This window comes from Eriocheir sinensis, chromosome 58 (genome assembly GCF_024679095.1).
Source record: "Eriocheir sinensis breed Jianghai 21 chromosome 58, ASM2467909v1, whole genome shotgun sequence".
NCBI classification, from domain to species: domain Eukaryota; kingdom Metazoa; phylum Arthropoda; class Malacostraca; order Decapoda; family Varunidae; genus Eriocheir; species Eriocheir sinensis.
The window spans coordinates 289,284-430,888 of record NC_066566.1 but is presented as its reverse complement, the minus strand read 5'-3'; the positions used below and the strand labels follow the sequence as shown (position 1 = coordinate 430,888).

The 141,605-nt window shown below is 45.2% G+C and overlaps 6 protein-coding genes and 1 long non-coding RNA gene across 14 annotated transcripts; 2 read left to right on the top strand and 5 right to left on the bottom strand.

Moving 5' to 3' along the window:
• Positions 1 to 27,121: 27,121 nt before the first annotated feature.
• Positions 27,122 to 31,992, bottom strand: LOC126985005 (39S ribosomal protein L35, mitochondrial-like). Of its 2 annotated transcripts, none has more exons than XM_050839230.1 (5): positions 31,833 to 31,992; positions 30,886 to 31,076; positions 30,183 to 30,359; positions 29,226 to 29,361; positions 27,122 to 27,674 (listed from the first exon to the last, which is right to left on the bottom strand). In XM_050839230.1, the coding sequence occupies exons 2-5, from the start codon at positions 31,074 to 31,076 to the stop codon at positions 27,564 to 27,566; spliced, it is 615 nt and encodes a 204-aa protein (XP_050695187.1). In that variant the 5' UTR covers positions 31,833 to 31,992; the 3' UTR covers positions 27,122 to 27,563. The 2 variants fall into 2 exon arrangements, with proteins under 2 accessions (XP_050695187.1, XP_050695188.1); XM_050839231.1 differs by lacking the exon at positions 31,833 to 31,992 and adding an exon at positions 31,478 to 31,772.
• A 27-nt stretch (positions 31,993 to 32,019) lies between these two features.
• LOC126985004 (uncharacterized) lies at positions 32,020 to 35,005 on the top strand. The gene is made up of 5 exons (XM_050839229.1): positions 32,020 to 32,236; positions 32,588 to 32,853; positions 33,248 to 33,374; positions 33,827 to 33,967; positions 34,563 to 35,005. Exons 1-5 carry the CDS (start codon positions 32,228 to 32,230, stop codon positions 34,716 to 34,718), a joined length of 699 nt encoding a protein of 232 aa, XP_050695186.1. The 5' UTR covers positions 32,020 to 32,227; the 3' UTR covers positions 34,719 to 35,005.
• On the bottom strand, positions 34,774 to 93,767 carry LOC126985003 (carbohydrate sulfotransferase 13-like). Its single transcript, XM_050839228.1, has 6 exons — positions 92,840 to 93,767; positions 42,251 to 42,468; positions 41,816 to 41,915; positions 41,431 to 41,556; positions 40,263 to 40,342; positions 34,774 to 39,789 (listed from the first exon to the last, which is right to left on the bottom strand). The coding sequence occupies exons 1-6, from the start codon at positions 92,966 to 92,968 to the stop codon at positions 39,072 to 39,074; spliced, it is 1,371 nt and encodes a 456-aa protein (XP_050695185.1). The 5' UTR covers positions 92,969 to 93,767; the 3' UTR covers positions 34,774 to 39,071.
• Positions 93,768 to 97,633: 3,866 nt separating this feature from the next.
• On the bottom strand, positions 97,634 to 99,799 carry LOC126984969 (uncharacterized). Its single transcript, XM_050839200.1, has 2 exons — positions 98,958 to 99,799; positions 97,634 to 98,866 (listed from the first exon to the last, which is right to left on the bottom strand). Exons 1-2 carry the CDS (start codon positions 99,200 to 99,202, stop codon positions 97,834 to 97,836), a joined length of 1,278 nt encoding a protein of 425 aa, XP_050695157.1. The 5' UTR covers positions 99,203 to 99,799; the 3' UTR covers positions 97,634 to 97,833.
• Positions 99,800 to 104,480: 4,681 nt separating this feature from the next.
• On the bottom strand, positions 104,481 to 113,545 carry LOC126985000 (uncharacterized). 7 transcript variants are annotated; one of them, XR_007738270.1, is made up of 4 exons: positions 113,220 to 113,529; positions 106,756 to 106,813; positions 106,207 to 106,497; positions 104,481 to 105,633 (listed from the first exon to the last, which is right to left on the bottom strand). XR_007738270.1 is itself a non-coding variant. In XM_050839226.1 (2 exons), exon 2 carries the CDS (start codon positions 110,042 to 110,044, stop codon positions 108,884 to 108,886), a length of 1,161 nt encoding a protein of 386 aa, XP_050695183.1. In that variant the 5' UTR covers positions 110,045 to 110,092; positions 113,220 to 113,523; the 3' UTR covers positions 107,452 to 108,883. The 7 variants fall into 7 exon arrangements, 2 of the variants coding, with proteins under 2 accessions (XP_050695183.1, XP_050695184.1); XR_007738269.1 differs by having other exon boundaries at positions 106,207 to 106,504; positions 113,220 to 113,523; XR_007738268.1 differs by having other exon boundaries at positions 106,207 to 106,813; positions 113,220 to 113,545.
• Positions 113,546 to 114,758: 1,213 nt separating this feature from the next.
• On the top strand, positions 114,759 to 126,281 carry LOC126984999 (AP-1 complex subunit beta-1-like). The gene is made up of 19 exons (XM_050839225.1): positions 114,759 to 114,889; positions 116,406 to 116,564; positions 116,798 to 116,946; positions 117,147 to 117,392; positions 117,678 to 117,871; positions 117,980 to 118,154; positions 118,400 to 118,587; positions 118,735 to 118,861; positions 119,320 to 119,447; positions 119,969 to 120,149; positions 120,447 to 120,548; positions 121,161 to 121,325; positions 121,496 to 121,649; positions 122,125 to 122,244; positions 122,946 to 123,069; positions 123,709 to 123,925; positions 124,208 to 124,379; positions 125,249 to 125,403; positions 125,888 to 126,281. Exons 2-19 carry the CDS (start codon positions 116,435 to 116,437, stop codon positions 125,960 to 125,962), a joined length of 2,802 nt encoding a protein of 933 aa, XP_050695182.1. The 5' UTR covers positions 114,759 to 114,889; positions 116,406 to 116,434; the 3' UTR covers positions 125,963 to 126,281.
• Positions 126,282 to 126,428: 147 nt separating this feature from the next.
• On the bottom strand, positions 126,429 to 129,169 carry LOC126985001 (uncharacterized). Its single transcript, XR_007738273.1, has 2 exons — positions 128,673 to 129,169; positions 126,429 to 128,577 (listed from the first exon to the last, which is right to left on the bottom strand). It is a non-coding gene; the product is annotated as an uncharacterized LOC126985001 (long non-coding RNA).
• Positions 129,170 to 141,605: the final 12,436 nt, after the last annotated feature.

The window sequence follows — 141,605 nt, the reverse complement described above, 5'->3', positions numbered from 1 at the left end:
GGCGACAGGCGCCGCCACTCCAGCGGCCCCGCCGCCTATCATCTTCCCGGCATCATCAAAGTTCAGATCAAAGACTCCGCGTCCGCCCGTGAGCCGCGAGAGGGGAACGTGACCACAGCGACTCACCTGTATAAAGCAGCAGCAGGAGCAGCAGGTGAAGCGGCAGAAGGCGCAGCTGGAGGAACGAGGGAGGAGGAGGTGATCCTTGTGTCCTCCTCGAGTGGGACCTGACGGAGCAGGAGGATGAGGAAGGGGGGGTGAAGGAGGGGGAGTTAGTGGTGGAGGAGGAGGTGGTCATGGCGGCGGCGTGAGTGAGGCCCCACCAGCAGCCGCCCCGCACGGCCGGTGCCTCCCGCCCGCAGTGACCGCCGATGCCCCGGGGCTCTCGGCGCCGCTCTCAATTATTACTTTATCTCCCTCCCCCGCCTCTGGCCATCACACGTGGGCGGCGGCGTGCTCCTGCAGTGGCGGCCAACCAGCCCCCACTCGCCTCCCTCTCTCCTCTCTCCTGTTCCGTCCAGGCAGTCACCACCGACAGGAGCCTTCCGCGTCCTTGGCACGGTCACGTGACGTACAGGTTCACAACACTACACCGGCGTGGGCGCGACGCTCGGCACGCGTGTCCCGAGCCGCCCCGACACTCAGCAGCGGTGCCTCGCCTCCGCCGCCGCTGTCGCCTCTTCACTACTCGGCCAAGGTGTCCTTAGCCGCCCTGGAGCAGCGAAGGTCAGGCAGCAATCAACGGCGTCGACTCAGCGAGCCTCCTCCAGGAGTGCCCTCACCGCCAGGCGGGCGCCGCGGCCGTCCCTGCCGCACACTACTGGCACGCCTTGGGGCTCAGGTCATTCATTCCTCGAGCGATAAAAACGCTGAACGAGCCTCGGTGAGCAGCCTTCCGACGCAGGAATATCAGTGGTACAGACGATCAGCAACGCGGCAGCGCCAGCACCGTCTAGCGACCGCCTCAGCGACAGTCGAAGTCCCCAGTACCGGGCGAGTATCACGTGTACGTGTGCGAGAGCGAGCGAGGCACGTCTCTTTCCCTCGGCGACTTGCAGCACACTGAGCCGCGGATCGCCGCCGCGCCGCGTTCTGTTTACAAGCCTGAGATGAGAGCAGCGGCCGTCCGTCTTTTACTTGTTATTAAACTCGTGCAGCTGAACGAGGCTTTAAGTGACCCGCTGGCGTGAGGGAAGGAGGGAACGGTGGAAGGGGCGGGGAGCAGGGGGCAATGTATGGGTTGGTGGGACGCGTGTGTAGGGGAGAAAGGGACTTAATGATGACGAAGTTATGCACATTTGTTTCTTAGCGATTGTGTGAAGCTAACTCACTAACCAAATCAAATCAGGGAAAGTAAAGTGAAAGGTTATGAGTGCGGACACAGACCAAAGCGTATATGGGGCTGGCGAGGCTCCCGAACACACCGTGACCAGCACCTAGAGGGCGAGGCGTGCCACACACCTGCAGGGCACGAGCCGGTGTGTGGCGAGGGTCAGAGACGGATGAAGGGGCACACTTATAGAAGGAGAGGGGAGGACGCAGACCTACACAGACATACACATACAAACAAACAAACAAACAGACAAACAAACATACGTACATACACACAGCAAACTGATAAACACACCAACAAACACAACTAGGAAGAACGTGAAGCTGAAGGGAGTGTGAGTAGCCGTTCAGTGAGCCACAACGCGCGTCCTGTCTACTTCCTTACGTTTACAAGTGCCGTCTGTCAGCGTCGGTCATCAATCTATATAAAGCAAACAAACATACGCGAACACACACACACACACACACACACACACACACACACACACACACACACACACACACATTCATTAACTATCAAGCCATTGTTTTATGTGGAGTTAAGACACTTTTTGACAATGCTTTAAGTCGTCTCACTGTCTCGGCATCGGCGGTGACCTTATCCCCTGAAGGTCACCCACTGACCCTCGTGACTTTTAGAATCAAGAGCGGGTATTTAGCACACACACACACACACACACACACACACACACACACACACACACACACACACACACACACAATAAGTAGGTATAGAAATCGATAGCTAGACTTATTTCCTTATTGATTGATTGATAGACTGAAAGATAAATAGATAGATAGATTTATGGATATATAGATACATAGACAGATAGACAGGTGGACAAATAGACAGATAGTTTCATTGGCCACACCTGTACATATCACGTATTCAGGCGGGCGTGATAGGGTAGAGGGGTCGTCCGCGGCAACCTATCACACAGACTCGAGTTGCTTCCAAGTTTGATGAAGGAACCACATGATCTTGACGCACGCCTGCCTCTACCCTCCGACTGACCCCACGGATCCCACACGCAGAGAACCTCGGCAACCTCTTACTAATGAAGCTCTCCTCTCCTCTTCTCTTCTCTTCTCTTCTCTTTTCTTCTCTTCTCTCCTCTCCTCTCTCTCTCTCTCTCTCGCTCGCTCATGACCTCAGTTGCACGCCATAACATTGTCGCAAAAATATCATCGTAGGAAGCAGGCAGGCATTATCGTTGAAGTATTTTTGCCGCTGTTACTCAAGCTGTCGCCTTCGTGCTCTAGTTTACCCCTAATCTCTCGATCTCCGTGTAATTGTTGCATCCTGTTGCCTTCCAAGAAAAATATTAATGCAAAAGGTCTCATTGTTGTATTCTTGGTAGCGTCATTCGTTGTTGCTACAGCTGCTCTATTCGTTGTTTTTGTTGTTGTTGTTGTTGTTGTTGTTGTTGTTGTTGTCGTTGTTGTTGTTTTTCCGCTTCTTTCTGGGGTTAAATGTGTGTTCCTTGACCTGTGTGTTCCTTTCTATTCCTTACGCTGTGCCTTACCAAAGTATATTCGCAGGGGGTGTTTTTGTATTTTATTGTATTTCTAAACCCTAACTTATTCCTCACAAAATTATACTTTCAGAAATTGTTAATACTTGACTTTTGTTTCTGCTTTAAGTTACGCGATGTTGCTGCCTCCGTCATCTCTTTTATCCTTTGTTTTTATTGGCAAGGCCGTGTTCCTTAACCTCCGTACAGTTATCCAGTCACTGAAGTCTTGACGCAGAAACAAAGAAAAAACTATGAACGCTGAACACTGCTCCTATGACGGTAAACAGAAGGAGTTGCCGGAGGAGACAGCTCAAGGGCAAAAAAAAAAGGAAACAATAATAAAAATAAAAAAAGCCCGCTACTCGCTGCTCCTAAAAAGAATCCAAAGAGGTGGCCGAAAGAGAGGTCAATTTCGGGAGGAGAGGTGCCCTGATACTTCCTCTCATATAATTTCCTTGCTTTCGTTTTCTTTTTTATCCTTTTTATTGGCAAAGACGTGTTGCTAGACCTTCTTATACTCCTATGACGGTAAACAGGAGTGGCCGAAGGAGAGGTCAGCTTAGGATGGAGAGGTGTCTTGGTAATTCCTCTCATATAATTTTCTTGCTTTCGTTATCATTTTCATCCTTTTTATTAGCAAAGACGTGTTGCTAAACCTTCTTATACTCCTTCTTATACTCCTATGACGGTAAACAGGAGTGGCCGGAGGAGAGGTCAGCTTAGGATGGAGAGGTGTCTTGGTAATTCCTCTCATATAATTTTCTTGCTTTCGTTATCATTTTCATCCTTTTTATTAGCAAAGACGTGTTGCTGAACCTTCTTATACTCCTTCTTATACTCGTATGACGGTAAACAGGAGTGGCCGGAGGAGAGATGTCTTGGTTCTCTCTCACATATCATTTTCTTGCTTCCGTTATCTCTCTTATCCTTTTTATTGGCAAAGACGTGTTGCTAGACCTTCTTATATACTTTAACCTATCCCCTACAATCTTAGCGCAACGGGAGTCTCGTGCGCGTCTCCCCGGCATGAATAAATCGGACACGACGATCCCTCACGCCTAAAATGCTCCTCTGTTATAATCCCGCTCCTGACGTGAATGTGACACCAGGTACTCACCTCCCCCCAAACCCCCTCTCCCACCCCCTTGTTCCACCGCACCCGCCGCCCTCTGCTCCATGTACCCACCCCGCCCGGCTCACCTAACCCGACTCCACCCCCATCTCACCCCCCTCCAGTCCCTCCCCGCGGTGTTGGCCTCGTAACTAACCACTAACTCACAATTACGCATATGTGCTGGAAATGAGATGGCTTGGCTGCTCTTGCTCTCAGTCAGGTTAAATAGATAAGTCAAATTTGGGTATGAAGATTTGTGGCCGCGTGTCGTGTGCATACTGAGAAACGGTTGAATATGTATACACACACAGGGGGGAGTGTTTGTGGTCCCCCGGAGAGGATAAAGAGAAAAGTACTTCGTTTCATCATGGGTCCATAGTCTTAAAGGTATCGAACTCCCATCACGATTAATTCCCGGACCCACTGCGAAGATTCACCGGGCTCATGAGGGTGATTTTTCCCGTTCACGGTGTGGATGTCGTGTATATAGTGCCATCGCTAGGGTCACGAAAGAGTCGCTGAAAATGTATCGAACTCCCATCACGATTAATTCCCGGACCCACTGCGAAGATTCACCGGGTTCCTGAGGGTGATTTTTCCCGTTCACGGTGTGGATGTCGTGTACGTAGTGTCATCGCTAGGGTCACGAAAAAGTCCCAGAAAATCCCAGGAATGCTTTATATTTAGGCAACGGAACACTGGATGGCGAAACTGATAACGAGGCAATTATAGGAAAGGAAAAACATGTATTATGGAACGTAAATCTCATAAATAAATTCTTAGGTGTTTGGGGGCCACTAAACAGGCGGCTTAGAGGGCCATATACTGCTACAACTACTACTAATACTGCTACAACTACTACTAATACTACTACAACTACTACTATTACTACTACTACTACTACTACTACTACTAATAATAATAATAATAATAATAATAATAATAATAATAGTTATACTAACACATCATAGGAGAGCATCCCAGTTACTTATTCGCGAGGCTTTCCAAACAGGCGTGCGGAGGTGCCGATATGTTTAAGAGAACGGGCTATATCAACTGCACTCTACAGGGAGCCTCAGTAATGATCTGTGTTTCCCGGTCAGGGGAGGAAGCGGCTCTTCGATCGAGGTCACCCAGCCAGCGTGGTGTAGCTGCAGGGTGAACGGCTCCCCTGCAGGTCTTTAACATGGTTCCACACGCTCCCTGACGTTGCCCCAAGCTTTATTTAATGTGAGTCTTTGATGCAGCGGACCCGACTTGTTCTCCACATCAATTTTCTTGCACCTATTTCTGAGGCTTTTGGGTCAAGGTAAAAAATGCAACAACACAAAAACTCATCAGTCAGGCTCATAGGTCAAGGCTCAAGGCTGAGGTGGAGCGTGCGGTGTGAGGCCAAGACCTGGACCCATCACCCCCCACCCAGGCCGCCGCCACTTACTTCGCCTTGGCTTGGGCCGAGGCGAAGCCCTCGCGCCGCCACACCCTCGAGTGTTGCCTCAGCGCCGCAGCAGGAGGAGGAAACCAGAACCGCCTCAAGTACGCCACACAGCTGTCCCATTCTGTATTCCCTCCCTCCTCCTCCCCCGCCTCCATTCTCACATCCCCTATCGCCTCCTCCCGCTCCTCTTTCCTCTTCTTTTTTCATCACGGAGAAATGTCTATCAATATTCAAATGGAGGTGTAAAATTAGGGCTGGGCGCACCTGGGACAGATAAGCCAGACTCCGGGGCGGTAGCGGCGGCGCCAATCACACCTTGCTTAATCCTTGACAGTATTCCCGCCCCGCACGTCGCATCGGATTATTGAGTGACGGAGGCGCGGAGAGCGGCGCCGCCAGGGGTCCCGCCGCCGAGGCCCACACGCAGCCGGCGGACGGAGGCTGTGGCGGGGCTGTCATTGGCTTAAGAGGCTCTCCGGGGGGCGGGAGGAGCCGCGTGCAGTGTTTTACTGTAATGGGATCGACTCTTCGACTCTCCTTCAGGCCGGTGACGGGGACTGGAAGACGCCGCCGCCGATACCAGGCATACGTACTTGCACGGCGCGGCGGCCGACACGACGCGCGACGGTTTTTTCCTCCTCCTCCCTTTCCTTTTCTTCTTCCTGTTATTTCCTATCATCTTTTTTTCTTCTTCTTCCTCCTCCTTTTATTCTCCTTTTCCTCATTCTTCTATCCCAACTCCTCCTCCTCCTCCTTCGCCTTTTATTTCTATTTTTATTTTTTCCTCATCCTCTGCCTTTTCCTTTTCCTCCTCCTCCTCCTCCTCCTCCTCCTCCTTTTCCTCCTCCTCCTCCTCCCACGCCTCATTGCCACACTGACGAAGGAAGGGCACCCGCCGTGGATGGTCCTCCTAATGTGCATTAACAAACCCTTCCCATCCTCCCCCCGGCCCACGCCAGTCCCCTTCCCCTCCCCACTGTGTCCCTCCCCCCTTGCTAAAACATCAGCTCCCTTACACATCAATGCAGGCCAAACTTCCCAACCTCCTCCCCTTTACTCCTCCTGCTCCTCTTCCATTTTCCTTCTTTCTTTCCTTCTTTTCCTCCTCCTTTTACTTCTTGAGGTTCTTGAAGAGGGACCCATTTTGGAATCCGCTTCTTTCTTCCTTCCTTCCATTATTTCATTCCGACACCTCCACCATCGCTACCTTCACCATGCACCATTGACTACCACCACAGCCACCACCACCTCCTCTTCCACCACCATCGTCATCGCTATCCTTCTTCTCCACTTCCTCGTCCTCCTCCTCCTCCTCTTCCTCAGTGGCTACAGCTAACCACCACCACCACCACAACTACCACCATCACCACCACCGCCACCACAACAACAAAAACTACCACTACAACAACATTTTCGCCACAAAGCAAACAAAAGAGTGATGATATTGAGGAGGGGGTGATGGAGGAATGGGTGTTGGGGGGAGGGAAGGGGGGCGGGAGGAGAGGGGGGGGGGAAGTACTGTAATTAATAATATCGCTAAAACATTACACAACAGAATTACGGGGTTGACAATGTGTGTGTGTGTGTGTGTGTGTGTGTGTGTGTGTGTGTGTGTGTGTGTGTGTGTGTGTGTGTGTGTGAGAGAGAGAGAGAGAGAGAGAGAGAGAGAGAGAGAGAGAGGGTGGCGGGGGGAAGTGTATATTACAGAGGTGAACTGCAGCATGACCGTGAGAGAAAAGAGAAGGAGGAGGAGGAGGAAGAGGAGGAGGAACAGAAGGACGAGGAGGAGGAAGACGAGGAAGAAGAAGAGGAACAAGAGGAAAAGAGGAGGGGAGAAAATAAGAAAGAAAAAAGGGGGAAGGAGAGGCTAAAGCGTTGAAGGGAAGAAGGAATACAAAATGAAAGGATGAGAAAGTTGAAAATAGAGGAATGAAAAGAAAAAAAAGTAAGGAAAACATGAGAGGAAAATGAAGAGGGAAAGAAGAGGGGAGAAAAGAATTGTGATGATCGAGAACGAGAAAGAGAGAGAGAGAGAGAGAGAGAGAGAGAGAGAGAGAGAGAGAACATTAATGGCGATGAAGAAGGGTACAGAAAAATTAGGGTAAGTAACGAGAAGAAAAGAGAAAAAAGGGGAAGAAAATAGACTAAAGGAGAGGAAAAGAAGAAAAAGAAAAGGAAGATATAGGAAAGCAAGGGAAAGTAAAGGAAGAAAAGGATGGAAGGAAGGAGGAAATGTAAGAGGAGAGAAAAGGGAGGAAAAAGGAGAGAAGGAAATAAAGAAAGAGAGGAGGAGATAGGAGACGATGCGGGGAAGGAAGTAACGGGAGAAAGGTTTAGGAGGGAAGAGGAAGAGGAGAGGAAAGAGGAAGGGGAAAGAGGAAGGGGAAAGAGGTACAGGAAGAGGAAGAAGAGTCGTGTGTTATGTGATAAGCCACAATGCCAGACCGGATAAGAGGAGTCCGACACACACACACACACACACACACACACACACACACACACACACACACACACACAGATAGATAAATTGATAGATAGAGATAGATAAACAGATTTTGACCAACACACATTATTGACCACACACACACACACACACACACACCATTGCTGGGCACTTGCGGTACTTTTTGCGGTACTGCGGTACTGCCGCACTACCAAACCGGTACCGCAGTACCGCAGAGGATTGTTGAAAGTACCGGAGTACCAGTACCGCGTTCAAATTTCCTGCGGTACTTTTCGCGGTACCGGCAAAAACTTTAAAGAAAAATAGTGATAATAATAATTAATAGGTAAAAAAAAATAAACAATACCACTGTTTGAGGGGGCCGGGGTGGGGGCACCTGACCCACCAGACAGACAGACAGACAGTCGGACATACGCACAGACACCATGGGAAAGAGGGGAAGCACTTTCACTGAAAAGGATAGGTACGTATTGTTAATTAAAAGGATGTGATTTTTCATCGGAGGGAGGTTGGAACCAGGATTTTTTTACCTATGCTTTTCTAGGAGGACCCATACTTGCTCCTATAAGTAATCAACACCTCATAACTCCTATAGTACGTTAAATCAATTCATCTTTAGTTGCGTGCGCGCCGATTATCTCTTTATAACTGCCAACACAGCAAGAATGGGGAGAGAGACACATTACTAACGTGAGCCGTGCTAACGTAGACGGACTTGGAACAAGTAACGTGCTAACTCTAAGTCCGTGCTCAACTTAACTACTGGCAGGTCGGTGAAAATCTTGCTCCTACGAAATAAACTGTTAAATAATTACCTGTAATATTATTATCTACAACATTATTATGTTATTCCTACTATTTATATATATATATATATATATATATATATATATATATATATATATATATATATATATATATATATATATATATATATATCTATATACGCTATCCTCTTCCTTCAACCTCCTTTTATTTATTAGGCTTCTTCTGTAAATTTCTCTAACGCTGCAATATTTTTCTTAGCAACTGGATCAACTATTTAAACGCTATCCTCTTCCTTCAACCTCCTTTTATTTATTAGGCTTCTTCTGTAAATTTCTCTACCGCTGCAATATTTTCTTAGCAGCTGTGTTCGTTTTTCCTCCCCCGCGACAGAAGACTTCGGGTCCAAATATATTTTTTTCATTTTTTTGGGGGGTGGGGCAGCGATGCTCATAATTACAGTCATCCATATCCTACTTTTTCTTAACTTTCCGCTTTGCTCTAATCACACGATCACTCAGGTAGTTTCATAAATCAATAATTGGTAATGTGAACACTCGTAGCCCCGAGAAGCATTAAGGAAAACATGGATTTCTTTTTACAGTCCTCGAAGCACACAAAAGCACTCCTTGCAAATGGTGGCCAGGAAGAGATTTCAACACTGATGGTCGAATACGGTTAAAAAGGTGTTTTTGTGTTTCCCTCTCGAAAGCGTTCAAGTCGCGGGCAGGCGGAAATACAGGCGAAGGAAGGCTGTGCCAGTGTGCCAGTGTAGGGATGAAAGAATAAAGATGCTGGTTAACTCCTGCATGAGAGATTTGTACATCATAGGGGTGAGCCAGAGTAAAACGTCATGTGCATCGGGGCCATTGGAGGGGTGGAGGCATGCAGTTAGCAGGTTCAGAAGAGCAGCTGCCATGAAAGTAGTAGTAATAGATAGAAAGGGAAGCAGCATTTGGTGGAAATTACGAGGCAGACAGTAAGAGGAGGGGAGCTGATGAGACGAAAGGCATCTGACTCTAGTCTCTAAAAAGAGTTATATATGAACCGATCCGTTTCAATGCGTATGAAGTGGATGCATGGCAGGCGGGAGTGCAGTGGAGTGGAGTTGACTTTCCTCTTTCAAAAATCAAACACTCTGGGCCGCCAACTTCAACATCATCCTGTTGGTGTGGATCACGATGTACGCATCAGCCACACTGTGTCCGTGCAGGCAAGCAGGACGCACGGACGCCCGCCATGGAGTGAACTGGACTGGATTTTTCACCCTCAAAAACATTTGCATTGTTTTTTATCGCCTCACCTCGCCTCGCCTCGCCCCTTCGTAAAATACTCATTTCTTGCGGATTATAACACATGTATGCCCTTAACGTGGTCTCTGCATACTAATGGAGTGAATGGGCGGCGGGAGTGGAGGGGAGTGAATTGTTTTCCTCCACAAATAACAGTATTTAAATAATGGGTATACCCACTCCTCGAAGCAACCCCATTTGTTGTGCAGGATTACATGTGTCCACTAAACCGTGTCTCTGACCACTTGAGCCTCGCCTCCCCAATGTGTCCACTTCATGTACGGGAGAGGGAGGAGGCGGGGGAGGAAGAAGTAATGAAGGAGAGGGAGCGTGGGCGAAGATAAGTCACAGTTATCTCCACACACGCTACAGGACGGAGAGGGCAAAGGGCGAGGGATACGGGGAGCGAAAAGAGTAGTTTGGGGCGCTGGGGTGGGATTCCTCTTTCTTCTCCTTTCCGTGTTTTTTTTTCTAAGGCTGAGAGAGGAAAAGGGGAGGGGGGACGGGCAGCTGTTAGGGACGGGGGGGAGCCGCTGGGGAGGGGGGAAGGGGCTGCCGTACCCTCAATAAAAGTCTGTATCTGCTCATCGGAGTTAAGCGGAGCCTTTTGTCCACTCTCTCTCTCTCTCTCTCTCTCTCTCTCTCTCTCTCTCTCTCTCTCTCTCTCTCTGTCAATAGAGCGAGTAGGACAGGACACTAAGGAACCACATGATTTTAAGAAAGAAAACGAGTATAAGGAAGAGGAAAATGGAAACGCAAGGAATAGGAGGAGGAGGAGGAGGAGGAGGAGGAGGACTTCACAGGGAGTTCAAAGGAAAAGCAAACAGCAACATACCTCTTGGTTCTAACTAGGCTGTTTGTTGTTGCTACCATCTACTCTAATCTACGAGTCAGAAACACAGGACAGCAGGAGGAGGAGGAGGAGGAGGAGGAGGAGGCCATTGGGTATTGACTACTAAAAGGGTGGACTGCCCAAACGCCAGAATCAATGGGAAGTAGAAATTCGTCGGTCTATCCCGGTCTCCTCCTCCCCTTCCTCCTCCTCCTCCTCTCTCTTCCTCCTCTGATTCCTGTTTCTTTGTTCTCCTCCACTTCCTCTTTTTTTATGTTTCTCCTAAAGGATACTATTCATTTTTTCTCCTTTCCCTCCTCCTCCTCCTCCTCTCTCTTCCTCTTCCTCCTCTGATTCCTGTTTCTTTGTTCTACTCCACTTCCTCTTTTTTTATGTTTCTCCTAAAGGATACTATTCATTTTTTTCTTCTTTCCCTCCTCCTCCTCCTCCTCCTCTTCCTCCTCGTCCTTCTCCTCTTCCTCCTCCTCTTCTACCACTTCTCCCTTCCTCCACATTTTAGGTCCAACTGTCACAGGAACACTACTCTCTCTCTCTCTCTCTCTCTCTCTCTCTCTCTCTCTCTCTCTCTCTCTCTCTCTCTCTCTCTCAGCTGATTTCCTCCCCGAATTAATGCATCACAACACATCACAAGGTTAGGGAAGCTGCCCCCTAACCTGTGTCTTCTGACAGGTAAACAGATGGCCAGGAGGAGGAGGAGGAGGAGGAGGAGGAGGAGGAGAGGGAAGTAGGTAAGTAAGTTGTTTGATGGTTGGATGCTGAGTAGATTGGTGTAGATAGATAGATAGATAGATAGATAGAGCTATTTATTGAAGCATTTATAACTGGAATATACGAGGATAAATAGATAGATAGATAGATAGATAGATAGATAGAAAGCTGTTTATTGAAGCATTTATAACTGGAATATACGAGGATAAATAGATAGATAGATAGATAGAAAGCTATTTATTGAAGCATTTATAACTGGAATATACGAGGATAAATAGATAGATAGATAGATAGATAGAGCTATTTATTGAAGCATTTATAACTGGAATATATGAGGATAGATAAATAGATAGATAGAGAGAAAGCTATTTATTGAAGCATTTATAACTGGAATATACGAGGATAGATAGATAGACTGATTGAGTAGATCCCCGTAAATAGATAGAGACAGATAGATAAAATAGACTAATAAAGAGATAGAGACAGACGCTTTGATGAACTGGACAATAAGGAGATAGAAAAAGATTGAAAAAAAATGATAGATAGATAGAGATAGGTAGAGAGACACAGAGATAGACAATACTAAACGCTACAGTGCTGACAGACAAACATACGAACATACGCACTCTCGGATAATTTGGTTGCCTTAATCGAGTTATCTTTCTTGTGCGAAAAACTCAATTTCAAAAAAGGCGAAAAAATGGAGAACACTAAAACGGTCCGCTCACGCTCTTACGACTTTGCACGGCACGAGGGGCAGAGGCGCTCCTCCTCCTCTTCCTCCTCCTCCTCCTCCTCCTCCTCGTCTGCTTCGTCCTGCTCCTCCTCCATCTCCTTCTCTTCCTCCTCCTCCTCTTCTTCCTCTTCTGACTTTCTCCTACTCTTCCTCTTCATCGTCAGCCTCTTCCTCCTACTCCTTTTTCTCTTCTTCCTGTTCCTCTTCCTCCTCCTCCTCCTCCTCCTCCTCCTCGTTTGCTTCGTCCTGCTCCTCTTCCTCCTCTTCCGACCTTCTCCTACTCTTCCTCTTCATCGTCATCCTCTTAATCCTACTCCTTTTTCCTCTTCCTCCTGTTCCTCTTCCTCCTCCTCCTCCTCCTCCTCCTCCTCCTCCTCCTACTACTACTACTACTACTACTACTACTACTACTACTCATGTTCCTATTTATCTTCCTCCTCCTCCTCCTCCTCCTCTTCCTCCTCATCTTCATCCCTCTCTTTCTTCTCATCCTACTACTTCTCTTCTTCTCTTCCTCATCATCATCTTCCCCTTCACCCTCATCCTCTCTCCATTGTTTTTTTTTATTCGATAAGTTATTCTAATCTTTCTTCTCCTCGCCCTGTTGTTTTGTATCTTCTTTTACTCTCCTTTTCCTTCTTCTCATCTTCCTCCTCCTCCTTTCTCTTTCTCGTCTGTCTATTCTCTCTCTCTCTCTCTCTCTCTCTCTCTCTCTCTCTCTCTCTCTCTCTCTCTCTCTCTCTCTCTCTCTCTCTCTCTCTCTCTCTCTCTCTACCTTTCGCCTATATTAATTTGGGGCAGGTAATTCACTCATCCCTCACCTGTGCCTCGCTTTGCTTCGCGTCATCACTTTTTCTTCTATTATTTTCTTAAACCGATTATAAAAAAAAAAGAATACGAGTGAGAGGCTGCATGAAATCAATGGTGGGAGGTGTGTGTGTGTGTGTGTGTGTGTGTGTGTGTGTGTGTGTGTGTGTGTGTGTGTGTGTGTGTGTGTGTGTGTGTGTGTGTGTGTGTGTGTGTGTGTGTGTGTGTGTGTGTGTGTGTGTGTGTGTGTGTGTTTACGAAAGCAACGAGATATTTTGATGGAAGGGAAAATGGGTGAGGGGAAGGAGGGAGAGAGGGAGAGAGGGAGGGAAGAGGAGTGGAGGGAAGAGAGGAGGTGGAGGTAAAGCGTACAAAGGAGGAGAAGAGAAGAAGGAGGAAGGATGGGGAGAGGTAGACAGGTGAGGGAAGAAGAGGAGGAAGAGGAGGAGGAGGGAAGCAAAGGGGTGAGACGGGGAAGAGGGAGAGGGAGATGGGTAAGGGAAGGAAGAAGGAAGGAGAGAGAAGGGAAGGAAATAAAGAACAGAGAGGAGAAAGAGAACGAATGGGAGAGGCAGGAAGGCAACGAAAGGGAAGGAAGGGGAGGGGAGGAAAGAGAAGGGGGAGGGGGGAGGAGGGGGAGGGGGAGGAGGGGGTTAAACGCATAAACGATAACAATGACACTGAAGAAAAACGTAACATTATTAACTTCATATTTGCTCCCCCCCTTAAACTCCCCTCCCCTCCTGCCTTTCCTCCCCATCATCCCTAACCTCCTTCTTCTCTTCTCTCCCCCTCTTTCCCCTCTCTCTCCAACTTCCTCCTCCCTCTCCCCGTCATCCCCCCTTTCCTTCTCTTCCTCCTCCTCCTCCTCACCTCTCTATCATCCTCCACTCTGTTCCTTTCCTTCTCTCTCTCTCTCTCTCTCTCTCTCTCTCTCTCTCTCTCTCTCTCTCTCTCTCTCTCTCTCTCTCTCTCTCTCTCTCTCTCTCTCTCTCTCTCTCCCCTCATTTATTGTTCTTCCTCACTCCATATTCATTGTTTTTCTCTTCTCCACTTGATCCCTCCTCTTCTTCCTCTTGCCCATTCTTCTCTTCCTCCCATCCCCCTGACCTCTCTCTTCTTCCCTATTATCTTCCCAACATCCTTCTTCTTTCTCCTCATTAACCCTCTTTCTCTATCCCTCTCTCCTCTCTATATACTTTTTTTTATTTCCTTCACAAATATTTTCTCTCCTCTCCCATCCCTTCCCTACCCTTGCACTTTCTCCTCCTTCTCCTCTTCTTCACGTCTTCCCCAACCTTCCTTCCCCTCCACGCCCCAGGATCACCATCTCAATATGACTCATCCTCCCTTCATCCCCGACAGCCTCCTAGATGGTGTAGAGAAAGAGGAAAAAATGACTAACCATACATGAATTAACGCAAGACGAACAAAGAAAAAAACAAGGAAAAACATTAAACAAGAAAACAAGAAAAAAACTACAAGATGAGCAAAGAGTAAAAAAAAAAGAAAGAACAAAAGAAAACGAGATGAACGAAGCTGTGGAAAGCAACGCAACGCCATCACGAAGGATACATAAAAAAATTAACGTATATTAGCATCATTATTTTTTTTGCCTGAGATTAAGAGAGCTCGACCGCCAAGCTTGTGAGATGAATAAGCGCCGGCCTCCCTCCGCATGTCTGTACGTAAAGAGTCTTCCCTGCTTAAGCCTCTCGTGTGCATGCATAACGCGGGCAGGACGAATGCATGTAGTCAATTCAAAGCTCGGTATGACTCATTTTAATCCTGTGTTACATTGAAGGTCTCACGTCTACCACCACAACAACCACCCTAGACACCCAGCACACATCGCCCAGCCACACCACACACCACATACCACACATCAGCCACACCAACCCTTACACAACCCCCTGCCACCCACCACACACCACCCAGACACATCACAACCATTACTCAGCACACACCAGATACCAGTAGTTGTAATAGTAGTAGTAGTTATTGTTGTTGTTGTTGTTGATGATGTTATTGTTATTGTTGTCGCCGCCTATGAAAAGATGGATCCAGTTGGTGTAGTTAGTAGTGATGTTGTTGTTGTTGTTGTTGTTGTTTGTGGTGGTGGAGGTGGTGTTGGTGTTGCAATAACAGCTTCCCGTCGCCGCCTTCCCTCCCCTTCCCCCCGCCCCGGAGGCTTAAGACAACGAGGAAAAGAGCGGGAAGTGGCGGTGACCTGGTGGCCCGGGGACCCAAAACGACCCCCGCGACCACAACGACCACCGCCACGACGCTAACGACAACGATGACAGCAACAACTGCTACTACTACTACTACTACTACTACTACTACTACCACTATTACTATTACTTATATAACGGAAGCAATACCAAAAAAAGACACTGACCTAGGATAAGAAACAAAACACACACACACACACACACACACACACACACACACACACACACACACACACACACACAACACCGTCACCAAGAGGAGGAGGACTAGAACACCCAGGGAGCACACCACCACCACCAGAAGAGGCACTCCAGAGGGTCTCCGGAGTAGGGGCGGCAGGAAGTCAAAACCTCATTCTCGCCGGCCCAGATCAACGAGTTTCTTATGTAAATGCCGGCAGCCGCTCCTTTATTTTTCATGTGTCCACCGCCGGGGCAAGAAGGACCGAGTGAGCGCACCCACTTTTCCGGCGCAAGTCTTATGCATACTAAGAAGAAGAAGAGAGAGAGAGAGAGAGAGAGAGAGAGAGAGAGAGAGAGAACAGAGGGGGGTAGGGTATGTTTTCCCTTTTTTATCCCCTCGAAATGCTCCCTGTCCCGCCCACCACCCTAACAAAGTCCCCCACCCACCCACTGCCATAGGCCTCCTCCCCCGCCCACCCACCCCAACGCCAACCCAAGGGAGGGGCTCATAAGGTGTCGCAAGTGTGGGGGGGGGGGGGGGTTCTTCTACTTCTTCTTTTTCTTCGTCTTCTTCTTCTTCTTGTTATTATTATTATTATTATTATTATTATTATTATGATTATTATTATTATTATTATTATTATTATTATTATTATCATTATTTTCTTCCTCTTCTTCTTCTTCTTTTCCTTCCTTTTCCTCGTTCTCATCCTTCTCCTCTTCATCCTCATCATCAAATTCGTTTTTCTCTTCACCATCATCATCTTTTTCATTTTCTTCTCTCTTTCCTCCTCCTCCTCCTCCTCCTCCTCCTTATCCTCCTCCTCCTCCTTCCCCACCTCCTCTTCTTCTGCTTCTCATTTATATTCTTATTCTTTTACTGTTCCGTCGACTTAGCTATCATCGTTTTTTTTTTGTTTTTTTTTCTCTCCCTCCCCTCCTCATTATCTTCCTCCTACTCATTCTCCTCTTCCTCCTTCTCCTACTCCACTTCATCATTTTGCTTCACTCTTTTCTTTTTATTTTGCCCTCCTCTTTCTTCTTATGTTTCTTCTTTGTCTTCTGCTTCTTTTTCTGCTTCTTCTCTTTTTTTTTTCTTCTTCTTCTTTTTCCTCTTCTTCCTCGTCTTCCTCTTATTTTTCTTATTTTTCTTCTTCTTTTTCTTCTTCTTCTCCCATTTCTTTTACTGTCCAGTCCCCATCACACCACAACACAACCATTACTACCACGCTAACCTCATCCACATCTCCCCACTACTATTATAACTATTACTATTACTATAACTATTATCAATATTACATCAGCTCTAATACCACACACCAGTCCCTTTACCAACCACTCATTCACCTCAAGGTCCAATACACCTAAAACAACCAGCAGGAACCATGAATGCAACAACTACCATTACCTACTAAAACAACCACCATGATCCACCATACTAACCACCATCACCACCATTACCACGAATCTCAGAATGGTACAGACATAGAATAAGGTAGAGAGTAAACACGCACAATGTTCCTCTCCTTTCTACATACCGACAGACAGACAGAGAGACACACCTCCTCCCCTTACCAAAAGAACAATTGTGTTAGTCATCCCTGCCACCCCGCACCTCCCCTTCGCCCCATCTGTTGTTAGCAAGCTCCCCATCTTCCTCCATCACCCTCGGCCCCATCACACCTTACTCCCCACTACGCTGCCGACACATTCAAAAACATCCTCCTCTCCCCAACGCCTCTCTTCCACCACCACCTCCACCGCCTCCACTACCACTGCCACGAATATCACTGTCCAAAGGGCGTGCCGACGGAATACAGATGCAAGAATCAAGAGACGTGTGTCCATGGAAGTCTCTCTCTCTCTCTCTCTCTCTCTCTCTCTCTCTCTCTCTCTCTCTCTCTCTCTCTCTCTCTCTCTAAGATGAGCTAACTGAGAGAGAGAGAGAGAGAGAGAGAGTCAATAACGTAAGCGGAGACGAATGTAATAAAAAAATCTGTTAAAAATTCACTTTTGGTATTATTCAATTATTTAGCTTTAACTTTGATTATACATCTGTTTATTAACTTATTCAAGCCCGGAGAGAGAGAGAGAGAGAGAGAGAGAGAGAGAGAGAGAGAGAGAGAGAGGAGCGTGAATTAGTAACTTTTGAGAGGGAGGGGGGGCGGCATGCATGGAGGGGCAAGATTCTGTCTGTCGGTTGAGAGGCTGTGAGAGGCGAGAGGCGGCAAGAAAAAAAAAAAAAAAAAAAAAAAAAAAAAAGATGCCAACAAACAAGAATTTAAAATAGACGCCATAGAAAAGAGATAGATAGATAGATAAATAGAGAGAGAGAGAGAGAGAGAGAGAGAGAGAGAACAAGCGGAGGTAAATGCCAAATGTTAAACTGTAGGTGTGTGGACAGTGTGGTGTTGAAGAGAAATGAGAAAGGAGGAGGAGAAGGAGGAGGAGGAGAAAGAGGAGGAGGAGAAAGAGGAAGAAGAGGAGGAGGTTGTGGCTTTAGGTGTAGGAGAAGGAGGAAGTGGAGGGGTTGGAGGCGGATATATGACTGGAGGAGGAGGAGGAGGAGGAGGAAGAGGGCGGAGGGTAATACCAAGGGCCGGCGCATGAATGATAATGTACGTGATGAGAACAGATGACTAAAGCGTGGCAGACTTTCCTTCATCCCTCCTCCTCCTCCTCCTCCTCCTCCTCCTTCTCCTCCTCCTCCTCCTCCTTCTCCTTCTCCCGCCAACTATATTCCTGCCCTCCTTTCTTTCCCTACTTTTCTCAGCCTTTGCTCCTCTTTTTTATCATTTTTTCCCTTCTCTCTCTCTCTCTCTCTCTCTCTCTCTCTCTCTCTCTCTCTCTCTCTCTCTCTCTCTCTCTCTCTCTCTCTGCGCTGGTAATCTTATACTCCATCACCAACACTTTCCGGGGAGAGAGAACACACACACACACACACACACACACACACACACACACACACAATTATTCAAAATCCCAAATGTCAATAAGAAAACTGATTAATACAAAGTAACAAGGAAGCCGGCCGATGAATGTTTGAACGGAGCACAATAAAACATGGAGGCAGCAGATTAAAGAGGAATAAACCCCGGACCACAAACGACGTCACAGAGATATAAGACTGAAGTGAAGTCAAAGGAGAGGAAATACACGCAAAGTAAGGCTGTTCCAAAGTCTGCCAAGGAAGGGGTGAATAGTGATGTTGCTGGTCAATTATTTCCTTGCGAAGCTGGACGGCAATTTAAAGAGTTGCGCTCGAGTATATAAAGGCTGGTATGACAAGGCACTTCCGCTTCTCACATCAGCAATTTCTAAAAGTAAAAAAGGGGATAAATCGTGTTCTAATGGGTGTTTCTTTAGGTTCATGCTACAGAAGAAGGGTCAAACTACCACCAGGGTCATAAAACTACTCCAGGAAATGCCCACAACTCCTACGAAAGCCTTGTCAAATATGTGTTCTCGGGCGTTGAAATGTCTGATGATACGGCCCAAAGTCTTTTGCAACAAGGCAGCGGAGGGGTGGACGCTTGCAGTAACCGAATTCAAATGAGCAGTTGGGATGAACATAGCATTTCAAAACAGCAATAGAAGCAACACTGCAACGTGTCTTTTAACTAGAAGAAAACTGAACGAGTATTTAAAAGTAACCAAACTGCTAGAAACGTTTAGTGAGAAAAGAAAACCATGATTCCGCAAATGAAAAAAAAGGAACCAACAGCGTAACACGAGAACGTCACAAATCTGATGAAATAAGTATTTCCAAACTGTATTCTTTTTGTATAACAGCGACCAATCAGTGGTAAAGTATATGAGATAAAAATGTAACAAAATGCTGCTCGAATGAAGTAAAGCAGATGATTAAAAAATTATATAAATAGTATATTTCAGAGTTACCTTGATGCTCGCAATTCGCTAAAAGAAAACTTGCCATTTTTCTCTCCTTTTCTTTGTGTACGATCTTCTTTGTAGTTTTTGTCTCGTGTTTTCCAGCATTCTGTTTTCCATGAGATCAAGATAAAAAGGAAGAAGTGAAGTACTCACCACGCCTTGCGAACAGACAGGAAGCAAAAGAAATTATTGAAGGAAAGAAGAAAAAAAAGCTGTACAAAATATGAAGGTAAAAAAAAGAGAAAAGAAGAGAAAATGGAAAAGAAAAGAAGAAATAAAGAAAAGAAAAGAATAGAAACACTGTCCGATCGAGGTGCCATTAGACAGGAAGCAAAATAAATTATTGAAGGAAAGAAGAAAAGAAAAACTGTACAAAATATGGAGGTAAAAAAAAGAGAAAAAAAGAGAAAAGAAGATAGAGAAAAGAAAAGAAAAGAAACACTGTCCGATCGAGGTGCCGCGCCGCTCTGCGAAGACCATATAATTCTTCAAGCCAACAACCCAAAACGCTACACAACTACAACAACATCGGCCGGCCTGAAACAAGCCCCTGCACGCCCGGCCTTATGGCATCGAATACACACTAAAGCGAGCCAAATAATTCAGCAGCGGTGCGATTACTCTCTGGTTTATTCACGGCGCTCGACAAATTAACAACGGCGGATATCGTGATCAGCTGGATGAATGGGTGGTTGGTTGTGTCCCTCCTGTTCCTCCTCCTCCTCCTCATCATCATCATCCATGCAGCTGACCGCCATGAAAGAGTGAACAGCAGGAAGTTAATATAATAATTGTTAGTGAGAGAGAGGGGGGTGTAGTGTGTGTGTGTGTGTGTGTGTGTGTGTGTGTGTGTGTGTGTGTGTGTGTGTGTGTGTGTGTTTAATATGTGATAATGATGGGGATGACGATTATAGCAATGATAATAATAATAATAATAGTAATAATAATAATAATAATAATGATAATAATAGTAGTAGTAATAGTAGTAGTAGTAGTAGTAGTAACCTGTTTAAGTTGAAAAGTGTAAAAAGGGGGGAAGGGGAGAGAAGCGAGCTGGCAAACGAGAACTGTATTCCTCACTCCATAGTTTTCCCCACCAGGGCTTCTGCATAGGGACAGAATCATGCTCCAGTGAAGAGGGGAAGTGGGGGAAACTATGGCCAAATTTCTAAGAACCCATCACAGCACTTGCGAACTATTATATAATGCATGCGTCTCTTTTTTTTTTTTTTTGGGGGGGGGGGAGGGGGGGGGGGCAAGGGAACGATACAGACTATTTACGATGCTGAAATAGTTCCCTCAGGTTTAACGCTTACATTGTCCGCTTCGTTGCTGATATTTGAAAGGCATTTTTTTTTTCTTTTCTCAAATTTCTGTCAGCCAATAAGCTCCAAGGAAGATGGCACTCCCTCCTGCCAGGCTGAGCTCACTGTCGCTTCTCAGAACTTTGGCCGTGGTCAGAAATAAAGTGCTCATTTCCCGGCCCGTGTTTCCCTCACGACCTATACCATTATACCAGTGATACCAAGAACAATACCAACGACAACAAAACTACCATCACAAACAACGACAGCAGCAGCAGCATCACTACCACCACCACCAACAAAAACAACAACAACGACAAAAACAGTAACAACAACATCTGGCATTCACATCAACAGCGACTAAATCATATTAAACTGAATCAAAATCATTCCGCTGTCGAAAAACAACCCAACAAACATCAACAGTCGGGCCTCATTATTGCCAACACTCATGTTCTTCAAAGCGCAGAGCGATAGATTTCCAGCGTCTGTTTGGACCGCTACTTCTTCGCAAATGAACAACGGAAGACTTGAAGGTGAGGGGCGCACACCACAGCTCTTAATTAAGCCACCCACACACGTTCAACAAACACCAACTTTCATGTTCTTCAAAGAGCAGAGCGATAGATTTCCAGCGTCTGTTTGGACCGCTACTTCTTCGCAAATGAACAACGGAAGACCTGAAGGTGAGGGGCGCACACCACAGCTCTTAATTTAAGCCACCCATACATGTTTAGTTTTGCCTGTCGTCACCAGATGTCTCCTGCAAACTGACACTCTAACTCTAAGTGAACATGTATGGGGGGCCTTACTCCGTGGCTTCAGTATGAGTTGAGAGTAATGGCTATAATCAATTTAGCATGTGAAGTGAGTAGGACAGCACTTTATACCACAAGCGTGTCAGTAAGGGTCACTTGCATGCGTTGATCGTGAGGGTCATCATGCATTAGAGATTAAGAGTTCAAGATGTGACTATATATTCGTTTAAGGTATAGCTGTATTCATGGGAGCGGGGGGACCAAGGGCTATTTGAAGCAGAGATGAATGAAACGCCCGCAGCATGATGATAAAGGGAAATGCCATACGAGAAATATCGAACTAGGAACATTATACGATATTAGTTTCTTTTGACCGTGTGTGTGTGAGAGAGAGGGAGAGAGAGAGAGTACTGATTCACAATACTCCAGCAATTATACATATAGAGAGGGGTATAAAAGGAGGACACACACCATGAATGACAACAAGTAACCATGATACACCCTAAAGTATAAAACGAAATAAAGAAAAAATAAAGAAATATCCCTCATGCGCCGTCGCTCGTCTTGCCCTCCGCCATTTTATCAAACCGAGCTCCTTCCTTCCTTCCTCCTCCTCTTCCTCCTCCTCATTCCCTCTCCCTCCCTCCCCCTCTTAAACCATGTACCCTTTTCCTTCCTTCCTCCCCGCTCTCCTCCTTCCCGCTGTCCCCTTTCCTTCTACTCCCTCCCTCACCTCTATACCCCCCGTTCTTCCTTACAATGCTTGCTCTCGTTTCCCTTCTCCCTCCATCTCCTCTTTCCTTCCTTCTTTCTTCCCTCCCTCAGTCATGTTTCCTTCAATCCTCCTTTTTATCCCTCCAATTCTGTCATTATCCCCTTTTTAACACCTTCTCTCCATTCCCAAGTCCCTCCGTTTCCTTTCCTCCTTCATTCCCTCCCTCATACCAAGTTTCCTTCCTTCCTCCTTCCCTTCTTCCTTCCGTTTCTTTCCTTATTCCCCTTTTTAACGCCCTCTCTCCATTCCCAAGTCCCTCCGTTTCCTTCCTCCTCCCTTTCCTCCTTCATGTCACGTTTCCTCCATTCCTCCTTCCCCTCCTCCTCCTCCTCCTCCTCCTGCACATGTTGTCCCTCCCTCCTTCACACTCCATAAGGCAGGTATGAGGAAGGATATTTATTCATAGGACAGAGCAGCGGCGCCACCCACCAATTTTATACTTCAGTTCGGCAATTTTCTCCCTTACCCTCGAACAGTCATGGGGGAATGAGGGAGTTTATAAATATTCCGAGGAGGCTTGAGGAGTTTTGCACAGGCCGTAGTCAGGAGAAAGCTTTGGAGGTGACATTGCAAGGGTCTCTCTCTTTCTCTCTCTGTTTTTTCTCTTCTCTTTTCTTTTTTCCTCTTCTCTTATCTTTAGTCTGGTACGTATTGTCTCCTCTCTCTCTCTCTCTCTCTCTCTCTCTCTCTCTGCACCGTTCGATTTTATGCATAAACTATCAATCAAAAGCCTTTGTTCAAGCAATTTAGCGGAGCCTTTTTTATTACTTTCGGTTAAATCTTTGAATATTTGTTTGTGTCGTTTCCACTCTTTTATTTATTTTCTTTTACATATTCATACGATGCTTTGTTAATATAGTGTTATGATGTTTCTGTTTGTGTGTGTGTGTGTGTGTGTGTGTGTGTATGTGTGTGTGTGATTGTGTTTTTCAAGAGAGTATATTAGGGAGGGAAAAATACTGCATGCCCGCTCTCTCTCTCTCTCTCTCTCTCTCTCTCTCTCTCTCTCTCTCTCTCTCTCTCTCTCTCTCTCTCTCTCTCGGAACACCTCAGCTTATCCAATCTCGGGCTACCATCTTCCCATTTTCTATTTATATTCCAATCCATTTTGTAATTTCATTTCCGTCCCGATAAAATTTGACTTGGAATCTACGGCATAAAGTTGGGGAGGAAGAGAGAGAGAGAGAGAGAGAGAGAGAGAGAGAGAGAATTTACATAGATATTCAGACCACACAGCCCTATGGTTCAGAGTAGGTGGTCTAGCCCCTAAGTTAAAGACATCAAGTCAATGGCCGCCAAGACGTTGCATTTTTACATTAGTGAATAGAAAGATACAGGAAGTGGCAGTCATTTTTTATTTTTTTTTAATCATTCAGTTTTGTTGCACTGAACTACTGAAGGTGGGAGTTTATTCCATTCTCGTGCCACAACTTTGGTGATGTTTTATGCTATTATTTCTCATTCGAGATTTTTCGTTCGTCGATCACACACAAAAAAATGAATTTGTCCACGTTCGTAAAGAACGAGAGAAAGAAAGAAAGAAGAAGAAGAAGAAGAAAAAGAAGAAGAAGAGGAGGAGGAGGAGGATGAGAAAAGAAGAAAAGGGAAAAAAAAATGGAGGAGAAGAAGGAGGAGGGTGAGAGAAAGGAAGGATAAGAGAAAAGAAGATGAGAATGAAAAGGAAGGTGAAGAGGAAGAAGAAAGAGGAGAAGGATGAGGGAGGAGGAGGCAGCGAGCGTCAACATTTGTATGCCGCGGAGCCGGGGTGTGCGGGGCGAGGGTTACTCGTCATCCTCTCCCTCCTTCACATGCAAACAACACGGCGCTCTGACGTCGTTTATTCTTATTTCAGAAATGGGTGTTTCAAAATTTAGATTAATCAGGAGTAAGTGGTGTGTGTGTCCCTCTCTCCCTTTTGACTGACGGTGGCGGGAGGAGCTGGAATAAAATGGGGAGGAGGAGGAGGAGGAGGAGGAGGAAGAAAAGGAGGAGGAGGATAAATATAAAAAAAAAATTATCGAATAAACTATTTTTCTTTATAGTGAGGATTACTGGTTCATCGGCAAGAAAGCAAGTTCGGCGACCATGATAATGTCAAAAGATGATCCACATTGACTGGTCTACAAATCTGCCTAATACCCAGCCTTTTTTTTCATACAGTAAAAAAAGCAGCTCAAGAGCAAAAACAAATAAGAACAAAAAAAACCCAACTGATTACTTCCATAAAAAAAAGAATAGATGAGTGGCCAAGAGATCAATTTCGGGTGGAGAGGCGTCTTGATACTCCTTTCTTGAAGGAGGTCAAGTCGTAGGCAGGAGGAAATACAGACAAAGGAGATCTGTTTCAGAGTTAACCAGTGAAAGGGATGAAAGAATGAAGATACTGATTAACTCTTGCTTAAGGATTTGGACAATATATGAAAGAGCTAAAGTAGAAAGTCGAGTACAGCGGGGCAGCGCGAGGGGGAAGGAATGAGATTAGTAAGTTCAATAGAGCAGTCAGGATGAAAATATCGATCGAAGATAGAAAGAGATGCAACATTGCGGCGGAATCCTCTTCATAGCATCAATCTGCGAGCGAGAAATCTGCGAGCGTCAACAGAATTTCAGGTGTCACGAGGTCAAAACATAGTGTATCGTGCCAGCAATATGATTATAATAGTAGGCTATTGAAGGGACGCACGCATCGACACACCGCCGTTACGGCGCGGCCTATGTTAGGAGGCGATTTTGACCTCGGGACGGGCCTATAAGCAGCGTCGATGATATCGATGCGAGATGAAAGGATATTGCCTTCTTTGGTGGCTATAGGTTACACTAACCCAAGGACTATAAGGTATACTCAATAGCCTGCCTTGCATTAAACAGTAACGTGATGCATATCAAATCAAATAATTTATATAAAGGCCTCCAAAATAAATACAAAACATTGAATAGGATACAGGATGAGAAACTTGTCAGAGGACTCAGTTTTCAACGCGAAAAACAAACAGGGAAAGCAGTATTATAAAATAATAGTAGAGTATAGAATACATTTCCTACAGTAGCCTACTGCTTATCACTAGTGACGGCCGTCAGGGAGGGCCGTCATGACCAAAGCCCATATAGATTCCTGTATGAGCCTTGTCCATGAGGGGCCTTGGCAGCTAACCAGCCGAATCTGTATACAACACAACATGCAAACATTACCTGCTACGAAGCGTAGTACACGGCAGCCTGTCTGTCCTAGGGTTCCCAGCTCCTCGCTGGTGTTGATGTGTCCTGTCACAGCTCGCTCGACTGCTGAGGTTCATCCTGATTTCCTATTGTCCTGTCTCTCATCACCTGCTCCTTTTTATCCGTGTGCCAGTACGGTCTTTAAGGAGAACTCCACAAAACAACGCAGTCTCGTCCATGCCACAACACTTCACAATCTTCACTCCACAGAACCATAATGCACCAAACTCTAATGTTTATTTTTTTAAGCGCGGGCTCTTCTGTGACGCCTCTGTGTTGTTGTGGTTCAGGAGTAGCCTTTGCAACGGCCCCACTGATGTGTCTAGTAAAATTATTTATCACCACATTATCATTAATTCCCTTACTCTCTCCTTTTCTTCCCTTTCCTATCTCTTCCTTTTATCTTCTCCCTTTATGATTCTGGCCTATCCTTTCTTGTTTCTGTCTGTCTATTCCATTCACCTTCTATTCTTCGTTTCAATACTTTCACTTACTTCTATACTTATTGTAACCTTAATAATTTTTCACTTTAATGTATTTCTAGTTTTACTTTTCACATCACTTCTTGTCTTACTTTCCTTTCTCTTATTTTCCAGAATTTGTATATTATCTCTTTAACATTTTCTGGCTCTTCCTTGTTTTCAAAGTCAAATAAAATACTTCTTATGATTTGTGTGTGTGTGTGTGTGTGTGTGTGTGAGAGAGAGAGAGAGAGAGAGAGAGAGAGAGAGAGAGAGAGAGAGAGAATAGTTCTTAGTAAAATTTACCTCCACATCATCAGTAATTCTCTTCCTCTCCCTTCCCTTTCTTCATTTTCCTCCCTCCTTACTCTTCCCTTCATCTTCTTCCTTAAATTAAATTTCCAGTAAATCAGTCTAACTTACTATACTCCTCCCTTCAGTTTCTCATTTCCTTTCATCCCCTACGAACTTGGGTGATTTTTCTTTCTTTTGTGTGTGTGTGTGTGTGTGTGTGGTTGGGGGGAGGCACCTCAGAACAACCACTACAACAAACATTTAATTTCCTCAGGGTGACTTTTATATTACTCACGTTGGTTCAGTCAGGATTCACATTATATCAGCTTAAAAGAAGTTGTTGATAGGACGGTCTCTAATGGGAATGATGGGCAAGTCCTCCGTGGTGCTGTGGTTAGCGTGCCTATAACTATATAACATCTATGGACCACACCTCTCAGTGTTCTCGAGTTTGGTACATCAGTCTTTTTTTTTAACAGGAAAGGAAGTAGCTCAAGGGCAACAAAAAAGTGTAGAAAAAATCCCACTAATTACTGCTCCTGAAAAAAGATAAAAGTAAAGAGTGAACAAAAGAGGTCAATTTCGGGTGTAGATTACAACATACCATCACCATTGTCACCGTCCCTTTTGTATTCTATCTCCGTCAATGTTATAACCTCCAGCGGCTGAGACCGACTGATCCGGACAGGGTTAACATGAAACTGATAAGTAGGTGTTTATTAAATCCAAGGAAGGTTATTCACGTAGCTTTGATTTTAAGCTCCATACGTAAGACCCTCGCTCTTTAACTCTTGTAGTAATGTGATGAGCACTGTATGTTCAATGTTACTTAACTTTATGAAACCTATTTTCTAGCAAATTCAAGTTTTAAGAAACCATAAAAATATTCAAAATAGGAAGATGTTGGTGCTCACTAGAAACTAAACTATGTACAAACATTTATAAATAGGAAGATGAAGCAATTATTCAAACAAAATTAAAGCTATACTAATTTTTATTTACACTACATTATATAAAAAAAAATCATACAAACAAAGGAGAGTAGGAGAATCGTGGTCTGCTTCTTAGATGTCACACTGCTCTAACCCACATTATCAGGCTGCTGGAGTTGTGGTCCAGCTGATATATGCGGCTGATATATACGAACACTCCAGTAGGGTATGTTTGCCCATTGTTCACACCATCCAACTAACATGTTCATCCAAAACACTACCCTGCAAGACTGAGTGATGAAAAAATATGAGGTAATAAAATATGTGGTAATAAAAATGAACTACTCAAAATAAAGACATTCTAATTTAATGATGGTTCAGTTTAATACCTCGGATCAGTTTTACTTTTACAGAGCAGTGTTTTCTTGATGAGCACCGACTGGAAGGATGTGGATGAAGTGGCAAACACACTGTACCTCATGACCATTAGTAAAACTCCCTCGGGTATCTGTTTGTTAGGCTGAAGTTTTCTCTCCTCATATAAGGGCCATAAGGATCATCTGGGTAGTGCCTCATTTTCCTCCAGTATTTGGTCACCTGGAATGCATTAAAAAATAAGAAATAAGTGTTTATAGTATATATATTTTAGTGACACCCTGCTCCCCCACAAGAACCTCCCTTGACCTGTTGGCTGGAATTGTCAGGGCTTTGGAGGATGGAGGAACGAGGCATTGGGGATATAGAGATAATCTAAGAAATATCCTGCACCCCATGCAAGGTAAAGATCTTGATGGAAGATGCAGTGTTAAGGAAGCAATAAACATAATGCAGAATGCTGATATATAGATGTATTCATGTTATTATTATGCATATACATCTTCATTATATCCTGTAAGGCAGGGGCGGGCAACCTTTTCGAAGGAAGGGCCAGATGAGACTTTCAGGAGCAGGCCGCGGGCCGGATTGAAAAACGAAAATACCAAAGTAAAAAAAATAAAAATGGAAAACCTAGAGATCAGTGAGACAACTGGTGCTGCTTGCCATGAAGTGTTTCAATGTCCGACTCGGTGGATGAAGTGGACAACAGAATAGTGTCACTGAGGTGGAGGTCTGAGAGTAGAGACTTGATGTCCTTCATTTTGGAGAAGAGCAGCTCACAACAGTAGTTGCAGCAAGGCAAGGAAAATACTCAAACTTAACATCAGACAACTGATCACGTCTAAACCCCAACCTCGAAGGCATTGATGCATGCGTGCATGTCTGTCAGGAGAATGTCTTTGCCTTGCAGCTTCACATTAAGAATGTTCGGATGTGATGATGTCTGTGAGTAGGCACAGGCCAGAGAGCCATTGCGCGTCAAGGTGATCAGCATGGGGTAGATTCTTTTGGCAGAGGAAAGTGGCGATCTCCTGCCAGTGATGTCTGTGAGTAGGGCCAGGCCAGCGAGCCAGCGTGGGTTAGAGTGATCAGCGTGGGGAAGATTCTTCTGATGGGGGAAAGTGGCGGTCTCCTGCTGCAGGTCGCACACATAGACAGCATGGCCCCACAACAAGACAGCTTCAGCTTGTGCTTTTTTGTTTGAATTAAATAGGACAACCAGATCTCAAAAAGGACACAGTCTTTAAAAGAACAGACCTGGCAACTCTCGCAGAGTGAGGTGAGAAGCGCAGGCTTGCTAAACAGTATTTGCCAGCAGATGCTGTTTGGGTTTTGCGGGGCGGATTGCAATGTTAATGCCTGGCAGGGTGGCGGGCCAGACGCCAGGCCTTCATGGGCCAGAGGTTGCCCGCTCCTGCAGTGTAGTGTAATAAAAAATCCAATCATATGATCACAAAGGAATTAAAAATATTTTGTTGTGCTGCTATTAGATTGATTAAATGCATCAGGGAATGAAAATCAGTAAGTTTTACACATACCATGTATGGCTATTTTGATTTATTCTTTTACTAAAAATACACCGACTATCTGAGATTAGTGCAAATAAAGTTTAACACTAGTTTAAGGAAGTTTGCCAGAAAAGTCTGAGAAGTTGAACTTGAGGTATATAAGGTGAAATATTGTACCAAATTCAATTGAATAATTTTACAGCTGACTTCAAGCATCAGCTACAGTAGTCCTGCATGCCTTAGAATGCAACACAATACCCACCATCTTATCCAACATATTTGACTGTGTTGAATTGCAGAAAACATGTGTCTTGCACCTCAGCCTCTGTGCCGGTGACTTCTTCCAGACTCTCTTTTTGGCACCTGCTCTCGGCCTGATCCAGATGCCACGTCCGGCCCTGCAACAGCAATCCCCGTTGAAGTGTTCATTCATAAGAAAGATCCACATTCAAAATAAACAATGAACAATTGGAGGAAGTGCAAGTATCCTGCATCTTAGCTTGCTATGAAGGGAGAATGGGTTGACGACATATTAGCATATACTATAGCACAATGCCTTTCTTCATGACTGTGCTTCCCCTACTGGTTGAACTGCTTTAATCTGATGAAAAAAATTCTGATAGTATGTTCATTCAATGAAGATATTTTGGGAGGACTCACTTTTGTAATGTACAGTTTTCCCTGCCATACAATGCAGTTTTTACCAAAGAAAGTCTTCCTAAAAATATCCAGCATCTTATACCCTAAAGGTTAGGTTTGGCTATTCACAGAGGTTGTTGTGAGAACTTATAACAACTGATACCTATAAGCATAATGGTCAATTAATCAATCAATATCGGCATACACCAGGGGTTGAGTTGCCTCACTCCCTACACATCAGATGTAAGGTAGTAACCAACAAGATCAGTTCCTACAACAAAAACAGATTGACAGCATGCAACAATAACCACTAAAGAGACAAAATAATACATATGCTCATTCATAAAATAATACTGACAGAAAGGAATATATATATATATATATATATATATATATATATATATATATATATATATATATATATATATATATATATATATATATATACTATAATAACCCTCTTATTATGAGAGCTGAACACAATATAAAAATCTCCTAAAAATAGAAAGGAGCAGAGATTGAATAGATAACAAGCCCTTCCACAAAACAGACAACAGTACTCATTGCACACAGGCCTCACCAGTGCAGTCTCTTGAAACGCTTTAGAACAGGCTTGACTGACTTCCGCTTGCCCTTCTGCATCGACCACTTGACCAATGAGCGACTGGGGATGGTGGTAGCAGGGGGGAGAACAAGGGGTGATAGTCTAGGCAGTGCTGCTGGCACCCCTAACTTGGTGTTCAGGATTGAGTGGAACCTGAAATTAAAGAACAGTTAAGAAAAAAAGTTTGAAAATTAACAATGAAGCAAAACCAAGCAAATAAACATCATCACCCACTAAATAAGAAAAAGTGACAATATTTGTGTTTGTGTGGGGTTGGAAAGTTGGAAAGTTTCATTTAGTCGGGGCAACATCTGTGGTCATATACCAGAGAGAGACAGAAGGGGAAGGAATTATAGGAGAAGGGAACAGATCCCAGGAGACGGGACACAACCCCCGATTAATACCTGGTACCCATTCACTGCTGGGTGGACAGGGGCGTAGGGTATCGGAAAAGCCGCCCAAATTTTTCCACTCTGCCCAGGAATCGAACCCGGGCTCTCTCGGTTATGAGCCGAATGTGCTAACCACTACACCAAGAAGCCCCTCGTAGGGTTGGAAAGGTGGGGAAAGTTTCTGAAATATTTGGAAACTTTCTGCAAATTTATTTAGGTGGGAATTTTGGAAATTGGAAAGCACATCAAAAAATGCCAAAATTAGGTTAGCAATATCAAAGACATACCCAGAAACATTCTTCAGAGACAAGAGACCCATCTGCCGCACACCAGTGCCATACTGACACACAAAGTTCTGGCTGGGCAGGATGGCACTGGGCCCGGCATATCCTCTGAGGCCCCCCTGAAGTGCAGGTCTGAGGGCAACACCAACAGCCTTGCCATGTGCTGTGAGCTGGCAGCACAAGGAACGCAACATCTGAAGAAAAAAAATTGTAACTCATGAACATAAGAATTTAAATGAGAGAAATAGAAAATACAAAATGGATGGATCCAGCAGCCAACACTGCATGCCCAATAAATTTAAACTAACCTAACCTAACAACCTAACGTAACCTACCTAATGGGGAGCTTCATCTCCCTCGACCCCCTTAATGAGGGAGCTTTGCCCCCTCTCAATCCCCCTTCTATTTTCTGGAAGTCTTTCGTCACTACTCTGTATTAAGGGACCAAAAAATAATCCATAATGTAGGTATTAATCACACAAGGTGGCTGCCCCTTCATCAACATTAGCTGACCACCCATTACCCACTGCTGCCCAGCACGGGGAATGACTGCCACAGCGGAGGGAGCCGAGCAGGACACACAGCACCACATTACCCTGCTCCTGCTGCTCCTCGCCGGGCCGCCAGTCGTCCCTTGCTCGTACCAAGACGCTCTCGAACTTGAGTCGCACAGTCCCTAACTGAGTGTGGTCTTGTCTTGTTGTTCTTGATGTTCACCACGGTCGACTTGGGAGTCCACCGCCCCTACACTTTGCTCCACTCCTGGATCTGAATGATAATGCGCAGGGCACCTTTCAGGTGGATAATACGCATATTAATATGGTCAGGGGCTCATCAGGGATCCCCGGCAGAAACAGGTCCAATTTTCTCTTGAAGGTCCCCGTGCTGCAGTTTGATGTCCTGATGTCCCTCGGCAGGGCACATGTTACCCCAACGTTACCCAAACGTACCCTGTGCACCCCTCGGGCCGGCGGGCTCCCTGAGAGAGGTCTGGGAGGATCAACGAGACGCAGCAGCAGCAGCAGTGTGTCCAGCCTCCCACAGTCCCCGCGGTAAGACAGTGCCACGAGGCACAACACACACACACACACACACCGGCGCGGCGCGGGACTGTCTCTCCCGCTGTTTACTACACCGCCGCCTCGGAGTGTGCCGCCGCCGCCGCCGTGCTGAGTGCCCCTGATACATTGAAGAAGAGTTAATTGTGTGAACGATCATATTCAGGGGAGGGCTACGGAAGACTGGAGACAGAAAGTTCCCAGGAGTGGCATAAGCAGAAGGCCAGACCAAGCCAGGAGCAAGCCGGGCCCAGGGGTGTTCCGTGCCCCCCCCCCCACACACCTTCATGTCCACGGTGGGTCTTTGGTTACCTTAGTGATAGTAAAGAGGCAGGCAGATAACTACTCACAAGGGTGCCTCTTCTCTGTGCATCTCTCTCAAAGTTGTCAAATCTCTTTTTAAAGGTGTTGACGTAAGACCCTTACTGCCCTTGATGAAAAGGTTTGTATCCTCCTCTGACTAGGAAACCAAATATGGTGGAAGTATTATTGAGTCACATTTGCTTACCATTACCACCTCTCAAAGCAGAGTTCTTTGGAGCATCAGAAAGGTGAATGTCAGTGTATGTAGTATGAAGTGTGCGGCTGAAGTTTGGGAATAATTGAGGAAAGAGAAGACTTGTGAGGTGACTAGTTTGACCTTACAGATGATGCAGGCAGCCGCAAGACAAACTCGACATGTGGCAGCTGCGAGCAGTGTGGGAATCCGCTGCAAGTCTTCACTCAGCATGAAGAAGAAAATTTTGTGGCATACAGGAGACAGAACTGTTCCCAGCGACCAGCCAGCTGCCTGGTCCACGGGGGAGGTGAAGCACCCGGGTAAACTGGACTGCCCTTTAGGAAACATAGACAAATACCCCAAAAAGATGCCTGATGGAGGACTGCAGTACTTTGGGTTCCAGTATTATCCAAGGTGAGGCTGGCAATTCTAATAGTAATGGGTGGGTGAGGATTGTTGTATTTTTATTATACAGAGGCCCTCCATATTTGTGATAGTGGGAAAAATTAAAGCTCTTTATTGTAGCTATAGAGAAGCCTCATTGACCAGTATTGATCACTATAAACCACAAGGAACAACATTTGCTGCCAGAAATGCAGAAGACATCCTCTTGTTAATTTTTGTAATTCCCCCCCCACCCCCCTCCCTCTCCATAAAAAAAAGAATAATCGAGTCTGCAATAGTCAAATCTGCTAATATGCAAAAACAACTGAATACCTGGAGACTCATTTTGCCTGTGTAGTAGTTTTGCACACCTAGGCTGGACATGTTATTTGTTGTGATGTCAGCTCATTGTTCTGGTGGCCAGGAACCCCGAGGAGAAGGACCCACCCTATGAGCCCACCCCTTTGCACCTGGTGACCCGTGTTCGGTGCCTCAAGAAGAAGCCGTGGTGGGATAAACAAATCATGGAGTCCCTTGGCCTCAATGGAAAGGTAGTCTATCACTTCTATGATCTCAGGACTTAACTTTTCTCATTCAGTCAATCCCGCTGTGCCGGCAGGGTTTGGGCCTCACCAGTGGGGCACAGTTGTGCTAACCACTAATTAGTAAAACTAACTTTTTTGTTAGTGGATCAGCATTTTTTCTAACTTTGAGAACTGTTAGCAGACCAGTTAGCTTCTGCTAGATTTAACTTTACTAACTAGATATAACTAAGTCTGCTATCAAAATGTGTCAGACTGGGGCACCTGTGCAAGTTTTTGAATCATGATAATCAAAGGGTAATAAATTTTGTTGAGCTAAACACACATTTTGTTGTTTTGTACCTAAGATCAGTCAAGCTTCTGGTACCACATTTTTGAGCATGAGACAAATGTTTATTGTAGGCATAGTGTTTTAGTATGGATAGAAAAGCACCAAGAATTGTTCCATGGGTTACTTTCAGCGAAGTGATATTGCCATAGTGAAGAACAACCCTGAGAACAACGCCAAGCTGTGGAGAGTGAAGCACTTGGTGAAGGTGACACCCATCAGACTGCCCACGGACAAGTTGGATAATGTTGATCCTCGCTGCTGCTTCCTGAAGGTGAGCTGTTCATTTGGGTAGTGTGTATGCGTGCATGCATAAAGAAAATGCTTCCCATGTGTTGGAAGGGTCCACTCATACAGCTTCATTGGTTAAAATAAGAGTTAAAGGCTATTTGCCTCAATTGTATTCTACCTCTTTAAATTCTACCACAGTGCTGCGTGCTATCTTTTATCACTATTTCCAAGCAGACTGTTTCTAATTTTCTTTAGTTCAGTGCTCTTGCCCCTCCCACTGCCTCACCACACACATCTTCCTACTCTAGCTCATCCCTTTGCTGTCCAACTTCCTGTCTACAATGTAAATTGATCTTTTATTTTTTTAGCTCCTGTTCCCTTTGTGGTAATGGTGATTTGTTGGATTTTCCAATTATGTTAAGCTATTGAACTGCCTCCTTTATTGTATAGAAATATATTCATTTCCCTGAGCATTTATCCATTATCCAAAATTACCTCAGCTTTGTCTTACATCTGTACAACTTATACTCAGTCATTCATGGAGAGCCACCAGGAGGCAGTCTCATGAATGCCTCAGTCACATCATTTACCTCGATAAGTATCAGTGTGCAAAGTTTTTAAATGTACAACTTCTGCAGGAGGATGGTGAGTTCATCATCAACCCTGCAGTGCAGGTGGAGGATGAACGCCTTGAGGCAGATCCCAAGCTTGAAGCGCTCAACTGGGACAAGGACTTCATTGATCGACACACTCGCAAAAACTGGGAGTATCCTTGGCAGTTGAAGCTTTGCTAGTTCCTCCCAAGATCATTTGACAGGAGAGGCATTGACTCGTATAGAGGAATTAAAGATTTATTTTATTTTTTATTTATTTATTTTTTTTCAATTTTTGCTGCTCAGGATCCAGGGTTTATATGTAATATATTAAAAATCACATTCACAAAAAAAAAATTGACAGGGGCAGGCCTTCACATTCTCTGATAAGGTAAAATAAGTTTCTTGTTTTTTCTTTTATTCTGTTTTTATTAACAGGTTGCGAATGTTGGAATCATAAAAATAATTTAAATACACTGTAAATATGGTGCAAATTTTCATTGCTCATATACCATATATATGTAAATAGTTGTTGATGATTATATAAAACAGAACAGCAATCATTTGCGTAAATATACCACATAAATTTTAACAACACTGAACCCTACCTCATGATCTAAGGGCTGCCAAAGAGCCTGTTTCCCCTCACTGAAACAGTTAAATATACAACATACTGACCTCCACACACCAGACCTTATCAGCTCAATGCACAAATCAGTGAAGTATACCATCACCATTTTTTTTTTTAATAACTTTTTAAGCCCTGATCATTCTGCCTACTCTACATCCTTCCCTGTCAGGAATGCTTCATGCATCATAAATATATTGTATATATCCACACCCAAGCTTCAAGTAACAAATGTGCAGTGATTCCCGCTGGCAGGAAACACATTATTATGGGGATAAGCATACCTGGCATGCTCAACTTATACATAACTATTTTCCATATATGTGACATATCAAGGGTCTCCCTAATGAAACCTTTGGAACTGCCATATATTAGATCATCATTGATATAGTTTTGCCATAGTAAGAATCTGACATTTGCTGACTCCCTAACTAATGGTTCATCAATCAGGTTCCAGGCAAAGGTGCCCAGCCTGATGAACCCTTGGCACATGTCATGGCTTCACTGGTGGCATACCCCACAGCCCTAAGGTGTAGGTCAGACTGCCCTTGCTGCAGGGCAACAGATGTGATGTGAATGCATCACAGTGCACCTGGCAGTGGAAGGGTCAGTGTGTTATGTAAATGAAAGCCATTACTCAGATAACATATCACAGACACTGAAGGACACACCACTGTAGTCACCACAGATGCTGAACCTCCATGAAAGGGTTCCACGTTTGTGCTTCTGAGCAACACACCAGGTGGTTAGTTTGAGCTCAACAGACTAACATTCACCATACACAGCATAAGCTACTTATAGCATCTCATGTTTAGTGAAGTTCATAAGCAGCTACTTATGAACTTTACCATGCCCACCCGGCCAACCATACACAATAAACAGACTACACAATTTCATGAAGATTTCATCTTTAATCAGTAATGCAAGACCACAGAGTCTCACAGAGACCAAGACTTAAGGTAATGTACTGGCAACACACTATGTATGTTGTGATTTTAGAGTGTATCATATACACAATGGTATACATAAATACACTAAAGCAACATGCTACTATGATAAAAAGGCCAAATATGCATCTGGAGGATTGACCAAACACTCATACAAGAAAATTAAGAGAATTTACACACACATACAGTACCCACCGTGTACCTTGTGCCAGAAGTACAGCTCAAAAGCATGCACTGCATCACTTATGGCCAAGACTTTGGGAGCCATCATGAGCACAGGCTCTAAGAGTGCAGCTACTTACTAACACACAACACCATCCATCCAGGGCAGGGATAATTTTTTTCTTTATTTTTCCCAAGTGTTTTGCAGGAAGCATTACTGCCATTGTGTATGTTTAATACGTACATGTACAGCAAAAGATCTTACTTTTGCTACATAAAGTTTGCATAGATAATAAGGAGTGAAAATGGTTATGCTTTTTGGGTAATTCAGCTCTAGGACCGTTTTCATTTCTTCCTACAGTATTTTCTCCCATGTGATAAGTCCTAATTATTTGTAAGAGTATGGGCAGGCTTCTAGTTAGCACTTCTTGACATCTTTTAGTCACATTCAAAAGGTAAAATTGTGCACTTACACACTTAGCTGTGTGTGGCCTCATTGTTTATCTCCAGCTCACATTGGCCCTTGAGCCGGGCGGGTAAGAACACCATACTACAGGACACAGGGCAAGTGTGACATCCAGGTTACCACAGTTTACCTTCCCCAGGAATTCATTTATCAACCAGCCCAAAAGGGGGCATGAGCAGCTGGGTGAGCTGAGCACCAACTACCCAGGTAGGGATCAAATCTGGGTCCGGGAATTCACAGTGAGGGGTGTTAATTAGTACACCATAGAGGCACACTTGAGGTGTCCCACAAACCTACAGGGTCCTCATGAGGACTAACAAATACAGTAAAGAGGCTGTGGTTCAGTCCTCAGCTGAATTGCTTATTGCTCATTGCTTTAATGTGCTAAAATGAGTTCCTGGGTGTCCAGCCTGATTCCAAATCATCCCGAACTACTGTACAGCATAACAGAATCTGAAAACCCAACAAAAGGAACAGACAGAAGGTGTGATTGGTCAGTAGGATTTTAGAGGATGTAATCATCCTTGAGCGACACTAGACGTAACTGCCATGGCAAAGGACACACACACACACACACACACACACACACACACACACACCGCTCTGATAGCTCAGTCAGTAAAGCACTGTAGTGCCAGGCTTCGCAACTTGCCAGGCAGCGGTTTGAGCCCCTCTCAGACCGGGTTTTTCCTGCTGAGTAGAAGCAATTACTGTCCCCCCTTGAGCAAGGGTGATGGGGTGTGTGATGTGTGAGGTCCTGGCAGTACCCAGAGATCAACTAAAGAGCCTTGCTCCAATTGTGAGGGTACTTGCTGGTGATTGCGGGTCAAACTCGTGATCAGGCCATGGTGAAAAATACACACACACACACACACACACACACACACACACACACACACACTTCTCTTAGCAACTGCAAGGCTGTGACCCAGTGAACATAGATGTGTCTCAGGCTGCCTGTACTGGTGGAGAGTGGAATCCCTTGTCTCTCTGTCAAGCAGAGGAAGAGGTTGACTGGCTGGAAATGTGAATGGAGAGGGAACTATGAGGTGACATGAGATATTGTCTGAGTCACATAATGTAAAAAAGGGAAATGTCCTTATGACATTAAATATGCATGTGTCCTAACTAAGTAAAGGGGAGCACACGCCCGAGGCACATCGATTCACCTGCTCGCCGCCTCCACTCCCAACAGTCCCCAAAACAAGCTCCCACACAGCTGCCTGTCCATTTCAAGTCCCTCTTGGCAGCACCAGCTGACTTGCCCCAGCCATGAATTACGAGGGCGTCCCCTTGGTCTCCTCCACTCAGGGCTGTCTCATACATAAACAACCCTGTGAGCAGGATCAACGTCCAGGAGGCATGCCACACGCCCATAAAGCCAGAGATGGTGTTGATGGACTAAGCTGGTGACAGGCCTTGATTCATGTTCATGGAGTAGTCGCTGGTTCAACACAAAGTCATCCCAACAATACCCCATGACATTGCGGTGCACTTGGTACCAAAGGCTTCAACACGCCTCTCTAAGTCACTGTTCAGTGTCCATGTCTCACAGCCATACAGTAAGACGGAGCAGAGGCGACTGGAAGATCCGAATCTTTGTCCACCGGCCTAGGTATCAACAACACCATATACTGGTACTGAACAAGTACATAAAACCGGTGCCATGGACAGCACAAGCGTCTCCTATATAGTAAACAGGGAAGAGATTATGAGGTTACAAAGTGATGTGAATGAATGATGCCCAAAAAGTTGCCTTTGTTAAGTTTTGTATATAGGTAATGGAATGAGTCCAGATCTGTGAAGTTCAAGAAGTATCCTAGGCTGTGGAGTGCAGCGTCACCCTGGGTGGCTGCAGCAGAGCTTGTGGCCAGCGTTTGCAGCGTGTGACTCTCTGGTCATCGTCTGGCAACCTTGTTGCTCACATCTAGATCCTTCCTCTCTACTAAGCACAGGATTTTGTAGCTGTTTGAACAATTATAACAACAAAACAATTGTGACACCGAACCACAAGTGTAAGTATGTTTGTTCTACTTCTAGAACTGTAAATCTGTACTGTAGCACTGTATTTTTCTATGATGAGAAGAGTTGCAGCAGTGGACATGGAGTGGTGGGAAGGCACCTTTGCAACCTGACACTCACTGCAACAAGCGTCACTGCACAGCACCAAGTCCATCGGAGACTGATATATAATGGAGCACAAGGGGCACTTATTGATCACGCCTGGGAAGCTGTGAATGTCTGGCAACTTGTGTTCCATTGTTCTCCCATTACAGTTACCTTGCTTGACCAGTAATGGAGGTGATGAGAGGATGACGGAAATACTGCAACCATAATAGCATCTACCGTTATCAGTATATATCAGGTAGTTTATTATCTATTGCATTTCCACTTTCATTCAGGGCATATTCTGCTACATTTGGCAAAGTATCACCTATCACTTGAGCACCAGCTGTGTCTTTCTCCTCCCCATCCCCATTCATCTCTTCTTCCTCCTCCTCTTCTTCCTCTTCTTCATCTTCCTCCTCATACTCATCATCGTCATAATAATAGTATTCCTCGTCCTCCTCGTTCCCCTCCACGCCAAGGCTCATGTTCATGTTCGGGGTGGCCACCAGCTTCATGTACGGGTCAAGGTCGTACTCAAACATCAGGAAGTCCATCAAGTACTTATAGTAGAGCTGCTTCACCTCCGTCGACGTGAGCTGCGAGTAGTACCTCTCAGCCACGTCTGAGGTCTTGTGGGCCAGGTCGGTGCGGTGCGACCACTGGATCTGCACCTTATCTGCCAGGCCGCGGTGGAACAGGATGAAGTCCGAGTCCTGAGTGAGCGTCTCCATCTTGGCAATGATGTCATACTTGACGTGGCAGGGTGTGCACAGCAGGAACATGGGCCGCCAGTGCTCGTCATACTCCTCCACGTCCGTGTCCAGGAGGTACTGCACAAACTCCCTGAACGTGGGCTCCTTGCGGGCATGGTCGGGGTCCGGCTCTTTGCTCCCCTTGATGCTGGACTTGCGGTACACCTTGACGATCTTCTTGCCGTAGATGGAGTAGTAGTACCCACCCCTGAGGTTAAGGAAGGGTAGGGTCAGTACTAGGAAATGACTACAAACATTCTTGCCATAGTGGTTGTTTGTTAATGAATCAATATGAAGTGATGACAAAATAATATCAGTGCTAGGAACTCATACTTTCCTGCCACATTAGTTGTTTGTTAAAGAAGGGCTGTAACATTATGAGGGGATGACACAGTAAGATAATCAGTCATTCACTTTGCTCAGCTTCTATAGAGGGTTGTAAGTTTTATTGTCAAATTTCTTAGAGTGGAGTAGTGCGCCCTCCTCAACGCCCACCAGCTGGGGATGTGAGCAGGGGGGTGAGGGGGTGGGGGTGAACTGAACTGAAATGAAGTCACTCAAGACCCAGGCAACAAATAAAGGAGGCAGGGGAGTAGTGGGTGAAGCAATAGTCACTCAAATTAAAACATCACCCAGGCTTTACAGAACAATGAGGCGTTCAAGCAGGCGTGACAACGTTACCTGAACTTCAAGTCCCGCTCGTAGTCCTCCAGCTTGTCACGGTAGGCAGACAGGACCCGCTCAAAGGGGTGGCGTGCAACCTGGCGGAGCAAGGCAGCATCACACAAATATAAACACACTACATATAGGCAGAAAAATGACTTAACAGGTTAATTAGAAAGGGTTACTAGGCTGCTATAGCTAAAATAACTAAAGAGAAGAATCTCCTTCATCACTGGAGTAATTCTATACAGTAGAACTGCACTGTTTTGAGGCATTGAATATCTCCTAATGATGCTGACAGTAACGAGGAAAGTTACTATTTTTGTGCAGTTAGATCAGTATCACCAAGCTTACGTCAGGCCGATGGGGTTTCATAATTTTTAAATGCGTCCCTTTAATCTAGAATCACCATCCCTGGTTTGCTTGTTTTTGTGGTTCATTTATTCACTCATTCAATGCATCATTTATTCATTTACTAATGCGTAGTACACGTATTTGGTCATTGTTTCAATTTGGGTGTACTTTTCTGTAACAGGCAGTCGCGTGGATACCATGGTACGATGTTACATATTCTCTGCCGGGGTTTCGGTCAGAACTGTGATTAGCAGGGAGTTGAGTAGTTAGGCGGTGTGTATTATTTCGCTAGAGGCTGCTACTTACTGTCCATAATTTCGTCTACTCTCTTGATAATAGTGGAATTTAGTTACAATGAGGTTAGAAAGCCTCGGATCCGCCCTAAACTAACAAGCATTAGGTTTGAAAATATAATGAGCGTTCCCAATATAGTACATTATTCTGGTCTGATGCCGACTGTATTTTTACCATGTTTATGTTTCCATGTATTGTTTCTGTGTTAACTATGTATGTCGATAACGGAATGGCTGTTCCTCCTCGACGCCTCGCTCACAGAGAGGACGCAGCTATCATTATCTCATTATATCGAGCCTATTCTCTTGTTCGATTATTGCATTAAGTTATTACACTCGACTATCGATCATTGTAAGAAGCGACAACATGTATCACTTATTAGCGCGTTGGCAACCACCGCGAAGAAGGCGACGCATTTATGAGAGCTTGTTCACTTGTAATTGCTTTTAATCTGGACAAGGGGATGAAAACAAACTGACACGGACAACAGAAACACCCATTCTCTCTCTCTCTCTCTCTCTCTCTCTCTCTCTCTCACCATAAACTTCATGGTGACGGGCATGGTGCGGCGCAGCAGGGCGGCGGGCAGCATCGGGTACTTGTCCCGCAGCAAGACGTGTTCGCGAGAGACGTCCCGCAGCGCGCCCTCCTCCACGCCCGCCAGCTGGGGACACGGGCAGGGGGTGAGGGTGGGGGGGTGGGGGTTGTTATTGTCATAGTAGTAATAGTTATAACAGTAGCAGTAATAGTTATAATAGTAGTAATAGATGTAGTGGTAATATTGGTAGTAGTAGTAAGTGGTTGTTGTTGTAGGGGAAGCATTAACCATAAAAATATATACATGTCAAAATTTTACACATTTGTGGAGAGAGAGAGAGAGAGAGAGACGTTTGTGTGTGTGTGTGTGTGTGTGAGAGAGTTACCTGAAGGAAGGCGTGGAGCCAGCTGGTGCTGGCGGCCTTGGGCACCTTGCACCAGGTGAGGGAGTGACTCCTGTCCACGAAGATCTGGTGGAACGACGACCTGGAGAGAGGAGGGAGTGGCTGAGACAGGGGGGGAGGGTTGTTGGTGGCCAGCTGTACCTTAGTGTTAATAGGTACAAAGCGATGAAGAGACAGACTTTTCTGCCTTATGACTAGAGAAGGCGTGGGCTGCATCAGGTGGGGAAGGGTGAGGTGGTGGTGGTCCTGTCTAGTGAATTCCCAAATAGGTACAGACAGAGACAGAGGGACACAGACTAAACAAATTATACTTCCTCGCTGACTGACTGGGGAAGGTGCGGGAGGCATCAAACGGTGGCGGTGGTGGTGACAGGCTGAATAAATGACTGGTTAACACACACACACACACACACACACCTCTTGTTCAGCTGCCAGAGTCTCTCCAGCTGGGACTGCGACAGGTCTTTCTTGTCCCTGCGTATGTCGTCCTTGATCTTGTCCTCCGTCGACTTCTGCACCGCCTTCAGGAACTTGACCTTGCTGGTGTAGGCGCCCCACGCGGCACACACCTCCTTCACCCGCGCCCGCCTCTCCTGAAACTCCACCACCTGCACCTCCTCCCGCGGCCGAAGAACCTGTGAAGGGCGTAGAGGGTCAGAAGGTGATGAAGACGGGTAGATAGATAGATAGAAAGATAAAGGCAGAGAGAGAGAGAGAGAGAGAGAGAGAGAGAGAGAGAGAGAGAGAGAGAGAGAGAGAGAGAGAGAGAGAGAGGCAAAATAACATGACGGTATGACACAGGAGCACATAGTAACAATAAAAAAATAAAAATAAACATGACAAGCTAGTGTGTGTGTCTGTGTGGTGTGTGTGTGTGTGTGTGTGTGTGTGTACGGATACGTTTAAGTAGATAAAGAAAAAAAAAATAAGGGGATATCGGGAGAAAAAAAAGTTGGATGTCATTGAACTTGCGAGTAGAAAAAAAAAATAATAAGAGGAAGAAACGGAGCTGAACGGAAGAGTTAGACGGATGGAGGTTAGGCAGGGAGCGGCCGTTGGCGGGGGAGGCGGAGAGACAGGCCGGGGGTGAGGAAGCAAAGAAAGAAAAGAAGTAGTTGCTATGTATTTTGTTGTGAGGAGCAGGAAAAAGAAGTGGTTGCTGCGTAGTGAGGAGGGAGGAAATGAAGTAGTTGCTATGTATTTTATGGTGAGGAGGAGGGAAAATAAGTAGTTGCCGTGTATTTTGTAGTGAGGAGGAGGAAAAAGAAGTGAGGAGAGAAGAAACAGAAGTAGTTGCTGTATATTTGTAGTGAGGAGGAGTAAAAAGAAGAAGTGAGGAGAGAAGAAACAGAAGTAGTTGCCGTGTATTTTGTAGTGAGGAGGAGGAAAAAGACGTAGTGAGGAGGGAAGAAACAGAAGTAGTTGCCGTGTATTTTGAAGTGAGGAGGAGGAAAAAGAAGTGAGGAGGGAGGAAAAGAAGAAGTAGTTGCCGTGTATTTTGTAGTGAGGGGGAGGAAAAAGAAGTAGTGAAGAGGGAAGAAACAGAAGTAGTGAAGAGGGAAGAAACAGAAGCAGTTGCCGTGTATTTTGTAGTGAGGAGGAGGAAAAAGAAGTGCTTGCCGTGTAGTGCGTAGTGAGGAGGGATAGAAAGAGGGTAGTTGTTAGAGGATGCAGCAGGATGTTTAACCCGTTAGCTGCGGGGATCATGTTTCTTAAAGGCCCCTGTAAGCGAGAATAATGAGAAAAAATCATCACTCACGCAAACTATTTCATAATTCATATCAACGCATTTGTGATCAATTTATGCATCATCTATTTTGGGGGTTTTCTGTCATGGCAAAAAATTTGGCCCGTCGCTGCTATACGGTAAAGCCACAAACTTGGCCCCTCGCTGGTACCAGGGTCAAAGTTTTCTGAGGCTGGTGGGCGTGTGAGAGAAAGGTAGTGTGGGTGAGAGAGAAGAGCTGCTGGTTCACTGGTGGCTGGAATAGTGGATTTTCTTACCGAACCAAACCAGCGGACGTTTTATTCTTCTTATTTCTTTTTATTCTTCTTTTTTTTTTGCCCTTGAGCTGCCTCCTTAAATATAACACGAACGCTACCTCGAGTATTTCCAAAGAGTGTCTGAAACGATTTTTACATTTAGTTTGAGGAGGACTTTCCTGACCATAGTTAACAGAGACACAGGTAGTCCCAGACCCAGACCAGTCATGCAGCACATCAGGCGCGGCGAACCTTACATACACAAGTGGCCTGTGGGCTTAGGAACACTGCATACTGAGGAGAGAGAGAGAGAGAGAGAGAGAGAGAGAGAGAGAGAGAGAGAGAAATCCGGATCCTTCCACGCTATGACACACACACACACACACACACACACACACTGATGATCATGACTTCCCTCCCGACTTTTATTACATAGCTGTGAGTCTCCTCCGTAAGTGGCTCAGTTTTATGGGTTTGCTTTAACATACGAGACATAACTCAGCCAAGGAGGACAATGAACTAAGTACACCGAGAGAGAGATTAGCCGGAGATAAGGGAGGAAAGGAGGGAGGGAGGAATGAAGGAAAGCACGCAGGCAGGCAGGCAGGAAGGGAGAGGGAGGAAGGAATGAAGGAAAGCACGCAGGCAGGCAGGCAGGAAGGGAGAGGGAGGAAAGGAGGGAGGGAGGAATGATAACAACAATGAAGAAGACAATGATAAACGAAATATGAAAATAAAGAGAAAGAGGAAAGGAGGAATGAAGACAGGCACGCAGTCAGTCAGCCAGGAAGGGAGAGGGAGGAAAGATAAAGACAATGAAGAAAAAAATCGAAATATGAAAACAGGAGATGAAGGAAATGAGAATGGAAGGAAAGCGTGAATTAGCTTGATAAGGCAGAGAAAGCGAAGCCCCTCACCAAGACACTGACTGCAGGAAGACAAGGGGAGGAGGAAAGCTCACCAAGACACAGACTGCAGGAAGACACCTCACCAAGACACAGACTGCAGGAAGACAAGGGAGGAAGACACTGACTGCAGGAAGACAAAGGGAGGAAGGAAAGCATGAATTAGCTTGATAAGGCAGAGAAAGCGAAGCCCCTCACTGTAATACATAAACAGCCCCTCACCAAGACACTGACTGCAGGAAGACAAAGGGAGGAAGGAAAGCATGAATTAGCTTGATAAGGCAGAGAAAGCGAAGCCCCTCACCAAGACACAGACTGCAGGAAGACAAGGGGAGGAGGGAAAGCATGAATTAGCTTGATAAGGCAGAGAAAGCGAAGGCCCTCACTGTGATACATGAACAGCCCTTCACCAAGACACTGACTGCAGGAAGACAAGGGGAGGGAGAAGAAGGAGGGCAGACAGGCTGACTGGCAGAAAGATATAACAACCAGGAAGCGACAACCTGAACTGAAAGCTGAAACCAAACCAGTTCCAAACGAGTCGGTGTACCGTGCAGCCGTCAAGCCCTGCCCATAGACAGCCGATTGAACCCCCCAGAACCGGAGGACCCATTAAAAACTTGTTTCCACCCCCCTTGTGCCCCGATAATGGCGGCAGACGGGCAGTGATGGCGCGGGGAATCCATTTTGTGTGTAGGTGTGTGTGTGTGTGTGAGAGAGAGAGAGAGAGAGAGACAGAGAGAGAGAGAGAGAGAGAGAGAGAGAGAGAGAGAGAGAGAGAGAGAGAGAGAGAGAGAGAGAGAGAGAGAGAGAGAGAGAGAGAGAGAGAGAGAGAGAGAGAGAGAGAGAGTAACAGAAAGAAAAAAAGATTCATGTATAAAAAAATTAGAAAAACAGAGAAACGGATAGACAGACAAAGGCAGATTTTTAGATACATAGATGGACAGACAGATACATAGAAAGATAAAGAAGATACATAGAAAGATACATGAACACGGTAAAAGGAGTGAGTTCAAGAGTCGAGAATCCTTGAGAAGCGTTGGCCATTATGTATTACAAAAATACCTGTTTTTGGGAGGAGGGGGAGAGGGGAGGGAAGGAGGGAGGGGAAGAAAAACAGAGAGAGAAATTTCCGCCGGTTGAAACTGACAGAGAGAGAGAGAGAGAGAGAGAGAGAGAGAGAGAGAGAGAGAGAGAGAGAGAGAGAGAGAGAGAGAGAGAGAGAGAGAGAGAGAGAGAGAGAGAGAATCAGACAAACAGACAGACAGACAGGCAGAGAGAGAGAGAAGGGAGGGAGAGACAGGCCTGGATGTGATTGCAAAGATCCTGGTATCAATGCCCTCTCCTTCAACTTGCAATAAGAAGGGGGTGTGAGGTGGGTGACGTGAGGGGGGCGGGGAGGGGGGCAGAGCAGACAAGCAGTGAAGGCAGAAGGAGGGTGCGAAGGCGGCGGGGTCAGGCTGGTGGGGGTGTGGGGCAGGAGGGAGGGATCAGTCAGAGGGGTGAATGAGTCCATGAAAGAAAGAAAGCGGGGAGGGTAATCACAATGCAGGGCGAAGGCAGTGAGGAAGAGGGGAAGGAACTCGAATAAGGTGGTGGAGGAGGTGGAGGAGGACGAAGACGAGAAGAACAAGAACAAGAACAAGAAGATGATGGTGAAGAAGGCTCAAATACACAGCAAGAGGATAATGAGGCTTGAAAATGGAGAACAGACTTGTACAGCAGCTAAAAGTTAATGCTGAGAAGAAGAAGAAGAAGATTAAGACGAAGACGAAGAAGAAGACGAAGACGAATATACCATGCAGGAAGGGCCGCGGGGAGAGGAGCTGAATTCATGCACGGGGCGTGAGGGGCGGGGAGCACGGAGGAATCCTGAACAGAATAACGGCGATGGCTCCCCTCTCCTTCCCCTCCCCTCCCCAAGTCTCCTTCCTGTCATGAGAATGGAGGAAGGAGGAATGGACTAAGAAGAAACACGACCATGACGACAACGGACAAGGAAAAGTAGAGAAGAAGAGAAGTGGAAAGAAGAGAAGAATGGGTGCAAAATTAGAAGGAAACATGAGACTAGAACCATGAGAACTGTCAGCAGAGAGCTTGTTGACGCATGACGAGGCTGCCTGCTTCAGTGACTGGTTTGATACTCGTCAGGCATTTTTGTGACCAGCAGAACAGATCACAGCGCTTGTAAAGGTTTAAGCCCCTTCTGTGGCAACAATGTGGCGGTCAATGCGATTCAAGCCCTGCGATGAACCCAAACATCGCATTGACTTCGTTACATGCCCAAGATCCGTGAATTTACACATGTGAAGGCTGAAGGACATTTGCCAGTTTTCGGACGTTGATTAATTTGGTCAAACTCCCTTTTGAACAATTTCACAATCGGCCTTGGTGAAGGATTTACCTGAACTTTTATGTCATTCGGAAAGCCCGAAATGGAGGATATTAGTCCAACCTGAAAGTTGTTAACGTGTTATCATAAAAAGAACAGGTCCCAGCACTGAGGTCTGTGGCACTCTGCTGACGGCAGGCAGTCACTCTGGAGTATGTCCAGTGAGACCAACTCGATGTTTTCTTCTGACACGCCAATCTCCGATGCATGCAGTCGGTGTCTCTTGCAGCATGTGACTGAGGCGGTCGTGAGGTACATAGACAGAGGCCTCTTGAAAGTCAGGAGCAAGGCCTCGAGGAAGCCTTCCTTTTAGTTCCGCTAAAGCATGGCCGGCAATCGATCTCCCCCGTCGACCGGGGAATACCTGTTTTCTTTGACCTCATGGTCGTTTCAAGTGTGGCTTTGTGATATCTTCAGACAGCATTTTCTTAACTTTAAAAGGCGGGACATGATTACCCACGTGTTCATACATGCTGTCGAAAACGAAGAGGGGGACTGAACAGAAAGAGGAGAAAGAGAGAAATGAAGACGCACAGAAGAAGTAGGAGAATGTGCGTAAATGACGACGTGGACGAGAACGAGGAGAAGCAATAGAAAGAAAAAAGGGAAAAGGAGAAATAAGGGAAAGAAAGGGAGTTTAGGTGAAGGCCGATGAAGACGTGGACGAGAACGAGGAGGAGGAGGAATAAAGAGAAGATTAGAAGAGGAGGAGGAGGAGGAGAAGGAGCGCAGATGAAGACGTGGACGAGAACGAGAAGGAGGAGGAATAGAGAGAAGATTAGAAGAAGAGGAGGAAGAGGAGGAGCGCAGATGAAAACGTGGACGAGAACAATGATGAGGAATAGGAGAAGGAGGAGAAGTAGAAGCAGCGCAGATGAAGGAGGAAAAGGAGGAATAGAAAACAAAAGAAGAGGAACAGAAAGAGAAGAAGGAGAGGGACGGGCACATATGAAGGCGCGAAGGAGGATGAGGAGGAGGGAGAGAAGAGCGGCAAATCTGTTGGCTATATCGAGGTCAGTCAGCCGTCCTCAGTGCTCGCTCCACAGGCCTTCCCCACTGCTAAAACGAGTGAGGAGGAGGAGGAGGAGGAGGAGAAGGGTAAGGAAGGAGAAGGGAGAGTAAACTGAAGACGGACTCGCGGATAACAAAATGCTTACTGGGTTAAATCGCGACCTCTTACTCTTGAGATCTAATTTGTGGTCAGGTGAATCGCGCTCTCCACGCCTGCTGACAGATATGGAAGCACTGTAGCGTTGGCCGCGAGTAGGTACAAGAACGCTGACTTAAGTTCTGTTTTGGACGTAGCACAGAGGAAGAGGACGGAGAGAGATGCAAACTATAAAGAAAAGGAGGAAGAGAAATGAGAGAAGGGAGACTGAGTTAAATAAAAAGAATAAAGAATTGACCTAAAGCAGAAGAGGAGGTAAATTACGTAATACAGAGAGAGAGAGAGAGAGAGAGAGAGAGAGAGAGAGAGAGAGAGAGAGAGAGAGAGAGAGAGAGAGAGAGAGAGAGAGAGAGATTCCCTTTCACACCCTCATTCCTCCCTCACTCTGACCCCCTTCCTCCATCACATAACATACCCGTCTCTCTCTCTCTCTCTCTCTCTCTCTCTCTCTCTCACGTTCCCTATAGAGACCGTTATCTGTTTCTAATTCTGTTGGACACGTGGAGGAGGAGGAGGAGGAGGAGGAGGAAAGGGGTAGATGGGAAGGAGAAAAGGGGAGGAAGGGTAAGAGTAGAGATATTATAAGAGAGAGAGAGAGAGAGAGAGAGAGAGAGAGAGAGAGAGAGAGAGAGAGAGAGAGAGAGAGAGAGAGAGAGAGAGAGAGAGAGAGAGAGAGAGAGAGAGAGAGAGAGAGAGAGAGAGTAAAAACTAAAAACGAAAACAAAGGGAGAAGACTAACAAGATTGAAAGCAAAATAGCGGAGAGAAAAGTAAAAGAATGGAGGGAAGAAGAGAGGGAATGATAGATGATGGGAAGGGTGCAATTAGGATGGGAAGGATGGATGGGAGGCGAGTATAGGTGATGGGAAGGAATTTAGTCTGTAGAAGGGAGAGGGAGAGAGGAAAGAATGGAAGGGATGGGAAGGGAAAAGAAACGAAGGAGAGAAGGAAAGGCAAAGGATGGAAGGAAGGGAAAGGAAGGAAGGAAGGAAGGGAAGAAAAAGAAAGGAAGGGAAGGGAAAGGAAGGAAAGTCAAAGAAAGAAGAAAGGAGAGGAGGAAAGGAAAGAAAGAGAAGGAAAGGCAAAGGATGGAAGGAAGGGGAAGGGAAGAGAAGGAAGGAAGGAAGGGAAGAAAAAGAAAGGAAGGGAAGGGAAAGGAAGGAAAGTCAAAGAAAGAGAAGAAAGGAGAAGAGGAAAGGAAAGAAAGAGAAGGAAAGATAAAAAGGATGAGAAAGGAGGAAACGGAAGGAAAGAAAATGGAAAGGGAAGCGAAGGAATGAGGAAAAGGAGGAGAAAAGGAGGAAAGGAGAGAAGGGAAGAGGGAGGGAAGGAAGGTAGGCGGGAAGAACACGCGGAGGAGGGAGAGAGGGAGTGCTAGGCAACAAGGATAGGAATCATTGACCGAGGGAGGGAGGAAAGAGGAGGAGACGGAGGAAAGGGGAGAGAAAGGAGGAGGAAGGGTAATAAAATAGAAAACAATGTGGATGTAGATGAGTCCTTTCTTCTTTTCCTCCTCCCCCTCCTCCTCCTCCATCATTCGTTTTAATGAAGAAATATGGAAATGATAGAAGAAAGAGCAAAAAGGAGACTAAGTAGATTATTATTATTATTATTATTATTATTATTATTATTATTATTATTATTACTATGATGGTGATGATGATGATGATGATTCAAAAGAAATAGAAAACGACGACGAAAATAAAAATAAAATAAAAGAGAGAGAGAGAGAGAGAGAGAGAGAGAGAGAGAGAGAGAGAGAGAGAGAGAGAGAGAGAGAGAGAGAGAGAGAGAGAGAGAGAGAGAGAGAGAGAGAGAGAGAGAGAGAGAGAGAGTTTCAATTAATTTTCACGTTTCGTTTGTTCAATTACGGTTTGTGACTTTTTATTCTGAGTTGCACTTTTTTTTTTTTTGTTCACCACATCACGACTCTCTCTCTCTCTCTCGTTCTCGTTTGTGTTGTTGTTTTTGTTGTTTTCCCTCGTTTTTTTTTGTGAGATCACTTGTTCATGACTCACTGAAATCTCCCGCTCACATTGTTCCTCTTTTTATCTTTTTATCTCATTTCTTCTCTTTCCTTCCCTCCATTCTCCCACCTTCCAAACCCCTTATAGTATTTTTTTTGTGCTGCCTGAGGAAGACAGTATTAAGGGAGAGAATGGCGAGGAGGCGGGGAAGAAGGAGAACAGTAAAGGATTAATAATAGAAAAAAAAAAGGAATAAGAAGAAAGAAAAGAACAGAGCAGGGAGAAAAAGGGAAAAAAGACAAGGAATCAAAGTACAGAAAAGGAGAAGAGAAAGGGAGAAGAAAAAGTGAGAAAATAGTTATAAAAAAAGGGAAGATGGGCAGCGTGGTGGTGGTGGTGGTGGAAGCTATGGGTGGCCTGTGTATGGGATAGTTATGGGATGTTAATGGGATTTTGATGGAGGACCTACGGGAGAGGTGCGTGTGTGTGGGGGAGAGAAGGGGCACAGAGCTGCAGGTTGGAAAGGGGTATCCTGGGCGTGTTCCATTTGTATGCCCTTTCATTATATACCCCAGACCTACAACTCATCAGGAGGCAGAGCGAGGAGGGTAATTCAGGGGCTATTACACTGGGCAAATTTTTCGTGGATCTTCAGTCAAACCACGATTTCCGCTAGCGTGGTTCTCATTTGTTTCTTGTTATTGCTGATGATGATGATGGTGAGTAATACCGTTGTCCTTGGGTGAAATCTACCGTAGCTTTGGAAGGTCGTGGACACGTCAGAAAACCACGGAAATATGAGAACCACGCCAGCGGAAATCGTGGTTTGACTGAAGATCCACGGAAAATTTGCCCAGTGTGATAGCCCCGAGGCGGCGGCATCAAGAGGAGGGCGCAGACGAGGGCGAGGGAGGAGAAGAAACAAAAGACATCACCTTCGGCAAATGTGATATATACATAATGGTAAAAAATGGGGAAAAATATACAAGAGAAGATGGCGCCACTATAAACACTTGCCTGCGCCATGACGGGACAGGGCCGACTACCATCCAGAGTCCAGACCCCTCAAGAGAGACTACCGGCCCTATAGGCGTATACATAAAAAAATAAAAATAAAAATACAAGGCAACAAGGAGGAGAAGAAAACATGGAAACACGGAAAGACAGGCAACACAAAGCCTCGGTGATTTTTACAGTATAGCCAATCTCTTATCCACGAGGTCTGGTTGTTTCCTATACCAGCGGACTGTGGTTTCTGAAGGCGATGCTCGTTTGGTAGAGGAAGAACAGGAACGCCAGGAGAAAGGAGAGAAGGAGAAGGAGAATGGAGGTGGCCAGGGGTAGGACGAGGCCTGAAGGGAGGGAAGTTGAAATGTTCGGGAGATTTAAGAGAAGGGACAGACGTACACACAACCGTTGGAGAGGCGAAGTCTGGAGAGGAGGAGGAGGAGGAGGAGGAGGCATGTGGTGTATACTAATAAAAGTCTCGACCACAAGAGTGCTGTAGGTCGCGGCCGACTTCTCTCTCTCTCCCCCCACCATATGTTTCCTACTCTGCTTGCCTTTCTCTTCATCCTTTCCCCCTCTCACGTATTCTCCTCCTCCTCCTCCTCCTCCTCCTTTGCATGGCTCTCTCCCTCCCTCCCACTCTCTCTGTTGCTTCGCCTCTCCTTCCTCTTCTCCTGCTGCTCCCTCCCTCCCTCCGTCCCTCCCGCTGTGCACCCGCTAACCCCAACGCCTGTGTGTGTGTGTGTGTGTGTGTGTGTGTGTGTGTGAAGATGATCCTACCCTTGTGCAGCAAACCGTAAGGGATGCTGCTGGACAAGGCACTCTACCTGTTTTCCCACGGCTAAAAAAATAAAAGAAAAAAGAGTATGTCCGAGAGTGGAGTTCGGAAAAAAGTAGCCACGCAAGATTCTATTAACATACCTTACGAGGAATTCAAGCAAAAAAAGTATAAAAGCGTGTAAACGGTTTTGATTATGCCCGACGGGGGTATAGCGCGAAGGTGGACGAGAAGTAACGTAGAAGTTAAACATGAAGATGACGCTAATGTTGCCAGGAAAAAATGTAGCCTTTAATTTAGTATGCTGTTTTTTTCATGCTGTTCTGCGCTTGATAATAAACTGAACCGGGCGAGAAGAAGTAGGAGTAGAAAGCTCAAGTGCCATATTCATAGATCTTTCTCGGCATGCACACACACATTGAATACGGCTTTCGTAGAGGCTCTGAGATGACGCTAATGTTGAGGGGGAAAAAATGTAGCCTTTTATTTTTTAGTATGCTGGTTTGCGCTTGAGAAGAAACTGTACCGGACGAGAAGTAGGAGTAGAAAGCTCAGGTGCCATATTCATAGACCTTTCTCGGCATGCACACCCACATTGAATACAGCTTTCGTAGAGGCTCTGAGATGACGCTAATGTTGAGGGGGAAAAATATAGCCTTTTATTTTTTAGTATGCTGGTTTGCGCTTGAGAAGAAACTGTACCGGACGAGAAGAAGTAGGAGTAGAAAGCTCAAGTGCCATATTCATAGACCTTTCTCGGCATGCACACACACATCGGATAAGGCTTTCGTAGAGGCTCTGAGCATTTCCATGGGTAGTACGTTCATGCCCTTAGTGTTAGTTTGACGAAGCTTCTGTATCGTGAACGTGGCAAAAAGCACTTGAGAACGCCATTAGCATCCTTTTGAGGCTTTAGAAGTTGGTTGATATGAGAGGCGGCAGCGTCTATAAGATTACCGACGTCAAGATGTAGGTTAATATAGACGCTTCCTTCTCTCCCAGCATCTATTTCCGAAGGCCGAATAGGAGATCACTCGTATTCTAATCAGCCCTTTTTCAGGTTCATGGTACAGAGGAAGGGCCAAACTACCACCGGGGTCACAAAACTACCCCTGGAAATGCCTAAAACTCCTACGAAAGCCTTGTTAAATGTGTGTGCTTGGTCTCCGAAACGTTGAAGAATATGGTTAGTATTGCAGACAGGAGTTAAATGACAGTGGATAGTCCCATGCAGTTTATACGTGGTCCTAATGGCGATGATCATATGACAAATTGCAGGAGGTGTTCTATGTATGAGCTCACCACATCCTGTTATTAGACAATGAAAGGGAAACAGGTATGATAAAGCCCCTCTTCCTCCTCCTCCTCCTCCTCCTCCTCTACACTCTCTTCCTTACTCCTTCGCCTACTTCTCCTCTTTGTTTCTCTTCTTTTCTACTTTCTTCTGCTAATCTTTTCCTTTTCTTCTTCTTAGTATTATTATTATTTTCTTCTTCTTCTTCTACTTTTTTCTCCTTCTTCTTCTTCTTCTTTTTCTTCTTCTTCTTCATTTTCCACTTTTTTCTTCTTCTTTTTCTTTATTTTCTACTTCTTTCTTCTTCTTCTTCATCTTCTTATCCTTTATATCTCCTCTTTCTATCTTCTTTGCACATTTCTTCATCTATGTCCTCCTCCTCCTCCTTCTCCTCCTCCTCCTCCTCCTCCCCCTCCCGATAGCCGTCTCGCCGATGACAAAGCGTCCTGTTAGTGGCTACCATCTGTCTTCCTCTCCCTTTAAATTTCACGAGAAGATCATTCATTCCGAGCCCTGAAGTTTGTGTGGTCTCTTTGTATTCGCTTTTACTCTCTCTCTCTCTCTCTCTCTCTCCTTCTACACAGTTATGCTGTACCATTGTTATATTATTGCTACTATTGTTATTATTCGGAGAGAGAGAGAGAGAGAGAGAGAGAGAGAGAGAGAGAGAGAGAGAGAGAGAGAGAGAGAGAGAGAGAGAGAGAGAGAGAGAGAGAGAGAGAGAGAGAGAGAGAGAGAGGCGGAAGGGAGGGGCGAAAGACACGTAGCATACCCGTGTAACAATGCATGAAACACAACATAAATAGCGTGTGTGTGTGTGTGTGTGTGTGTGTGTGTGTGTGTGCTACCGTGTTTGCGTGTTTAGCGTATCTGCGTATGCGTGCGCCAACCACCGCTTCTTTACCCTAAAACTGCAGAGGGAAGAGAGAGACAAGACGTTGGACCTCGCCTTGGACACCTAATACCCCGCCACACCTGCGCCAACCCCGCCAGGTGTGTGATTAGCGGCGCCCCTACGGCAGGTAAACACACCCCGCCGACACGCGCGTGGGGATGGCCAGAGGACCGCGTGGGAATTATGATCGATCGCTTGCAGAAGAAGGAAGCGAAGTGCATACCGCGATGTGACTGGATGATGGTGCGTGTGGGAATGGGTTGGTGGTGGTGATGGTGGTGGTGGTAGGGGTGGTGGTGACAGTGTAGTAGTGGTAATAGTAGTAGTGGTAATAGTAGTAGTAATAGTAGTAGTAGTAGTAGTAGTAGTAGTAGTAATTAGGACGAAACTTTGGAATGATGGAAAAATGAATAAGAAAACAACAACAACAACAACAACAACAACCGGAAATAAGATAAAATAGCATGAATATGAAATAGTAAGACGAAAATAAAATGAAAATAATGAACCATAAACATTGCAACTTTAATAATCCCGTCAGGCCAGTTCCGAGGGAGAGAAGATCGCGCGAGACCATTCCCCGCCCGGCAGTAATAACACCCGTAAGGACTAATAAGTTAAGGTGATCAGTCCACGCTTGGGTCCGACTTCGCTGAGTAGTGAGTCAAGGGGATGCTGCCGCCGTGTGGGATTATCTCTGCAATGACTCCCTGGCGCGTCTGACATCTGGGTACGTAGGGGATGAAGTGAGGCAAAAAAGAAAGAGAGAAAAGCGCACGAAAAACTATGGTACTGTAATAGATTGGTTTTAGCAGAGGAAGCGGTTGCAGGGACGGCGTGGGAACAGAGATTTCGGTGTCGTGGTGGTGGTGGTGATGGTTGTCGTGATGGTAAGTGTGTTTTCATGGTTGTAATTGTGGTGATGGTGGTGTGGGGTTCTGATGACGATTTCGGCGGTAGTGGTGATGGTGGTGTGCGTCGTGGTGGTGATTATGGTGTCATGGTTGTAGTGGTGGTGATTGTGGTATGCGTCGTGATGGTAACTTCGGTGGTAGTGGTGATGATGGTGGTAATGGTGGTCGTGATGGTGAGTTTGGTGGTGGTGGTGGTGGTGTACGTCGTGACAGTGATCTCGGTGGTGCGTCGTAATTGCATGGTTTCAGTCGTGGACGTAATGGCAGCAATAGTGTGGTGAGCGGTCCCATAAAATTTCACCGATGCTATCTGGAAGCACCGCAGGAGGAGCAAAGGCAAATAGAGCTATCCAGAACTACTTAGAGGCGATAACACAGTACAAGAGAACGTCAGACCAGTTTAGTGTTCATTAAGAAGGAGTCAAACCGAGAGAGCTATTCAGCGTTACCAAGAAGCGATAACACAGTAAAGAGAACACCAGACTCGTCCAAAACTCATTGAAAGGGTTGCAGGAGAGGACACATTGAGAATACCACTCAAAATCGCTGGGGGTGTAAAGCCACGTCACGAGTCTTTCCATCTGGGTACGTAGGGGATGACGCAAGCGGGGAAGAAAGACAGAGGAAAGATGAAGAACAACTATGGGAGGGTAGTTAAATATGCCTGGGTGGTGGTGGTGGTGTCAACAACCTCCAGAACGTTATCTAATGCACCTCAGAAGCTTTGGAAGAACACGCAACTTACATAACGTTATTTGATACTCTAAAAGGCTTGAAGGACACACAACACCCCAGCGACCGGTCAGAAGGAGAAGAACCATGAGTCAACCTCACACTGAAGAGGCGGCTTGTGGGTGGCGCAACCAGGCGGAACGGCCGGGACAGTGAGCGACACGCGGCTGGCTGGCTGGGAGCTGGGACCCCGACCTTGCCGCCTAACGGGAGAAACGTCAACCTCCCTTAACCTGGACCCATACTCTCAAGCATTTGGGGGCTTGCACACCCACACTGGGAAAGGCTTTCGTTGAGGTTGTGCGCATTTCCATGGAAAGTTGTATGAGCCTATTGATAGTCTGACAAGGATTCTGCACCATGAATGCGAAAATCATTCATGAGAACTTGAATTTCTTTGCGTCCTTTGGAAATCTTTGTTTTAAGAGCCGAAAGCGTCTGCCAATAAGGGCCCGGCCTTTCTTCCTGCCGACGACTTAAACGCTTACGGGAGGGGAGTATCAAGACACCTCTCCAGCCTACAGTCCCAACACCTATTTTTTCCTATCATATGTCACCTTTACCTTACATGTGAGAGGAAGAGATAGGAGTTGGGACTGTGTGGCAGAGCAGAGGGGAGAAACGGACCCGCGGGAGCCTCCGCCCAAACGGACTCGACAATTTTGTTTCACTATAGTCTGACCTTATCTTTTTTCTCGTCCTTTCTTCTGTTTGTGGGAGCCGCACTCTGAGGACTTTTTTCGCGTCTCCGCAGTGGTTAGCGTCCTTAACTACGAACCTGCGGGCCAGGGTTTGACTCCCGGCCTGGGTAGTAAACGTGCAGGCCGGCCAGCTGTTCATCCTCCCTTTCCGAATGGTCGATAAATGGGTGCCTTGGGAAACCTGGGAAGGTAAAATGTGGTAGCCCGGATGGCCCTGTGCCCCTGTGTCGGCTTAAAATGTTCTCTCCCACCACAGGCTCAAAAGGCCAACGGGGCAGAGATGAGCACCGCCTCCACGCGCAGCTATAGAGTGCGCTCCAAACCATACTTACTTATATACGTGAACTTAAAGAGGCTGTCCTGAGTGACCCCTGGTGCTGTGGCCCACGTGTAGACCCAACCACTTCCTTACCTGAGGCGAACCAAACACCGGTGGTAACCAGTTCTCTCCTGCAAGCGTTTATGAATGTTGTAAGAGTGGTGAGCCGTTGGAGCATCTTCCCCATGCCCTATGAGCCTCTGTTGTGTAATGGTTGCCACGCCAAGCTACGAATCCGTGAGCCCGAGCAGTCAGCGCCCAGCTCACCCAACTGTTCATCCTCCCTTTCGGCCTAGTCAATAAATGGGTACCTGGGGAAGCCTGGGGAAGGTAAGCAGCGGTAAGCCAGTAGTAAGGACAATCAGGTATTTCTTACATTCGTGTATGCCAGTATGCTGAGGCAGGGTCAAAGAACGACGGGGCTCCTTGGAGACGGAGATTGCCAGGCCTTACATAATAATGCGTGCCAGCCCTCCTCCCCACCCACGCCAAACCGTCTTCTGAAATGTACTCCGGGCAGGTTACGAGGACAGTTGCTACTCCACAGTTTTCCTAAATCACATTGAAAGCAGCACTTGTTTACACGCAGTTTACCCACATGTTGACATGAAAGAAAACATTATGGAAGTGCGCATGTATCGTCTTTCGAAGTGAAACGTAATGAAGGAAAAAAAAATGTTCAGGTGGCTACAAGATATTCAACCTTGGGTGTGGTGGGGGATGGGGAGAGGTTGTAAGTGTGTGTGTGTGTGTGTGTGTGTGTGTGTGTGTGTGTAATGTGAACAGACAGGTCATCACCGTTTAGGATCGCATCTCCGCGCCGCCCATCTCGCGTGGTCCAGCCAGGGCAGCGCCTCGGGTGGGTTGTATACTTTCGCTCTGGTCTGGTTTCTCTGCCTGGATGAGCGGCTTCCGTTTCGTTCCATTCCCTCTGCTCGGTAAACAAGCAGAGGGAGGCGCGAGTGGCTGATTAATTTGCGTGCCCTTGTTTGGTTCCTGAGCCTCGTTTTGGGCGGATAAAAGGTGCAGACTGCCAGGCGGGCGCGCGGCCAGACTGACTAATAACTTCCTTTTAAATGACGTAGTGGTAGTTGTTGTTGTTGTTGTTACTGGTGGTGATGGTAATAGTAGTGGTAGTAATAGTAGTAGTAGTAGTGGTAGTAGCAGCAGTAGTAGTGGCAGTTGAAGTAGTAAGAGAAATAGTAGTAGTAGTAGTAGTAGTAGTAGTAGACTGTTGCTATTTTTATTGTTGATGGTGGTGATACTATACTGGTGGTGGTGGCGGCGGTGGCGGCGGTGGTGGTGGTGGTGGTGGTGATAGCGGCGGTGGGTCAAGTGACCTCATTAAAGAGAATCCGGCACACTTTGCTCCTCTTGGTAGCGGTACTGATGTTGTGTGTGTGTGTGTGTGTGTGTGTGTGTGTGTGTGTGTGTGTGTGTGTGTGTGTGTGTGTTATAATTTACATGTTACGTGGACTCACGGAGATGTGGTATAAGATAAGGATGTCTGTTTCCTGCACACACACACACACACACACACACACACACACACACACACACACACACACACACACACACACACACAGACGTCAAAGAGGAAGGAGGAAGGAGGAAGAACAGGTGTGCAAAGTGATTGACCAGTAGTTCTCTCTCTCTCTCTCTCTCTCTCTCTCAGCAATATAAAAAAAAGTGTATATACAAAAAAATTATCTGTCAGAACATCACATGACCCTTCCATTAAAATACTATGGTGGGGAGAGAGGTGGAAGGGGGAGTAGTGATGGAGTGGATAATGGTGGAGTGGGGAGGGGAGCAGGGGATTGATGAAGGATATGATGGTGATGGAGTGGTGGAGGTGGAGGTAGTGGAGTGAGAGAAGTGGGTGGAGAGGGTAAGTGGAGATATGATAGCAGGGGGGAGAGGTGGAATGGTATATGAATGAATGAAGTGGAGGATAGTAGTGTTATAGTGGAAGGGAGGTAGTGGAAGTGGAGCAGCTGTGTAGTGGTGGAAGAGCGACGAAGATATGGTGGAATAGTGAAAGAGTAATGGATGGAGGAGGTTTAGTGGAGGGGAGGGATGAAGAGGTGGAAGAGTGTATGAATGAAGGAAGTGGAAGATGATGAGGAAGATGAGTGGCGTAATGGAGTGGTGGAAGAAAGCAAGGATAATGGAGTTGGGAGGGGAAGGTTAAGCAATCGTAGGAGGGGACTGATTGGAGGAGGGGAAGGAGGAGGTTGAAAGAGCAATGCAATGGTTGAAGACTCATGAGACTCACTGTGCCTGGTCGGGATATGGTAGCAAAAAGTGACGTCATCGTAGAAGAATGCACTGGGATTTTTGGGGTTATGGTAGTGGTGTTTAAGGGAATGTAAGGGGACTGGTAGGAACGCGAAGAGGGGTAATATGTCGGAGCGGAAGTGGTGGAATGGTCGAATCGCAATGGAATGGTCGTGAGAGAGGACACATTAGAAGGCAGCTTGTGGTTTGAAGGTGGCGAAACTACATGAGAGGTCAATGCCGGAGGTGGAAGGGAGGGGCGGAGGAATGTATAGAGGTGGAGAGAAGGAGAGGTGAGGAGGAAGAGGAGGAAGGATGAAGAAGAGAAGTGGTGGAGGAATGGAAAGGAGACGAAAAGTATAGAGAAAAGTGGAAGGGGGAGTGGGGAGGAGTGGATGAATGTAGAGAGAGGTGGAAGGGGACAGAAAAGGAATAATGTGGAGGAATGTAAAGGAGAGGTGGAAATGGGAGACGAAGGGAGTAAGAGAAGTGGAAGGGATGGAGACAAGATTGGGTGGAGCAGTGTGGAGAGATGGAGAGACGATGCATGGGTTAAGGGAAGAAGTGGAGGAATGGAGACAAGATGTGGAGGGTAAGAGAGGTGAGGGAGCGGTGGAGAGAGAATGGAGAAGCGATGTCGGGGTGGAGTGAACTGGACTCTTATCGATAATTGTAGGGGGAGGGAGGGAGGAAGGAAGGGAGGGAGAGGCGGAGTGATGGTGATGATGATGAAGAAAAAAAAGATTGTTGGGGGAGAGGGGAATGATGGTGAAGGCGTGGGTGACATTGGTGGTTGAGATGGTTGTGATTGTTGGAGGTGGTTGAATAGTGTAATGGTTGAAGAGTATACCTTTCGGCCCTCACAATCATTTTCAAAGGTCACAAAGGAGGTTAGTCAGGTTCACATTCATGGTGCACAGGGTAGGCGGTGGCTGAGTGGTAGCGTGCTGGGCCCACAGGTTCGAATCCCCATGCTACCACCTCGGATTTTTCAGTCACCGCCGAGTGGCTTAAAACTACCCACATGCTGTCCTGAAGACCACCCATCAACCCGGACTCTAGAGGAAGCCGTCCAAGTGAATCAAGGAGTAGTTCCGGGGGGGAGCATGAGCCAAGAGAAGATGGCGCCACTATAAACACTTGCCTGCGCCATGACGAGCTGGGGCCGACTACCCTCCAGGCCCCTAAAAGAGTTGCAGTGGTTGGGTTGGTTGGGAAGTGGTGGAGGGGCTGGTGGATGGTTGTGGTTGAAAGATTGATGTAATGATAGAGGAATAGAATGGGCCAGATTGAAAAGCATGAAATTTAATGGTTGGGTCGGCTAGGAAGTGAAGCAACGGAAAAGGGAGAGATGGGAAAGGGTAGAGTGGGATAGGAAGATGAGGAGTAGAAGGGAAGAAAAAATAAGGTAACTGGAAAAGAAAGGATAGGAAAGGAAGGCAGGGTGGAATGGAATAGGGAAATAAGGAGAACAAGGGAAGAAAATAAGGTGTTGGAAAGGAAAGGAAGGGAGGGTGGAATGGGATAGAAAGATGAAAAGTGGAAGGGGAATGATAGGAAAGGAAGGGAAGGTGGAATGGGATAGGAAAATGAGGAGCGGAGTGGAAGAAAAGGGAAGGAAATTGAAAAGGAAAGGATAGGAAAGGGAGCGGTGGAATGGGATAAGAAAATGAAAATTGCAATGGAAGACAAAGTAAGGTAATTGGGAAGGAAAGAAGAGGAAAGAAAGGGATGAGTGGTGGAGCGGCTGGTATAAGTTGTTGTGGTGGGGGAGATTGACCCCTTGTGACTGTGCGGTAAACAGGTTACGAGAGGGATGTTGGACTTTCCGGATGGTATAGTCGTCTTGCAAGCTCTTTCAGGCAAGCAAAGAAGAGGAGAGGCGAGGCGTTGTTCTCCCCTCTGCTCCGACACGAGGGAGAGATAGGCGATGTGGTACCCTTGTCTTTTTCTTTTGTTTTACATTTTAACAAGGAGGGTGGAAAGTATATCCTAATTCTCTCTCTCTCTCTCTCTCTCTCTCTCTCTCTCTCTCTCTCTCTCTCTCTCTCTCTCACACACTGTGTGTGTGTGTGTGTGTGTGTGTGTGTGTGTGTGTGTGTGTGTGTGTGTGAAAATCAAGACACACAGGTAGTCTACACATGCATGAAGAGGTGAATGCATCATTACTTCCGGACAAATCATCACCACCACCACCACCACCACCACTGTTATCATCACCATCATCAGCAGCCTCACCACCAACTCCCCTCAAAACCACATCCTTCCTCAATACCCCTCTTTTCCTCTAATCTCTCTCTCTCTCTCTCTCTCTCTCTCTCTTATCTTTCCTCGGCCTTTCTTCTCTATTTCGTGTTCTTCCTTTGTATTTTATTTTCCTTTCTCTGTTTCTCGCCAGACAAGTCCAGTTTCACCTTTCGAACTCTTCCTTGCCCGGCACACTTCCGAACGATGACCCGAAGCGGTTCAGAGGGTAAGATGCATTCTCTCTCTCTCTCTCTCTCTCTCTCTGATGCACAATTTGTTGCGTACTAAATGGGTTTCTTTATTTATGGACAGGTAGGGTACGCGTGGCCATTCTGTACGCTTTTTTCACCTGTGCTTTCTGTTCACCTGCTTGTAGCACGTAATTACCAGGGCGCGAGGGAGTATTTATGTGCCTTGGTCGTAGAGAAAGAGGGAGAAAATGTGAAGAGAGGTTAAAAGGTAAAGGGTGCAGGGTTTTCTCTCTCTCTCTCTCTCTCTCTCTCTCTCTCTCTCTCTAACCTGTTCGCTTGCGTGGGAGGAGAGGAAGAATAAAATGAGGGAAGGAGGGAGGGACGAAAGGAGGGAAGGAGGGAGAAAGGGGAGAAAACAGGGAAGGAGAGGGAGAGAACGGAGGAAAGAGGGAAGAAACGAAGGAAGAAGTGAAAAGGATAAAGGGAAGGAAGGAAGGAAGGAAGGAGAGAAGGAAAGAGAGGAAAAGAGTAGGGAAGGAAAGAGAAGAAACGGGAAGAAATGAGAAAGGAGGGAGAAGAATAGAAGAAAGGAAGGAGGGAGAAGGAAGGAGGAAAGAGGGATGGAGGGAGGGAAGGGGGAACAAAGGGAAGGGAGTTTACCAAGAAAAGAAATTACTCCTCTCACGGACAATAGGAGTAAAATATTCTTTAGTGTCCGTAAGCACCTCTCCATGTCTGTACACCTTGTAAATGAGGAGAAGGAGAACACAAGGAGGAGAAGGAGAACACAAGGAAGAGAAGGAGAACACGAGGATTAGAAGGAGAACACAAGGATTAGGAGAACAGAAGGATTAGAAGGAGAACACAAGGATTAGAAGAACACAAGGATTAGGAGAACAGAAGGATTAGAAGGAGAACACAAGGATTAGAAGAACACAAGGATTAGGAGAACACAAGGAGAAGAACACAAGGATTAGGAGAACAGAAGGATTAGAAGGAGAACACAAGGAGGAGAAGGAGAACACAAGGAGGAGAAGGAGAACACGAGGAAGAGAAGGAGAACACGAGAAGTAGAAGGAGAACACAAGGAAAAGGAGAACACAAGAAGGAGAAGAACAGAAAGATTAGAAGGAGAACACAAGGATTAGGAGAACACAAGGAGAAGGAGAACACAAGGATAAGAGAAGGATATTAGGAGAACACAAGGATAACAGGAGGATATAAGATTGAGGACATAATAAGGATAAGTGGATAACAGAAGGATATAAGGAGACCACAAGCAGAAGACAAGGATATTAGGAGACTAGGAGATACCAGACAGGGAGACGGACGGCCCACATTGCAGCTCCTCAAGACGGGTCAGTCATCAATATCCCTACCCGTCCAGAAAGGTATCCAGTCTCCTCTTAAATCTTTCGCTCAAGTTTGCCTCATTAACATACCTGCCAGTTTGATCCACCCCTACACCCCTCCACTACCCCCTCCCCTCCACATACACACAGAGGTGGACAACTACCACAACAGAGCGTCAATGTTTCTTCGTCTGTTTTTTTTTTCAATTATTTTATAGTTTTCATAATACCACGTTTATAATTTGTAGTGGTAGTAGGAGTAGTAGTAGTAGTGGTAGTAGTAGTAGTAGTAGTAGTAGTAGTAGTAGTAGTAGTAGTAGTAGTAGTAGTAGTAGTAGTAGTTTTGTAATAATATAATGTCTATCCGTTTCTCTCTCTCTCTCTCTCTCTCAATTAGCATCCTCTCCATTGACGTGTTTTACTCTCCCATTCATCTCGACAAAGCCTCGCCAGCATCCCCTCCTCTCCCTCCCTTGCCCGGCCTCCTCCCTTTGTGTCATATCACCTTCTCTTCAGACACAAAGCTACACCATCACCGTGATTTGACGTATTGCCTCTCCTCCTTCTCCTCCTCTTCTTCTTCTTGAGGGTTCGTATAGAGGAGGTGGAGGGATGAAAATAAAGGAAAACCTGCATCTTTAACCTTTCTTCCCTTCCTCCTCTGTGTCTGTGATCTTATTGGGGATAGGAGTTCCCGGCTCGTGGCTCAACAGGGCGTGGTGTGTATACGGGTTAGACTTGTGGGTGAGTCAGAGGTGCAGAGGGCAGGGAGAGGGGGAGGCTGAAGGGACGGGTGAGAATCGGGAAGGGAAGGGAACCGAATGGAAAGGATGTCATAGGACGGGATTGACTGGGATAGGAAAGGAAGGGAAAGGATAAAGAGAAACAGGAAAGAAAAGGGAAAGGATGGCAATAGAAGGGATGGAATGGAATTGGAATGGGAGGAAAGGAAGGGAAAGGATAAAGAGAACCAGGAAAGAAAAGGGAAAGGATGGCAATAGAAGGGATGGAATGGAATTGGAAAGGAAGGGAAAGGAACGTAGTGAGAAATGAAAGGATAAGAGAAGATGAGAAATGAGAATGCAAGGGAAAGGAAAGGAAGGAAAAATAAGGTATTGGGAAATGAAAGGATAAGAGAGGAAGGGAAGAGATGAGAATGCAAGGGAAAGGAGGAAAGGAAAGGAAGGAAAAGTAAGGTATTGGAAAATGAAATGATAAGAGAAGAAGATGAGAAATGAGAATGCAAGGGAAAGGAGGAAAGGAAAGGAAGGAAAAGTAAGGTTTTGGAAAATGAAATAAGAGAGAAAGGGAAGAGATGAGAATGCAAGGGAAAGGAGGAAAGAGAACAGGATAGAGAAGGATGGGATGGAAAGGGATGGAATGCGATAGAAAAGAGAGGAAAGAAGACAATGGGAAAGGAAAGTATAGGAAAGGAAGAGTAGAGATGAGAATGGAAAGAAAAGGAGGCAAGAGATATAGTTTGTACACATATATGGGAGAAATGACATGCGTTGCTATACATTTGTTAAGGGCAGAATGATGTACCTCTCACCTTCCTCGTCTTACCGGTTAGCGCTTAAGAGGAAAGGACGCAAGGAAGGATTCTCTCGCTGGAGGTAGTGATGCAGAACCGGCCAATCACTACCTTATGCCTGGCTAAGCACACGAATCAAACCCACACCTTATAGTTACCGTGGATCCGTCTCAAATTATCCAATATTCCCGCCGAAGAGAAGATTGCCGTATCCATATCCACCACCACCCAAAAGTTACCTCACTTCAGCGTCCGTTTAAAAAAAAATGTATAGTGTGAAATTATCCAATATTTCCGCTATATGAAAATACAAAGAAATGCAATATTGCGGCGGAATTAAAGAGACAGAAGACTATCAGTAAGAGGAGGGGAGTTAATGAGACGAAGAGCCTTACTGCCCACGATAGCTGTGTGAGTGGAGCCCCCCACACATGAGCATTTGGGAAGGGGGAAAAGAGCTGATACCTAACTGGTGGAGACGATACAGAACGCCCAACCTCGAGGAAGCTGATTTATTGAGAGTGGAGACATGAGGTTTCCAGTTTAGATTTTGAGTTAGAGACAGACGGAGGATGTTTATTGTAGAAGAAGGAGACAGCTGAGGGTTGTCGAAGAAGAGGGGAGAGGTGGTCGTCAAAATATCGTACAAAAACGTTTCTGGCGGTACGATTGCAAAGCCGAGACCTACAGCAAGGGGAGTTTTTAATTGGGTCAAAATATCGTATAAAAACGTTTCTGGCGGTACGATTGCAAAGCCGCGACCTGCAGCAATGGGACTTTTTAATTGGGTCAAAATATCGTATAAAAACGTTTCTGGCGGTACGATTTCAAACCCGCGACCTGCAGCAAGCGGAGGTTTTAATTGGCATTTCGGAATATTCCCAAAAAATTATCGGAGGAAATCTTGACACGTCGGTAGCCAGCACACCAATTAATCCCTTCTCCTCCTTCTTTTCCCTTCCTTCTTACGCACTTTTCCTCTTTTATCTTTTCATCCCTCCCTTTATTTCCTTTCCCGTTACCCCGTCTTTATCTCCCTCTCCCTCCCCTTCCCGTTCTCGTTTCTCATTTCTTTTCCATTCTCATCCCTTCCTTTTCATTCCTTTCCTTTGCTATCCTTTCATTTCCTTCCCATTCCCTTACTTTCCCTTCCTCTCCTGTCTCCCTTTCTTTCCCTCCTTCACTTAATACTTCGCTTCCCTTCCCTTTCTTTTCCTTTCCTCTTCCCTTCCCTTACTTTCCCATCCTTTCCTTTCCTCTCCCATTCCTTTCCCTTCCTCCTTCTCATTATCATACTTTCATTACCCATCCCTTCAATTCCCGATCCCAACACGCCCCTTCCTCTCATCAATCAAACATTCCGTACCCTTCCATCCCCCTTCCACCTCTGCACCATGTTCCTTATTCAGCCCATTCCCCAATCCATCACCCTCCCTTCCCTTTATCTCCCTCCCTAAAAGCTTCCCTTCCCCGTTCCCCTTCCCTCTCCTCCCCACAACGATTCTTAACCTCTGTGACTTGAGAAGAAAAGGGGGTGAAAAAAACTCCCTCAACAACGTGAAGAATTGGATGAGAAAAAAAAGATCTCTGAGGTTTATGAGAGACGTATAAAGAAAATATGTTGGACCTCTAGAAATTGAGAAAAAAATGAACAGAAAAAAAAAAAGAAAACCAATGAAATCAACGACCTCTACATCTTGAGAGAGAGAGAGAGAGAGAGAGAGAGAGAGAGAGAGAGAGAGAGAGAGAGAGAGAGAGAGAGAGAGAGAGAGAGAGAGAGAGAGAGAGAGAGAGAGAGAGAGAGAGAGAGAGAGAGAGAGAGAGAGAGAGAGAGAGAGAGAGAGAGAGAGAACTAAGCAAAAAACCTTGACCTTAGCAACTACAGAAAAAGAAAAAAAATATCAACCAGTCTTCTGCAGTTCGAGAGAAAAAAAAAAATTCCACAGCCTGAGCGAAAAAAAAACTTATATGGCTTTAGCGAAGAAAATATGAAACATGAGAAAAATGTGATGGTGGTGGTGGTGGTGATGGTGGTGGTGGTGGTGATGGTGGTGGTAGTGGTGGTGGTGGTGGTAGCGGTGGTGGTGGTGGAGCAAGATTACAGGAGGGAGCGTGGCGGTGAGGGAAGGAGGGGGGGGAGAGGGGAGAGAAGGGTCAAGGGAGAGAGGAGAGGAGAGAGGGAGAGAAAAAAAAAGATGCACAAATATAAAATGTGGCTACGGCTGACCCTACTCTCTCTCTCTCTCTCTCTCTCTCTCTCCTGGTCGTAGACGGTAATCAGCTGATCAATTATGCCAACTTGTGAAGGATTCGCCTTGTCCATTTCTTTTTTTTCTCCTTTTTTTGTCTTGTGGTGGGTTCTGGTTTTCGTTGTTGTTGTTGTTGTTGTTGTTGTTGTTGTTGCCGTTCTAGTAGAAGTAGTAATAAGAGTAGGTAAGTGTGTGTGTGTGTGTGTGTGTGTGTGTGTGTGTGTAACTGACTGACTGACTGAGCAGCTGGCTATTAATAGTGAACTGACGATTAACGTAAAAACAGATAACTTTTTCCTCACTCCTTTATTCCTTTTCCTCCCTCCTTATTCATTTCCCTCCTTCCCTCCTTTCTTCCTCCCTTCCTTTACATTTGAAGTACTTCCCTTCTCTCCTTTCACCCTCTCGCCCATCACAGGCTATTTCCTTTAGTACATATTTCATTACAATCTGATGCAAAGTAACAGATTACCATAAGGTCCATCTACCTCCATATCTTCTTCCCTCCCTCCTTCCTTGACCTGACGTGGGGAAGACGAAGAGGAGGAGGAAGAAGAGAAAGAAACTCAACGAGCTCTTGAAGGCAAGGTTATGAAACATTGTATCTCTCTGGAAGGAGGAGGAGGAGGAGGAGGAAGAGGAGGAGAGATGGTAATGATGGTGGTGGTGGTGGTGGTGGAGGCAGCAGGTTTATAAGTGGTAGTGGTAGTGGTAGTGGTGGTGGTGGTGGTGGTGGAGGTGATGGGCGGGGTACCTTACGTAACATGGGTACTGGACTTCCTGGTTTGCTGTAGGATATCACACGTAAACTCTTCCTCCTTTTCCTCCTCCTCCTCCTCCTCCTCCTTATCTTCATCATCATCATCATCATCATCATCATCGTCTTTTGCTTCGTCATCTGATGTATGAGAGCAAAGCACTAACTGATGTGAGAGAGAGAGAGAGAGAGAGAGAGAGAGAGAGAGAGAGAGAGAGAGAGAGAGAGAGAGAGAGAGAGAGAGAGAGAGAGAGAGAGAGAGAGAGAGAGAGAGAGAGAGAGAGAGAGAGAGAGAGAGAGAGAGAGAGAAAGCACATCCATGCACACGGACGCCCCACACACAAAAGGTGACGAGGCATTAATTCGTACCGTACTGATTAATGGACAAGGATCGTGATGGCCTCCGCCCTCTTTCGTCCCCTCACTTCTTCCTTCCCATCGAGGCACTTGGTTAACTCCCCTACCTTCCCCTCCCTCCTCAATTCCAGCCCCCCCATCCATCCCCAATCCCCCTCTTCCTTCTTCGTTCTCCCATTCCATTCCTCCTTCTATTCTTTTATTTTCTTGTTTTGCGCCCTCCTTACATCCATCTTCCACTTCCTATCATTCTCTCATCTTCTTTCTTCCCCTTTCTTTTCCCCGTCTTTCCTTTCCATTCATTTTTGCTTTCCATCCTTCTTCCCATACCTCTTCCCTTTTCTACCCTCCTTCCCCTTTCTTCTCTCCTTCCTTCCATTCTCTCTTCTTCCTTCCTTTCATATATACCCTTTTTTCTCCCAATTCCGCTCTCCTTCCCCTTCCTTTTGCTTTTTCGACCTCCCTCCTTCCTTCCCTTTCCTTCCCGCCTCCCTTCTGTCCCTCTTTCTCTATCCATTCCCTTCTTTTACCCCATATTGCACACGTTCTCCTTTCTTTTTTTGCTTTTTCCCTCTCCTCCCTTCCTTCTTCTCATCCCTTTTCCAGTTCCTTCACTCCCTCTCTCCATCCCTTCTTTTCCCCATCTCGCCTTCCTTTTGACTCCTTCATCCCTCTTCGTCTTCCTACTCCCCTTCAATCCCCTTCTTTCTTCCCATCTCCCCTTCCTTCCCCTTCCTTCTTGTTTCTCGTCCTCCTCACTTCCTCCTTCCCCTTGATTCGTCATTTCTGAGCCTCTCGTTCTCCTTCCTCTTTTCTCCCCATCTCATCTTTCCTCCCCCTCCCTTTTTTTTTTTTTTTTTTTTGCTTTCTTGACCTCCCTTCCTTCCCGCCTTCCTGCCTGCAACCTGTCTCCCTATTGAACCGCCGGGCGTATAGGGTGCTATTTTCCAACCTGTTTGGGTACAGTTACACTCCGTACCCATGCAGGCTTCGAGGGGGCAGGAGGGGCGGGAGAGCTCGAGGGGGCAGGGCAGGGGAGGGGGAACAGGGGGGGCGGAGAAGCTTGAGGGGTGAGGAGGGGCGGGGAGCTTTACTGCACTTCAAGAGACGGGCTACCAATTGGGCGGCGGCCGTTCACCGCTCGTATTATTCCAGTCGTGGCCTCCTGGTGGTGTTTAATATATGGTGGTCTGGGTTCGAATCCATGAGGTGTTTTAATGGGGAGTGGCGTTCTTTGCTGATTGGATTCCTATTATGGATGTTGGGATGATCGTTCTTTAGACGGATGAGACGGGAGGTATTTTTTTTTGTCGTTTTCTCCTTCAAGACATAACGGAAGGGAAGTATTTGGTAATAGATAGGAGTTAGTGATCTTTCCTCTACTTCCGTTTTCTTGAAGCCGGGTACGGGAGAAGCATTTTAGGTCCCAGATAAAAAGTGACTGTTCCCTTATGCTTCGTCCTCTTCCTCTTCGTTACCAACCTCACTTTGTTCCTGATGTGGGGAGGAACATATACGACTCATGCTGGTCTCATCGTGCCTTAATTCCGGTGGTAACACTGTGGAACGTTGCAGTCCGAGTGAGTGACTGTCGATGCGCCTCATTCCGTCATCCTTGTTACCAACGCCGTCTTGTTCCTGATGAGCGGCCCGTCCAGTAACTCATGCTGGTCTCATCGTGCCTTTAGTAAAAACTCTGAGACACGTAGTTTGAGAGACTGTCCGTACCAGTGGTTTTAGCTTTGTACGTGCTACCACGCCCCTCTAGAAGCTGGTCCTTCCCTCCAGTCCCCCTCCCTTGCATTTATATAAGTTATTGGCTGAACAAAAAATCAAACTTGTCCAATAGGAATGATAAGGACCTGAAAACGGGGCCACCAGTGAGAAATATTCAGTACACAAGAGGGACCCTCCGCCCCCCAAGGGGTCAGTAAGGTCAGAAACTGTAAAGCCTAGTGGACTATCGATTTAGAAAACTTAAGTAAGTAAAATCGATACTTTTACATTTTTTCGTAAACATTTCAGTATTAGGCCACACTCTTGTTGAGAGAATAACAAATACTTTACTTTTCCCCAGGGCTCACGCCCCCCTGGAAATTACTACTACCCTAGGGGGGCGCGCCCCCGGGTGGAACAACTGGTCTAGACGCTTCATCTCATCCCTTCCTCCTCGCTGCCGTCCCCGCGTCTTGTTCCCGGCATAGGTCCGAACGGCAATTGCTCACAGCGGCTTCATCGTCCATTAATTCGCTAATCTTTATCGTCTTCCACCTCGTTTCCTTCCCGGCGGCTCGTGCTTGATGTAGGGGACGAGGAGCCGTTCCTCAGTGCGCCCTCGACGTTCACTGATTCCCTTCGTAGCATTTAGTAACGCCCGATTAACTTCCTTCGTGGGCGGGAGCCTCGGTGAGGGATGAGTCCGGATTCTTCCCTGCTTTCTTCGCGGAGGGGGAAGCGGCTACGAGTTTTTGCTTCGCGCTAACGAGAAAAGGCAAAAAAGTCACCGTGATGAGTGGACGAGACGCGGCGGAGAGATTTGATGCAGCCGGATGGAATGGTTAATGTGGTGTGTGTATGTATGTGTGTAGGTATGTAGGTAGGTAGGTAGTTGGGTAGGTTTTTATGTATGTGCAACCATTTTAACAATCAATTTATTTTTTTATGGATGGTGAAGGCAGATGGAAATACTACTATGTTGACGCTAGCGGACCTTTTCATTGTATTTATTTTTGCCCTTGAGTTGCTTCCTTTACTGTAAAAAAAAATGTATGCATGTATGTATATATGTATGTATATATGTACGTATGTATGTATGTATATAGGAAGGCAGGGTATGCAGAATTACCTTAACTATTATTTTATCTTTACAACGATTCCCGTAATCCCGTAACTAACCCCCTTTCGGCCACCTCTTCGGATTTTACAGAAGCAGCAAGTAGCGGGCTTTTTTTATTATTGTTTCCTTTTTTGTGCCCTTGTGCTGTCTCCTTTGCTGCAAAAAGAAATATAATAATAAATAACCCACCCGTCAACCCCATATATCTCTGCCCATGACTACACGCGCTCCCTCCCTCCCTCATCCCTCTCCTTCTCTCCTCTCCGCCATAGCCACGCGTGCACTCAACCCATCGCTTTCTCACTTAAAATTTCCATAGTTTCTTTTGCAATCTTACATCACAAGTGTCCACACGCACGCACGCACGCACGCCCCTCCATGATCACCTAGACGGGACCCAGAACAGAGCCTCACCTGCACCTTTTGCTCGCTCCAGGTAGCTTGGTATGTAAATGTGGGGCAATTAATGGTCCGCTATCATCAGTTAGCGCCTAATATGGTAATTATCGTGCCTCTGGATTATGCTGAGATCAATTAACGTGCCTTGAAGGATGTGTGCCCGCCAATGTTGTACCGGCCCGCCTGGGTAATGGCGCGCCGGTAAAATACTGTATTCCAGGCACAATTAACGCCTGCTGGTGTTCTTATTGCGCCTCGGAGTTATGTGAAGGTTAATTGGCCTTATAAGTAATGGATCCTGTTGAAGTGCTGCATTCCGGGGATAATTAACAACCTGTTATACTCGCCGCGCACCTTAATTTCATATAGATTATTTACTTTGTATTTAAGGACAAATTTATGTTTACGTATAAGCTTAAGCCGTTAAGTAAATAGCTGAGGTTGAAGTCTTGTATTCCAGAAACCGCTATCGCCATAACTTCTCATTGGGCTCTTATATGGCAGTTAATAAATCAAGTACTTATATTATATTCATGGATGTGAGTAAATTACGATCCATGTTTGTTATGTAAGAGATGCGGGCCGAGGGCAGAACAGAGATGAGAAAAATCCCCGCAACCCGCCGCTTCGTGTGACAGAAAACCGAGGAAGATGACGGAAAACAGTCTCCCCGGCAGTGTGCAGATGATGTGGAAAGAATACCGAGAAATATGATAATTCTTTGACATTCCTTGAGGTCTGCAGCCTTCTCGGTTAGCAGGGTTGACGTTAAGAGAAATCCGATAAAGAAATACCTTGATGTTCCTCGCGTTACGGTAATCTTGTTAAATATTTGTTGGATGTAAAAATGAAACCGAAAAAGACGCTACCCCGACAAGAGAAAAATAGAACAAGAGGCCAAAAGAGAAGTCGATTTCGAGAACGGAGAGGTTTGATACTGCTCCCACCCACACCAGCTCAAATCTTGCCCCAGTCTCTCCCCCCTCACCTCCCATGCCATTGCCGTGGATGGCGCACCGACCAATGGGAGCGAGGAAGGAAAACCGGACTATGGAGTGAGTGGTTTGTAGGGGGAGTGGAGGCGATGTTGCCCCCACGCCACACCTGCTCCACCTCACCTGCTTATTAGGGCAGTCACCTGATCCCCGCCAACTCGCTTGTCCGTACCCATACAGGTGTGCAGCCCAAAGTGTATTCACCTGCCTGCCCCGGGATGTCAGGTAATTGAACACACCTGGGAAACGCTATGTAGTGCAGCCACTTGCCTGATGGGCGAGCCTCCCGAAGGGGACATACCTCTTTGGCCGACTGGTTAAGGAGTGGCTCTCCCGTCTCGCTGGTCGCGGGTTCGATCCCTGGCGCCGGCAAAACCTTTCCTTGTCTGGATTAATTTCTCGTGTGCTTCGTTTCGTGATGGAGTATAGAAAAGAGTAAATTCTGGCGTTTCAGCTACACCTGGGGAACCGTCGAGGGAGTGTACCCGGGGCGGCTCCCCGTGTGTTCGTAGGTTAATAAAGCAGAACAGGTTAACTAAGGACCCGATCTATGCATTGTTCCTCCTTCCTACGACTTGAACTCTTTCTCGAGGGAACGAAAGTTGGTCATTATCTTCCGGGATCTTTCTTCTCTTTCTCCTGTTTTGTTGACCAGTTTGTTGCGGGCTTCCTCCTCAACCCCTTCCCTCCCCCCTTCCCCCGTCCGCTCCCTTGGACTATCTATGCATAAACCTGTATTGCGTAAAAGAATGAAAATTATGTGACGGAGGTAAAGTATTAGACAAGGCGGGCCACTGATCCCTTTGTGCGTGGTCGGTGAATTCGTGCAGGTTCTGAGGTACTTGGGGAGGGCGGGGGGGCAAGTCTTCGTACCCCCCCCCCTCTCCCCTCCCGCCCTGCATGCTGATGACACCTAAGTTATCTGACGGAGGTAAAAGCTAATACAAGGCGAGGCACTTTTTTCTATTGCTCGTGATCATTGAATTCGTGTATATTTTGATGTATCTGGCGCGGAGGGAAGAAGCATTCGTACCCTCCCCTACACCTTCCTTCCTTACATCCTGGCACCTAAGTTATCTGACGGAGGTTAACGCTAAGAGAGGGCGAGTCACTGTTTCCTTTTGCTCATGATCAGTGAATTCGTGTATATTTTGCTATGTCTGGCGCGAAGGGAAGAAGCATTCGTACCCTCCCCTACACCTTCCTTCCTTACATCCTGGCACCTAAGTTATCTGACGGAGGTTAACGCTAAGAGAAGGCGAGTCACTGTTTCCTTTGCGCGTGATCATTGAATTCGTGTATATTTTGCTATGTCTGGCGCGGAGGGAAGAGGCATTCGTACCCTCTCTTACACCTATCTTCCCTATATACAAGCTGGCACCGAAATTGAAATATGAAAACCTGCGGATACTGTTGTTTATGACCGCTGTTCCTCCTCCGCATAGCCTGTACCCCACGCACGCCCGTCACCTTCGTCATCCTCTTCGCTTTGCCGATTTCACAGCCGAGGGAGGAAAGTTAATTAATGTCTTACGTAATTCAGAGACGCCGTGTGTTCGGAGGTTCGCGGATCTGGTTTCGCGAGTGCAGGAGGGAAGGGGGAAAGGGGGGAGGGGAGGGAGGGGGTTCAAGAAGACGGGTCATTAAGTGGGGAGGTGAGGCGCAAGGGGGGATGGGGGCAAACAAGGGGGCGGTTTAGGAAAGGGGGAGAGGGCACAGTAAGACGGTCGGGAAGGATCGGGGGGTGGGGGGGCGCAGTAGAACGGGTCGGGAAAGGGAGAGGGGGCGCAAGGCCAGGGACGGGAAGGGGGCGCAAGGGGATGAGTCGGGAAAGGAGGTAGGGGGGAGCAAGAAGCGGGTCGGGAAGGGGGGAAGGAAGGGGCAGGAAAGGGGGAGAGGGGGGCGCAAGAGTCGGGAAGGGGGAGGGGGACTTAAGGGGGTGGGTCAGGAATGGGGGGAGGCAAGGGAACGGATAGGAGGGGAAGTCTAGCTATGGGGGCGGCATTCTTCTTTAAATCTAGCTCGTAAATTGAAGCTTCGCGGAGAAAGCAGGGGGGGAGGGGGGCAAGCAGGGGGGAGGGGGGCAAGCAGGGGGGAGGGGGGGCAAGCAGGTTGGTGGAGAAGCAAAAACTGACTTGTGTTCATACCCATCACGAGGACGGGAAAGACGGGCGGGAAGAAAGAAAGGAGGTGATGGGGTCTGGAGGAAGGGGGAAGGGAGGTGATGGGGGATGGAGGTAATGGGGAATGGATGGGAGAGGGAGGTGATGGGGTCTGGAGGAAGGAGGAAGGGAGGTAATGGGGAATGGATGGGAGAGGGAGGTAATGGGGTCTGGAGGAAGGAGGAAGGGAGGTAATGGGGAATGGATGGGAGAGGGAGGTGATGGGGTCTGGAGGAAGGGGGAAGGGAGGTGATGGGGTATGGATGGGAGAGGGAGGTGATGGGGTCTGGAGGAAGGGGGAAGGGAGGTGATGGGGTATGGATGGGAGAGGGAGGTGATGGGGTCTGGAGGAAGGGGGAAGGGAGGTGATGGGGTCTGGAGGAAGGGGGAAGGGAGGTGATGGGTATGGATGGGAGAGGGAGGTGATCTTTGCTACCCTTACCTCACCTTTTCCTCTCATTCCTCACTCTTTTCCTTTCCTTCCTTTACTTTTTCCTCCTATTTCCCCTCCTTTTCCTTACAGTCCTCCTCCTTTTCCTTTCCTTCTTTTACTCTTTCCTCCTATTTCCTCTCCTTTTCCTTTCCTTCCTTTACTTTTTCCTCCTATTTCCCCTCCTTTTCCTTACAGTCCTCCTCCTTTTCCTTTCCTTCCTTTACTTTTTCCTCCTATTTCCCCTCCTTTTCCTTACATTCCTCCTCCTTTTCCTTTCCTTCCTTTACTTTTTCCTCCTATTTCCCCTCCTTTTCCTTACAGTCCTCCTCCTTTTCCTTTCCTTCCTTCACCCTTTCCTCCAATTCTCTCTCTCTCTCTCTCTCTCTCTCTCTCTCTCTCTCTCTCTCTCTCTCTCTCATGTGGGTCACTTTTGTCGAGGGATTCCTGTCAACTCCGATGGCATCTCCGGTGGTTGTTTTTTTTTTCTCCCTTTTTTTCTCTTTCTCTCATTAGGGATGTTGGGGTTAAAATGACGTGGGTTGACTGCAGTGGAAACAAAAAATAGATGAAATGGAGGTGGTGGTGGTGGTGGTGGGTTTGGTGGTAGTGGTTTTGGTGGTGTTGGTGGTGAGTTTGGTGGTAGTGGTTTTGGTGGTGTTGGTGGTGAGTTTGGTGGTAGTGGTGTTGGTGGTGATTGTGGTAATAGTAGTAGTAGTAGTGTAAAGAGTGATAGTATAGTTGCAGTTATATTACAGTAGTGTAGTTCTAGTAATAGTAGTAGTAGTAGTAGTAGTAGTAGTAGTAGTAGTAGTAGTAGCGGTGGTATAAGTAGTGGTAGTGTAGGAGTTATCGATGTTTCACTGGGTTAATGTCATCTTCTATAACTACCTGTTCCGTTGCGTCAATTAGCGCATAGAACCGGTCCCTTTCCACTACCTTGGCCAATAAACACGCGAGGCGGCGCTTATCATCAAAACACTGCAACACAGCGACGCGAAACACACACTGCAACACACACCAGCGCGACACAAGTAAAGGTAAAGCTGCGCGTGGCCTCGGTGCTCATCTCCGTGACTCACCGCGATACAGGTGATACAGAGGTGAAGGACTATCAAACCTTAAGCGATCAAGAGAAAGAGAGAACAAGGGAAGGAGGAACCAAGGGTACGAGTGACCAAGAGAACGAAGGAACGAGGGAATTAAGGAGCAAGGAAACGAAGGAACAAGGGAATTAAGGAACGAGAGAACGAAAGAACGAGGGACCGAAAGAACGAAAGAACGAAGGAACGAAGAAACAATGGCGCAAAAGATATGAGGGAAAAAAGGAACGAGAGAGTCAGCGAGCAAGGAAGCAAGCGAGCGAGCAAGGACGGCCGAGGAAAAGATGTCTGTAAAAGTGACCGCTGAGTGACGGGACGCACATGCAAGGCGTCACATCATATCGGGTGAACACGGCATCACACGGCGCCGCCAACACCTGTATCATGTGTGTGTGTGTGTGTGTGTGTGTGTGTGTGTGTGTGTGTGTGTGTGTGTGTGTAATAGATTTTCTTAGATATCAAAAGTGACCCCCCCTTGTCTTTATATCTCTATCTATCTATCTATCTAACTAACTATCTATCTTACTTTCTTTCCCCAGCCGTTGTAGACTTTACGTTAGGGAGGTCACGTTTTTATGCCACTGCCAAGCACGTAAATAAAACACACTCATCGAAAGACTACCAAGTGTTCTCGATTCCACACCTACTAGCACGAATCTACACCCTACATCCACCCACTCCAGGTGACTAGTCTACCTACCCCCGGCGCTGTACCTGTACCCTCCCCCTTTTGGCTGTAATAGTGGGTCTGTACCTGCTTACACCTGTTCCCCGCGAGTAATGACCGGGTTATGGCTACAACACCTGTATTTGGCCCACCTGGAGTAAAGAACGGCGCATACCTGACCCACTTTACACCTGTGCTGCTTTGATTAGTAATGAGTCTATACCTTTTCGCTACCTACAGACCTTTCAGAGTTATAGAGAAACACAGAGATAGAAATAGGAAAAAAAATGGTCACACAAGCAAGTAGATAGATTCTACCCGGTGGATTGTCGAGGCCCAGAGTCGGCACAGTGTGAGGGGGGCAAGCCAGAAAAACCTACAGTGACGAATATTTAGACAGGCAAGGAGACAGACAAGTAGACCTCAGTAGAAACAATCGCCGCTTACCCTACCCAATATGTCGTACAGGAAGGCAATGAGAAGATGGACAGATTGCATGAGAGAAGACTTGACACCGAGGGGACTGGAGGAACGGGGCGTGGAGGATAGGAGTAAATAGACATAGGCGGCATAGCAGGAACAGCACCTCTTCTCCCGAGATTGACCTGTCTTTTGGCCTCTTATTCTGGTTACTGTAACTGGAGCATTGCCTAGCGGACTTCTTGTGGCTTTGTTTTTTAACTCTGACTAAATGTAACCAACTGTCGTGAGGGAATAAGTAAACCACCTCAAAAGCCCTTTTCTCTAGGCTGTACTCGGCAAGAAAACCCTAGGTGCGTACAGTACCTGCAGCCCGAGTGCACCGGCTTCATCGACGAAGAAACTAGATAAGTTAGTTTTGAAACCATATAACACGATTCACATTACATACGAATCACCTATCCCGAACGATACATATGAAACACTAAAACGAACAAGCACTAAAACCCCAACAAATACAGACAACTTAAACTATAGAATCACCACACCAACCAATCAACGAACTTTCAGACTAACAAGCGTACTAATCAACTGAAGGAAAAAGCAAATAAAAACACTTGATACATTCACAGACACATTCGCATTCCTTGTCACGGCCGCTGTTCTGAGTACCGTGCGTGGGCCGTCAGCTGCTGTCTGTCTGCCTGTCTGTCTGTCGCTACTTTACATGACCTTATAGCTATCATTACGCGAGAGAGAGAGAGAGAGAGAGAGAGAAACTAAGGAGTACATATTTTCTTCGTGTCATTTACAACAGATGATGAGTTCTTCGTCTGAATTACACGTTGAAAATAATTACGCAGTATTCTCTCTCTCTATCTATCTATCTATCTATCAAGGGAAGCCATTGCTGAATATTTAAATCCATAATGTATATAACTATGCTGAATATTATGGTGTACATTTTCTATTTACTCATCCTTAAACACTATCAATATTTCCTTATCTAAGTATATTCTTGTTCATTTATATCGCGAAATCAGTTGAGAAAGCGAGAACCAAAAAAAGAAAAAAAAAAAAAATCCCCGGTCAGCTGCCCCCCAAAAACCTGTTCATGACGCAAGATAACACACAGTAAGCGCTGAGTCACGCTAAAGTAAGAATGAGGGAAAATTTTGCTAAATCACCCGTAATTTTGTGGGTCAATTTACGAAGGTTGGCAGACAGGTGAGGACAGACTTATATATTCCTCTATTTTTTTTTTTTTTAGGCTTTTGCTTCCCTCCTCCTTTGTTTTGTTTATTTCTTTGTTTTGTTTGAAGAAATACTCTCTCTCTCTCTCTCTCTCTCTCTCTCTCTCTCTCTCTCTCTCTCTCTCTCTCTCTCTCTCTCTCTCTCTCTCTTCTTCTTCTTCTTCAAATTATTACCCTCATATTTTCTGCTTTATTGGGAAGAGCAACAAGTAGTCAGTATATTTCTTTCTTTCTTTTTTACTTTTCCTTGTCTGTTTTACTCTTTCCTTCTTCACTTTCTGGAATATTCGAAGAAGCAGAAAATCGCGAACATACTTTTATCTTTTATTTCTTTTACATTCGTTTATTCTTTCCTCTGCTTCCGCTTTTTTTTTTTTTCTCTCTCTCTTTCCTTCTTCTTTTCTGTATATCTTTTGTTTTCCTTTTCTCTGCCTTGACTCCATTATTCCACTGGGTCTTAGTCGTCGTTTTCTATATCTGCCTTTTCTTTTCTTCGCCTTAAGAGTAAAAATAAACCAGTTGATAAGTAAGACGAGTCGACAACCTGGGAACACCTCGAGGAGCCGTGCTCGGGTCAGGCAAAACAGGTTATGTTCATTTTTTTGGGCACATTTTTCGTACGGTTTTCATCCTTTTGTGGGTGAGAAGCAGCATACATTATATACTTTTCTGTTCTTTTATATACATTTTTTTTCTATTCTTTTTTCAGCTGTTAGTTTGCCACTTCGTGCTGTGTAAAATGCCTATAACTAAATCTGATCACGGTCTTTTTTTTATATTTATCTGCCTTTTTTTATATTGAACGGTGAGGTGAGAGCATTTTTTTATATATATCTGTGAGGTGAGAGCATTTTTTTATATATATCTGTGAGGTGAGAGCATTTTTTTATATAGATCTGTGAGGTGAGAGCATTTTTTTATATAGATCTGTGAGGTGAGAGCATTTTTTTATATAGATCTGTGAGGTGAGAGCATTTTTTTATATAGATCTGTGAGGTGAGAGCATTTTTTTATATAGATCTGTGAGGTGAGAGCATTTTTTTATATAGATCTGTGAGGTGAGAGCATTTTTTTATATAGATCTGTGAGGTGAGAGCATTTTTTTATATAGATCTGTGAGGTGAGAGCATTTTTTATAGAGAACTGTGAGGTGAGAGCATTTTTTTATATAGATCTGTGAGGTGAGAGCATTTTTTTATATAGATCTGTGAGGTGAGAGCATTTTTTTATAGAGATCTGTGAGGTGAGCATTTTTTAATATAAATCTGTGAGGTGAGAGCATTTTTTTATATAGGTCTGTGAGGTTAGAGCATTTTTTTATAGAGATCTGTGAGGTGAGCATTTTTTTTTTTATTTTGATCTGTGAGGTGAGAGCATTTTTTTCTCTTCTATTATTTTCCTGTTGAAATGTCTCCTGCGAAAAAGAAAAACTCCCTCATCATTCTTTTCCTCCTCATCATTCTCCTCCTTCTCTTTGTACTACTCTTTGCAAGTCTGTATATATTTTTTTCTTGTTTTCTTTATTTCTTTTCCATATTTTTCATCATTATCTTGTTCATATCGTTCTTCGTTGCTACTTGTTCTTCATTTCCCTTTTTCTGTCTCTCCCTACTCTCGTTTTTTTTTCTTTTCCATATTTTTCATCATTATCTTGTTCTTATTCGCATGTTTCTTCTTTTCTACTTGTTCTTCATTTCCCTCTTTCTTCCCCCACCTCTTTCAAAGCAGATGTATAAATGAATAAATACGTCAATATTACCAACAGACGGGGGAAAAAAATGAGCCGCTAAGCCCGAGGAGTCACGCCGCTCAAAACACTAGTCACGGCGGGCAAGGCACAGATCGTGGAGCGCCGTGACGAACCATCAACATAATAGTCTGTTCCTCCCAACCCCGGCTCGAGCCACCCACCCACCGGAAGCTGCCTGTCACACCCCAACCTGGCAATACTACCGTCTCTTACGTATGCTGCTGCCCTGGAAGAAATTACGAAAAAAGAAGAGAAAATAATAGAGGAAAAGAGAGATCAAGGACAAGAACAAGAAAAGATGAACAAGAACGAAAAAGAGGATGAAAAGGAGAAAATAAAAGTAAAGTTGGGAGCATGTGCTACCGCTCCCGTTGGCCCCTTGAGCCTGTGGTGGGAAAGAACCCTTAACCCAACACAGGTCGAGTGTTACATCCGGGTTACCACAGTTTACCTTCCCCAGGTTTCCCCAGGTACCTATTTACCGACCAGCCTGAAATGAAGGCTGGCTGTGCTGCACGCCGACTGCCCGAGCCCGCAGATTCATACTCAGGGACGCTAACCACCACACAGCGGAAGTGAGAGAAGAATATGATGAGAAGTATATGAAACAAATAGTGAAGAGGAAGACGGTTGGAAAAACTAAAATTGTGTTATTCTGGATCAATCATGGAGCAGAGTCTCACGGCTTTTTGTACATTCCGGGAAGAAGTGACCTACAAGTGGAAGACAGACAGAAAGACACAAGACAAGGGAACATTAGCCTCTGGGTGACACGACACACGAAAGGAAAGAAAAAAACAGTGAATTTCGCATGTCTGAAGATTGCTGTAAACCCCAGTGAATCATCGGTTCTTATTGCGAAGTGGACAGAATGGAACAGCTATTACCTCGACGATTTTCTGACAAACCGACGAATTGCGGCCACTTTTAACAATGCCAGGGTTAGTTTTTGACTCTTGCAGATTGACCGAAATTTTCTCATGGCGGCCGGAAAGAAAGGAAAGGTGTTACTGTTGAAGCCTATTTCCTTCCTCTTTCTTTTTGTACTGTTTCTTTAACACACACACACACACACACACACACACACACACACAGAGAGAGAGAGAGAGAGAGAGAGAGAGAGAGAGAGAGAGAGAGAGAGAGAGAGAGAGAGAGAGAGAGAGAGAGAGAGAGAGAGAGAGAGAGAGAGAGAGAGAGAGAGACTGCTAAAACATTCCTGTCACTCTCCAGACTTCATTAGTCGCTATACAGTGCTGGATTCCCTTCATTCCTAGTACACCATTCCACCCGATTTCGTCATCCCTTCTCTTCCCCTATCCCTTCCTTTCCCCTTCCCCTCCTTCCCTTCCCTCTTGCCCCTCTCCTTCCCTTCCCTCTTTCTCTCCTCCTATCCTTCCATCTTCCCCTCTCCTTCCCTTCCCTCTTCCCCTCATCCTCCCCTTCTCTCTTCCTTCTCTTCCTCTTCCCCTCCTCCTTTCCTTCCTTCTTCCCCTTCCTCCTTCCCTTCCCATCATTTCACTTCCCTTCCCATCCATCTTCCACTCCGTCCCTTCCCATATCTTCCCTAATCCCTTTAAGTGATCTCAATCCCACTTTTTTCCCCTATACGATCCTATCTCCTTATCACCTTATCGTTTTCAGCATCGTTTCCCTCGTACGATTCTTCCCCATGTTTGATTTTGATCCGACATTTTTTACTCGCTTATAATCCTCTCCCCTTGCCACCTTACTGCGTCTATAGCTCCCTCTAACCTACGCGGTCTTAATCTTCTTTTTTTTCTCATCTAATCCTCTTACCCGGCTACCTGATCGTACGTGTGCTGGCTACTATATAACCTGTTCACTCCATGGTAGACTATAGGTGAAAATATGCAGGTAGATTATGTAGGAATGGAACCTTAGATTGTGTTATTTATTGTGTATCTACGCGTTTTACACACCTATTTAAATTCTAACCCATTCCAGTGTCATTACCTATTACTTCCTCTTTCGTCAGTTCAGTTCTGTTATTAAGTCATTTCCGGAGTAGTAAGTATTGCGTATCATATATATTTTTCTTTCTTCAGTATACCACCACATGAGTTTATTTAGAAGCAGTCATCTCTATTTTACCTTTCACACGAGCGGAGATTTCCTTCCCAGTCGTGCTTTGAGGCAACATGAACCACCCCATTCCGATGCTGATTGTTCCTTCTTATCTCCTTCGCTCTCTCATGCCCTCCCCTAATGTCTCTTTCAACCTCGTGACCCGTTTTCTTCGGTGGCAGTATGTATGGGTACGCCGATGCAGGGGTCACTTTATCGAACATTCTCTCTCCGCTGCGCCGAGATAATGACGGGTTTCATACCGGTACTGCGGTGATAGGAATGAAAACCCGGCCATTAGAGAGAGAGAGAGAGAGAGAGAGAGAGAGAGAGAGAGAGAGAGAGAGAGAGAGAGAGATCACTAATGACTCTGACGTAACGTAATAAAAAAGATGTGATAATGATCAGGAGGAGAAGGGAGAGGAGATGATAAGAAGAGGAGGAGGAGGAGGAGGAGGAGGAGGAGGAGGAGGAAGAGGAGGAAAGGAGATTGTGAGACAGGTGAACAGGAAAAAAAAAAGTCCTGGTCGGAGATTGATAAACACGTGAAGAAAAGAAGATGAAAAAGAAAAAAAGAAAAGGGTCTACGGTAGAAGGACACGGTTGCAGTTGTAAAAGAAAAGAAAATCGATCGTGACGCTGTAAAAAGTGATAGAAAACAATGGCTGCCTCTACGGAAAGAAGCAATTACGTCGTGGTTGACCGAAGGCTGTGAGACCGATTGACGCTGAACTGCCCTGAATGGGAAGCGAGACAAAGAGAGTAAATCCGCTGCAGTAAAAGACAATTAGAGTTCAAAAGATCGAGGAACATAAAACAAATTACTTGGGGTCACGTACAACAAAAGGTGGTTAATAAAATGGAAAGCCAGACACAATAAAGAATGGAACAGAGGAAAGAACAAAACCAGGTAACAACAATCACTTCCTGAAGCCTCTGAAGAAAGAAAAAAAACAATTACAGTTCAAAAAAGTGGAGGAGCAAAAAAACTAATTATTTGGGAACGAAAAAAAAGGTTCTAAATAAAATGCAATCCCATAAAGAGAGAGAGAGAGAGAGAGAGAGAGAGAGAGAGAGAGAGAGAGAGAGAGAGAGAGAGAGAGAGAGAGAGAGAGAGAGAGAGAGAGAGAGAGAGAGAGAGAGAGAGAGAGAGAGAGAGAGGTATCATGCATTGCTCACAGGCATTTGAGAGGAAGAAACGAAGATTTAATTAAAAATGGAACCCGTTTGTGTCTCGTATCCCAAGGAGCTTTACGACGTTGGTTCCCACTCCGAGAAACCTGTACGTGGCCCGCGACAACTTGGCCGATAAAACAGGAACGTAAACTCTTATGAAGGAGTTCTCTTATTACCCGAAGAACATCAAAAACTCGATCACCCCCATACACACACACACACACACACACACACACACACACAACATTACCTCATTACCATCATTCCATTACCTCCCTCGATATTCTGAACTTTGATTGTTTTTTTCTTCAGCTTATTGTTACAACAGAGGAAGGGAATGTATATAGCAAGTCAACAGTATAAATGAGTGTTACCAAGACAGCAACAGAAACAGCAACAGAACAGCAAGAGAAACTTCGACTGCAGCAAACGTTTCCAAACACTTGATAACAGCGACAGAACCCGGAAGAGATGCAAGTGTTACCTCATACCACCCCTTGTTTTATCAATTCATATCCATTTACTGACTCTCCATGAAGTCGGGTGGCTCAGGGTGTGGTACTTAAACTCGCACCTAGAGGGCTGTGAGTTCGAAACCGACGGCAACTTATCGGTGAGGGAGATAGCATTCCCTTGTACCTGTAACTCTGGTCGCAGCTACCTACCTCGGGGGGATTCTTTAATCTTTTTTTACCGACTCTCTTCAACCTCTTAAGTAGACCGCTGGAGTACTTCCCTTATTATCTTTACGCTCTTCTCATGCTAACTCTCTACCTGCATGGCTCCTCCCCTCTCGCGGCCGAGCTGCAGAAGACTTTCCAATCAAGCTCGCTAATCGGGTAATGTTTAGATATGGAAGGCGAAGGGCGTGTGATGGAAGGCGTGGCGTACTGACAGGATGCAAATAGTTCAAGGAAAAAGTGAAAATAAACGGGTTCAGTTCGCGTTTCAGTTGGTGTCCCTCAAGGATCAGTTTTGGGTCCAATATTGTTTATCCTTTACTTCAACGGACTTTGTCGTGGTATAAGTATAGTTACATTAATAAGTTTCCCGACGTATAAAAAAGGACGACTACTTAGATCGAACTATGACGCTAATATTGTAGGGAGTATCGAATTGTACCATACACGAGAGGCAAGGATTAGGATAACACAGCAACAACAACAACAACAAGAAAAAACGTAGCCATGAATTAACCAAACAAACTGGACGAGGCAAGAAAGAACATGTTGACACTGGACCACTAAACAGGCTTGGGTTAGGGAGACCGCCACTTGTCTTACCGCTCTCCAGAAAACAATGGAGTGATATAAAACGAAGAGACAAGCCGAGCGTCACACAAACAACGGTAAAGGAGGAGGAGGCAAGGCGGCACAGCGGAACGATGCCGCGCCGAGATGACGACCAACGAAAAAAACTGTTGGGTCGAGCATATTTGAGGAATAACGTAATAGTGCTATGTAATGTGAGATGATGAGGATGATGAGGATGAGAATGATAACAATGATGATGAGGAGAAGGAGGAGAATAACAATAAAAATAACAATAACAATAATAATAATAATAATAATAATAATAATAATAATAATAATAATAATAATATCTATCCACCTCCACCATCACTTAGACTAATATATAAAGAAACGAAATGCAATGACTTAATCAACCACATAATTAATCAATATATAATAATTTAATCTAATCATAATTAATTTATTACAGAGAGAGAGAGAGAGAGAGAGAGAGAGAGAGAGAGAGAGAGAGAGAGAGAGAGAGAGAGAGAGAGAGAGAGAGAGAGAGAGAGAGAGAGAGAGAGAGAGAGAGAGAGAAAATGAGAATGTTATGAAATGTAGAGCGACGATAAAAAAAAAGAATATTAAAAGGAAAAAACAATCTTGAATAAAAAAAAAGGAACCCGCTGAACGAACAGATAGACATACAAACAGACAGACAGACAGACAGAAAGACAAACACACATACATCAAACCCTTCACCATCCATCATAATGAAGAAATTGTGTTAGGAATGCTGGACACACACACACACACACACACACACACACACACACACACACACACACACACACACACACACACACACACACACGGCCTCATTAGTATCTCGTAAGCCAGGTGAAACGGTTTTTTTAGGTAATTAACGTTCCTCTAGTTTTAACGAGTGCAACCTCCCTCCTCCCCTCTCCCCTCTCCTCCCCTCTTTTCAGCCCCTCCTCTGCCCTGCCCTCCCCTGCTCTCATTTCTTCCCCTCTCCTCCCTCCCCTCCTCTCATCCCTTTTCCTCCCCTTTCCTCCCCTCCTCTCAATCCTTTTCCTCCCCTCCCCTCCTCTCATCAATTTTCCTCCCCTCCCTCCCCTCCTCTCATCCCTTTTCCTCCCCTCCCCTCCCCTCTTTCCTCTTCCCTTCCCTTCCATTCCCTTCTCTCATCCCCTCCTCTCCCCTCCCTCCAATTCCATTCCCCCTATTACCTAAACTCCCATACTAGTCAGGAATTCATATAGAGTAATTAGCATTAACCTTTGCATTCCACTTTTAAGTATATACGGTACAGCTATTTATGTTACCTTGGAAAACTGTTTATCTGTTATACAAAGCATTTCTAAGCCATATATTAAATTGAATCGCACACAGTTATTAGAACCTCGAATATTAATAAGAACTCATATATTAACTAGAACTTCCCGCACCAATTGGAACTTCTCATTGTTTAGAACCTGATGTGTTGATTAGAACCTCGTATATTGATTAGAACCTCGAACATTGATTAGAACTTATATATTAATTCAAACTTCGCACAACAATTGGAACCTCGCATTGATTAGAACCTTATATATTAATTCGAACCTGATAGATTGATTACAACCTCATATGTTGATTAGAACCTCATACTGGAACCTCATACATCTGCGAGTGTGCACGACTTAGTTAGTTTTGAAATAGCAAAATTCTGGCTTACGAATAATTTATCAAAGTTAATTCCTCACCCTAATTCCCTCTTTTCTCTAACCCGAGACAATGGAAAGTAACAATCATACAATCATCAATACGTTACACTTATATCGCTGTAACATTTAAGAGCACTAGGTCTGGATAGCGTACGATATGAATTTTCCGCTTCTAAAATAAAATGCCGGAGACTTCCACGGAAATTTCCCTCTCGGCTATTTCTAAGCATGGGGAATTCTGTACTAATAGCATGGAGTACGATAACAAACTCGAGTGATGTCTTTCGTGTTGTCGATTAACATTTATTAATATCTACCGCCACTTAATAACCGCATCACGCCCTCACATCACGCCGAGGTCTATTCATGAGCAATTACTGAACATGATGACCACAGTCTTGCTACATTAACAAAAGACCGTAACAACCCCAAGCCCTACACTATTATTCCCTATGCATTCTTACCTTTGGTCATGTTTCATTTGGTTTGCATGTTTTCTTATGTATTGTGTGTTTTTATTGTATGTTTTTGTATTGTACGTCTGTTTCCTTTATTTACTGTTTCCGTGTCTTCATTTCCACGTGCCTAACACTACAATAACATCGCCATCAACTACATTACCACTCCTCCCTACACTACTTACTAGGTCCTGATAACACACGCTAGTCTCCTCTTATACCTATCAAATCTCCTTTCCTTCCCACCTGTGACACTATAACAACCAATTTTACACCATCTAATTCTTTACACTCGTCTCATCAACGTCGTATATCAGTTGTTTCCTCCCCCATTAAGGCGTGTGACACCTCCCGCCGCTTTTTACCTCCCCGTTTTTGTTTCCTCTTCGGCGGCACGTGACTTAGCACAGGCATTAGCGTCCACGGCGGGTAGTGATTCTTACGTAAGCTTCTGGTTCAGAGAGAGAGAGGGAGAGGGAGAGGGAGAGAGAGCAGGTTGTATTATGCGAGCCCTGACAAAACGGACATAAAGAGTAACAGAATGGCACACCAGAAATTGTAAAAAGTCTAAGAGGCTGACAGAGAACCGGGCGGAGAGATGGATTCTTTTGAGAGAGAGAGAGAGAGAGAGAGAGAGAGAGAGAGAGAGAGAGAGAGAGAGAGAGAGAGAGAGAGAGAGAGAGAGAGAGAGAGAGAGAGAGAGAGAGAGAGAGAGAGAATGATAATGATTATGCAGACGATGATATACTCAAAACCGAAACTAAACTACAATCCATAATCCTATCACTACATATTATCAGGGAGTTTAACAATAATAATAATAATAATAATAATAATAATAATAATAATAATAATAATCATACACGTAGTACAATTCAAACTAACTGCGCAGATAGGCCCCGCCCCCTTCCCTATCAAGCGCCTATCATTGGCCAATCCATAATCAGGCCACGCCCCCGCCCCAACTCTGGCTGCACGCGATTGGTGGATTCAGGGCAAGGGTAAAATCTACCCACCAATTAGAGAGAGAAAAAAAAAAGCAGAACACGGTGAGTAATAGGAGGAAAAATCGAAAAAAACAAAAAAAAAACAGACCACAGCACAGTTATTTCACACACACACACACACACACACACACACACACACACACACACACACACACACACACACACACACACACCATTTCCATCGTCTTCACCCCTTCACATTTTTCTACGGCAACCCTTATCCTCCCTTGTGACTCTAAGAACATTTCCTTGCATTAGAAGCAGGTAGAGAAGGAGACTATCTTACCACGGCTGCATTTCTTATTTTAGGTCAAGAAGTTTTAAGAAAGTGTGCGTGTGTGTGTGTGTGTGTGTGTGTGGGTGTGGGTGGGTGTACCTGGGTCAGATTCTTATACTGCACGATTTTCAAGCTTCCACATCGTAGGAATACTTTAATTAATTTTCACTTTGTTGAAGAGGAGGAGGAGGAGGAGGAGATGAGGAAAATAATAAGAAAAGGAAAAGAAAAGATAAAGAAAAGAAAAGAAAAAGAAAGAAAAATGGAAGAAGGAAGAAATAATGAAAGAAAAATGAATAAAAAGAAAAAACAAAAAGAAATGAGAAAGAAAAAGTACAGCAAAGCAAAATACAAAAGAACACGAACACAAATATAAACAGTAAAAAATAATGATGATGTCGATGATGATGATGAGAATGATGATGACGAATATAATGATGATGGTGGTGGTGCTTCGAGGTTCTGCTAGGTTACCCTCGCAGACTCTTGCATAAGCGGGCCGCCCCTTGAAGCCGGTCTCTTGATGGGCGGATGCCAAAGACCGGCTACAGCAGAAGAGGTTGGTTGTCGAGTCCACTCCGCCAACAAGTGTCTCTGGCCTGTCGCTGATGAGAATGATGATGATGGTGATGATGATGATGATGACAACAGAAGCATATAACTGTTACTTCCTTGTCATTATGCAACGCACAACCTAGCTGGACTGCAACTCGCGCGCCTCGTCTCATTACCACTTCGGGGCTAACACATCACACCCCAATCTGATTTTTATGGGTAGTTTTATGAGTCTAGTAATAGTTTGACGAGGCTTCTGCACCATGAACGTCTTTTTCTTCACAGTAAAGTAAGCAGCTCAAGGGCACAAAAAAATAATAATGAGAAAAAAAAAACCCGCTAATCACTGCCCCTATAAAGAAGAGTTTAGAAGAGTGGCCAAAAGAGAGGTCAATTTCGGGAGGAGAGGGATCTCGATGCTCCCCTATTGAGGGAGTTCAAGTCGTAGGCGGGAGGAAATACACACGAAGGAAGGCTGTTCCAGAGTTTACCAGTGTAAGGGATGAAAGAATGAAGATGCTGGTTAACTCTTGCATAAGGGATGAGCTAGGGTAGAAAGTCGAGTGCAGCGGGGCCGCGGGAGGGGGAAAGGCATGCATGGTGCAGTTAGCAAGTTCAGAAGAGTAGTCAGCATGAATATATTAATAGAAGACTGAAAGAGAGGCAACATGGCGGTGGACTTTAAGAGGTAGAAAACTATCAGTAAAAGGAGGGGAGTTGAACGTGAAAAGAGTACTCACGAGAACCCGACAAATCTCCTTTTATGACCCTTGGAAATATTTATTGTGAAACCTGAACGTGTTTACAAATTCTGGCCTGACCCACACCTCCCAACGACACACCCTAACCCACGCCTACACAGAGGGGCTTAATGCATTATAAAACTGCATTATACAACCTGTTCAATTCCCTGTCGTTCCCTACCCTCCCTTGCCCTTCGCCTAATGGACTATAAAACTATAAGACCGCCACTAACCCTTCACCCTACAATGCGCCCTCACACCATCTCGCCGAAGTTTTGCTGTCATGGTGTTTTCCTGAATTTATTAGCCATGCAAGCGTCCGAGATGATTTGAGTAGTACCTCCCAAACGACAAGCAAATGAAAATAAATAGATATGTAAAGGAGATAAATAAATTAGTGATTTATTAATAGTAAGAATCACATAGAGGTAAGGAATTCATGTTAGGGTTTTGTTAGGATTTCTTTAACAAAGCACGTATCGGTAATTTGCAGATAGACAAGAAGAAAAAGAACAACAAGAACAAAAGGAAAAAACAAAAACAAAGAGGGAGAATAACAAAAAAAAAACAGGAACAGGAACAAGAAGAACAACGAAGACAATGAGATGCAAAAAGAAGAACAAGAAAACAAGAACGAGAAGAACAAAAAAAAGAAGAAAAGAAAGAAAGACCAAAGTAAGGAGAAGAAATTTTTACACATTTCCTCACTTAAAATCGAACAGGAACTGGTCACAAAATAAATGCCTCAAATGTGTGTGTGTGTGTGTGTGTGTGTGTGTGTGTGTGTGTGCTAACTTTCCTTTTTTTTTCTCTCACCCTTTCCGCTCGTTAACCATTTTTTTTATTCCCTGCAAAATGGCCGTTTGTTTATAGCGCTGCGAGAAAGGCACACGATCGGCCCGGCTACGAAGGACCTCAAGTATTCCTGTTATCTCAAATGGCGCTGAAAATGGTCTCCTCTCTCTCTCTCTCTCTCTCTCTCTCTCTCTCTCTCTCTCTCTCTCCCTCACACATATAACAAGAGCTTATGTAACACTTTCTTTTTTGGAGGGTGGGGGGTAGAAGGGGTTTTAGGGGAGGTTGTATAGGGTCATTAACAGCACCGGTTTGGGGGTCGGGCAACCTCGTTCGGCGGAGAAGAGGGGAGGAGGAGGAGGAGGAGGAGGAGGTGTGAAAATGTCAAAAAGATAGTGCGAAGTCATTTGTTTCTGTCTGTTTGCCCCTCTCTCTCTCTCTCTCTCTCTCTCTCTCTCTCTCTGATTAGGTGCAAGGGGAATAAGAAAAAAGAAAGGTGCATTGGAAAGCCAGTATTTCGAAAACCCGTTACAACAGACAGTACTGGCTAGCAGTTGACAGCGGAGGGCCTTACCCCTGGTTTATCAACTTTTTTTTACAGTATCGGTGTTGCCTGCCGCGGCACCGAGTGTGTAAAGCACTAATTTAAAGACAAAACGTCGGAATAACCCCACTCTTAAAAGTAATACCCACCTAACAGAGTGGAAATATACGAGAAATGCAAGAAAGACAACCATAGCTAAATATTCAGCATACGAAACATCTCACGTTGCCTTTAGCCAGTATACGGAGCTGTTCACGAGGTAGATACGGGCCCGCGTACATTCGGCACTCACTGATCATATATAGACTAACATAAATAGGGCCGTATTTCTAAACATATCGGCGCCCAAGTATACATATTTGACAAGGCTTTCGTAGGAGTTTGGGGCATTTCCAAGAGAAGTTTTATGACCCTGGTGATAGTTTGACCCTTCTTCTGTACCTAGAACCTTAAAAAAACACTCATTAGAACCCGATTGATCCCCTGTTTGACCTTTAGAAATAGCTGATGTGAGAAGCGAGTGTCTTATAATACGGTCCATAGACGCAAACCTTACAATCGGAATCAAATCAAGGACGGACGTTTGATAGAAAATGAGGATACAAATACTAATTCTAGAAGCGCTGCTGGACTAAAGACGTAGATTGTTCTTATCCACTTTTTTATAACAAAGGAGACAGCTCAAGGGCACAAAAAAGAAATAATAATGAAAAAAAGCCCGCTACTCGCTGCTCCTGTAAAGAATCCAAAGAGGTGGCCGAAAGAGCAGTCAATTTCGGGAGGAGAGGTGTCCCGATACCCTCCTCCTGTTACTGTTATTAACATGTTTTATTTTTCTACACGATTGTCAGTAAGATCGCGATGTGTGTTCTTTATCCAACCACATTTTTTTTCATTTTCTTCAGTTTACGTAGACTTGGAGAGAGAGGAAAAAATCGAAAGAAAGAGAGAAAGAATGAAAGAAAGATCGAGTGAACGAAAGAAAGAAAGAGAAAAATATATCAAAATTGCACCCCCCCCCCCTTCCCCTGCATCCCCTAAGCCCTTCCCTCCCTCCTGTCAATCGTCTGCTATTTGTGAACTCGTGCCACGCGACCTAACAGAGAGAGAGAGAGAGAGAGAAAATAATGGATGGCGAAAGGAAGAAAGGGAGGAAAGGAGGAAGAAATAGAGTAAATGAATTGAGAGAGAGAGAGAGAGAGAGAGAGAGAGAGAGAGAGAGAGAGAGAGAGAGAGAGAGAGAGAGAGAGAGAGAGAGAGAGATGGCGAAAGGAAGAAAGGAGGAACAGGATGGAGTAAATGAATTGAGAGAGAGAGAGAGAGAGAGAGAGAGAGAGAGAGAGAGAGAGAGAGAGAGAGAGAGAGAGAGAGAGAGAGATGCAAAATAATGGATGGCGAAAGGAAGAAAGGGAGGAAAGGAGGAAGAAATAGAGTAAATGAATTGAGAGAGAGAGAGAGAGAGAGAGAGAGAGAGAGAGAGAGAGAGAGAGAGAGAGAGAGAGAGAGATGCAAAATAATGGATGGCGAAAGGAGGAAAGGAGGAAGAAATAGAGTAAATGAATTGAGAGAGAGAGAGAGAGAGAGAGAGAGAGAGAGAGAGGTGGGGGAGGGGACTGCTGAGGTTAAGATCAAGGTCTCGGCCGGAGGAGGAAGAGAGGACAGCAAACGTTTCTTATCAATGTATAGAATCTTTTCTTAGCGGGTGGGCGATCCAGACGAATGCGATAATAATGGTTTTGTGTGAAGAAAGTATAGAATTACGTGTGAAATTTAAGTGTACACATTTACTTAATAACGTGGCACAAAAGAGATCTGCACACGATAGGAGTTTGCAAGAAGTTGGGTTACCTGATATCGTAAATGTGTCAGAATGCAAGGTGACTGAGGGGTAGTAGGCTATAGGTGAGAGGGTTTGACATCTAGGCTATGTTAATTTGAGTTTCTTAGAACTAAATGGCATGAAAATACAAGGTTAGGTTTGCAGGTCGGTGAGCAAGTGTAGATGGGAAGGTTAAAGTAGGCTATAGGTGAGAGGGTTTGACGTCTAGGCTACGTTAATTTGAGTTGCGTGAAAATACAAGGTTAGGTGTGTAGGTAGGTGAGCAAGGATAGATGGGAAGGTTAAAGTAGGCTATAGGTGAGAGGGTTTGACGTCTAGGTTACGTTAATTTGAGTTGCGTGAAAATACAAGGTTAGGTGTGTAGGTAGGTGAGCAAGTGTAGATGGGAAGGTTAAAGTAAGCTATAGGTGAGAGGGTTTGACGTCTAGGCTACGTTAATTTGAGTTGCGTGAAAATACAAGGTTAGGTGTGTAGGTAGGTGAGCAAGTATAGATGGGAAGGTTACTGTCAAACGTTATCACACTCACCAGTTTTTCGAGTCTGAAGATGTCCCTCTTGTCGTCTGGGGTCTCCAGGATGTTGGTGGTGAGGGCGAGGATGCTATAGAACACTACGGCGCCCAGGACCATGTGTTTGTGTGTTATCCTCCCTCCCATGGCTGCAGGAGGCGCTGACGAAGCAACACTTGCAACACCGTAACGTCAGGAGCAACAAACAGGTCAGTGCTTTGAGTAACGGGTCACGATCTTTCTTTAGGCCTCTCGGTAATCTAAATGCATCTCATGGAACTGGAAACGCAGCGATAGAAGCAACAGTCACATTTTCTCTCAGCCTTTTGTAGATGGGTAGTGGAGGTATGAGCTAGAAGTAGAGATCACTGTTTTTGGTGTTGTTCTTGTTACCACTTCACCTGTTGGCTATGTCGGGTTATCTTGCGTTCCGGGATTGTTACTTAAGAGACCGTGTCGGGAGTCGTCAACACAGATGCCGGGGAGGCCGCCGTTGATCGTCTACAGCACAGCATGGCACATACACACACACACACACACACAGACCCACACACCGGGCAGGCAGCAAGGCGAGCAAGGGTTCTGGGCAAAGCGATCACGTCCTCTCCGCAGGTGTCTTTCATAGACTAGATACGGCAGGAGTTATGATCCAGTTTGTCTAATGAATCACAGCAGAGCCATTGTCGCGTGCCTCCAGCCTCCCGTCACTCGCACTCTCCCACCTGCCTGCTGACAGGTAACTGAGAGTGGCTGGGGGAGTGGCCGCGGGTGGAGGCGGTGGGGGATGTGGTCTTGTGTTGCCGCCTTGCCGGTTGGTCACCCTGCCGACTTGCCCGAAGAGGTTCCATGTCGCCGCGACTCAACCTAATTTTTATCTATTTATAGCCAAGCTGCGTTTGAAGAGATGCTTTCACTCGTTAAATGTTCCCTGTTTCCCCTTTTTCTCCAACTTTGTCTCACACTATTTGGGTTATTATGTCGAGTGATTTTGCGATATTTCTCGTTGCCTGTTATGTGGGTGATACTGTCTTCGGTGTTGCCATATTCTCTCTTGTTGGCATTTTTTATTAAAGGAAAGATAATATTACGCATTTCCCTGGTTACGTCATGTCATTCGCGTGTATGTGAGATATTATCCCTCCTCGGCAACGTACGTACATACAGACAAACCAGCGCAGCGTCTTCGCCCACGAGTCCTTCAGGAGACCCACACAGCGGCCAGACCAGTTCCGTCATCCAGGAAGAGTTGATGCTTCCTAACCTCATTTATTAACTGTACTGCCACTGCCCCTTACCTCCTGCTGCCCGTGCTCCTATCTGACACAGTAATCTATTCACTACATTACACAAGGAGGCGCTGCCCACCTTGTTACTCGCACCGAAGTACTGTGAAAATTCAGCGATTCACTTTAATCTCCCGTGAATCTTCTTACCTCAGTGAGCGCCGCATCTGGCCATCGGTTGGGTCCATATACCTACCTATGCCCCCGAGGCCGAGAAAGCCCCTGTACTCCTTCCCTCGCCTACCGCATAGTGCTGGTGGAGTGTGCGGTGTTGGCTGTACCAGGCCAAAAGGCGGGGCAGGAGGCAGCGTGTAGGGTAGTTGCTTGCATACCAAAGAGCTGCTGGCATCGTAAAGGGTCAACAAAATGACTTTGCACCTGTTCCTCGACCGCCTGCCCGCCAGCCGCCCGCTCTGCTCTCCTTTATTGAATTAATTCTTGTTCTTGTTTTAACATTCGACTTCCTCTTTTCCCCTCGCATTCAATTTACTCTCTCTCTATTGAAATATCTATCTATCAATCTGTGTATGTGTGTGTGTGTGATGGTGGTAAAGGTGGAGGAAACATACCTCTGCTTAAGCTTTCTTTTGTTTGGCTTTAAGTTAAACTATTCATAGTTTCTTTGTGATGCAAGCTAAGTTACGTGGCTTCTGTTTGTCTTCCATGGAGTTCAGTCAGCAGGTCTGTGGTTCTCGGTGTCATATAAGACTGGCATGCTTCATAATCTTCGAAGTCCATTAATTCGTCAATTCCCTCGTCCCTCGCCCATCACACAATGAGGCCTTGGGGGGTCTCTTGGACGGCCTCAGCCTGTTAGTGGCGCAGGCAAATTTATTTATAGTGGCTGCCGTGATAAATGACTTGCTTGGCCCATGCTGCCCCCCGGTGCTCCACTTGAACGAAGTCGCCGAAGTTAGAGTTGATTCAAGGTCTGGGCAGCGTGTGGGTAATCTTCCGCCACTCGGCGATGGTTGGAAAATTAGCGTGTTTTGTTTGGACTCGAACCAAGGTCTACGTGCTCACCACGCCCGCACGCTGACTACTCGGCCACCGCCTCCCCCTATACCTACCTATCTATTTGTATCTAAATATCTATCTATCTTTCTATCTCTTCATCTATATTCATCTATTCATTAATTTAATTATCTGCTAATTTATTTTCATTTATTTCAGCGACTTATTTCATAACTTTTCTTTTTCCTTCGTTTTGTAAGGGAACATTTCCCTATGAAGACTTGAATGACCCCCCACCCCCACCCCCGCCCCCACCCTCAGTGCACCCCCTGCCTGGGAAGAGTGGTGGCGGGGAGCGCGGCTCAGGCCTAGGCCTTCGTGACACCCGGACCCGTTGCGTGGCGGAGACCGGCGCCGTTATGCTCGGCGGTGGTCGTGGCGGGGGTGGTTGTCTCAAAGCTTTTCGGTTATGATAATATATTTTCACGTCATGAATTTATTTAGTCGAGTTACTTAAAAAAATAACTTGTGACCTGTGTTGAGTGGCGGGTTTTTCGCGCTTAAGATGACAGTGGTGCAGCATCCTTGACTAAACCCAGGGAAAGTGAGGGAAGCTGAAGATCGGAAAGAGAGCAAAAGAGGAAGAACTGTAAGGTCTATATTTAGAACGGTGTCGGCAGGTTTCAGGCAGACCAGGTACGCGGCTGGCCTCGATTACTCTCCACCTGTCTCTCGAAGTACACCTTACGACCTTGCTTCCGTTCTTACACTTGTTGTTTTCTTTTTGCATTTCCCTTCTGTCTTGCCTACAGTGTTCAAACGTAACCGGTTCTTGGCTAGATGGTTTTATTAAAGTTATTATTAGCTGTGCAGTGAGTGGCGGGGACCAGAGTACCCTGAAGCTGTTGTCTTATCGCGCGTGTAACCGTGTCAAGACTGTACCTCGAGTGTGCAAGGGAACTCATCCATCCATCCATCTATTATAGTTTTTTTCATGGTGAAGGAGGTAGACCAAGATAATGTAGATGTTACTTGTATAATAATAATGATAATAATAATAATAATAATAATAATAATAATAATAATAATAATAATAATAATAATAATAATAATAATAATAATAATAATAGTAATAATAGAAGGACGAGGAGGAAAAGGAGGAGGAGGAGGACGAGGAGGAAAAGGAGGAGGAGGAGGAGGACGAGGAGGAAAAGAAGGAGGAGGATAATGGTATTGATAATAGTATTGTTAATATTATTGTTATCATTATTATTATCATCATTGTCATTATTAGCAGTATTACCATTACTATTATATACCTGTAAATATTTAGTCATGTAACTATTTATATGAGTGAAAACAGAAGAAGGAGGAGGAGGAGGATGAAGGCGATTTAGGTGGAACTTCACATAACCACAAGATTAGGCAATACTTACTCAAACGGTTTTAGAATACGTCTTACAAATTGGCAAAATCATAGCGAATTCGTGTGTTTGTGGCCCGCCTAATATTTTCCTTCTCACGGCCTTTCCCAGGGGGCCAGGTGATATGTAACCACAATTATCACTCGCGACCGGAATAAAATAAATTAAATATGAAAAGTATTCCGGGTACTGCAGGGAGGGACGTTCCCCACAGGAACTGCACAGGTCACCAACTCTTTCAGTGTAGCATAAGAGAAAGTACAGCAAAATAAAGAAGAAGGAGAAGAACAAAAAGAACAAGAACAAGAAGACTTAAGAAGAAAAAGAAGAAGAAGAAGAAGAAAATGAGGAAGAAGAGGAAGAAAACGAAGAAGAAGAAAAAGAAAAAGAAAGAGAAGAAGAAGAAGAAGAAGAAAAAGAAGAAGCAGAAGCAGAAGAAGAAGAACAAGAAGAACAAGAAGAACAAGACGAAGACGAAGACGAAAAAGAAGGGAAGAAAGAAAACAATAACAGCAACAATGATGATAACGATAGAGACACAGACAGGAGAAAAATAACATGGTACTGCCAGGAACATAATTGAGGAAGAGGAGGAGGAGCCAACAGGATCACACAGTTCGGCAAGTCGAAAAATATAAACGTGAAAACGAGATCATAAAAAAATTGCGTCAGCTTGAAATAGAAAATAGATAGATAAATAGACTGATAGATAGATGGAGAGAGAGAGAGAGAGAGAGAGAGAGAGAGAGAGAGAGAGAGCACGGTAAGCCAACTTGTGTACTGTTAATCACTGGGAACGTGTAACAGACAGACGTGCGTGAGAGCAGCGAGGGGGGGGGAGGGGGGTACTGGCTCCTCTCCCTGTTAGCTATAAACCCACCACACACCGTTATGGGATGCAGCCTTCGTGGTGGTGGTGGTGGTGATAGTGGTGGTGGTGATGGTGGTGGTGGTGATGAGTTTTTTATCATCATTTTTATTTATTCCTCCTCCTGCAGCACTTTCTATAACTATTGTTTTTATTATCAGTTATTATTATTATTGTGGTTCCTGTATTCTTGTTATTATTGTTCTGGTGTTGTTGGTGTTATTGGTATTATAGAGATGGTGTACAACTGTTTTTACCAATGACGGCAATTAGTAGCACCAAATAGCTTACGTAATGAGTTTATTTAAAAGCGATACCAACATGAAAATAAACACGAACACCTAACATTATCTCCATACCTATCTCCTCCACACCGTTTTACATCCTCAATAGGTCTCCTCCACACCACCTCACCGACCAGTCACTCTTCCCTTGTTTGGCCATCCGAGGCAGTGATCCAGGCAACACGTGCGATCACGGTGGTCAACATTTTCCCGGCGAGACACCCACAACAGCGGCCAAGACGCCCTTGTTGTGCAAAAGGTCGAGGACGCGGGCCACCCTGTCCCTCGTGACCCTGCCGTGGGCCAGGTGGGTCTGCACGCTGGCCAGGAACATGCGTAGGCCAAGGTGCCACGAGGCCTCCACCGCCGCCACCGCCGCCTCCACACCTCGCATGGTTGTCTCTGCCTCTCCCAGTGTCTCGTCGGCCGAGGGAACACAGCAGGCGGCGAGGGTGGCCGTGTAGCTCCTCCAGTAGGACTCCACGGCCTCTTGCAGGTGGTGACTCAGCACCGCTGGGGCGGCGCTCATCACCAGCAGCGTCACGACGTCCACGAACGGATTCCCGACTCGCGCGAACTGCCAGTCGAGAATTTTTGCTCTATCCTGCTCGTGTCTGCCGACCATGACCTGGCCCGCCCAGTAGTCCCCGTGCAGGAGGGTGTCTGGCACTGTCCGCGCCGCCGCTGGCACCACGCCGAGGCGGCGAGCAATGGGAATGAGGTCAATGAGGAGCTTTTTCATGGAGTCGCTGAAGGAGAAGGAGGCCAAGTGTGCGAGACCCGACCTGACGTAACCATCCAAAAATTCGTCACCCCCAGACACACCTGGAAGGTATTGAAGAATACTGTTGACGCCGCGCTCCATGATGCACACTCGCCCGAGGGCGTGGACCACCGCTATGGCCTCCAGCATGGCCCTCACCCGAGCCAGGCCCAGGCCCTCCTTGGGACACACGACCTCGTATTCTTCTCGGAGATCATCCAAAACGAGCGTCATGGCGTCAAGGCTTGCCTCAGCGTAGATAACTTGCGGCACGGGCACCTGCAAACCGTGCTGGCAGCAGAGGTCAGTCATGACGTCGCTGCTGAGGAACCTGCACGCACCGATTTCCCGCAGGGCAACCTTCTGGCCCAGGACGAGCAGTCGTTTCACCGGATCGACGGGTAGAAGCTTCACGGCGAGGCGACAGTCCCTCCCTGCCTGCCCGCTGCCCTCCCCATCAGCGGCACACCTGAATGTCACAAATACCTACACGTCAGTACCCAGGTGAACCCCTTAAGACACAAACATAATAGCAGCCACCTAAACCGACCACTCTTTACCTCACATCAACGAAGAGGATCTCACTAAGGAACCCATCACTGCCGCCCTGTGCATCCACCGTGAAGGACGCCACGATGACTGGCTGCCTCCTCCAGTAGGTGAGCATTTGCTGCAGCCACGCCAGAGTGAGCTGGGAGGGCGAGCGCAGAGGGGCGGGAGAAGCCACACAAACATCCTCCCAGCGTGGCCTTCGTTCCTCTTCCACGGCCGCGCGAGACATCCTCACCACTGCAATGCCATACATGGAATGCCGTGTTACCCATCCATGACCGAAGCCGTGAACATCGAAGCCCCCAATCGGATCATCTTCCTTTCGGCGCCCTCCTAACACGCATGAACTCAATTATGGGTAAATAAAACAACGGAGAGGACGTGCCGGGAATTCACTGCGGCCTGGCAGCACCATTTTTCCACCTGTATAAGTTTGCTGATGCTGGGCCTGATCTGCCACGACGTCATCCACCACCAGCCCCACCTCCACCCTGCCGCCACCAGCCCCACCACCCAGCCACCACCACCACTACCCTACCGCCACCCCCACCGCTACCGCAACCACCACCACTACCACCACCATCACCAAAATGCCACCACAATCACTGCAGAATTTTTAGTACATCCTGTGTGTGTGTGTGTGTGTGTGTGTGTGTGTGTGTGTGAATTTAATAGGACACAAAATGCTTATTGACAATCATTAGGTGATGTTAACCTGTTTCACTGTGCCATTGTACACACACACACACACACGCACACGCACAGTCAGCCAGTCATTGACTCATGATAAAAACCTGTTTCATGTACTTTTCAGGGTGATGGCGGGGTTAATATGGGGGGAAGGGGGGATGGAGTTCACGAATCCCTTAGTGGGAGGTAAAGAAAACTGAGGAATGAAAGAAAGAAAGAAGAAAAAAGAAAGAAAGAAAGAAAGAAAGGAAGAAAGGGATGAAGAAGGATAAAAGAAGGAAGAAAGAAAGAAAAAAGAAAGAGAAAGAAAGAGGAAAAGCAAGGAATAAAGAAAAACAAAAAAAGGAAAAAAGAGTATATAGTATTACTTCCTTTCTAATGTTATAGTAAATAAAAATAAAATCTTAGGGCAACGAAAATACGCTTACATCATGTCAAAATGATATCATGTCAGATACAAAAATGAACAGAATACTCTTACTAAGCTTCATATACTCTTTAGGGAACACTTCGGCGGCCAGTCACACATTTGACAAAGCTTACGTAGGGGTCGTAGGCGTTTCCATGGGTAGTTTTATGACCCTGGTGGTAGTTCGACCCTTCTTCTGTACTACCAGGAAAGTGAAAACTACCTCATGTACTTTCGAGGGAACACTTCGGCGGCCAAGCACACACATGACAAGGCTTACGTAGGAGTTGTAGGCGTTTCCAGGGGTAGTTTTATGACCCTGGTGGTATAGTTTGACCCCTTCTTCTGTGTTACCAAAAATGAAACTGAAAACTCACTCTCACTCAAGGGAACACATGACAAGGCTTACGTAGGAGTTGTAGGCGTTTCCAGGGGTAGTTTTATGACCCTGGTGGTAGTTCGACCCTTCTTCTGTACCATGAACGTTAAAGAACACTCATTAGAACCAGATTAGTCTCCTTTTCTGCCTTTATAAATAGTTGATGAGAGGTGGAGACGTTTGAGAATACCAACCATAACTTCCCAACCTGAACTCGATCGATCCAAAAAATTTAAGTATAAAAAAAAAAAAAAAAAAAAATCACGCGACCAAATTTTACAGTAATGCTTTTCTTGACACTACAGACCATCACGTAGCAAACTTCCTCGACATTTTCTTCATTTCTGTCTGGTAAATATAAGCATATGGGACAGTGCGTGGTTGGCTGTTGAAGAATTAATTAATATGCGGAGGTCAGTCATCGTGAGGAGGCGGAGAGGCGCGGGTAACTGTTTCCCCGCTCATCGGCTCTTGACTTCTTCATCCCGGTGGAAACTAGCCAGAACCCCCCCCCCCCACAAAAAAAAAAAAAAAAAAAAAAAAAACAGGAGTAAGAGGAAAACAAAGAAGAGGAGGAAGAAAAGGAAGAAGAAGAAGAAGAAGAAGAAGAAGAAGAAGAAGAAGAAGAAGAAGAAGAAGAAGAAGAAGAAGAAGAAGAAGAAGAAAAAGAGAAAGAAGCAGAAGAAGAAGAAAAAGAAAGACAACAACAACAGCAACAACAACAACAACAACAACAACAACAACAACAACAACAACAACAACAACAACAACAACAACAACAGCAATAATAATAATAATAATGATAATAAGAAGCAGAAGCAGAAGATTGAGAGAAAAAAATCCTACCCCAAGCAGGTCACGCCAAGGAGGTTACAGAGGAGTCTTGTCTCACCAAATAAGAAAAACAGGAAGAGACCGAATCCAAAAGTTTCCTTCTCCCATCCGCAAGCCAAGCAGTGAGTATATTTCCTATGCAGTAAAGTAAGCGAGTCAGGGGCGAAAGGTAAATTAAGACAAAAAAAATAGCCCGCTAGCATTGCTCCTATAAAAGAGAGTAGAGAAGAATGGTTAAAAAAGAGGTCAATTTCGGGTATAATATCACGCAGGTTTGATTAAAAGAAGGTATCGTGGAGCCTCAAGACCGCCGCTTAGCTTGACGAAATAAGGAAGATAAAACAGCAAGATATCGAAGTTCTAGCATAATTAGGGATGATCTGATATAACCCATACGAAGAAAAATAACTTAACAGCCATATATATTCAGTTTTAGAAGTGTGCGGTTGTGCCTCATATAATGTACAGGAGTTCTTTCAGGCGATGGAACAAGTAATGCCAAATAGCAATATATCGGGGATTCGTTAGTATCGGATAAGGTTTGATACCACCCATACTAAAAAAAGGGAAACTAAACAGACATATATATTGTTTTAGGAGTATACGGTTGTAAATGTTATAATGTACGGTTGTTAACTATCAAACGAGGAATAAGTAACACCAAATAGCAACATATCGGGGTTTTGTTCGTACTGGAGAAGGTCTGTTAGCACCCACACTAAAAAGGGGAGACTAAACACGCATATATATTCAGTTTTAGAAGCATACGGTAGCGCCTGAGGTACGGGAAGGAAATAACGTCAAACAGCAAGGTCTCGGGGTATTGGCAGTATTAGGAAGGGTCTAACACCACCCACACTAAAAAGGGGAGACTAAACAGACATATGTATTCAGTTTTAGAAGCCTATATAGTTGCGGTTAGTGCATACGCGTGGTCTTTCATGCTAAACAAAGATAATGATTACATCCTACCACCGTTGCAAATTAACAGAGATTGGTTGATTTATTATTTGATTTGATTTATATGCGGCTTTCATACAGTTACAATAATATATAACAGAGAGAGAGAGAGAGAGAGAGAGAGAGAGAGAGAGAGAGAGAGAGAGAGAGAGAGAGAGAGAGAGAGAGAGAGAGAGAGAGAGAGAGAGAAAACATCCTGCAGGTGACCCCCACTTGAAAACTTAGGTAAAAAACACAGCACACCAACCACAACTTGCTGCACCCTGGAACCAGCTCGACGGGTTAGGTTGAGGCGCCCCGACCCCTCGCTGGCGGCGGTGGTGGTAGCGGTGGAGGAGGAGATGGATGTGGTGGTGGTGCTATCACGCCTAACACGCCCCAATAACACGTCTCGCCGCCCACATAGCACACGGCAGGGATAGCCAGCAATCTATATAGGGTGGGTATGAGCGGCGGGCGGTCCGGCCATCACGCGATACATATTTTATTATTATTATCTTTTTTTTTTTTTAATATACGTATCGCGCCGCAGGACTGTACTACAAGGGCCACATTCTTAAGCATTTCGTAGACCAAGCACACATATCGTCACCTTCGTAAACAAAGCGAATTAGTCATTATTTTCTACTTTACAAGAAATCAGAATAAAGAACTGTCATTATGTCATTTGGCTTAAGATTTAGGCAGAAAGGAAAAGGCCAATTCTAGAACACTCAAACCCTGAATGACGAAGGCAACTATACAAAAATGGGCGTCACATGTTGAAAAATTGATGTAGACAAAAACCTGGAAATCGCTGAAAAATGACTTAGGCGATTATTTTATGAGGGTGACGATATTTATCCCGGGTTTCGTAGTTTTGTTCATTTTCCAGGTGTAGTTTAACGACTGGTGGTAATTTGAAACTTTTTTCTGTACCAAAAACCCAGAAAGACAGTCCTTAGAATGCGACTGATCTCCTTTGCGGCCTTTGGAGATAGTGATGTGAGAGGCGGAAGCGTCCACTTCTTCCAACAAAGGTTTTAAGAGGGCGGCGAGGGGGGGGATTATTGAGACTCCTCTGAAATTCAATCCTCAATTTTCGGCATCTTCTTTTGTTTTATTACCATACGATACAACATCATGCGTCTTTGTTTTTGTTTTCTTTTACATATTTTTAGTTTGGCTCCTGATGTGTCTTTTACCGTAAAAATATAATTATCGGCCTGCTCTAAAGCATGCTGCAGGTGTGAAGGAGTCAAGCTCAAAATAAAAATAGCTGCAGATGAGGAAACTCTGCGGAGCACTGGCATAACACATCCTCTCTGGCGGGTTCTTGAGAGCCATTTTGACCGTAGTGAAAAAAATGTTGAGGTAAGCTTAAATATTTATGTGAAGATGCACTACTACAAAACACACGGGAAGCTCCTTTTATCCGCAGCCGTGAACAGTGACATTTTGAGTATTAAAGAAGGATACTTTTTTAATATTATTGTTCCCATCACTGCATTTGTGAAAGCAAGAGGGAAGGTGGCGGGGGTAGGTAGCCGCTACTTGGGGTCAACTCACACACACAACTCGCCTAACCTGACAGGGGTTCGAGCCTCCACCATGAACACGACACGCGGCACAGCATTTATAGTTACACTACCTGTCCTGCCCTGGATGAAAACTTTTTTTAGACTATGATATTTTCTTTTATAAGATCTCTCCTAGCGGTCATGCAGTGTTTGGTACTAACATCAGCCTTTGCACTAATATTAACTTAAATTGTTGATTTTACTTGAGGAACAAAGCCATACATAAAAAGATGTAGAGAAGAAAAAGAAAGACGTTGATAAATTCCACAGCAGTCTTGACAAACGCACCGCGACATCTTTAGCTTCAAGCGAACCAATCACTTCAATTATGCGCTGGAATTTCCCTCATTTTTTTTTTCTTTACTTTCTGTGGCATGCATTATAGACAGACTCACCTCCAGTAACTAGTTCACTTTCCCTCTCACCCTCTGTTCGTATTTGCCCCCACGCTGCCAAGCTTGTGGTACTTCAAGGGTTATGTTTTTGTTCATTTTTTTACTCAGATTGTTCTTATTCTGAACCAGTCTTGTTTTTTGTTGAACATCATTACTTTAATTTTGTTCACCATCTTCTTGGCATATCCAGACACCCTTCATGTGCAGGCACACTAGTGATAACCTTGCTGTCAGCCACTTACTGGATAATTTAGTTTTGCTCTGGTGCATTAATTTTGTTCTAACAGAAGAAATATAAAACTCATTTAACATGAAATTTTATTTCGTTATGTAATTTATTTTATGAGTTTGATTGTATTTTCTTCTGCTGATACATTATGTGGAGCTTGTGTTTTGCTTGTAAAATGTTAACAAGCTCTTTAAGTATTTTGGAAGAATGTATTGCTTTATACATTATCTTATCAGTGCACCTTTTTTTTTTTATATACAGAGAATTAATTTAAATTTGTTATATTCATCACTGCTTTGTTTTTATATTGACTGTAATGCATGCATGAATACACTGTTATATGAAAACTGAATTTATCAGAAAATTATAAACAGGGAAGAACCAATTTATGGCCAATTATAAATGAACAATTTACAAAATTATGAGTATGATTTTATTGCCTGATAGCATTGAAACACACCTGTAGCCTTAATAATACCAATGATAATACTGATGTACCTAGATACAAATTGCTTACATACTCTTGCTTGCAAAAGTTTTTATAAAGTGTTATCCGGGCCACTGAAGTACCAACGTGCAGAGAGGGAACCATCCACTCAGTGCACCGGTGGCCCAACACGCAGTCAACATGTTAAATTGTCAGGTACACATGCAAAGTTTTTCACTCTTTCACTGAGGGTAAAACTGCTTGGCAATGGACATCTCTTTTCTTTGTTCTCAGATACCCATAACACTTGCGACTCATGTTTCTTAGAGTGCAGCCAAAACATCTTCACTTGGCCAGCACTAACAACCTTTTTGTTATGACAGTTATGACAGCTAAAAATGGGCTGTGGGTAGAGAGCACTGGATCTTAAAGCTTCATTTTCCTCTTGAAACTTTTGATTATCGTTTTTAACCATTTAACTTTCTGTTGCAGCTCTTCACTATATTATTTTTTTATTATACTATACCTACTTCAACAAAAACAACTGTATCACTTTCACAAGCACTTTGTTGATCTTCTCTTTCCCTGGTGGTCTGTTGGTCACCACACTCACTGGAGTGTTCTCCAACACTAGGCTCATCTTTCACAAGTTTCTTGGTCGGAACAACTAGGGAGCCAGTGTCACCAAATTTGAAGGCACCATCATCCCTTCCAGACACAATATCTTGAAGAGTTCTCTTGAGGCCACAGTTTTCCGCCTTATGATATCCATCAAAGGCCACCTCAAATGCACTTTTAGTCCCTGAAACAAAAATAGAAAAACATTCAGAAGGCAAAACTGACATTATGCAAGAGTGCTTAAGCTATATGTATAGCTATATATGTATAGTATAATTACCTACTTAGATAAACACACACACACACACACACTTAGCGTTAGGAAACATGTGCCATGTTGTATGTTCACTGCATGATTACTTTGCTGTCCACCAGCATAGTATTTACTTGCAAGCATTACTTTCACTTGCATTATAACAACCTTAATCTAATTTTTGTGAGCTGTTCTGTATTACATTTTGCTTCATTTCAGTAATATTTGCTTGCAAACATTTGTAATACTTTTTTGTTAGGAGTAGAAACCTTACTAGAATCTTCCAATTCCTTAAAACATTCCCGCGTGGTCAGTGTGCGGGCATCATGTCCTGGAGGAGCCAGGTTCAAGTCCCACTCAAACCACACAAGCACATCATTAATTCACAAACTCATAAACGTTCAACACACACACCATTCATTCATTCACTCAGAGACATTCACCCACATACTCCATACACATGTACTCACACCTGGTACAACAGTGTGTAATCACATAACATACCGTAACGCAAGAAGAGAGATGGAACTGCATCGTCCTTCAAAGCCCGTTGCCTCACAGGTCTTTCAGCTCCAAGGAGGCGGTATTTCTTATCATCTTTGTAGTCATCTGGGGTGAAATGAATGGAGCACACCACTCCATACTCTGGATTGAGATCATTATTCCTGCTACAGGCCTGCAACCATTGCCGCCTCAATTCCCTTCCTTTCGGAAAGCGGAAGTATCGAATGTTTGATCCTGCTGTTATTCTTCGTGTGTTCCCACACCAATAAACTGCACAATTGCCCGGCATGTCTGGAAACTTGAAAACAGGTCACTAATCATCAAAGGAAACATGCATAGGAGGTGTGTAACTTGACACATTTTTTTCAACAGTTTTCTTGTTTTAGTAGCTGTTCAAAAAACACTATGCATTCATTGCAAAACAAGATTGCAATTATACAAAGTTTGGCACCACTCTGTTAAGTACACTTGAAAGGTTCAAAAAGTTGATTCAATTGTCAGTGGCGTCTGGTGACCCTACATTCACAGCACCATGATGCTGTCAGCTACCTTGGAAATCCACAGATGGCGAGACTTTGAGGCGGTCTGAGCAGTTGGCCAAGTGTTTCTGCGAGGAAAAAGTGACTCACTGAATAAATTGATGTCTAACAACCTTATCAAAGTATTTATGAATGTGAAGTAGAAAAGTTGATCATATTTTATCCACTAGAAATTCCTGTAAAGAATAGCTATTGCAATAAAGCCATAAAAGTTTTCTTTATCAACCTCTTAGAGTGGAAGCTACATATGAGTTGTGGTTGGTTTGGCCAACCAAATATATTCTGGATTTGTTTGTGCTTTGCAAACTGAGACTGTATCTCAGCAGTATTAAGACCCTTGAGGACCTGATAACATGATTAAAAATAATGTGAATATTTAACTTCTTTCCTTTATTAAATTACTGGTCCTTGTGCTGAAAAGTTTTCAGCCAGTTTCATAGCAAATTTCAGGGATTTTATTTTCGAAGGGGGATTTAATTTGAAAAAAAAAAACAAAAAAAAACAAACATATTTTTCATGTCCTGTTGATTCAGTAAAAAAATGCTGTTTACATTTTACAAATGTGCAAACCAAATGTCGACAGTATTTGGATGCCACTTTTGTACTTTCTGCACTGCAAACATCGATCACCGTACTTTCTCGAGAAAATTAATTAATGGAAATAGTTACAGAAACAAGTGATGTTTTAAAGAAAACTGGTCTCATATAGATATAATAATGGTTTTAATCAAATGATGGGTGAACAGCACCATTCTGCATCAAAATACACCACAGTATAAAGGAATTAAGCAACAACAAGACAGAAATTAGGATCACAGGTGAGAGCCTTTTTACTTAACAATCTAGCACAAGTATGATAGTGACAGCAACATTTATTTCTAGAGAAAAAAAATTATAGGAATTTCCCACAGGAACATGTACCCACGCCTGGTATTGTATTTGCAGGCCTGTGTACGGTACATCACGTGCTTGATCACATGTGGACTAAATCTTTGAGAAGAGCGGTCCTGGATGTGGATCAGAGTAACACGTCACTGGCTATGGAGTTTGTTTCTTCAGAGCTTTCACGCACAGAGAAGGATAACTTACTCGCTAAATAACAGAGAGCATCGCAGATATCACTGGGCAGCATCTTAAAATGTAATACTGATCTGAAAATAAAGACCATTTTCCTACAAACTCCTTCCTGCTGCTGCTGCTGCCTGTGATATGGAGCATTCAATATATATGAAACAAAGGCTTACACTCTGCCTTCCTTGTATGCACTGGTCATTCTACTACTTCCCAAAGAATAAGTAAAAGACTAATTTCATCTCAAATTGTAAAGCACCTATATATTCATTCCTACAGTTTACAATTCTGTCCTGGCAGTATACAGAAAAGGCTAGTGTAACAACATGCACCAAATCATTCCCTTACAAGGCATTTGTAGACTTCACTTAAACCAACTATAATAGGTATTGTTCATAAATGCCTAGTTTATGTGTTCCTGATATTTTGTCAGTTATTGATGTGCAAGGATGAAAGTATATTTGGGAACGTTGTCCAAGCATTTCATTCTCTTTAAGAGTGGCTGATTGCCCCTCAGAAAGCTGGACCTATATGATTGTGTGACTTCATGACGTGGAATGTTCACTCTTATGACATACAATTCATATACCACATATTCATATATCACAAATGGCAGTCATTTCAAATTATCAAGATCTGATGTGTATAATCTATCTTGGTGATCTAAAAGTTTTCAAAATCTGAAGACTTGGCTACACACAGACCTCTGAGAACTAACCCCTAATGAATGAGTGACTCTCCACAGCTATGGCAGCTGAAATGTAGCCCAGGATTTTGTGGAGTCCTGTATCTAGTGATTTTTTACACCTCTGCAAGAACATGTATTTTTTTTTTTTTTTTTACGTCGTTGCCTGTTGCGCCGGTAGGCATCTTCCTGGTGGGGCCTGATGGTCGGCCCAAGGCTTCTTCCAGGTGGGGCCTGATGGTCGGCCCAAGGCTTCTTCCAGGTGGGGCCTGATGGTCGGCCCAGCCCGTTCTGGTGCAGGCGAGTGTTTATAGTGGCGCCATCTTGCATCTTGCATCTTGAAAGAGACTGTTACATGACACTACAATTAAGATAACTCATGTCAAAGGCAAGATGGCTCTTCACTTCCAAACTCTGCCAGAAACTTTGCAAACACTCCCCTCTTCTCCAGGAGGGTGAAGGCCCCAAGCAGCCTGTTCTGAGATATGTTGTCACTGCCAAGGAAGTCATGAAGGCTGACTGCCAGGAACATGAAGCCATACATCCACATCTCCTCCACATTGGCCATCAGCTGCTCAAAGGTGACCCCCAGCTCACCCCCCCCTGCCTTCACCACCCTGCAGAGGACGCCCCAGTAATCTTGCATGATATCCTCCAAGTGTTCCTCTAACACATGAGGATCAGTACTCATAAAGAACATGGACATGACATCACTGACAGGGTTGTCCAGGTGACAGAACTGCCAGTCAATTATGTTTGCTGAACTTTCGTCTGCAGAGTACAGCAACTGTCCAGCCCAGAGGTCCCCGTGCACTACAGTCCTGAGCAGCTGGTGCCTTCTTGAGGTGGAGAGAATGTGCCTCGTCAAGGGACTAAGTGCCTTGAAAACCTTGGAAAGAGATGAACCTGCATACATCTCTGTGAGGGTCTTCATGTTAGGGTCAAAGAACTGGTCATAAAAGTCAGTTTTAAATTCTTCAGCCAGAGGGGAGAGGTGACCCCCCTCCTGGTGCTGGTGCAGGTACAAGATGCCAGCACCATGAATCAGTGCCATGGCCTGGAACGCTGTCTTGGTCTGGGAGAGTGTGCTGCCATCCCTCACGATGACACTCTTGTACTGGTCCACACTGAGGTCCTGGAGCACAATGGTGATGGCAGTGTCAGTGCAGGCAGCATAGTAGACCTCTGGCACAGGTGGGACAATGCCACTCTTTGCACAAATGACCTGAAACTTTGGGGAGCTCACAAACAGGTAAAATTCAACTTCACGTTTGGCAAGTCCACCATTTGCTAGGAACTGAACTAACTTGGGATCCTGAGGCAAAAACTTAAAGACCAGTTTGCACTCTTCTTTCTTCCCATCAAGAGCAGTATACTGGATCCTGACAAAGGCAATTTCACTTAGGAAACCCTCTCGCTCTCTTGGAAGAATGGAGGACCAGAAGTTGACAGTGATGGTGCTGCCCTTCTTGTGTGACAGCATCGTCTCCAGCCACTCTTGGGTTATATCTTTATCACCTCCTAAAGGCTGTAAGCCCGCCATGGCCGAGATGTTTCTTGTGTATGTCCAAGGACAACCGTTTTTATCCCCCTGTAAAAAGGGAGACATGCTGGTATTGTTATCATTCTCTGCCTTCAACATTTATGATGGTTGTCTACCAACGTTCAGCAATGCATTAGTAAATGTTTAAATTAAAGCCTTGTGCATGATATGTGTATATATATATATATATATATATATATATATATATATATATATATATATATATATATATATATATATATATATATATATATATATATATATAGGTATTCCTTGAGTTACAATGTATGTGACTTACAACCACTTCCACTTATGACCAGACCAGTAATGTTAGTAATATATACTTGGTTTAGTAATGAGTTGACATTTTAAATATCCCACCCCTGATAGAGCAGCTGCTTGTTTACACAACGCTCCTGCACCTCCCCTCCCACTCCCACCCCACAGCCGTCCTTGGTCCTCATGTGATGGCAGGAAGGGGAAGTGTGGGTGGGATGAGCCAGCCCTCCCACGCTCCCCCCTCCTTAGACTTTAAGATAGGAACTTTTTGAATACTTCCTTCTTCTCCATGAAATGAACGACAGCCTTGACACGGTCTTCATCAATTTGGTTCCCTATCATTGCTGAGAGGGAGAGAGTGAAGAACATGTAGCCATAGATCCACATGGACTCCACATTCCTTACTAAGTCTGGGAATGTAATATCAACTGGAATGCCATTCTTCTTCAGTGACTGTTCAAGGCTTTCCCAGTAACATTCTAAGACTTCCGCCAAGTGTTCAGTATATGTGTGCGGTGCCCCACTCATCAGCAGGAGAGAGACAATATCACAAACAAGGTTTCCAATGCGCGCAAACTGCCAGTCAAAGATGCAGGCTTCTTGGTCTCCTTCCGAGAACATGACATTGGCGGTCCATAGGTCCCCATGGATAAGTGTGTCCACAAAGGGGTGTTTCTCCTCCACTGTGAGGAACTCTTGTGATAAGGGCAGGAGGGATTTTACATTGTCCTTGATGTGTGTTCCCTCTAATATTTTCATCTGTATATTGATGCCATCAACAAGAAAACTCCCCAAGTTAGAGGAACTGAAAGAAATGTCCACTGGATGCTTTCCATGGTTCCTGATGGTGGCGATCCCTGATGCATGAATGACAGCAACTGAAGCCAAAGTGCTTTTGATCTGCTGAAGAGAGTTTCCCTCAATAGGTACAGACAGCTTGAAACCTTCACTGTTCAGGTCATGAAGAACTAAGGATAACTTTCTGTCTCTGAGTTCAGCCAAATAGACATCTGGGGCAGGATGACACAGTCCACTGTTCTTGCAGAACAGCCTGAATTCCTCAGTTAATGTGTGCTTGTAGAACTCAACCTCCCTCTCCCCCAGGCAATTTTTCTCCATAGTTTTCATTATCTGGTCACTTTCTGGAAAGAATTTAGCAACCAAAGACCTCTCCTCCTCCTTTTTCTCATTCCCCTCACCACACACAAAGAATGATATCTTTATAAAACATATTTCACTCAAGTATCCACTCTTGGTTTCAGGCTTTTTCATGGACCATGTCTTGATCTTCACAGAGGAACCCAACTTTTTCTCAAGCACTTGTTCAAGCCAGGTTTGGGTCATCTCTGATGGCGAGGAAAGTGGAGACAGAGACGGCGAACCTTCCATGGTAGGCTGCTCACTTGTGTCAGTCTTGATGAGGTTGGTGGATTTATCCTGAAAGTAATTGACTGTTGAGTGCCTGTTAGAGTTTAACTGTCTAGGAATGGGGTTTGATGATGAGTAACAAGGGTTCCCAAATGGTGGGTCATGACCCCCTTGGGGACCGTGGAGGATTGGCTGGGGGGTCACGAAGCCCTGCTAGTAAGAAATGGCTTGGGCGAATAATTTTTATACCATCATTTTGAGATAGTTTTCTGTTTTTATTCTGCTGGTGCTGTGTGTTTCTGCTGGACTGTTGAGAGAGAACAGGGCATCTTTTGGTCTGGTTGTAGATAAAAATTTGTGTATTAAAAAATGTTTAAGATGTACTTCTGATATCAGGGGGTGCCATGCGTTTCAAGATTTGGGGAAAAGGGAAACCGCTGATGTAGGTTTGTATCTTGATGTAGTTTCTTTTTAATGCAGTCTCTTATTGTTCATCATAAAAACTTGTCTTGTTCATTTATATTTTCTTTTTTTCTATCTTCTCTTATGCAGAGTAACGAGTGGGAGAGCTCACACAGCTGCTGTAGTTGAGCCGCACATGACGCACCTTTGTATGAGACTGAGATAAGTGACACATTCTTCAAGTTGGTTCTTAAAGTAGGAGATTTGAATGTGAAATGTGCAGTGTGAAACTCAAAAGCATACACGGTGCCAAGGATCTTGGGGTCAAAATTCTGTTGAGCCTCAAATTTTCCCAGCAATACACTGAATCAGTGAATAAAGCCAACAAAATGTTGGGCTTCATTAATAAAAATTTCTCATTCAGGAATAAAGAAGTAATATTACCACAGTACAATTGTTAAGTCTGACCTCATTTAGAGTATGTGGTTGACTTTTGGTCTTCCCATAATGCAAGGGATGCTGCTAAATTAGAATGTGTTCAGCAACAAAGATGATCTCTTCCTTGTGGGACAAACTTTATGAAGAAAGGTTGTTATCTCTTGAGAAACATCACCTCCACGGGAAACTGACTAAAGGTTTCAAAGTACTTCACGGCTTTATGAATGTGGACAATCTAAATTGCCTATAATCGACACAAACGTGAAAAAACACACATCAGTGTAAAAAAATAAACTCGGACTGCACTTAAATCTTTTCACCAATGTTATTAGACACCTCCGCTGGTTGTTAAACACAAATGGTTCATTTAAAAACAAACTCGTCTGCCACTTCCTTCAACTTCATATTCACTAAAGTAGAAATGCAAAGTCTATCACCAGAAAAACATGAACCACATAAGAAAATTGTTGGTTAGGTGAAACTGTAAATTGTCCACTATTTTTTTACAAGGGAAGCAGCTCAAGGGCAACAACAACAACAACAACAAAAAGCATGTAAAAAAGCCTCCAATCATCACTGCTTCTGAATTAAAAAGTGTCCAAAAGAGAGGTCTATGCTGCCTCCTTTCCTGTAAAATATGTATTACCTCACCTGCAACAGTGTTAAGTACAAGAGACCATGTTCATACCTTTCTCGGCTCCTGTTTGGCCTGGTGAACGGCGCCCCGCACAGGTATATGGAAGGACGTGTGGCAGGCAAGTCAGGTGTGTCACTGCTTGAGGGGAACAGAACTTGACCCGTGATGATGGAAGGCAGGCAGATCAAAGTGTGGCAGGTAACTCAGGTGGCAGGTAACTCAGCTGACAGGTAACTCAGCTGGCAGGTAACTCAGCTGTGACAGGTAACTCAGCTGTGGCAGGTAACTCAGGTGGCAGGTAACTCAGCTGTGACAGGTAACTCAGCTGTGGCAGGTAACTCAGGTGACAGGTAACTCAGCTGACAGGTAACTCAGGTGGCAGGTAACTCAGGTGGCAGGTAACTCAGGTGGCAGGTAACTCAGCTGACAGGTAACTCAGCTGACAGGTAACTCAGCTGACAGGTAACTCAGCTGACAGGTAACTCAGGTGTCACCGCTTGAGGGAACAGGACTTGCCCCGTAATGATGGTGACGCAAGGGCAAGCAGATTATAGTAGATAAGAGCCCCGTGCAACAATGGGTAGTCAGCTGTTGAGTGTTGACCTCGCCCAGCTGATGTGACCGTTATGTCCAAAAGGTTATGTCCCTCACCCCAAGTATTTCAGGCCAGTAAAACATATGTATAGTCTCCTTCAGCTCATCTAAAGAAAAATACCGGGGATACGAAACACCAAGGCACCCATATACTTTGCATGCAACATTTTTCACGGCAGCTTAATTAACGTAATTTGTGTTCTCTTTAGTGAATGTTTAGGTAGGGTGTGTCGGAGAGTGTCATGTCCAGCCCCAACAGGGTGTAAAGTCCATCTTATCATGTTACGATATTGATTTTCAGGAGACAAAATATCTAAAAATAATATTTTCAAAACACTTCAAGGGCCGGTTAGTGATCTGTGGAAAACGCAAAACTGACCTGCTGAACGTGAACTCGCTCACCTATAGCCTATGGATGACATAATTATGTGATGATTGTATAGCTGGACAACATCGACTTTCAAGGAACTAATATATAGCAATAAAAAGGAAATAGCGGGAGCAGCAGCAGCAGGGAGCCGAGCCGAGTCAGGGTTCCCAGATTGTCGTACTCAGAACTTTGCGTTTATCGGTTTCGACCCAAAACCGTCGTTCCCACACAAATAATGTCATGCAGTTAAGCCTTTTGTTCAAGCTGTTAATGACTGGTGATTTTTTTTACAGTAGTTACGGACAAATACAAGGAGAGCAGTGATGCCAGATTGTCGTTCTCGGCCTCTTATATTTGCCGATTTCCGACCCAAAAACTTTATCCTTCACCGCAATAACGAGATTCACTTATAGTTATCGTTAAAATCGTTAATCACTGATGTTTTGTGGCAACAGTGAAGGAAATGAAAAGGAAGGATGAGGGCTTGTGGACTGAGGAAGGACAATTAAGGGGAGGGTGAGGCTCAAAGAACATGAAAAGGGTGAAGAAAGACGGATGCCATGTTGAAGGAAGGGTAAGAAAAGGAAAAGGAAAAGGTTGAGGCAGACAAAGATAAAGGGGATATATACAGTGTGCAGCAGAGTACGATAATTCCCGAGTCCAGGCCGAGAGTGTGAGAGGCGGCGGCCGTGCTCAGCTGGCCACGTATTTCCCTTCATTTACAAGTCTTCCGGCGCACCCACGGACCTGATATCTTGTAAGGACGGTGACTGTACTGGGCCCTAAGCCGTGGCGGCCGCGTTAAGTCTGGGGCAGCGCGAAGGGTCAGTAAAGGGGCGGGAGGCCGTGTGATCGATGTGGGCGGAACTGTCATGGTGGAGGCGGGGAGAGGCGGCGCCGCGGCCTGCTGCCCCTGCACCTGTCAGCGCCACCTTGCCCGGTGCTGGTTGGTGCCACGGGCAGGGGCACGGGGCAGGGGGCAGGCCTGCTGGTAGCCGCGGCAAAGGCTGCTTTTATCGATGCGGTTTGGGTTTAGCGCCATGGGAAAAAAACATGTCATTTAAACTTTCTGAGCTCTTTTTGTCCAGAATTTTAGGAGATTTTGTATCCGCGGGACAAACATTTCTCCTCCTTTCATATATAGTACCATTTCAAAGAGACTGGGAACAACCCAGGCAGGCTGTGGTGCGCAAAGCTGTAAATACTTGACTGTGGTTGGCTAAAGGCAATCTTGTGACAAACGAGATCAATTTCATTGGGTTATGTATTTTTGCTTGCATAATCTGACAATGGTGGCGCACAGTGTCACCAAGGCAGCCAGGCAAGGAAACACAACTGCCAGCGATGGCAGTCTGAGCAGATGGAGAATTTCTTATTGTTTATTTTGTGCTAAACGTTACAGCAGCTTCTTGAAATATGTATACAGTAGAATTAATGATTTTTGCTACTCCTTTTTTTCATTCTTTTTATTTTTTTATTTATTTTCTTTGGTTTCACTCACGTACGGTGCCGGACTGCCGGTAGGCTTTTTTATGGTTAGCCCCAGCCCGTTGTGGCACAGGCAAGTATTTATAGTGGCACCATCGCGCTTAGCTCATGCTGTCCCTCAGAGCTCATCTTTGATCCTCTTCGAGAGAATCTAGAGTGGTCTCCAGGACAACATGTGGGCAGTCTTAGGCCACTTGGACAGAAAAATTGACAGCTTGTTTGTTGCAGTGGGCGGGATGCAAACCTGCGCCTTTCTGAATGGTGCTCCAGCACGCTGACCGCTCAGCCACTGCCTCCGTGGTATCTAGGTTGATTTGAGGGTGTGGATAGCACTTTGTCAAATTATGAGTGGGTAGGGCTCTTTTATTATCCTGGTCACCAAGGTCAAGTAGTGTGTATTTATCTATTAAAGCACCCCATCACACTGCTTTAGGATGAAAATAGTTTTGGTCAACATTACCACATACCTCAACTGCAGAAAGAAAAGCCTAAATATGTACTGCATTTATTGAACGGTTGTAATACTGAAAATGATGGATGATTTTAAGGAGACTTTTTAATTGGATTATATATTTCCCACAAATGAAATGCTATTCCCATACAAATGGCAGAACAGTTGAAGTATTGGTACATATCACGTCATCACTGTAGAAAATGGGATTGTTTGTTTTTAAATTTGGAAGTACTATGTAGTACATATATTAGACTTTTGAACTTTAAAAAATCATCCAGCTAAGAAATCACTGATACTGAATGATTATCAATAGTTTAAAATTCTTCTTCAGGTTAATTTGTGCACAAATCTACCGGCAACATGACGGACTCCAAGTACTTTACCACCACCAAGAAGGGAGAAATATTTGAGCTGAAGTCAGAGCTCAACAGTGACAAGAAGGAGAAGAAGAAGGAGGCCGTGAAGAAGGTTATTGCCTCCATGACTGTTGGTGAGTGTTGGTGCCAAGTGTGTGGCTTGAACAGAGTGTACTTTATCCTTGTTGTTCTAGTTTTGGGGGGCATATTGAAGCACTTTATTTTATTAATATGGAACAGGATGGATGAGTGTGTGTCAAACTATTTGTAATTGATTTATTATGGGTCCTTTAGGTTTTGAGTTTTGGTATCAAACTGCAGATCAGGTATGGAGGCAAATCTCTTATGGTTCATTTGTCCTTTTCAGGGAAGGATGTGTCAGCGCTGTTCCCTGACGTTGTGAACTGCATGCAGACAGACAACCTGGAGCTGAAGAAGTTGGTGTACCTCTACCTGATGAATTATGCCAAGTCCCAGCCAGACATGGCCATCATGGCTGTGAACACATTTGTTAAGGTATATATGGAGTGTGGAGGCATATTTTGCTAATACAGGCAAACATCACTAGGTTATCATACACCCTTGAACTTTTACTACCAAAAATCTATATATGATCTTTTATAATCATTTATATAATCTAATTGATAGTTCAAGTGATCAGATGTGATTAGTTTGCACTCTGCTGCACAAAAATGAGAAGAATTGTCTATCACCAGGACTGTGAGGACCCCAATCCTCTGATCCGAGCACTGGCAGTTCGCACAATGGGCTGCATCCGAGTGGACAAGATCACCGAGTACCTCTGTGAGCCCCTGCGCAAATGTCTCAAGGATGAGGACCCATACGTGAGGAAGACTGCGGCCATCTGTGTGGCCAAGCTGCATGACATAAACTCTTCCATGGTGGAGGATCAGGGATTCCTTGACCAGTTGAAAGAGCTCCTCTCAGATTCTAACCCAATGGTGAGTCACAAGGCAGGAGCCAGATTTGATAGTCATGTAAATAGTGTTTGTCCTTTGATGAGAAAAGTGCTTGAGGGGGCATAACACCATCACTGAGTTGTTGTGGTGCCAGGACAATACCCCAATCAATCCATCATTGTTCTGCTTTGAATTGTTGTTCTTTGTACTTTTTACAACTTCAGTCATTAAATCACCTTGTGAAAGCAGGATTTCATATCAAGGAATGAGGTGAGTTAAACGCTATGATAAGTTTCTTGCAATAAATTACAAATCTGCCACTCTCAGGTGGTGGCCAATGCTGTGGCCTCCCTGACGGAAATCAACGAGGCCAGCAGCTCCGGCCAGCCCCTGATGGAGCTGAATGCCGCCACCATGAACAAGCTGCTGACTGCCCTCAACGAGTGCACGGAGTGGGGCCAGGTGTTCATCCTGGATGCCCTCTCCCAGTACAGCCCCAAGGATGAGCGAGAGGCACAAAGGTAATGCCTCCAGCTCTGTGCATGGGCACTCAATACATGTGAAATTGATTTTAAAGAAAATGTTGTGAATTAACATCCTCATCACCTCTCTTCTCTTCCCTCCTCTAGCATTTGTGAGCGCATCACTCCCCGCTTGGCCCATGCCAACGCTGCCGTTGTCCTTTCTGCCGTTAAGTGCCTCATGAAATTCATGGAACTGATGGTTAGTGACTCAGAGTTTGTGAAGAACCTGACCAAGAAGTTGGCACCTCCCCTGGTGACCCTGCTGTCCTCTGAGCCTGAGGTAAGTGCAACCGCTGGTGAGACAAGCCAACTGTGGTCAGTTTTGAAGAGGTTTGTTAAGGCCTGTGCTCATATTACGCATTGTTAGTGTTCTCTGTGATTTCTTGTATCATCTGTGTGAGAACAATTAATCATGCCATAGATGGTTAAGGATTCTTAAATAATTTCCTCTTTCAGTGTAAATATTTGTAAAGAGAATCTGAGACTGTGGGTGGTAATTTTTTCACCTTTTCTGCCTCCATTCAGGTTCAGTATGTTGCCCTGCGTAATATTAACCTAATAGTACAGAAGCGACCTGACCTCCTCAAACATGAGATGAAGGTGTTCTTTGTCAAGTACAATGACCCCATCTATGTGAAGCTGGAGAAGCTGGACATCATGATTCGTCTGGCATCTGAAGCAAACATCGTGCAGGTCCTCTCAGAGCTGAAGGAGTAAGTTGAGCCTGCAAGACTGATGATGAAGTGTTAAAACAGTTGTCATTGAGCTTTAATGGTTTTTGAGTTGTGCAGTTTCCTGTCCTTTGATCCCTAAGTTCTTGTGGCTCTAAGTTCAGTGCAGTCTCACTCTTCTTTGTACAGGTACGCCACGGAGGTGGATGTTGACTTTGTACGCAAGGCTGTGAGGGCCATCGGGCGCTGTGCCATCAAGGTAGAAACATCTGCCGAGCGCTGTGTCTCTACCCTCCTGGACCTCATTCAGACCAAGGTGGGCCACTTTGTTAAACCAGGGGAAAAATATGCACAACTTGCTCACTTCTGCATTCTGTATACAACTAGACTGTATCAGGTATATTTGTTTATTTGCATTGATACAATTAATTATTCTTTTCTTTTTTTGCATGTGAATTTTTTTTATTTACTAGGTCAATCACCAGCTGATTTGACAAACTCATTCAGTACCTTAATAGAGTCTTTAAATTTTGCAAGTAGCTACCCAGTATTAAGTAGACCCACAGTAACTATTACAGCCAAGCCTACTCTACAAACCTGACAAATTTCGTGTAACAGAAGCAGCCAAATCTGTACAAGAAAATGGATGAAAGTGGAAACTAATATAGGAATTAGTCATATATACTCAACTAATGGGGATCCACAAGTGTCCATCGGTGTGGGGTGTGTTCCAGTATATTACCTGGTGATGATGCTTTGCCCTCTGTGCCGCAGGTGAACTATGTGGTGCAGGAGGCCATCGTCGTGATCAAGGACATTTTCCGAAAGTACCCCAACAAGTATGAGAGCATCATTTCCACCCTCTGTGAGAACCTTGACACCCTGGATGAGCCTGAAGCCAGGTAGGTCTTCTTTCTGCCGTTTGCATTACATCCATTCACAGCTGATCATCTGTTTCTATCTCCTCTTGTCCTCTGCATCTTGCTCTGTAAAGCCTTCATGTCCTCCCTTACCTCATCTATAAACCTCCTCTTTGGCCATCCCCTTTTCCTCATGCCTGGCAGCTCCCTTCTGATATACCCACCACCTACCTATTTTGCCTCAGGAAATATGCAGACCATAAAATAGATTTCCTGAAGCTAGGTAGGCACTAAACCATGACCAGAAGCCCTCAGATTTGTCTGGGCTTGCATCACTTAGGCTCTGAGGTGTTGAGAGCATCTTAGACATTACAAGTGAATGAGATTTTAGGGTTGTAGGATGTTTGTTGGACAGCCTCTAATAGTATATGTTGCTGTAAATGATAAGCAATTTCATGAAAGTAAATACAAAGTAGGTTTATAGATGCATTGTATGCCCCAAGACGGTGCAGGGGATTTGTCGCGGGTTATTGGTGGTAAAAAGCTTCTGTCGTGTGCCACAGAGCCTCTATGATCTGGATCATTGGAGAGTATGCTGAACGTATTGACAATGCCGATGAGCTGCTGGAGAGCTTCCTGGAGGGCTTCCACGACGAGAACACGCAAGTGCAGCTGCAGCTCCTCACAGCCATTGTGAAGCTGTTCCTCAAGCGCCCCACGGACACCCAGGAACTGGTGCAGCAGGTGAGGTGGTGTAGCCCAGGCTCAGGCACAGCTGTGTTGCCATGGATTACTTACTTAATGAGCCCTGGAACTGTTGTGTTTCTCATTTGTTAATGTGTTGACCTTCTCCATATTGTTTAATGATTACCTTATGTAAGCATATATTCCTGAAGTGATGTGCCTTAGAAATATGCAAGATTTTTACCTCAGTGCTTGCATCTTGTTGAGTGTCATTGTTATTTGGCGATGTGTTTATGAAAACTTAGTCGGTCATCATTGAAAGTTGTGCATCAGGTCCACAATATTTTGTGTTGGCAGGTGCTGAGTCTGGCCACACAGGACTCAGACAACCCAGACCTGAGGGACCGAGGCTTCATCTACTGGCGCCTCCTCTCCACAGACCCCGGGGCAGCCAAGGAGGTAAGATTTGTGTCTCAGCATTTTTTTCCTGATGTTTGCATTCTTTTATGTAATTTTTTCCCTCATTGTGCCACTGGCCAACACAGCCCATACAAGGGCATAAGAAAGTTGTCATAGAAGAAATTAGATTTATGGAAAAATACAATGCAATGAGCAGTGGAGAAGTGGGGAGGGATGGATGAGGGGTGAGGAGTGTAGTGTGTCGAGGTGATAGGTGGACCTAAGTCCTTCTGGGCGGTGCAAGTTTAGGTGTGTGTGTGTGTGTGTGTGTGTGTGATACAGTAGTGTTGTCTGTTAGCAGCATCCCAGTGGCCCCAGCCTCAGCTTGCCTCCAGCAGTCAGTGTGTTGCCAGCTTGAGAGGCACAGAGAGCAGTCATGTGTTCTATTGTTTAGCTGATACTCTTGCTGTTTTAGATTGTTTTCAACATGAAATATTGTTCAATCAAGAGAAAATATTGCCTACAATATACAAAGGAGATGCTGGCAAAGAGAAGATGGAGAATTGGTGAAGAAAGGAATGAGCCTCACCTTGTGGTGCCTGTCACCTTTACAGTTTCTGTCAAGCACATCCGTCATAAGTGACTAAGTACCATTCCTCCCGTTGTCTGCAGGTTGTTCTGGCCGAGAAGCCGCTCATAGCAGAGGAGACGGACCTAATTGAGCCCACCCTGCTGGACGAGCTCATCTGCCACATTGCCTCCCTGGCGTCTGTCTACCACAAGCCTCCCTCAGCCTTCGTGGAGGGACGCACCGGCCTCCGCAGGGCACTACCCAAGGTCTGTGGGGAGGCTCTGTCTCTCTCACTCTCTCTCTCTCAAGTTGTGAATATGAATATCATGAATGCATGTGTTAAGATTGAGATATACAAATACATTCTGTTAATTAACAAACCTTCCTTATCAAGTGTGACTTGTAAACAAACAACTAAAAATACCTTTATGTGCAGACCCCTGGGGACAATGACACCGGTGGTGAGCAGCAGCAGCAGCAGCAACAGCAGCCACAACAGCCCACGGTCATCCCCAACCAGGACTCCCTCATCCCTGACCTCCTCAACATGGACATCAGTGCCCCTCCTGTTGTTCCTGCTGCCCAGCCAGGTACTGATGTCTCGGGCGGGGAACCAGTTTATGATTTCATGTTATTTACATTAGTACATCAGTAATCATGAAAGAATTACTGTACTATTCCTTGATAATTCACTCTCCACCTCTATGCACACACTTTTATTGAATATAACAATGCATATGCAGTTACATGGATACAGTTAGGCGAATACAGCCAGATGAGGACAGCTATTTACTGCAGTCTCAATATCTCTGAAAGCCAGTCCAGGGGTATTGGTTCCTTATCCACCAATGGCTAAGGAGACAGAGGTGAGCACCGAGGCCACATGCAGCTTGGCGTATCCCCCAAACATTACCTTTACTTCCCCTTCCCTCAGTATTGTGGATGTATATCAAGATTGGACAGACTGTCCAATATAGCTTGACAGAATCCAGCTAGTTAGATACAGCTTAGGGGAATGCAATTTGTTTAGTGAACACAGCTGTTCTCACTCTAAAGCATACTCAGGTGGCACCCTGGACCTGCTCAGCGGAGGTCTGGACTCCTTGCTGGGAGGGGGTGGGGCTGACGTGGCAGCTGCCCCTGCCCCGGGTGTGGCCCCGGCAGCTGGAGCAACCTCGTCCGCAGGTGTGTATCCATGTTGAGTCAAGTTATTTTATTTATTTATTTATTTTTTTTTTTTTTTATCTTTCAATATCTTCCCTATATCTTTATCTGAGTTATATTAATTATTCTTTTTTATCTTTCTCAATATCTTCCCTTTTTCTTGATCTGCCTTAGCCTTCTGATTTTCTTTATCTTACCCTTTTTCTTCCTTCTAGAGGTCATCCATAGGGTAGCAAAGGGTGGGAAAGTTTCCAGAAAAATAGGAACTTTCCAAGGAAGTGTTTTAAGCGTCAAAAATTGTATTTCCAAGATGTTAGGGTAAGTTTAAGGAACTTTCAAACACATAATATCCAGACACCTAGAGCATAAATTAACAAAGAAAACCTTCACTGTGTTACATAGAAAGTCTCATTTAACAAGAATGAATAAATTATTTTTCTGAGTCAAGACATATGGTAACTCTTTGGGGTTTTGTTAGGTCAGGTTGGGTTAAATTCAGAGTATCTTCAAACTCATAATAGGCAACAAACAGCTCATGGCACAAAATAACAAAGAAGCATGTATGATTTTTCCAAGTCAAGACGTATGGTAACTTTTTGTGATTTTGTTAGGTTAGTTGACCTCCATTACATCTTTGACTGGATATATAGATAGATATAGTTAGATAAATAGATAGATAGGTTAGCTCAAGCACCTGTATGCAAGTTCTTGTGCTCCCTCAGGCCTGCTGGGTGACATCTTTGGCATCCCCTCCACTGCCACACCAGTCTACAGCGTCCCTAAGCAGGTGTGGCTTCCAGCTAACCGCGGCAAAGGCATGGAGATCCACGGCACGTTCAACCGCAGGTGGGCTTAATGGGGTTGCTGTCAATTTTTGTCACTAATGATTTTTCTTGTTGCCGTCATCTACAATGTTACCATCATTGTCATTGGTGCCTTGCTTGACACATTAAGAAAGTTTAGGTCACCCCCAATCCCTTCAAAAGAGAAATTTAAAGCAGAGAAAGCAAGAAAAGAGGGTGAAGAGAAATATTCTTCCACCAGCAATCATGTGAGTAACCCAAAGAACCGTCTGCAGTGTCTCTGCTGGAGCAGTTGTTACAGTGATGCCAGTCATGTACTGTAATACTTTCTCCTGCTTGTGTATAATAACTGCAGGTTTTTGTGGTGTAGTTTTGGCAGTGGAAAAATTGCTGGGGAAACAAATAACAAATTGCTACTTGGAAGAAAAATAACTCTACTTTAATAACTAATTACCTGCTGTTTTGTTGTCTTCAGTCATGATAAACATTCTCCTTCTGTGCTTTCCTGTCTGAAGTTGTATGTGTATGATGTATGGTAGGAAAGGAAGTTTGAAAAAAATAATCACTATTATTTGTGTCATTTTAACTTTGTATACGGTATTACATACTTCATCTCTATAAGTATGTAGTTTGATCATTTGCCACTGAAGAAGTTATACATGTTGACCAAAACCTCCTGCAGGAATGGCATCATCACAATGGACATGACCATCCACAACAAGGCAATGCAGCCCATCACAAACTTTGCAATCCAGCTCAACAAGAACAGCTTCGGGATCAGTCCAGCAGCGCCCCTCAACGTGCCCGCTCCTCTGGCCCCCAACCAGTCTGTAGATGCGTCCCTCACCCTGTCAATCAGTGGCCCTGTCCAGCGCATGGATCCCCTCACCAACCTGCAGGTAACCTTATCACACCTACCACCCCTCCTTCCATCCACCTTCCCAGAAACTTTATATCACCCTTCCTGTCCCAATAGGTAGCTGGATATGGGAATAGAAGCCAGAGAAATAGTTTGAATATGTAAACAATGTAGATTATTTACTCCAGTTGCTGTATTTTAGGATAATAATGACTAATGTTATTATACTTAACTGGCTAATTGTAAGTTATGGATGTGTGTGCTGCTGTTTGACACTTCTGAGTTTATAGAACTAACAGTAACTTTATTTTGTGTGCTTCAGGTGGCCATTAAGAATAGTGTTGATGTGTTCTACTTTGCCACCGTGATGCCCATGCACATCTTCTTCACGGAGGACGGCGCCATGGAGAAGCGGGTGTTCCTCTCCACCTGGAAGGACATCCCCAGCCAGAATGAGGTCCAGTTCAACATCGACAATATAAACATGAACGGAGGTATGTGTTGCTGTACTGTCCTTGGCACCTTCACTCGTGACATTGTTGAGGTTGAGTTTAAGCTGTGAATTTTGTTCTAACTTATTGCTTTTCAGTGTAATATCCCAGTCTCCTTTCGCTATTAAAAATGTTTACTAGTTTGTATCTCGGAGGCATTGCTCCCTCAGGAAATTAGCACCATAAGGCTGCCAAAACATGATTGTCCTAAATTCTGCCTTTATCTATTTACTCCTTTGCTTTTTATGGTGTTATCAGGCACTGGTGACATGTTGATTTTTGCCTTCTAGTTTTCTTCTCAAACTACTTTTGTATTGTGTCACAACTGTATTTCATTGCTCCTATGCACAACCGAGTGGTTTAAACCTTTTGCTTTCCTCACTGTATTACATTGGTTATAAAACCTTTGTAACTTTTTATGTCTAAACAAACTAGTCAAGGTTGGTACATATCTGTGTAAAGTTAAGAGGCAGAATGGCCTTATTTTTATTTTGTGTTGTAAATCAGATGAAAAGATCACCAAGTGAAATTGGACATACTCAACAATCTTGCTTAATTCATGTATTTTAGCTCAGATTTCGGCATCTTAAGAGCACAAGATTGCCACTGATAACAGAAGATGCCTTGCCATAGTTCTGTCTACCTTGATTTTTACAGATTAAAGTAATTAGGGTGCCCGGGCACACTGCTAGCCTCCTCCATTATAGTAGATGTGACTGCTTGCAGCACAACGAATAGCCAATGGGACTGCCGTACCTGAGTGGTAAATGGTATTAAAGAAGAGGCTGGTTGTTTGTCACCAATATTTCATGTCTGTATGAAGTCACTTTATGATCAGCTTTACATTCTTCCATCCCTGTACCCACAAACAGATGCCATCTCAAACAAGCTGCAGAGCTCCAACATCTTCACCATTGCCAAGCGTAACGTGGAGGGCCAGGACATGCTCTACCAGTCCATCAAGCTCACCAACGGCATCTGGGTGCTGACGGAGCTCAAGCTGCAGCCAGGCAACACAACTGTCGTGGTGAGTGTGTGCAGGGCAGGGGTGTGGGCAGGGTGTGGCAGAGTAAAGTAGGGCAGGGATGAGGAAAGGTGGAATATGGGATATTAGAGTAGGGAGGGCAAAGATTAGCTGGATATAATGAGATTGAGGAAAACACTGACAGTAAAGATAGAAGGTTTGGGGAGGATACCATTCTACCAAATATAATTAGTTGTGAACGTCCAAGACAAGTGTTGTCAAAGGTGCTGCAAGAAATGATGTTTTTATATAAACTGCTTAATATAAGTAGAAATGGTTGACTCTCAGGAGTGTTGGTTTATCTTGGACATATAGAGCACCCCATCCAAGTCTTAATTGATGCTGAGAACAGTGACCCAGCCATGTGTAAGCTTGCCACTAGCTGCTCACTTTGGGGTGTTGTTGTTGTTACTGTTGACAGGACATTTTACCTTATCACCAGAGGATGTGAGCAAAGAGTTTTCATCTGACTTGTGTTTCCTTGCAGCTCTCCCTAAAGTCACGTGCCACAGATGTTGCACAAGGGATCTTTGAGGCCTTTGAGGGGATCCTGCACTGCTAACCAGTGTGCAGACTTGCTACAACCCTGAGGCAGCTGGGTCCGTGCCCGGTGTGTTCATAAAAGACTAGTAAGTGTTGTGGCAGTGAGGACAAGGGGCATAGTGTTGCTGGTGGAATGCCACACCGAGAACATGAAGTAATACTGACCCTAGATCTTGGTCCTCTGAATGTTGATGTGTTAATTGTTGTACAGAGCATGAAAGATTAGTGGATAAGACGCCTGTTGTTATAATGTTCATTCCAGCCTAGCTTACAGAGGTGATCTGTTAGAGGCTAAGATGCATATATAATTATTATCTCTAATAAATATATCAAATCCACATCAACTTTCAGTGACTCCTTCACAACTCTCCTGTTGAATAAGTAAAAGTTGTACTGTTATTTTCACCTCACTGTTAAGAATGATTTCAAGACCCATAAAGTATAGTGCAGTCATGCTGTATTTTTTTTTTGTGTTTGTGTGTGTCTGTGTGTGTATTTTGCTATACAGGAAATTAGCAAAGGTCAGGGGGTCCTGTCTCTCTCAGTGGGTCAAAGTTGGCTTTGAATTCATTCAAGGTTTGGAACTGGATGACCTCCCAGGCCATTCCACAGTTCATTGCATCTCTCCTCTTTCTCGGTTATGTTTTACAAGTTTATTTCTGGCTCTTTTGTACTCCTATCTGGGTCTGTTGTCACTCTTCTCAAATTTATCCTTTTTCTTGGTCTCTCTCCCTCTTACTTCAGGCTCATTTTTCCAAAGCAGAGTCATAAAGGTAGAGAAAGGTTTTCCACTTCGCATTTCTTAATTCTGTAAGTTTCTTTTCCCGAAGTGTTACCTCGCATTCCTGTGTGTCTCGTCTTTTGATGTCACAGTCCTTTACTGTTTTCAATTTGATCACTACATTATTGCTGTTAGTTAGGGACATGGATAATTCCTGGATTTAATAATAATAATAATGTTTAGGGCCTCTTAAATTGTCTCCCAGTTCCATATTAATGCTTTTCTGCACTGCCATTACCACTTCAGCCTATTTCTCTTTTCTCTCTTCTCCCCAGCCTGTATTTATTATCTCCCTCCTGTGTGAATTAATATTTTTGTTTAAGTTAATCTCTACAAAGCACAATGTCTAGCTCCTTTTCCCTCAAAAACAAAAAAAAATAAAAATAAAGGTTTTGCCTCGCTGAGATTAAGCCATCTACGTCAGCATAAGCCACTTTTATCCATTTATGCTATTGTGTTGCATCCTTCTCCCTTCCTTTCTGTGTGTGTGTGTGTGTGTGTGTGTGTGTGTGTGTGTGTGTGTGTGTGTGTGTGTGTGTGTGTGTGTGTGTGTGTGTGGCGTCATTTCAGATACTGTGTCAAGTGGGTGTTGGTTTGAGTGAAGGTTGTTTAAGACCATTGTGTGTCTGGGAAGGTTGTCAGCAGGGTTCTCATATGTTTGGGGGAGGTGTGGCCGTGGGTGATCATGCAGTGTGGAGTGCAGTGATACCATAGGTGAGGTCTATTGTAGGGGTGCTTGGATTTTGTGATGGAAGGGTGTTAAATTGAACTGAATGGTCCACAATATAATAAAAGGGTAGCAAAGGAGGTTTGGTCTTGTGGTGGATAGGTTTAAACCTTTTCTCCTTAATAAAACTTTGTTCCCGATTTTTATTTCATTGAGAGGAAGTAATAGATGTGTGATATACCTACTTTTTAACAGGAAAGTTGTGCTATTGTAGTGGGGAAGTTGTGGTGGTAGTCTTGGTAGTAGCTGTAGTTAGAAGAGTAATGATGTAGAACTTGAAGTACAGTGGGTTACTTAGTGTGTAGCTCGTGAAGATATAAGAACACTATACAAGGTTTTATTTCATCTGTCCAACCACAAGCATGAATTTTGATAGATGTGGCACATGGATTGGGTGAAAATCAATGTGTCTGATATCGTTGGCTACTTGCCGTAAACGTTCAAATTATTTCTTCAATAATGTATTTGAATTTTTTTTATATACAAAGAATTTTTTTATATACAAAGAACCATCATGCCCACTGATGAACGTTTAAAAAAGTAGCCTTATGGTTAAATCCAATGCACCAAGGTAAAAATCACATGCATCAGAAGTACTTTTTTCTAAGACCAAATTGTGTCAGCTATTTGGTAAAGAGTTAAAGAAAATTTGAATCGATAAAATATCACAATTACACGAACGATAAGCTTGTAGCCTTCATCACAGTCAAATCATATGCGAGCGAACAAAGGGCGTCAAGTAATTATGCTTTTTTAATCATTTCAAGAAGGCAACATAAAAATAGACATCTGGCTCTATGAGTGCAAACAAACGGAATTTTAATTTATGGCAGAGAAATCACATAGCTAATATTCGAAATTGCCTAATAGGTATACAGTCAACAATATTTTTAACTATTTTATAGCCTATTATTTTCAGTAGAGAGCCTGTTATAGTTCGGTTAGGTTAGGTAAAATTAGTTTTTTTTAGATTTATTAAGTTGAATTATTTTTAATGATAAATAAGTGTGACGCTCCTAGTGGTGAATCGCACACCACAGGTTGTCTCGATTCTTCAACAGCAATCCTTCTCCCTTGTGGCATAACATTGATGAGGCTATGGTCTGGGCGGCTGGTATACCCCCACCTCCTCCAGATTGCCTCGACACTTCAACAGCAATCCTTCTCCCTTGTGGCATAACATTGATGAGGCTGTGGTCTGGGCGGCTGGTATACCCCCACCTCCTCCTCCTCGCCACACGTCACCCCAGTCTTTTTCTTCGTCTTCTTGATGGATGGATGGATAGAGGGAGGGGAGGGAAGAAAGGATACATTAGAATAAAGTTGGAAGTGATTGAAGGAAGTAGGAGATCAAGAATACTTATTTTTCACCCTCCCCTGCCTCATTCATATGCCCACTCCACCTCGATCCCTGCCGCCCCCTGTCCCCACCTTCACCTCACCCACCCCTTCCACAAACCCCTGCCTTACACTCTGTAGTGTGGAAAGAAAATAATTAAAAGCTACATCCCTTTTTTGACGACCACTATGGTTGTGAAGGTATGTGGTGGCGTGGTAGTCGTCGAGCGCTGGTCCCGGATGTTAAGGCCTCAGGACAAGTGAACACTCGTTCCGAGGTTTGTGACCAGAAGGGCGTTACTCTTGTGATTAATTATGGAAGGTGGGAGGATTTCCGTGGGAACCACTTGTGAGACAGCATTAAGAAACTGGATGGTGATAATGTAGGTACTATGGGGGGGGGTTATGGTTCAGCAATCTCAAATGAGCAGCAAAACAGGCTCCAAATAATAACTCACAGTAAGGTTGGATATAAATATGTATTTGGTTTCCTTTTGCAAAGGTTAGCGGAGTACTAATAAAAAAATAAAAATAAATGACTGACAGGCTGTATGCCTCTAATCTAACTAGCTACCGGCACAAGGGAGATTTGGGGAATACACAGAATGCTTAGCTCTGGTTGCTGGAGGCGGAGAAGCAGGAGCTGGCGTGAGTGTCGGGCTCGGCAGGGGACGTCCACGATGGGAATGGGCAGTCCTGGTGATGGAAGACGGGCGCCGCTTGATGTGGAGATGGAGCGGCTCGGGTGGTGTGAAGAGGCGGGCGCCCTTTGATGTAGGGAGCAGCTTGGGCAGTGGTATTTCGGCCCCCAGGGCAGTCGAGGGGCAGGTTACCCCGCCATACAAGTTCCCATCCTGTAGTCCGTCTCACACCGCAGGCCGTGGGTGGCTTTTCGGGGGGGGGGGGCTGGGTGGAGAGATGGACACCTCTCACTCCAACTCCAACTCGCCGCCTTCCTTTGCTTCCTGCTGCTCGTCTCCTGACTAGCCCGCCTCACACAGCAGGCCGTGGGTGGTGTGTAGGTCGGGGGCTGAGTGGAGAGATGGACACCTCTCTGACCAGCCCGCTTCTCGGTGTTCTCTCGCTGCCTTTCCTTGCTGTTCGGGTGTTCGTCTCCTCGCGTCTCTCAAGCTTGTGCCTTGCTGTAGGGGTGCTTGTCTCCTCACTCACGTCTCCCAAGCTTGTTCCTTGCTGTAGGGGTGCTAGTCTTCTCACTGACCCGCGGGTCTCCTTGCCCTTGCCTTCTCGCCTCTGCTCCTCGCTAAGCTCCTCCCCCTTCTTCACGTGACTCCCTCTCGGCATTACAATCAAACCCTACCTACCTAACTAACTAGTTATTGGTTTCTTGGAGGGGTTCGAGGCTTTGAGATGAGGGATTTCAGTAACTCTCGTTCATATATTCGCTCATTCGCTCGCCGTGTTATCTTCTCATAACCTTTTACGCACTTACATTCCTCAGCCACCCATTCACTCTTTCACTCATTCTCACTCACTCACGGTCCCACTCGCTCACACTTACTCACTCTGTCACTCACCGACTTACTCACATTCTCTCGTTCATTCATGCACTCACTTACACTTACTCACTCTGTTACTCACTGACTTACTCACATTCTCGTTCACTCACATTCGGACCGTTACAACTCATTTCCATTGCACTACCCCGATTCATTTCCCCAGCTTTGCCACTTCCATATATCCGCTCGCCCCGCACCGTCGATATATCTACCCTGCCCTCACCCCACCATGCCGCGCTCATTGCTTCTCCGTTCCGTCCCTTCCATCCTTGCCCTACCCCACTTCATCCTCTCCTCATTCGTGTTCCCCTCATATAAGGTTAGTTATGGTTAGGTTACAAGTACGTTGGGTGAGGTTAAGCTCGGTAAACATAGGTCAATACACAGTGCCGGAAAATACATGGTGATTAATTAGATGGGGATTGGGTAGTTAGTTTGAGAGGTACGACCCGCGCGTCACCCACGTCTCAGCGGCTCGGGGAGGTGACAATTTTAATTTCTTCGCTTCGTTCATATCACCTTGCCTTGCCCCGTTCCCTGTTCTTCCCGTCTCCTGTCCTAACCTTCCTGCCCCGTCCATTCTCTTCCCTGCCCCACGCCCTCCTTACCCCTGCCCTCCCTGCCCCGTCGTTCCGTCTCCTAATGGGGGTGTCGTGTGGGTGTGCCGCGGTGGGTTAGTCAAGGGCATAAGTCGTCACAAGAGTTTGGGTGTCGCATCCATAAAGACACTGAAGTTTATGGACAGGTGTGTGTGTGTGTGTGTTTAGGGACTGCGAATCGATTTGAAGACGGAGAAAGATATAGAAGGATAAAAACCGTTGATGTACGATATTATGTGTTGCATTGTGCTGGATCCTTGAGGCAGCAAAATGAAGCAGCAGCTACCGTGCGTTGTGGTGGCTCTCGTAATTAAATGAAGAGGCAGCGGGTGAAGAAGTAGAGTATTGCGTGAAGTGAGTTCCTGTGGGCGACAACTCATGCGTTAATAGTGAGATATTGCACTCTTTACGGGAAAAGGGGCCAGCATGCACGGAGCTTAGAGAGAGAGAGAGAGAGAGAGAGAGAGAGAGAGAGAGAGAGAGAGAGAGCAACATTACGCCAAATAAAAGGAAAAGAAGTTACCGACAGAATAGTAAGGTTCTGGTAAATTATTTTGTCTTTCGCTGAGAAGTAAACTAAAGATAACGAGGTTGCCACAAAAATAAAAATAAACAAATACACATAATTTAATTCACAGTAAGATTTAGTATTACTGCAAGACATATTATTATTATTATTATTATTATTATTATTATTACTACAATGATGATGATGATGATAATAAAGAAAACCATCAAAACTAACAAGCATAGTGATCGTAAGACTTCATCCACTCAAAGTAGATAATGAAAATACAATTATGAAAAGAAATAAAAAAAACATTAACACTATGAGGATACAAAGAAAAAATCGCACGGAATTAAAAGTGAAGATTATTAAACACATCAAACTAGAAGAGAATTAATCAAAGAAAATGTGCAGGACACCCTTGGCGGTCCGCTGCAGGCGATCAAAGGGTGGCTGGGAAAGGCATTCGATTCAAGAGGAAAAAAATGCTTGAGAGGAATTAAAAAGAGGAGCGTTAGAGGATTTGATGAATTAAATATGAATTAAAATACGCCATTACTATAATTTTACATCTATTTATTAATTTATATATCTCATTTATTTTAGAGAAGCGTAACTAGACAGGTAGAAAAGACAGACAAACAGACGGGCAGAATTCCAATAAAGTCACGCAGAAATAACAAATCTCTCTCTCTCTCTCTCTCTCTCTCTCTCTCTCTCAAGTCAAACAATCAGGGGAAGACTGTCTCAACGCGTCGTAAGGAGAAGGTCCTGTTTATTTGTAAGCCACTTGATGAGGACCTTGCCGAGAGAGAGAGAGAGAGAGAGAGAGAGAGAGAGAGAGAGTGAAAGAATGTGTGTGTGTGTGTGTGTGTGTGTGTGTGTCAGAGAGAGAGAGAGAGAGAGAACGTGAATGAGTTTACTCTTTACCGGATTTAGCGGACGAAAGAAGGAAAGATTTGACTAAGAAAAGATCATTGGAAAAATACGAACCGAAGAAAATATAATATAATAATAGAAAAATGCGAGGAGACAAGCGGAAAAGGAGAGGGGGAAAATTAGGCTAAAAGTACGGAAAAAATAAATGCCCGAAGATACGAAGAGTGAGAGGGAGAAAAAAAAGAGAAGATAAACGAGAAAGGAAACACGAGGCGAGTCCAAACAATATTCCTTAAGCGTCAGATCCAAGGACACACACACACACACACACACACACACACACACACACAGACCCTTAGTTCAGTGGTTAGCGCGCTCGCCTCACAACTGAGAGGTCCTGGGTTAGATTCCCGGGCGGAGAGGAGACGGATGAGCAGTCTCCTTTCCGTGCCCCTCCTTGTACACCCAGCACTGAATGGGTACCGGGTGTCAGTCGGGGTAAGATCGATCCTGAGTCGGGGGTTGTGTGTGTCCCGCCTCCCGGGTGTGTGTGGGTTCGAGGTTTCAACCGTACTCAGAGATCCGTCATTTGTGAGCTCCTAGCACTCAGCTGATACGGGAGGGTACGCTGAATGGGGATTACGAGTCTTGTGCGTGGTCAGACCATGATTAATTAATAACACCAAAAAATCATTAGATCATCGTCCATTCCATAAAGAAAACGAAGAAAAAGAGACGTAATAGCATCGCTCAACTTAACGAAAGAAGGGAGGAGGCTGAGGAAGAATAAGAAAAGGATGTGGAGGAAGAGGAGGAGGAGGGATGAGAAAGAGGAGCAGGAAGAGGAAATGGCAAAGTGTGGGGTGATATCTTTTTTGGAAGTTGATTAAAAAGGGTGATTCTTGGGTGAGGGGACGCTGTGGGGGTGAAGGGGGAAGAGGGGAAAGGAACCAGACTGTTGATAGAGAGATGAGAGGGGGAGAATGAGCGAAAGGGAAGGATGAAGGGTGTGGATGGGAGGAACCTAGGGTGATGGGAAGTGAAGGGGTGACATGGATGTGAAGGGGAGGTGAAGATCGTGGGGTTGGAGAGAGGAATAATATTGATAATGGGAAGGACATGGGGAGAGGAGAGTGTAAGTTGATATGGAGGGAGGAAGAGGGAGGTGAGAGGTGAAGGGATGTCGGTGGAGATGACATGCACGGAGGGTGAGGGAAGAGGAGGGAGATGAGAGGAGAAGACGAGGGCGAGAGGTAGATGGAGATAACAGGATTGTAGAGGAGGAGGATGCCGTCAGGGAAACACGGGAGGAGAGTGAGTAATGGCGGGGATGAGAGGAGGAGGAAGAGGAGGAGGAGGAAGAGGAGGAGGAGGAGGCAGTAAAAAAGATGTAGAGAAGAGAAGTCTAAACCCTCTACAAGGAAGAAGGGGAAGGTTTAACAAAGAAGAGAGGAAAAAGAAAAACAGAAAAAAGTAAGCCAGGAGGAGGGAGAGGAAGAGGAGGAGAAAAGGAAGTTAGAGAAGTATACACAGAAGGGAGATAAATTTGTACCATTAGTAAAAACGAAAAAATGAAGGTAGAAAAGATAATAGAAAAGGAGACCATACTGTATAGCCTGTGACGAGGAGGAGGAGAAAAGGAAGTTAGAGAAGTATACACAGAAGGGAGATAAATTTGTACCATTAGTAAGAACGAAAAAATGTAGGTAGAAAAGATAATAGAAAAGAAAACCATACTGTATAGCCTGTGACGAGGAGGAGGAGGAAAGGAAGTTAGAGAAGTATACACAGAAGGGAGATAAATTTGTACCATTAGTAAGAACGAAAAATTGTAGGTAGAAAAGAGAGTAGAAAAGAAGACCATACTGTATAGGCTGTGACGAGGAGGAGGAGTTGAGGAAGGAAAAGTTGAAGATGCGGGCAGACTAAAGGGCTATTACGCTGGGCAAATTTTCCGTGGACCTTCAGTCAAACCACGATTTCCGCTAGCGTGGTTCTCATTTGTTTCTTGTTATTGCTGATGATGATGATGGTGAGTAATACCGTCGTCCTTGGGTGAAATCTACCGTAGCTTTGGAAGATCGTGGACTCGTCAGAAAACCGCGGAAATAGGAGAACCACGCCAGCGGAAATCGTGGTTTGACTGAAGATCCACGGAAAATTTGCCCAGTGTAATAGTCCCTTTTAAAGCTAACCCCGCTGTCCAACTCATGATCAGGTCGTGGTGAATTACACACACACACACACACACACACACACACACACACACACACACACGGTTGCAGACAATTAAGCGATGTAATTGTAGTTTTAAATTAATAACTTCACGCTTTCCGAATATAGCAACCAACCGTGAATAAAAATAAAATAAGGAAAATAATACAGAGTTAGACAATGAGAGGTGATAGGAGGAGGAGGAGGAGAAGGAGGAGGAGGAGGAGGAGGTAAGTGAGTGCAATTATTTCATCTTTCCTCTCTCTCTCCTCCCTTCCTCCTCACTTTCCCTTCCCCCTCTTCTCTCCACTTCTTTCCTCCTCTTCTCTCGTCTTTCCTAACTGTGACTTTCTCTTCCTTCTTTCTCCTTTTTCCTTTTGCCTCGTTTATTTCTTTGCTTCCTCCCTTTTTATTCCTCTCTCCCATTCCTCCATTTTCTCCTCTTCCAACCTTTCCCTTCCCTTTCTCTCCTATTCTTCTCCCTCCTTTGTCTGTTTCCTTTGCCCGCCCTCTGTCGTAGTATTAGATTTGTTTTTATTTCTCTTTCTTCTTCCTCCTCCTCCTCCTCCTCCTTTTCCTTCTCCTCCAATCTGCTTTCACCTCTCATTAATGCCTCCTTCTCTCCTCCTCCTCCTCCTCCTTTTCCTTCTCCTCCAATCTGCTTTCACCTCTCATTAATGCCTCCTTCTCCCTTATCTTTCTTTCCTCCCTTTTCCTGTCGTCTCTCCCTCCTCCCATCTCCACAGGCATCATTTTCTCTCTTCCTCCTTCTCCTCTTCCTCTTTCTCATAATCTTCCTTCCTCATTCTCTTTTATCAGCTTTTCCTCATCTCCTCTATGTACTCCATCTCCCTCCATCCCCGTCTCAATTTGGTTCCTCACTCCTCCGCCTTCATTCCTTTTATTTTCTCGGCTGTCTCTTCCTTCCTTCGCCCTCCGCGCTACGAAAATGATTCCACCGTTACTGGCTCAGCCGTGTGAGGAACGACTCCAGCGACTAAACCTTTTTAAGCTGAAAAAGAGACGCTTACGAGGAGATATGATTCAGGGGCCGTATTAATAAAGACTCCTAACAGTCCTTCTAGAACGGGTATTAGAAGCTTTTAGCGTCATTGCTAGACGTCTAAACCGTTTCACCAGCTCGGAGTCACTATTTCCATTGCCACAACACGTCAGACACGATAGTTCATGCGTGGGGGCGTCTGTCAGCTGCGATTATCATTATTATGTTGAATGAAACATCCTAAAAGTTAGCATTGAAGAAGTTAAAAGCTTCCTTCCTTCCTCCTTGTCTTCCTTTCTTCCTTCTTTTCTTCCTTTCTTCCTCTTTTTCTTCCTTTCATCCTTCTTTTCTTCCTTTCTTCCTCCTTTTCTTCCTTTCTCCCTTCCTTCCTCCTTATCATCCTTTCTCCCTTCCTTCCTCCCTCCCTCCCTTCCTCCCTCCTCCTCCTCCGCCTAATATTACTGTGGAATCTGAGCGTAAATTTCGCCCGAATAAACCTTCGCTGGGTGGCTGTGAGGCTGGTGTCTTCGAGGGGGGGAGGGGAGGAGGGGGGAGGGGGGCGAGTGTCTTTGAGAAGGGAGAGAAGGGAAGAAGGAGAGAGGAAGGGAACAGGAATAGGAAAAGGGGATGAGAGGAAGGAAGCAGGAAAGAAGAGAAAACTTTGGAGATGGAGGAAAGAACGTAACGAGAAAGGGATAAGGAGGAGGAGAGATGGAGAAGAGGAGAGAAGAAGGAGAGAAAGGGGAGAAGAAGGAAGAGAGGAATGGATCATGAGGCGGAAAGACGGAGGAAACGGAAGAGGAAAGTGAGGAAAGAGGAGAAAAGAAGAGAAGAGAGAAGGAAATAAGAAAGAGGAAGGAAGGGAGAGAATGGAACAAGGGAGGCGTGTGTCTTTGAGAAGGAGGAGGAGAAGGAGAGTGGAGAGAAGGGAGAGAAAGAGAAGGGGAGGATAGACGGAGGAAGGGAGGCAGATAGGGATGGGGGGGCAGGGTAAGGAAGGGAGGGAGGGCGTAAGGAGGAGGGAAGAGGGAGGGAAAGAAGGAAGTTTTGAAGGGAGGGGGAGTGCCGGTAGGAAGGAAGAAGGGGTACGGTGCCTCCTCCTCCTCCTCCTCCTCCTCCTCCCGATGGCTTTCAGTCCGCCGTCGCTACCTCCCCTAATTTATTGTTATTATTATTATTATTATTATTATTATTATTATTGTTGTTGTTGTTGTTGTTGTTGTTGTTGTTATAAGTAGTAGTAGTAGTAGTAGTAGTGGAGGAATTTGCACATTTTCATTGACACGGTGAGGAACAACATGCGAGTCAAAATAATCTCGTACTACTACTACTACTACTACTACTACTGCTACTACTACTACTATAACTTTTATTACAGAAGGGTGGTCCTCCAGCCATAAAGTTCAACCTTCCAGGGATCAGCCGAGAAGTGTGGAGGAAGAAGAAAAGGAAGAGGACGAGGAGGAGGAACATCCTGACAAGGTAAGTATGGTGTTTGCTTACGCGCCCATTCTCTCTCTCTCTCTCTCTCTCTCTCTCTCTCTCTCTCTCTCTCTCTCTCTCTCTCTCTCTCTCCTCCTCCTCCTCCTCCCCCCGCACCCCCGTGGCCCTCCATCACAGGCCACTCACACGATGATGGGAGGACAAATTTGCTCTTTAGCGTGACTTGGTTATGTTAATTGGTTCTCAGTGTGTGTGTGTGTGTGTGTGTGTGTGACGCTCGCCCACTCGCAAGACTAAAGGAAGGAAGAAAGGAAGGAAGGAAGGACGGGTGGGTGGGTGGGACGCTACAGGTAACAGTTTAACCTTTACAAGTTAGTGGGGTTCCGTGCCCTGCCCCGTGCCCTCTTGATGCCCCGCCAGCGCCCAGGCAGGCATGGGGTGTGTAGGGGGTGGCGGGAGCGGCGGCGGGCACAGGCGGCGGGAGCAGACCCAGGGCGGGCGAGACGTGGTGATGCTCGGGCTTCCAGGGGTCGCCCGCCAGGAGCGGGAGCGGGATGCCGCCTGACGAGCCGCGGCAGCCTCAGTTGTGATCTGGTAGTGTGAGGGAACGGACGGCGGCCGCTCTTCCGTGGCACACGCGATAGTCATCCCCGAGTGTTTCCTCAGTGTTGGCGAGTGTGTTGGCAGGTCGGGCGTGTGGGTGGCGAGCGTCGGGTTACTGTGCGGGCCCGTGTGCGGCGGGAGGTGCGTGTGTGGCCCGGGGCGGCGCCAGACAGGGACACATGCCCGACGGTCCTGTGGTGATGGTGGTGGCGGGCAGCTTGGTGTAGGCCGCAGCAGCCCAGAGTTGAAGTCGCTCCCCCAGGATGACGGAGAAGGTTGCGGCGGCGGCGGGGAGCCCCAAGAGGGACGCTGGCTACTCCCCCGCCCCGGCCCCTGGCAGCCCCGGGGGCAGCCGAGTCCTGCCCTGGCTGAGCGCCCTGGTCGTGTTCAGCGTGGCCTCCTGGTGCCTGCTGGCCTGGCGACACATCCACCTCGAGTGGCGGATGGACCGCCTCGAGGGTGAGCTGGAGGCCCGCCTGGAGCACCGCCTCCGCCAGCTGGGCCTCAAGACCCTCTTCGCGCCCGTGCCCGCGCCCGCGCCCGCCCACACCCGCGTGGCGAGGGACGTGGCCGCCGACAACTGCCTCTGTCCCCCAGGTGAGCTGCTGCCCCGCCCCGCCCCCTGCCGACGCTGCCGGGGCGCCGCCGTGGCCACATGGCCCCGCACGGCCGCCCTCACACCCTGCCCGGGGTTGGGGGAGGGGCCGCGGCGGCCCCCGCGGTACCCTGACGGCACTTGTTGGGCGGCGCGGACCCTCTTCCGTGTAGCCTCTCTCTCTCTCTCTCTCTCTCTCTCTCTCTCTCATACACACACATTTCACGGTTCAATTTTCACCAGTGGCTGACGTGTGTGCATGGAGGGAACACACACACACACACACACACACGTTCGCGCGATTTTACACCAAGAAATATTTTACAGTGAATATAAAAGTACCGTCCGATTTACTTTTTTTTCCCCGTCGGCGATGTAAGGGAAGGAAAGGTGGGAAGAGGTGTATGGGGAGGTAGGGGGGTAGGGGGCGCGGGGGAGGGGAACGGTGGGACGAGGAGGAGGAGGAGGAGGAGGAATCAAAGTTGAGTGTTTTGATTGTTTCCCGCTGTAGTTGTTCCTTTTTGTGTTTGTTTGTGTTACACGTGGATTAGTTTTTTATTGAGTGTGTGTGTGTGTGTGTGTGTGTTACGGTCACTGCAACACACATACATATCTCAGTTCTCATCTCCCCTCTCCCCCCCCCCACCACTCCTCCTTTCCCCTTCTCCCTCCTCCCCTCCCTTCCCCATCATCACCAACCCTATCCTTTACCCCTCCCTCCCCTCCCCTCTCTCTTCCTCCCTATCTCTCCCCCTTCATCTCCCCTCCCCTTTGCTCACCCTCTCTCCCCTCTCTTCCCCCTCCGTTCTCCTCCCTTGATCTCCCTTTCTCTCTCCTCTTATGTCCTCCCCATCACTTCCCCTTCCTATTCTCCCCCTCCCCTTTCCTTCTTCTCTCCCTTTTCCTCCCCCTCATCATTCGTAACTACCCTTTCTTCTTTCCTCCCCACTATCTCCTGTTACTATTCTCTCTTCTCTCCTCCCCTCTTCATTCCCCTCTTCTCCCCCTCCTCCCCCCTCCTCTCCCCTACCCCATAACTTGCTTTTTCACTCTGCCGCTGGTCTCTCCCCTGTCATTAACCTCCCCTCTCTCTCTCTCTCTCTCTCTCTCTCTCTCTCTCTCTGTTTAGCATCTTTTCCTCTCTATCTATCTACCTATCCTTCCTCTTTTTTTTCTTTCTCCAGCCTGTCATTAACTTCCCCGCTCTTCTCTCTCTCTCTCTCTCTCTCTCTCTCTCTCTCTCTCTCTCTCTCTCTCTCTCTCTCTCTGTTTAGCATCTTTTCCTATCTATCTATCTACGTAACCTTTCTCTTCTTTTTTCTCTCTTATCTTTCCTTCTTTCCCTCATCATCTTTTTCCTTTATTCTTTATTTTATTTTATTTTATCATCTATACCTTCGTTTTTTATTTGTTTCGTTTAACGCTTCCTTTTGCCTCATTTCTCTCCCTCCTTCTCTCTCTCTCTCTCTCTCTCTCTCTCTCTCTCTCTCTCTCTCTCTCTCTCTCTCTCTCTCTCTCTCTCTCTCTCTCTCTCTCTCCACCCCTCCTCTCCTTCCTTCCTTAATTTCTCTCTCCTCCATATTCATCAGTTTGTTCTGTTTTGGCTTCATTATCTCCCTTTGTCTTTCCTTCGTTTTTTTTTTTGATTAACGAGTTCGGTTCGTTTAATTGTTTGTGTGTTTTTATTCAGTATTTTCTTCTTTTTCTTTCTTCCTTCTTTCTTTCTTTCCTTTTTGCTTGTCTTCGTTTATTTGTTTTTCCTTCTTTCCTCTTCCTTTCTCTTCTTCCTTTCTCATTCCATCTTTCCTCTCTTTGTTTCCTTCCTGCCTCCCTTCCTTCCTTCCTTCCGTTTTCCTCCCTTTCCTTCTTTATTCCTTCTTTATGCTTCCTTCTTTCTTCCTTCATCTCTCTTCTTCCTCTCTTGTTTTGATTCCTTTCTTTGTTTTCTTTATTCCCTTTTGTTCGTTCTTTTCTTTCTTTATTTTCTTTTTCTTTTCTCCTCCCTTTCTTTTCTCTTTCTTTATTTCCTTCCATCTTTTCGTCATTCATTCTTTCCTTCCTTTTTTCATATTTTCTTTAATTCTTTCTTTGTTTCATTATTTCCTTCCTTATTTTCTTATCTTCCTCTCTTCCTTTTTACTCCATTCTTTCTTTCTTCCTTCCTTCTTTCCTGTCTTCTGTTTCTTCATTTCTTTCTTCCTTCTTAATGTTCTCTCTTTTCTTTCTTTCTTTCTTTCTTTCTTCCTTCCTTCTTATCTATTCTTCTGTTTCTTCATTTCTTTCTTTTTTCCTTCTTAATGTTCTCTTTCTTTCTTTCTTTCTGCCTCTGTCTTTCTCTCAATATTGTTCCTCTCTTAAAGAACAACAAGAAAACAACAACAACAACAGCATCAACGTTACTCTCAATTAGCAATAACTGTACCGGTAAATCTCCTTCTTCATCTCCTCCGCTATCTCCCCTCCTCTTCCTCCTCCTCCTCCTCCTCCTCCTTGTTATCTTCCTCCTCCTCCGCTTCTCCTTGTCATATTATTTGTACTTCCAGTCTACTTTTATCCTTCCTTCCCTATTATCTCTTCTTCTTCTTCCTCCTTCTTCTCCTTCTCCTCCTCCTCCTAATCATCATCATCATCATTATATATTCGTCTTTACAATTTATTTTTGCTGTTCTTCCTGTTTGAGTCTTCCTCCTCCTCTTCTTCCTCCTCCTCCTCCTCCTCGAAATTAAAGTTGAGGACGAGTGTAATTAATTCAAAATCCTGTGATCTGGAGGCAAGATGGGAGGGAGGGAGGGAGGGAGGGAAGGAAGGAAGGGAGGAGAAGGAAAGGGAGCGACGTCTGTTATTCACGATAAAGGCTTTGGCCAACTGAAGAAGAACGTGTCTGTGAAGGGTGATAACAGCTCTCCTCCTCCTCCTCCTCCTCCTCCTCCTCCTCCTCCTCCTTCGGGTTTTATCTTTCTTTATGTTTTCCTTTCTTGCCCTTTCGTTTTCTTGCCTCATTTTTCCTTCTTTTCCTTCTTCCTTTATTTTCCTTCCTCCCTTTTTATCTCTTCTTCCATACTCCCTTCCTTCCTTCCTTCCTTCCTTCCTTCTTCCTTTTTTAATTTTTCTTTCCTTTCTTTCTTTCACCCCCTTTTCCTTCTTCCTTCCTTCCTCATTCATTCATTATTGCCTTTTATCCAGTCTTCATTTATCCCTTTCTTCCCCTCTTCCTTCATTCCTTTTTTTCTTCCTTTCATTCTTCCTCTATTCCCTTCTCTTCCCTTCTTTTTTCTTCTTTCACTTTGTCTTTCTTCTTCTCTCCCTGTCTTCTTTTCTTCTTTTTTCTTCCTTTTTTCTTTTTCTTTTTCCTTTTCCCGTTTTATTTAACTTTTCATTTCTCATCGCGTAATTTCTCCTCCTCCTCCTCCTCCTCCTCCTCCTCTCTTTGTTTTTCATGTGCCATTATTAATTCT

What these genes read in the sequence shown, in the direction of transcription:
- LOC126985005 (XM_050839230.1), bottom strand. Translation starts at nt 31,076, where the DNA reads ATGTTGCGTTCCTTGTGCTGCCAGCTCACAGCACATGGCAAGGCTGTT. An exon ending in TCTCTGAAGAATGTTTCTGG is followed by an intron (nt 30,360 to 30,885) that starts GTATGTCTTTGA and finishes CTTTAATTTCAG; the next exon opens with GTTCCACTCAATCCTGAACA. An exon ending in CGTTTCAAGAGACTGCACTG is followed by an intron (nt 29,362 to 30,182) that starts GTGAGGCCTGTG and finishes TTGCTGTTGCAG; the next exon opens with GGCCGGACGTGGCATCTGGA.
- LOC126985004 (XM_050839229.1), top strand. An exon ending in GGGTTCCAGTATTATCCAAG is followed by an intron (nt 32,854 to 33,247) that starts GTGAGGCTGGCA and finishes TCTGGTGGCCAG; the next exon opens with GAACCCCGAGGAGAAGGACC. An exon ending in CCCTTGGCCTCAATGGAAAG is followed by an intron (nt 33,375 to 33,826) that starts GTAGTCTATCAC and finishes GGTTACTTTCAG; the next exon opens with CGAAGTGATATTGCCATAGT.
- LOC126985003 (XM_050839228.1), bottom strand. Translation starts at nt 92,968, where the DNA reads ATGGGAGGGAGGATAACACACAAACACATGGTCCTGGGCGCCGTAGTG. An exon ending in TCTTCAGACTCGAAAAACTG is followed by an intron (nt 42,469 to 92,839) that starts GTGAGTGTGATA and finishes CGCCCTTCACAG; the next exon opens with GTTCTTCGGCCGCGGGAGGA. An exon ending in CCGTCACCATGAAGTTTATG is followed by an intron (nt 40,343 to 41,430) that starts GTGAGAGAGAGA and finishes TTGCTCCGCCAG; the next exon opens with GTTGCACGCCACCCCTTTGA.
- LOC126984969 (XM_050839200.1), bottom strand. Translation starts at nt 99,202, where the DNA reads ATGTATGGCATTGCAGTGGTGAGGATGTCTCGCGCGGCCGTGGAAGAG. An exon ending in ATCCTCTTCGTTGATGTGAG is followed by an intron (nt 98,867 to 98,957) that starts GTAAAGAGTGGT and finishes TGTGACATTCAG; the next exon opens with GTGTGCCGCTGATGGGGAGG.
- LOC126985000 (XM_050839226.1), bottom strand. Translation starts at nt 110,044, where the DNA reads ATGGCGGGCTTACAGCCTTTAGGAGGTGATAAAGATATAACCCAAGAG.
- LOC126984999 (XM_050839225.1), top strand. Translation starts at nt 116,435, where the DNA reads ATGACGGACTCCAAGTACTTTACCACCACCAAGAAGGGAGAAATATTT. An exon ending in CCCAGGAACTGGTGCAGCAG is followed by an intron (nt 120,150 to 120,446) that starts GTGAGGTGGTGT and finishes TTGTGTTGGCAG; the next exon opens with GTGCTGAGTCTGGCCACACA. An exon ending in CAGGCAACACAACTGTCGTG is followed by an intron (nt 125,404 to 125,887) that starts GTGAGTGTGTGC and finishes GTTTCCTTGCAG; the next exon opens with CTCTCCCTAAAGTCACGTGC.